The sequence below is a fragment of the Mercenaria mercenaria genome, chromosome 16, assembly GCF_021730395.1.
Source record: "Mercenaria mercenaria strain notata chromosome 16, MADL_Memer_1, whole genome shotgun sequence".
NCBI classification, from domain to species: Eukaryota; Metazoa; Mollusca; class Bivalvia; order Venerida; family Veneridae; genus Mercenaria; species Mercenaria mercenaria.
In genome coordinates, this window is record NC_069376.1 from 45,762,093 (window position 1) to 45,883,988 (window position 121,896).

At 35.2% G+C, this 121,896-nt stretch overlaps 6 protein-coding genes and 2 non-coding genes across 13 annotated transcripts; 5 read left to right on the top strand and 3 right to left on the bottom strand.

The window, feature by feature from the left end:
* The first annotated feature begins 8,576 nt into the window (after positions 1 to 8,576).
* Positions 8,577 to 8,647, top strand: Trnag-ccc (transfer RNA glycine (anticodon CCC)). Its single transcript has one exon. It is a non-coding gene; the product is annotated as a tRNA-Gly (tRNA).
* Positions 8,648 to 9,011: 364 nt separating this feature from the next.
* Positions 9,012 to 9,082, top strand: Trnag-ccc (transfer RNA glycine (anticodon CCC)). The gene has a single exon. It is a non-coding gene; the product is annotated as a tRNA-Gly (tRNA).
* Positions 9,083 to 10,443: 1,361 nt separating this feature from the next.
* On the top strand, positions 10,444 to 15,637 carry LOC123540537 (uncharacterized protein C2orf50 homolog; the record flags this gene model as incomplete). The annotated part of the gene is made up of 4 exons (XM_053525919.1): positions 10,444 to 10,517; positions 11,298 to 11,337; positions 11,681 to 11,698; positions 14,261 to 15,637. Coding segments are annotated over 4 exons (324 nt in total), but the record flags the coding sequence as incomplete, so codon positions are not given.
* Positions 15,638 to 16,766: 1,129 nt separating this feature from the next.
* LOC123539683 (epidermal retinol dehydrogenase 2-like) lies at positions 16,767 to 27,741 on the bottom strand. The gene is made up of 6 exons (XM_053526934.1): positions 26,975 to 27,741; positions 24,433 to 24,598; positions 22,774 to 22,863; positions 21,888 to 22,042; positions 19,113 to 19,238; positions 16,767 to 18,649 (listed from the first exon to the last, which is right to left on the bottom strand). Exons 1-6 carry the CDS (start codon positions 27,274 to 27,276, stop codon positions 18,463 to 18,465), a joined length of 1,026 nt encoding a protein of 341 aa, XP_053382909.1. The 5' UTR covers positions 27,277 to 27,741; the 3' UTR covers positions 16,767 to 18,462.
* Positions 27,742 to 35,131: 7,390 nt separating this feature from the next.
* LOC123539682 (60S ribosomal protein L7-like) lies at positions 35,132 to 42,501 on the top strand. Its single transcript, XM_045324403.2, has 6 exons — positions 35,132 to 35,180; positions 38,959 to 39,061; positions 39,529 to 39,695; positions 40,157 to 40,294; positions 41,150 to 41,259; positions 42,233 to 42,501. Exons 1-6 carry the CDS (start codon positions 35,170 to 35,172, stop codon positions 42,439 to 42,441), a joined length of 738 nt encoding a protein of 245 aa, XP_045180338.1. The 5' UTR covers positions 35,132 to 35,169; the 3' UTR covers positions 42,442 to 42,501.
* Positions 42,502 to 51,735: 9,234 nt separating this feature from the next.
* LOC123540328 (uncharacterized) lies at positions 51,736 to 79,577 on the bottom strand. Of its 5 annotated transcripts, none has more exons than XM_045325261.2 (10): positions 79,368 to 79,577; positions 71,227 to 71,366; positions 67,508 to 67,983; positions 66,320 to 66,499; positions 65,571 to 65,693; positions 64,930 to 65,141; positions 60,110 to 60,217; positions 58,541 to 58,753; positions 55,529 to 55,597; positions 51,736 to 52,860 (listed from the first exon to the last, which is right to left on the bottom strand). In XM_045325261.2, the coding sequence occupies exons 1-10, from the start codon at positions 79,437 to 79,439 to the stop codon at positions 52,756 to 52,758; spliced, it is 1,698 nt and encodes a 565-aa protein (XP_045181196.2). In that variant the 5' UTR covers positions 79,440 to 79,577; the 3' UTR covers positions 51,736 to 52,755. The 5 variants fall into 5 exon arrangements, with proteins under 5 accessions (XP_045181196.2, XP_045181198.2, XP_045181195.2 ...); XM_045325263.2 differs by lacking the exon at positions 79,368 to 79,577 and adding an exon at positions 73,170 to 73,457; XM_045325260.2 differs by lacking the exon at positions 79,368 to 79,577 and adding an exon at positions 72,191 to 72,741.
* LOC123540329 (chromatin accessibility complex protein 1-like) lies at positions 79,562 to 88,039 on the top strand. The gene is made up of 3 exons (XM_045325265.2): positions 79,562 to 79,719; positions 83,505 to 83,625; positions 86,064 to 88,039. Exons 1-3 carry the CDS (start codon positions 79,600 to 79,602, stop codon positions 86,150 to 86,152), a joined length of 330 nt encoding a protein of 109 aa, XP_045181200.1. The 5' UTR covers positions 79,562 to 79,599; the 3' UTR covers positions 86,153 to 88,039.
* Positions 88,040 to 89,209: 1,170 nt separating this feature from the next.
* LOC123541221 (putative uncharacterized protein DDB_G0293878) lies at positions 89,210 to 121,283 on the bottom strand. 2 transcript variants are annotated; one of them, XM_045326637.2, is made up of 6 exons: positions 120,426 to 121,283; positions 118,544 to 118,561; positions 112,425 to 112,496; positions 108,304 to 108,346; positions 98,786 to 98,852; positions 89,210 to 97,817 (listed from the first exon to the last, which is right to left on the bottom strand). In XM_045326637.2, the coding sequence occupies exons 1-6, from the start codon at positions 120,930 to 120,932 to the stop codon at positions 97,748 to 97,750; spliced, it is 777 nt and encodes a 258-aa protein (XP_045182572.2). In that variant the 5' UTR covers positions 120,933 to 121,283; the 3' UTR covers positions 89,210 to 97,747. The 2 variants fall into 2 exon arrangements, with proteins under 2 accessions (XP_045182572.2, XP_045182573.2); XM_045326638.2 differs by lacking the exon at positions 118,544 to 118,561 and having other exon boundaries at positions 120,426 to 121,267.
* Positions 121,284 to 121,896: the final 613 nt, after the last annotated feature.

A 121,896-nucleotide genomic window follows, 5' to 3' on the forward strand; every position in this document is an offset into this window, starting at 1 on the left:
TCGGCATTTTCCGTTCAACAACGTATTCTCCGTTCACGCGATTTCGGCGTTCTTGGGGAAAAAACTCCGTCATGTCCGAAGAAAACCGATGTCATATACGGAAAATAGGTAATCTCACGGAAATCACCGAGTGTTTTCGCTGGTCTATTACTTTAATAACGTTCAATCACACTGTATTGAAGTTATATTTATTTCTCCTAGATACTTTTGTCGCAATTTTGCTGTTAATATTTTATAACAATATTAAAGTGTCTTATATTTTTTTACATTTGCAATCAATGCAAATTGCACGAAGTATAGTAAAACGCATCGTAAAACCTTATTCTTTATTTTCATTAATCAAGTAAAACCCATCGTAAAACCTTATTCTTTATTTTCATTATTCAAAAACACCATCTGTAGACACTCGCGTTATATTAAAGTTTGACTGTAAGTGATATCAATCATTTTGTGTTATATTCTTTTCTTTAAAATGCCACCAGCATCATTCTGTTCTCATTATGGGGCTTCGATGAAAAAATGGCACGTATCTGATGCTAATTATTCACTATTTGTCTAATGCTAATTATTCACTTCGTGCCTGGTGCTAATTTATTCACTTCGTGTGTGGTGCTAATTATTCACTACGTGTCCGATGCTAATTATTCACTTCGTGTCTGATGCTAATTATTCACTTCGTGTGTGTGATGCTAATTATTCGCTTCGTGCCTGATGCTAATTATTCACTGTATGTCGAATGCTAATTATTCACTATGCTATTTTAGGAGAAAAACTCTATAAGACTTGTCTTTCGTTCTAATCCTTTCCACCAACTGTACTTGTTAGTATGTAAATATAATTATGTATATTGTTGGGAATAAATATGTTTAAACTAATCCTAATTATTCACTATGTGTCTGATGCGCATTATTTACTACGTGTCTAATGTATTGTTAATTATTCACTATGTGTCTGATGCTGCTTATTCACTTCTTGTCTGATGCTACTTATTCACTTCGTGTCTGATGCTAATTATTCATAAATATACTAATCGGAATATCTTACGCCCTCCGATATTTTTGGCAATATCTTTCAGATTACAATTGGTGTATTTTATGAAATTCCACACATTTTTGGAGATATGTATTGTTTATCTCATTTTAAAATTTCATCATCATCATCATCATCATCATCACCATCGCCATCATCATCATCATCATCATCATCATCATCATCATCCCACCGCCACCACATCATCATCACTTATCATTGCTGGAATATGCACAAGAAGTTTATACTAAAATGTTCGGGGATTATATTATTGCCGTATCATCATCATCATCATCATCACCACCACCACATCATCATCACTTATCATTGCTGGAATATGCACAAGAAGTTTATACTAAAATTTTCGGGGATTATATTGTTGCCGTATAACGACGAACTGAAGATGTTTAAGTTGAGTAAGCGGTCCTTGCTGTTCTGTTCTGTTTTGTTCTCCTCTGTCCTGGAAAACTTCATACTTAGCTCCATCTTGAAAATTGCTCAATTAAACTTTCATTATTATAATCATAGCTGCTAGACATAACTGCACGATGGTTACAGTCAGTGCAAATTGTCTCGCTGATTCAAAGTCGAGAAATAATTGATTAGTGAAATTTCTGCAATCTATGGCAACACTAGAGAAGGTGGGTTTTCAACATGAAAATGGTTTTTGCCGACGCTTTGATGAAGCATCGATAAAATCAATGATGTTCCGATTATTGTATCAAAAGCGGAAATCCCTTACAGTCTGACATAATGATGCGGAAATTTCTTTGTTGTTTATTACCATATACTGGCATTGCCAAGGCGAACTGTTTTCATCCTATATCCCTCACAAGTTGATACAATTTCTCTGTATGTTCTTGTTATTCATTTTGCGTTTACTGGTGATGACCGCGGCCTGCCCCTTGTCAAAAGTCACTTCCATTCCAATAAGTCAATTCCCACAAGCCAATTTCTTTTCTACCTGTGATGCTTGCCCATTATAGTTCCAGTCCCACCAGTCATTTCCATTCCATGTTAACGTTCCAACAAAACAGTTCCAGCCCGACAAGTCAATTCCATTCCGATTGAACAGTTCCATTCCCACAAGTCAATTCCATTCCAAAAAGTTAATTCAGTCCTAACGTGTCAATTCCATTCCAATAAGTTGATTGCAATTTTGATTTGCAAGTTGGCGACAATTCTTTTCCCACCTGTCTAACCCATCTCACAAGACATTTCTTATTCCTACAAGTCAGTTCTGTTGTCATAAAACAATTCCATTTCTATATGTCATGCAATGTATCCCAAAGGTCAATTCTATTCCCTCAAGATTGTATCATTCCCACATGTCAATTCCATTCCTACAAATAACTATCTTTTATCACACTAGCCAATAGACAGATAATAAAGAATTTGTCACAAAATTTCAACTTTTGTGATTTTTCTTTTATAATTTATGTAATAGTGACATATGCTAGTCTATTTTAGAGCTGATTGTAATATCATGATATTGGACATTGGATATAGTCTGGCTATATTCACAATTTTACGAATAAAAATTAAAAATAAAAATAATATATCATAGTCTAGGAGCTAGTCTAGTTCTTTTGGTATTATAAATACTATTCCCAAAGGACAGCACCATGCCCACACGTCATTCAGTTCCTTTCTCATAAGTCAGTTTCATTCTCATAAGTCAGCTACTTTCCAACAAGTTCATTATAATCATCACGCCAATTTTATTCCCACGGAGAGGAAGTTGTTTTAAACGTTATAGTACTATACTATTTGTGGTTTTCACACTATCTGTACTGTTCTCATCGCAGTTTAATAAAATCTGTGAAATTTCAACAATACATGGTTGTTATTCCCACGATTGATTCATACAGACTTTTGGTATTGACAGAGTGCGTCAATTTTATATATAATATATATCCGAAGTTTCATTTACATATTCTGTGGCTTTTTGTATTTTCTCTGTATTCGGCTATGTTACCAAGTATTTGAAGCACTGGGGTACCATTCCAGACTGTTTTTCAATTTATTTGGAATCTACTTCCTCCGTCAAATATGAACGTATATTTGTCAGCCCAATGTGGAAGTGATTTTAAGAGTTGAGATACTGCGATGATGCGGGAGAACAATTCTACAAGACATGTCTTTCATTCGTTTCCTTTCCTTTATATAATGCTAATTTGTTGTTTTAATTGTACAACTCATTATCATGTTCTTTTTTTTTTAAATAAATACTAGTATGCTTAAACTTACGATTTGCCTACCGAGCACAGGGTAACGGGTTTAAGTCTTGAAAGAGAGATATCAAACTCGTTCAGAAACCAGAGTGACATAAGGCAATTTTATTTCAAGATATTGAATTTGATATACAAATGTGCTAGAACATACTTAGAGTAAATTGTATAATAAAGAAACAGGCTCAGACGTTTAACTTTTTCTGGGAGCCTTGTTATGTGTGCTGGTCATAAATATCCTGCAAAGAGCTAGGAGATATAGCCTGGGCACCAAATCAAAGGATCATACGTCCGATCTTTGGTTGCAACCAGAAACTTTGTCGATTGCAACTGGGACATGGGTTCTGCACGTCGTCAAGCACAGATGAATCTTCCACCAAAGTTTCATAATGATCCTACCAGAGATTAGAAGGTGTAGACTAAACACGAAATACGTACGTTTTAATTTAATTTGACATTGACCTTGTATTAGCTCAATGTGAATATGGGTTCTGTACGTCTTCCTAGTGAGATCAACATTCCAATCATATTGTAGGGGTTTAGAAAATATTGACCTGACAAGAAATACATTTGATATTCAGTTTTGACCTTGACCTTCGAATGACACAATTGGAACACGAGTTCTGCGTTGTCTTTACAGATCGGACACAAAATGAGACAGACGGACTGATGGATGGAGGACGTTTACTGATACTAACGGGTATTAAGCCACCCTTTTTAAGTGGGAAAAGCCGGTGTAATGAAGTATTTCGACCCCCATAGAATAACGACCCCCGGGTCATTATTCTGTAGAAAATGTGACTCCTTTCCTGTAAAATATTGACTCCCCTTATAAAAAACTGACTCCCTTTGAAAACTCTATAGAATAACGACCCCCCGGTCATTATTCTATAGAAAAACTGACCCCTCCAAGTAAAATACTGACTCCCTAAAGATGACTCCCTTCGAATCTCATAGAATAACGACCCCGGTTATTATTCTATAGAAAAAGTGACTCCTTCCATGTAAAATACTCACTGCCAAAATTACTACATTCGAACTCTCATACAATATCGATTCCCGGATATTATTCTATTTAAAAAAGTTACTCTTTCCGTGTAAAACACCGGCTCCTAAAAAGACTTTCGACGATAATATCTATTAAAAAGTGATCCCCACCAAACCTAACGGACAATTTTACTAGATCTACAACTCTACTACCCTCCATTGCCAATAGTTAACATTTTGATTGTACTACTACTACTGGTGCCGCTACTTCTATTGCTATTACTACATGTACTTCTTCTTCTTCTTCTACTTTTACTACTACTACTACTACAACTGCTACTACTGAAACTACTATACCTGCTTCGACTAATACGTCTTGTACATCTACCTCTTCTTCTCCTGCTGCTGTTATTGTTGTCACTTATTCCTCTGCTGCTGCTGCTGCTGCTGCTGCTGCTACCACTACCACTGCCACTAACACTACTACTACTACTACTACTACTACTACTACTATTTTCTATGTTGCCGCTACCGTACTTTACTGCCACTGCTAAGTATTGCAACTTCTATTAATACTAAGTTCTATGCTAGCAGTTTCTTGTGCAGTTTTCTTCTGAAGAATTACTTCATACCGAAGTTTGCAGGGATTATTGACACTGGTGTGTTTTGTGAACGTATTGTGAATTGTTATTTGCCTGAAAAAAATGTATACACCAAGATACAGCGTCTAGAAATAGAATCCCTTTTCTCGTTGAGGAATGCTCTGATTTCTGTGTCAAGTGATGGTATATGGGGCTAATGGTCAAACGAAAGGACGGACGGACGGACAAGGGCAAATCTATATGCCCCTCTCCCTCGAGTGGGGGCATAAAATGCAGCAATTAGGCCTTAGATACATGAGTTATCACTAAATTTGACCAAATGACAGGGGGTCGTTTTTTTTATGGGAGTCAACATTCTTCATGAGGTTCAGTTTACTTCACGTGGGGGAGTCATAGTACTATGATCTGGAGGTCATAATACTATGACCGGGGGGTCACATTTTCTATAGAATAATGACCGGGGGGTCATTATTCTATGGGGGTCGAAATACTTCATTACACCGGCGGTCTGTGCTCCAAATTTAAGATCACTTAAAAGTCAAGGTGATTCTTAACAGGCAGGTCTCATCACGATATCTATTGATACTACTGACTTGTTTATCAACACAATTACATTTCCATCTAAATGCGGCGATGTTCAAAATTAGTCTGTTAATTGGTTTGATTTAACTTAATTTAAGACCGCCAAATTGGTCCTAAAATTAAACTTTTCGTATCTAAAGTGACATAAAAATAGCAAGAGATAACGGTTGACCCCGACTGCGAAATTCATCAATCATTTGATCAGTGTTTTATAGAAAAATTGAATAAATGTGGAGCATGTAGTACACCCGCTGAAATAGAAGGACGTCCGCACAATGAAATGAAAATCGATCAATTTTATCAATCTAATTATTCAAAATAAATATTTAACATTGGCTTATAGGCAGCACAGTAATCGAGATAGCGAAATACGAGGAATATTTTTACCTGTTTTGTGTAAAACTAGTGATTTTGTCATGAATGTGTGGTCATTGTAAACGAAAGAGGACGTACTATCTGTTTGTTAAACTGGATTTCGTCTTTTCGGGCTCGTCGGTTTAATTGGATTTATGGTGACATAAAAATCAATTTTTTTGTATTTCTTTAAGAGAAATAATATATAATCACAGGAAATTTACATGTAAATAGTCAACATTTAAATTAAGGATTTTTACTTAGAACAAAATCTAAACATGGAGCCCAAGCCCACAGGAGGAATGATGTTTAGTTACTTTCAGAAAAGGTAGGAATGGGTGGGAAAATAGTCTATTTTGTTTATTTTTACAAAAGGAATGCGTATATGTTAAAATATGTCGTATATGAAACCGTTTTTTCTATGTCAAGGGAGTTCATTAGAGTATTGAGTATGTATTAAAAAATGAAAGTTTTTGCTACTAGACTGGGAAATAGGTAATGATTATCGCGAAGGCCGCAGCATATTTCAACGCAACTTGTTAAAGTTTCATAAGGCTTTAAATTTTGTGTTAAAACAGCTGTCCAAATAGATGTGTTATGCATACAAACATGGACAGAATAATCATTTTTTTAATACTGCATATGAACACATGTACAGTTATAGCCATAAATTGAGGTAATAAAAACAATGGATCAATTACCCGTTCTACTACGTTATATCAGAAATATCACAGGAAACAATTATCGAAAAAAAAAATTGACAAGGAATTAATTGTTTTATGGGCATAACAAAAAAATGTGGCATTTAATATGTTTTCCTTTTCTATTGTGTACCCCTGCGCTATACTTACCTGTTATTCCCACACACCAGGGACCCGTTTCACGAAGCCTTCTTTAAAGTAAGAAATTAGGAGTAAGAATGTTTCACGACCATCATTTTAAGTAGAACTCATATAAACTATTCGGTAATTAGTAGAATCTAAACTAAAGAAAACTATGATACATCTGTCATGAAAGTGAATTAATGACACCTTTTTTCAAAATGATACAAGTTATACTCTTTGAAATAAAGGCTTTTTAATAGTCAATACTTAGGAGAGAACTTCGGCTCAAACTTATGAAATTTTGGGAAACATGCCCCCAGAGATCTATCGTTTATACTAGTTCGTCCAGACTTGATACCTTGTGACAACTCTTTTGGACTATTTTGCCAAAAAGTACGCGTTTCAATTTTGCCTCGTTTTTACGTATCTTACAATATACCGCTAAATATGACAAAACCGGCTAATTCGTTTGTCCTGGCACATACGTTCGTCCAAAAGTTAAGGTGTCTGATCAAAGGCAGATACAGAGACACCGTGTGCGAGACCGGGCACATGTTTGGACGGGCTAAACTCATCGGTATTTCGAGAATCTGCTAAACTTGAACCTGATACTGGTTGCTAATCAAAATTGATGTAATGGGGAACATTAGGCTAAAATTTAGTTGGTTTATGGCTATATAAGAAGTAAACAAAGCTAGAAATGACTGAGTGTAAATGAGTTAACATACTCCGTGAATAATTGCCTAAATCGCTGTCTCAATGGAGTCGGAAAAATCTTATTTGGAGAGAGTAGAGTTTAAGACTATTTTATTTTCTTTTTTATTAACGTACTGGACTAAATAGGCCATACTTCTTTTCTTTCTTAGTTTTATCATATCCATACTTTCTGAGACCAGGCTGTCTTTCCACACTATCTCCATCAACGTTATCTGAACCGGTTTTTGTCTCTCTCTGTTTCCGCTATTGCACAGAAAACAATTCAATTATCTCTTAAAATGCATCAATTTTCACATAAAAACCTTTATATGGACTCTGTTTTCCTTTTATAAACATTACAGAAAGCTATAAGACCATATAACATTGGAGAGAAAAATCGATCCGTGAACCAGTATTTCACACCGCACATTTTATTAGCATTTTACTAGGATCAAATACAATAAAGTATCAATAGAGTCACATTAAACTTGTATAACCTAAAGTTTGCAGGTAGCAACAAGCCGTGTTTGTTTATTTTGAGAGGCTCTTGTCTACCTGTATCATTCGGAACGTATCGGGTGTCTCGTAAATCATTTTAGTACATTTAGCTGTCAAATAACGATAATATTAACTTTCCGTGTTGTTGTGGTGGCGTAGGTTGTGATGATGATGATAATGATGATGATGATGTTGTTGTTGTTGTTGTTGTCAGTTCTACGTGGTGAAAGTGATGCTACTGACTACAACGGCGATGACGACGCTGATGATGACCCTGCTGCTGCTGATGATGATGATGATGATGATTATTATTATCATTATTATTATAAATGTTTCTGTTGTTGTTTGTTGTGAAAGTTATGATAGTAATGGCAACGACGACAACTATGTTATGATGATGATGATGATGATGGTGGTGGTGATGGCACTAACCTTAGGATGATGATGATGTATGGAAAATAACGTTGTTCTTATTAGGCTACTGCATGATATTGCTTAATATGATGGTGACGATTATACATGTACTGATAATGATGATAATAATTTGTGTAATGGCGATAATACTAGTAACCGTGGTGGTAATGTCACTGATGTCCACTCATTTAATTTATCCAATATAAAATATATAATATATAAATATATATAAAAAAAAGATACCATTTCTGCCTTTAGGCATTTGTTTTGTCATAATTATTTTTTTTATCTAACATTCATTTTTAGTTTAATGTTTATTTATAAAGAAATCATTTTTTTTTTCAACTGGGTTATTAACTGCGCCGCTGGTGTAGTGGTATCATGCAAGATTCCCATTCTTGCGACCCGGGTTCGATTCCCGGGCGGCGCATGTGTAGTATTTTTAGTTCACATTTTTGTTACTGCGATGACTGTATAAGATCACTGTAATATCTGTGAGAAAGGATAATGTTGATGCCGCTGTTGTCCATAAGTTATGATAATGATGATGATGTTGTTGTTAACGACACGATGATGTTTTGATGGTGATGGTGGTATCATTGTTGTTATTACTTATGGTGAGTTTGACGCTAATGATGACGATGAACATGGTGATGTAATTGAGGCCCGCTCAGCCAAGATCAAATGTGCTTTTCTAATGGATCATCCGAGACACTTGTGTTTGCAAGTAAAAGACACTGTAAACCAGCAGTTTAGAATTGATTTAATTATTTTATTTCTGAAAATGATTAACTGCGCCGCTGGTGTAGTGGTATCATGCAAGATTCCCATTCTTGCGACCCGGGTTCGATTCCCGGGCGGCGCAAATTTAAACTTTTCTTTAGATTTATTATTTTTGATATAATCATGCATCATTATATAAACTGCCGGTCCACAGTTTGTGTTATATGTCTGGTTACTGGTATAACATATGTTTACTGGGATAGTCAGTCAAAATTAAATCGGAAAAATAATTTTTGATGCCATGTAATATAACACTTATTGAATGGCTTGCCGATCAATAGTAAAAACTAAATCAAATGTTAAAAACGTAAAAGAAAATGAAAATAAGAAAGTGATGATAATGATGATGACGACGACGACAACGACGACGACGATTACGATGATATTTTGCAAGAATTTATCAAAATGATGTCGTGTCTTCCGCATAACGCTACCAGGGAGCTTTAACCGGAAGAAGGTTACGCATATCGCTCTCCTGGCGAGTTTTATGTGGACTAGGCCTCACATAGCACATTTGTAGCTGAACTTTGTTTTTGTTGTGTTGGATAGGCCGTTCAGCAAAGATTGTTATGCAGACTAGTTATTATAGCAATGTTGTTTTTTTCTTTGTTTGTTTTGTTTTTGTTTTGTTTTTGTTTTTTTGTCGTGCGTGTGTTGCGGCAAATGTGATTGACTGTCGAGGGCGATCAGCAATGGATCAGGTTTCGTTAGGCAGCTGTAGGTGAGGTTGTAAAATGGTTAGTGTTTGTTTCTTTTGTTTATCACAAGCTGTTTGATATTCTTGGGACAATAATCATCATCGAGTCACAGACCAATCTGACATGTGAAGTACTGATCTTTGAACGTAGTCCTGAAGAAGACGTTTCAACAACGTCTGTCTTATATTTTGATTTTCAGTATTTGAAACAAAATGAATTTTTAGTTTTAGAATCGAGATTTTAAATTCTTATAGTACAAATGATAAAAAAATTTATTTGATGCATGTTAATTGAGTTTCGTCGACTCGGAACACCTCTGTACTAATGTCAAATGTGGAGAATCTTACGACTGAGCTAAACGGCTATCGAACTATTCCGACATAAAATTGTAAATATCAAAGACAAGGCTACAGTAATTGCTAAATTTTGTAATAAGCTCTGATTGGCTAGCGAAAGGGTCGTCAGAACGAGGCTATGAATAGGTCGTTCTCAGATCCTATGCGTAGCGTAATAGGAGATGTACTTTAGTCAGATTGGAGTGCAAGACTAAGATTCAAACTTCAAATTAATTGGGTGGAGTTCAATGATTTTTCAGTGTCATTTCAGATTTACTTTAGCATGCCAGATAGATGTCTTTTAGTAATAAATACATGTATATGTTGTTACATTTTTCAGTCAGTACCACGACAGCTTGTTCGGCAGAGAAACGCAAATAAGCTGAACTAAGACGTACCGAGAGGCGAATACAGCAACTGCGACAGTTTCTCAAGACACTTATGGAAACAAGTGTAGGTACCGACGAAGATGTTTAAAAAACTGGTAGTGTTTGTATTTTTTTTTTTGTTTTTTGTTTTTTGTTTTTTTTTCTTTCTTTTTTTGTTAGGACACAAAATTGATGTAAACTGGCTTTCAGATGATATTCTTGTGATTTTATCAATAACGCTTTATCACGTTTTTTACGTCACATGACTAAAAAAACTATATCTATATTTTCGATATTACACTTGTGTGATAGTACTATTTTGACGTTTACGTCGCCTGGCACGTAGAAGACGTTGGTCGAACTAACTCTGTCTATAATAGGTAAAGAAGGAAGTTTAGATGTTTCAGTATTTGATAAAAAGAATCGAACTTTTTGTCTTTAGACATCGAATATATATTAAATTCGTTAAGTAGAAATGATAAAATGTTCGAAATTTAATATTTGATGCAACTCGTTTAATGAGTTCAGTATGAAAACACACTCATGTAAAATCGTCTGTATTTGAAAGAAAACATGTGGAAAATTACGTAGTTCACGTCGTTTAGGTCGAAACATCCGACTGACGTCAATGTTTATTTAGTCAATAAAGTGCGCGGAAATTTGAGAAGTGCTCTCAATCAGGTCATGTTTAAAGAAATAAAATCTTTTTTTTTTCTGTTTCAATAAATTGCATTGGTGTTTACATATTACAGTGAGTATGCTTGCCGGACATTTTGTTTTTGTTTCTCTAAGATAAACAAAATAGATGATTAAATTTGATATTTATTAAATTCTTCTTAGTTCTGCACACGCTTTATTCATTGGCAATGTTTTCATTAATCAATCTTTATTTACAGGGAAGAAAGCTGGGGCTTCTTGGCCGAATTTGATGCTCAGGTAAGGAGAACGTTTACGTTATTAAATTAAAAAAAAACGATATCTCGAAATATATTAGACTTTTTAAAGAGTAAAATGTGCAAACAGTAAAACAGAGTTCAAAGTTCAAATTTGTAAATCTGAATGAAATTTCTATAATTTGACCGTCGTTTGACTAAGCGGAGTTTGAGTTGTGGTATTTCAGATATCGCCTATCTCGAACTCCTTTAGCTCGGATTTAATCAAGGCTTTACTTACGTTTGATTTATGGAATGGATTTGTTCCTTAAGTGTAAAATTTCTTGCTTATACATTTCCAGTATGTTATCTAAAAATAATGGTAGTTAATTAAATGACAATTTTAGATCTTAGCCGGCAGCAAAGTAAGTTTGTCTGTAAAATGTCTGTTGTTAAGTAAATGTGAACACAAAACGTGCTTGAAATATTTAGAAATCTGCAAAAATATACTGGTCATGCAATTGGCCATCGAATGAATAAATCACATCTTTAAAAAGTCATTTTTGCAGAAATTTCTTTACGCTAGTTTTGTGTTTACACTGAAAATGCGCGAAGTTAATGCTTTTAAATTTGTTTTAACATGAAGTTGTTAATGACATTTTTATAAAGCAAAATGAGGAATTTTGTTACTCGCCCGAGCCGCGAGTTCTTTTTTTCCTGAAAAAAATCTTTGCAATCGTAATGACAACCGGTAATTTCCGTTTGAAAATGTTTTGTCCGTATGTGATTTCGGCACTTTCCGGTTGTTACGGAAACCATTTTTCGAGTGGAACTATATGTGAGGCCGGAGAATGCCGAAATCACAGGCAAGACTACGTAATCACACGGAAAATGTCGATTGTTATTAGTGGTCATATACCTTAAAGGGGCAAACTTCCGGTTTGGTAAATACATATTTCCTCCCGAAATTTAGAAAGTATTTTTATTTTGATTGAAAAAAATAAGAATAAAAAATTAAAACGTGTATATTCAGCGTTATTCAAAGAATCTCTTAAATATACTTAGAAAGTCTGTTTACTTTGATAGTCGCAGAGCAGGTGTTAAAAGGATTTTGCTGTACTTTATTTCACTACTCAATTTATGACTGTCGATAGTTTATAGGTGTTGATATATGTTTTAACAAGATTGGTATTGTGGTATGCAAATAAATTTGTTTAGTTCAAAGACAAAATAACCAGGTACACATTGTATTTTGTATGTTGATTTGCCGTAACTGTTCTTTTTGTGGTAAAGTTAGCTTCAGTGTAATAATCAGTTCCGCTGCCTTGTTTTTAACCGATTTTATTAGACAGAAAAATAGTCCCGTTGTCATAATTAAACAGTCTTAGCAGACAGGAAAGTAGTTACGTTGCCTTGTTTAAACCAGTTGGCGGACTTACTGGACAGGAAAGTAGTTCCGGTACATAAACCTTTAGACTTACTGGACAGGAAAATTATTCCGGTGCATAAACCTTTTTTAAACAGCTGCTCTTCAGAATTCGTAAATAAATCTTGAATCTTGTTAAAACCCGCTCCATTTGATCAGAATTTAAACCCTGAATGCACCCCCACCCCCCTCCACCACACACACACACACAAACAACGTACAACGTACATACGACAGACACGTGACCACCGTTACATAAGTTGATCCCCGTGGAGCAGTCACTTGCCTGTTAAAGCACCCAGTCAGTAAACTTCCAAAACTTGACTCTTTGTTCTGACCTCAACTTATCTCATGTAGTCACCTGTCTTAAGCAGTCAGATTGCGTCTGTATTAACTGGTTGTTTAATACATTGAAACAGCTTTGGACTTTTAAAGTATGCAAATAATAAAGCTTTGTCGTTAGATAAAATATGTTGATATTCAAAATTATATATGATCAAAGATTGGACAATTTTCGAGAAGGTATTCTTTATTCTCTAATCAGTCTAAACCTCGCTTTCCTAATACAACCCTATATAACATTAGGTAAAAGAAAAGATCCTCTAAATGGCATGGATAATTTCGACGGTGTCGATTCAAAAGCCCACAACGGAAATTTGGCGCCAAAGTTTTTTCTCTTACAGATTTTTTTGCGCTTTAAGAAGAGTGCACTTACGGGGTTTTGACTTGTCGTTTAAAGCAACTTGAAATGCCACTATATCTTAGTCAGGCACAATGTTTTATCATGTATACCATTTACAAATGAATAGGAACCGCAATTTTCAAAGTTAGCAGAACAGAGTGTAGTTTATTAAGATAAAAAAATCCCATCAGTGCATTTATTTTAGCCATATAACAAAAGTTAAAGATGTTAAGCAGAAAACACGATTTAACCCTTACCGTGCTAAATTTCTATAATGAACTTGTCCATCTTTCAATTTGCACAGTACCATTAACAGTTAAAAGGGGTGCTTACCTACAAGATACTGACTGAATGGCGAACAGTGCAGATCTTAATCCGTCTGGATGTGCAGGCTGATCAAGATCTACATTAGTCGTAAAGGCAGAAACAATCGTATACAGCATAATGGTTAAAAATAGTTCTGAACACCTTTGCTCTTGATTTAACAGGGTAAATACATTTCCATCGCCTCCTGAAAATTGTCGGACTTTTCGAATCGACACCGCCGTATTGCTAACTGTCCTGTTTTTAAGTAGAAACATTTCTAAGTGCATAAACTCATGTGCAATTCTGTTAGTTCAGTTGAGTTCTGAAGAATAATACTCGCGCTAATGTCGCAATTTTATTGAATGTGACTTATTGAAGGGAGATAATGCGGTAACATAGTGAACAATGATACAGCTTAAGTAACCATATATTGCCTCCCTTCAATAACCTACGTTAAACTGGCCATAGTCTGGTCATAGTCTAATTATATAAGTTTTTAATACAAAAGTTACATAAATGACTGCTCTTTTCATATTTCAAGCATGATTTAAAATGCTGATACTTCATTTTCAGGGAAACCAAAAGGAACCAGAGCCTCTGCCAGAAAAGGCAACACGATTCTCAGACAATGTTCCAAATACAAACTCCGGTAACTATGGAAACCGAGTAAATACTGATATAGGAACGGCAATGGCGAAAATGGAATATCAGTTTTACAGTGGAGGTCGACGAAAGAAGTTAGGGAATGACATGATCTGCTATTAACTTTAAATATTGCCATAACTTTAGTGTTGTTCTTTTTTTGTATGTTTGGGCTTACGGTGTCTACATGGGATTCGCATTTATTTCATTATCTGTGATATGTTATTCTGATGAAATTTGGTACAATTAGGTACCGAACGGTGTTCAGCCACTTGTCACTTGTTATCAGATGTGTGGCTTTAAGCGGTCAACAGTTCTCCTCTCTGTCTATTTTTGAAAACTGTTACTTTAACAAATTTCTGAAAGTTTTCTTGCTAACTTAAATGATTTTTCTCATTTTGTGTAACTTAAACATAAATTCATGCTGCCCAGTAACACGCGCGTATTAGTTTGCCACCGAACAAACTTCAAAAGGTTATTTACATGACCCACTATCGTTAATAATTACACTAAGCTTTTCTGATCTATTGTTATTGTTGGCAATGCATTTCTGCTTCAAACTCACGACCTGTATGAAGCATCCATTTTCCAAAGTCATGCATTGATTGTTTGAAATGGTGTAATTTGTCTTCAACAATGCTACATTGTTTGAAATACCACTAAAGGAGTATAAAGAGCAAAATATCAATTTTTCTTGTAGACGACAGCGATTTTTTTCCGTTGCGTGCTGAAAAATCTGTACTTGTCTTCATTTGGGAATGCATGCGTTTTGAAAAATAAACACTAAAACTGATATACTTGTCTAAATCACCTTTAGATTTGTATAATAAAGTGTCTCTTCATTAAAACCATAAAGGTGAATGAACATTTTTTTTATGCCAAGACTACAGTAGAAATATACACTCAGTTCCAAAAGAAAGTGTGCACTTAGTTTTCTGTTATTTTTTCTCGGTTATTTTCATGAAAAGATATAATGTTTGGTACCAAAATTTAAATCAGTTCGTAAACAAATTGGTGTGCATTTTAAATTTTGAGTTATACCTGAGAGTTAGTGTATGAAAAAATGAAACAAAAACGTCGGGGAATTTTTTGAAATATTTAAACTTAAAAAGTGCACACTTTCTTTTGGAACTGAGTATACACCTACCAATATTGCTTAGCTTAATGTACGTTATTTGTTAATAATAAAACAAAACAAATTTCATATTCATTTTAAACTGTCTGTTAGGTAGAAGTCTTGTCATTTTACATTTTGCATGTATATCTTTGAATTATGTTGCTCTTATAAAATAAAAACTTTGAAACTGAGAGAGAAGTACCGTTTCCTTTCATTTCCCCGTCTGTTTGATAGGCGGTGTGCAGGCTATTTATCACCCTGACATTTTGCTAAGATGGCTGAGGCTGTAAAAGGTTCAGGCATGCAAACTCTGAGGACAATAAACATTAGCTGCACAACAACATTTTCTTCAACCTAATCATCTCCTGTAGTGCCAAGCATAGGTATACGATCGTAACCCTGAGTCAGGTTGGTTTTAATACCACTAATACATATATCATCCAAAGGGCTCTATAGGCCGCAACACATTGTTTTTTTTAATTTAATCATCCAAAAACGATTTAATAGGGTATTTGCGAACGTAAATTCCAGTCATTTTGGACACCAAAGTTTTAAAATTTCAATTTAGACTATTTGTTAACAAACTGTACAATTTCGATAAACAAGAGCTGTCAGTGGACAGCGCGCTCGACTATTCTCTGTGCTTGATAGTATAATATAAGCTATGAGTAAAACTTTAACATTACAATAAGCATATTCTAAGTCGAAAAGGGGACATAATTCAGTCAATATGCTTGATAGAATTGCCTCCTCCTTTTTACAGACTGGGGTCATGATGGTAAACAAGTATGCAAAATATCAAAGCAATATCTCAACGGACTTTGAAAATATTTGGGGTGGTACGCAAACTTTAACATTTATTCTAAGTCGAAAAGGGGCCATAATTCAGTCAAAATGCTTGATAGAGTTGCCTCCTCCTTTTTACAGACTTGGGTCATGATAGTAAACAAGTATGCAAAATATCAAAGCAATATCTCAATGGACTTTGAAAATATTTGGGGTGGTACGCAAACTTTAACATTTGTTTGACGCTCACGCTCACGCTAACGCCGGGGCGAGTAGGATAGCTCCCCTATTCTTCGAATAGTCGAGCTAAAAAACGGTCAAAAATGTTCAAGTTGACAAAGGGAATATAATTTTTGGCTATTTAAAGTTATCTGAAAAATTATAACAAGTATCCTACTATCACCCCTAGATACCTTTACAACAGAGTATAACTTACGTCTGGATCTTCCACAATACACGAACAAACCGTGTTATGTTACATATTGGGCGGATCAAACAGTCAGTTTTTTATAACAGACTAAGAAACGTCGATAATAATTTTTTCTGCTTTATTATACTGATGCAGGGTATAACCTTATAAGTCTGCCATTTTGCTAAAATGGTCATGAAAATAACTCGTTATGCAAATCATAAAGTTGTTACGTATTTTTAAAAATGTGATACCTGGCAAATGTTTTATACTTTACTCACTTATGTTCATTTGATACCATAAGCATGATAGAATAAGTACGTACATGTATATACATATTTAAACAACATAATACAAAAAACAAACTGAGTGGAAAAAGGCTTTCAGCCCACCTAACTTTAATTGTTGTTAATTGAGTTCAACGTCACACAAAAAAAAATAAGGCTGTATACTATACTGACGGAGGAACTTGGACCCTATATACCAATATAGGAATTGTTTTGGGCAAGGGCGGACACCCGAGCGGAGCAACGGACATTTCGTAAAATTTCTGTTTTGAACACACAGCGGCTAGGAAGAAGTGATTCAAAATCAGCAAGCGTATCCACTCGGTTGCAGAAAGGCCAAAGTTACTTCAAAGTAACTTGTACATACCCCAAATATTCAATATTATCATTATCAAAATGCATATAATGTGGTGGGTGGTTGTGTGTGTGTAGTTGTGGAGGGAGCTCCGTGGCCGTGTGGATAAAGTGTGGATAAAGTCACCTGCCCCTCACTGATTTTGATTCGAGCCTGACTCGGGGCGTAGAATTCTTCATGTAAGCCATCCAGCTGGCTTGTGGAAGGCCGGAGATTTTACCCAGGTAATCGCGTATGATAAAATGATGACCTAATGAGCACCTGGTGTCTTCACTCTTCCTCCACCATGAAAATCTGTAAAGTCGCCGTATGACTATAACTGTGCCGGTGTGACGTTAAACAAAACAAAACAAACAAACAGTTACATTGGTGTCCCACAGATTGTCAAAAACAACAACAACAACAACAACAGTGATAACTACAAAATACTACACTCTGTTCTGACTAATTGTATGATATTTGTAAAGGTAAGTGCTTATGCACAGCAAATAAAAACATGTTTTACATCCGTACAAAAACCAAGTAAAAGGAGAAATAATCTCAAAGACTGTTGTAAATCTCTCACGTTGCAACTAACCGATTGTAACTGAGTTGAATACAGCGTTTTATATAAATTAGTGAAATACAGGCAGTATTTCAGACCGAAATTTCGTAGGTATATAATAAAGAAGTATAAAATATTCCTAGTTTGAAGATGGTAATTTTGTGTAATTTCATGAGCACAGACGAAAACTACAAATAATTAGCATTTATGTCTTCTTAATCAAATTGTAGCGAATGTCTGGGGGCACATTTCGTCAATAAAGAATTATATTATGCCTCTACAAATGTTCATTGCTCCCGATGTCAAAATGGAATAACATGTTTCTTTCTGTTCTAGCAAAACATATACTTTATGTTTATAAAATATATTTAAACTGTTCAGTCTCTACAGGAAAATGCATACAATAATTTTATCAAAAGCTGATATTTCAAGTTGATGATTTCGCCCTGAAAACAAATTTGAAATGTGCCAACTTCCTTTTAATACCGGTTAATAAGCACAACTTGGCGGAATAGTGCCTTCAAAAATGAAAAAAGAAACAGCTAAAATACAATAATAGTACTTCTTTTATCAAGGCACAATACACGGCATGAACAACATCTATATCCGACTCTTGTCCCATCCCAACCAAACATTCAAATATCTTTCTTATTTGTCGTATCAACATGATTTGACCGAGTTTCGGTACTATCAATTTCGTTGGGTAGTTCATTACTGTTTGGGTCATTTTTCTTCAAGTCATTTCTGCCAACAAAAGTGTCCATAAATTGGGCTGCTCCGAGAAACTTCACAACTGCATTCATAGCTCTTACTGGCAATATGCTGAAAGGATAATGATAAATAGTTATGGAAGGCCAGTGCGACATGTCCTCTTTAATGTGCAAAACATGTTTCCGCCTTTTCAACCCAAGGTTTTAACTACTTACCTCAAAGAGGCATTTAAAAACCAATAAATTACAAAAATATTAAATGCAAAAATTATACAGCGACCTTCCTTATATATTGCAATGTCTTACTGTGGGTTTCTTTATTTTGTGTCGGGCAATGTGTACCTCTTAAGGATATCGAAACGGTTTTCCATACAACAAAAGATAATATGTCAAAGCAGAAGCGCCCGCTTTCCATTTTTTACCGCCAGCCTAACGTTTCTTCTTGGTGCCATGAATTTAGAACGTAATGTCAATCTTTTATCTTTAGAATGTCGAGGATGTGTATCTAAATTTGTAGGAATAACAATAGGGTTATTTTCTTTTCGGTATATCGCTCACAACTGAGACAGACTTACGTTTTCAGAACACTGAAGAAATACACCATCCTAGGTATACAAACGAAGATCTGATTGGTCAGTATTGCTTGCACGATTCTGTCCACACATTGGTCCACTTCAAGCGGAGCTAGCAGAGATGGAAACCTGGGTAATAAACAAAATATTCGTAGAAATAAATCAACTAATATCTACACATGTCCAATCCATCTTTTTGTTAGGTCTGTTAACCAGTGGGTCTAGGTCACCACGTCCCGGCAACACGGCTAAAAACGTTTTCCCCCGTTAACCACAAAAATGTCCGAAGCATATACACAGAACCGAACCATGCATATGCTGGGGATGCTTGACATTAAATGTTGAACAGTCTCTTAAATCGCTCTAAATTCTTGAACATATCTACACAACAAATGCTTTCTCTAGAATTTTACTTTGTCGATCATACACAGATGACCTTTACTTCTAATTACCTTTCTCAGTATCGAAGAAACAACACTACTTCTTAACGATGATATTAAATGGTTAATTAATATTATCACAACCTCTGAAACAGAAGAGGCGAACTATACCAAGTATATGCTTTAAGGAGGCTCGACATTGCAACCCCTGACTCTCGGGACACCTATACCCCAACGATTTTTGTAATAACATTATGGACATAATTTTCTGTTGAACAAAATACCGCCTTGACATCAGTTGAAAAATATATGGTTATAATTTCCGTGTCACTGAGTCGCAAAAGTCATCATGTTCAATTAGTTTCGTATTTCTTATCATCAAGTATACATTCAATCTCTCTTTAAAGTAACAGTATATCTCAGTAAGCTCATTTTTCAGTAACATTATCAAAACGTCGTGGCAAATTGGTTTGAAATTTTCTCTTTAATTTAACTATCGTGAAATATAAGCAATGCATAATGCGTCAAAAAGGTAGTGGGACAGTGGATGTAGGTCATGGGTACAAGATAACGTTTCTACTGAGTTCTGACATAGTGAACTACATTTTAAGCCTTTAGCATGTAGTTTTATGCGGCGTATTTTTGGTGTTCATTCTTAATAATAGTAGGTGAACTAAGAGCATGATTTTGTTTTATTCTGTTTTAGATTTAGCGCAGTTTTTTTTCAAAAGTATTTCCGTTATGATTCTGTACCAATACTAAACTTTTCCCCGAAAGATATGCCAACATCTTCACATGAATAAGAGGATATTTTTGTGTAAAAATTAAATACATTGACCTATTTTTATCTTTTGCGAATATCTGAGCACACTGACATCTATTTACATTTCATAACCAAATAGAAATCGCTTTTAATATTTTTTTCACAGAAACATGCAGTTTTTGATGAACAACTAATAAAATCTAGTAAAGATCGCCACACCTAAAGCCGCATGTTTTCTTTTTCACTTTCGCAACCTTCACAGATATACCGCGGCCTTCGCACCAATGTATAATTTCCGCCTACTTACACACTGTAGTGCGAATAAGTCTTTGGCACCGAGAGCGTGTGACTTTGTTGATGGGAATGTTCACCTACTCTAGTTTCATAACCGCAGATCGATACTAGTATGTTAACAGAATTAGTCATACAGTTACGATTCTGTTTTATATATAAATTTAGCGTCCTTTTTGGGCCGTCGTTGCGTCGTGTTGCAACGAAATGTACGCTACATATCGTACATGCCGCGCGTCGCATCGTATATAACGTCGCCATATAAATTGAAATTACTGCGCGCCGTCTTACCTACTCGAAGCTATGATAGCCCCAACTGGATTCCGTAGAAAACAGAAGTGACAGTGACACGATATACATCTTGCATGAATAACAATACTAAAGCAGCTCATACTACTCCTTTAAATACATTAATAGAAAAATTCTTTTTTTAAATCTAAATAAATAGAAAACATCTTCTTTCAAAATGCATTTTATCTGAAACGAGATGTTTATTGCCCGACTACTAGCGCTGGTGTTTTGAAAAAAAAAGGACAATGACCGAACTATTTTATGAACTTTGCGGGAATTAATTATTTTATGTTGACAAATACTGAGGGTGAATCGGTCAGCGAGACTAGACGTTTTAACCCTGACGCACGTGACACTAGACAAAAAAATGAAATTTTTTGACACATTTTAATTCTGATCAGTGAGTTTCAGGTTTCCTTCAGGCAGCTGAGATGGATTAAATTCATATCAAAAGTTTAACTAAAGTTCACTACCTCACTGGAATGATGGATTACACTGTACACCTGTATGCACAAAACATATTCTAATTTTGAAAATATTCAAAATATCGGAAGTATGTGACATTCCAATTTTAACGCTAAATACTTTCCACCTACGCTGGCCGAAGCGCGTGACATTTAAAAACACTTGTCTTTTGTTAAAAATGTCACTACCTAGACATAAATCAGAGGCAATCCCTGACAAGAGCAGAAGACATTAAGGCGGGAGAAACGTTTCTAGCTAATAGTGTCTGTTAGGGCTCTGTGTCTTCCTCGAAAACGTTCTTATAGCCGGCTAGGACAGATGGACAGTAATACATAATGTCGCATAAAACGTATTATGTTTTATCAGGGGACCGCGTTCGACCTCTCGCGCATGACAATGTATGGCTGCCATATGTTTCTGTTGACGTCTTAAAATACTAAAGTGTATTCGAGGAACAGCTACGTAAAAGAGACATATTTAGCAATTCATTGAAAAAGTTGGAAAGTTTTGGACATTATTCCCTAATATGAATAACAGTTACTTGCGAAAATAATTGTAAAATTCTAACAAAAGTTACATCGTCTTTACCTATATTTACAGCCATCAAATAGTTTGGTTTTAACAAACGAGGGGCATACAAGGGTAGTATGTACACCACTGTATCCCGAGAATATGATCTCGTAATGCAGAACCTCTGTGAAGCCCACGATACCGTACTTGGAGGAGCTGTAGTCAGCGAGATTCTGAAATGATCAACATATAAATTCAAATACAATAGTGTGAGAATCCAACACTTTACCTGCCTATCGTATGTAAATAAGTATATTTTGAAACAACGGTCAGTGCCAGTAAATGACCATCGCTAATATGGCCATAAAAGTTTTAGCTTGACATAATTTTGACACAGAAATAATACGCACTTTTAGTTCTGTCTCATAAATATACACGAGCACCTAAACAAATTTATTACTCGCCCAGCAGTCGCAGTTGTTCTATTTGGCGTTTTTATTTAGAGATATCACAGAGGCTTTGAAACAGCGATGTTCCTCACAAATGTTTGTAACACTATATACTATATTTAATATATTTAAAACATTCTGGTCTTCTCAATTTCTATGCACAGTCATATCGAACGTAAATGGCATAGTAACACACTGACATGATTTCAAGCGAAGTTAAAAGATCTTATACATCATAGCACTGTAAATCAAATTTATTTGCTGTTTTTCGATTAACAGAAATTTTTTCGCATTTCCTTACATGGTTGTTTAGATTTAGATTGTCTTTCAATAGTTAACAAAATAATAGCAAAGGGTCGGTTTCCTCTCGTCAAAGGTCTGGACAGACCCTTGCAAACCCTAGTCAAACCGGAAGTACATGTAAACACCTTGATCGTAAAACGGACACGAAGCAAACACGTGTACCTGCATAATTATATTGTAAAACCATTACTAGTATACTTTATTCGTCATACCTTAAGGCCAACAAGGCCAGTAGAACTTGCAATGTTCACAATATGACCATGGTTACGACGCAACATTGAAGGAAGAAAAGATTTTACTGTCTGAAAGTAAACAAACAAACAAAGCACAAGGTTAGTACTTCAAGTCTTTTATGAGAAAAATGTATGATGTATGCGTATTTCGCGTCAGCTGTATCAATTATGGACAGGCATGTTCTTCTATTTCGTGACAACGTGCTTCGGATCACTTGGTCTAGCTAGAGTTGGTTAAAGCCTCGACGGAGCTCTAATTTTCTTTATGTTTCTTTGTTCTACGCATGTGCCTCTCTCAACCTTTAGTGTCCCCTGATTCTGTAAAATAGTGACGCTCAACCCAAGTACATAACATTGTAACAGATTCTTTTAAAGGTGGTTAATCAGATTTTGGTCAACTTTCAGATTTTTTAAAAACTTTACCAACTGATAAGTTACACTTATTTGTGTTTATCAAGTTCTTAATACACATCAGATTTTCACTGGAAGAATTTTCAAACTATGATTTTCCTATCCTGGTTGCCCAACCAAGATAGCGTTATTTATGCATAAGTATAAATTTAATAAACATAAATTGCCTAAGGAATGTTATGAATATAAGCACTACTGTATTAGAGTTGTAAAAGACTTGCATTGACAAGAACATATTTTGCCAAATTCATTAGAAGTGCAAGTTTATAAAATTATTATTACCTCCCTTTGTCTATCTTGGTTGCGCAACCCTGATAGATTTAAAATAAATCAATAACTTTGTTTCAAAACTTGCTATTTGTTTCAGGTAGTTGTAATATTCCAATATATATCAAACGCAAATGTAAAACTAGAAATTATATTGGAATTAAAAGAAATAATCCATTTTTTTAAACACTTTTGTATTAAAGGGAGATAATTACAAAATTTCTTATGAAGTAATAAATCATACATTTCCAATAGGGATCTAACTTTATGTAATGGGTGTTTTTGTTCCTTAAATAAATCTCTAACAGAATATATAAATACTGAAAAATGTCAGAAAATGTTCCTCAAATGTGATTGACCACCTTTAAAGCACATTAACATGTATTATAATGAAGATTGTTGGTGAAATAAGTTGACTTCTAGATAGTATTCAAAAATTGAAAAAAAAATTACGTAAAGGAATACAATCCATAGTATATTCACCTATCGAGTTCCACAATGTATTGTTGCATTTTTCAATGACCGGTTAAGCCACTGGTGTACGACTTGGCTAAAGTTTACTCAATGCTGAATGGCAGACGTGTGACAAAAATCTTCCAAAATGTAGGTAAATCCTAACAAAATCGTCCAAAATGTAGGTAAATCCTAAGAAAATCGTCCAAAATGTAGGTAAATCCTAACAAAATCGTCCAAAATTATATCACATGCATGGTTTAAAAGATATCTTAACAGAATTATTTGTTGATCTTTTGTTAAAATGTTTGTAAATATGGTTTGAAAAATAAACAAACCCGCCAAATGGTTTATAGTATTCACACTTGCAGCCGACTGCAAGTTAACAATTTACAGAATAAGCTTGAAACTAGTATTCAAATTTCCAGCATCTCAAAGTATAACATTGGAAGATACGCTTTCACACTTTTGGAAATAAGACTTTCCGCATAAATTTAAAAGGTTTACCCAAAACTGTGCGAGCAAGTTGACATCAAACGTTTTCTCTATCTCATGGTCAGGACAATCCAACAATTTACGACCTATCACGACTGCCGCATTATTAATGAGAATATGAACCTCTCCAACCTCTTGTGTGACCTTTTGAGCTGTTTTATATACGTCGTCATGGTTACTGAAAATGTAAAGCATATTATTTTTCATATTAAAACCTATTAATAAAAATACGGTGCATGCACATTGTAAGTCAAAACGACCTGCTCTGACTTTTCTTTTAGTTGTGACTAAAGAACACAACAAGCTGACAAAAACATGAAAACTATGACAAGAAAACTGAAAACAAAAACATTGCAAACAATTCTTTATCGTGGAAAACAGAAAACGATTATTTTCAAGAATAGACACACACCGACTGCTTTAAGAAAGAAATTAATCTGAAAATAAACCAGTTAACGAGAACGAATGAGTTTGTAAGACTGGGAGTGATCTGTCGTTCTATTAAAATGTCAATGAACGCTATATGTGCATAAATGAGCCGTGCCATGGGAAAACCAACATGGTGCGTTTGCGACCAGCATGGATCCAGACCAGCCTGCGCATCCGCGCAGTCTGGTCAGGTTCCAATCTGTTCGCTAACGGTTTCACTTATTGCAATAGGCTTTGAAAGCGAACAGCATGGATCCTGACCAGACTACGCGGATGCGCAGGCTGGTCTGGATCCATGCTGGTTGCAAATGCACTATGTTGGTTTTCTCATGGTGCGGCTCAGTTACTGTCAGTGCGACGAACTTCATGCAATTTTGTACCGCATGCAGATGCTAATGTAACAATGTATTGACAATTTAATCAATATTTTTGCACTTCAATGTAAGCTCAACAATACAAAGCATTGGTAACACGCTACTGCTCTCACTTACGTGATTTCGTTAGCTTTACATGCATGTATATATATAATTAATCATAGCTGTTTTTGTTCGAACTTTCCAATTTCGTAATTTTAACAAATCGCAAAATTACGCTGTATCTCAAGACCAGAAATTTTACTGACTTTATTATTAAAAACAAATCTAACGACATCTGAAAAAAACAATGGACGGTTTTCATTGTCATGTAAGTACAAGATCGGCAAAAATGTTCACAATACGATAAAGACATAACTTTCGTCGTGCATGCACAGGGTACCTTTCTGGCCTCCATTAACAAAATAAATGACATTCCACACAATTCCATGCAAAAAGACATTAATTTTCATTTCAATTTAAATGATGATTAAACCTTTTCATCACAGAAAATCAATCAACCACTAATCAAGGCAGAAACACATATCTTGATTAAAGTATTGATAACTGAGAGAATGGCGAAGAATCACATTAACCTAATGGATTACAAAAGTAATTCCATGAATGACTTTTGCCTTTCTTAGCCTTTACCCTGCTAAATTTCTAAAATGGACAGGTCCATCATTCAATTTGGGCAATACCATTTATTATTTGAAAGGGTGTTTGCAGAAAAATTACTGACTGAATAGCGAACAGTGCAGACCCTGATCCGTGCCTGCACTGGTCGCAAAGGCAGAAATATTCGCCACCAGCAGGCTTAAAGTTAAAATGTTCATACAACTTATATTACGTATACTGAGTACACAAACTTCATCATCCCTCTGATTAATGCAAGAAAACAATTAAACAAATCCGCGTCCATCGGTTCTACGGACAGGGTAAAGTGATTAAAACCGACAAAAAACTGTCTATTGATTGTTCTGCTTACAATGACAATCTCCAATCTTTCTCTTCTTTTTTGAAAACGAGAAGACATTACAGAAAGAACAAAGGACATGTTTACAAGAGCGTCTGTTACGTTCCCGTGGGATTTTAAGCCAGACAGATTTCTGAGAAATGTATTTGATGTTCACTTCCCAATCTTGTCATAATATTGCCATTTTAATAACTATATAATAATAGCCAAAATCAGACCTAAATACGTTTCATGTAATTTTGACAGGCCAGCTGGTTATGACAGCATTTCCTCGTGTGTCCGAGTACTAATTAAACATATGTAGAGAATGAAATAGATTGCATAAGCATGAATATATGATGCATATAGAAAAATTACTTTAATGCATATGTGGAAAGATATATAGCAGAATTACCTTAATTCATATATGGAAGAATCACATTTTAAAGCATATTTGATGAATCACCTATATATGGAAGCGTAAATGGAAGACTTACCCTAATTGATATATATGGAAGAGTATGTTAAATGCATATATGGAAAAATCCCCACAATGCATATATGGAAGAATTACCTTAACATTTATATGGAAGAATCAACATACTAATGATGCATATATGGAAGAAGTACCTTAATTACGCACTTTCAGAAATATATCCCTATTTTAACTTATTTTATGACATTATATTTTTAGTTGCTATCCCTGTCACAATCAATAGTTAACACGCTATCCCTACAGTAAACGTCCTATTATTTGGTCTAACCCTAAAGTGCCCTGTGTACGACCATGGGTATCTAAACTCATGTATATACGTACCCTACGTCAACTGTGTAAGTGTAACATTTTCCGCCATTCGTTCTGATTTTTTCTGCCGTTTGTTTGTTGGCACGTTCGTTTATATCCCATAGTACAAGTGTGGCCCCTAAAGCACTGAATTCTGTGCACAGACGACTACCTATAGCTCCTCCGCTACCAGTCACTAACACTATTTCCCCATGTACATTCTTCCTCTTTGCTGACACAAAAAATCGAAAGACTGATATAAACAATGTCTTAATAACATCATATGTCACGCACAACCCTTCAATGAAAATACTAAAAGGAGTGTCCTTCGTCATGATATTCCGATAAATAATTCTGAATCAATCTAGACCACTCTCTACACACGACTGTCATCTTTCAGAAAAAAAGTTTGTTTTTAATCAGCTGTTTCACCTTTTCACCTTTGACCTCTGACTTACAGTTGAGATAAAACCCGTCCTTGTAGCGTTTTCGATCTATATATAGCAAATATGCAGCTGCGTTTTTTTATTATTGAAGTGTGTTGATAACGAGACTATAACTTTAGACCCATGTTGATAGAAAGATACGATACTGCACTTCGTTGGTGAAAATTATGTACATGTCTACAATTTTCGTTCGGTTCTTTTTATGTTTATCTGTATTTAATTTTTTGTAGGGTTTAACGTCGCACCGACACACTTGTAGGTCATATGGCGACTTTCCAGCTTTGATGGTGCAGGAAGCCCCAGGTGCCCCTCCCTGCATTATTTCATCACGAGTGGGCACCTGGGTAGAACCACCGATCTGGCTTCCTCACATGAAGAATTCAACGCCCCAGGTGAGGCTCGAACCCACATAGATGAGGGGCAAGTGATTTGAAGTCAGCGACATTAACCACTCGGCCACGGAGGCCCCCGTACCTGTATTTAAACATGTGCAACTAACAATGTACATATCCAATATCGTAAAGACAAGATTTACTTTGAGCCGTGTAACGTTGTAAACTGACCCCCATAGAAAAATGACCCCTTTTCTATAAAATACTGACACCCCTTATAAAATAATGACCCCCCGATTTTATCTATAAAATATTGACCCCCCATCTAACCTATTACTAACATACTCTTTATCAATTCAAGTCACTGTTTATATTTGTTGTTGTTGTTGTTGTTTCTGCTGCTGCTGCTGCTGCGTCTACAGCTGACACAACAGCAGTATATCGTAGAGGCCCCGCTAAGAAATAAGCGTGCATCTAAATTATGTGTCAGTCACACTACACCGTATAACGTTAACGGACGCCAAACGTATAGAAAAATTGCGACAGAAAGTTATCCGGTGACGAAAGGTATCCCCCGCTGCTGCTCGATGCTCTCGCGATCGGTGTATTGGGCGCATAAAACGCACAATGACCGCAAGATTAACGCATATATACATGACGAACAACGTTCAATTAACGGATATCACCGTACTAGTAACGGACTTTTACCGCGTAAAACGAAAGCGCAACGCATAAGAAACTGACAAAACGTTCTCGTCAGTTATCCTCCGTTGAACATACGCTACATCCGTTGCATGTCCGGTAGTAGTCCGGCCGTGAATCTGGTCCACCGGACAAGAACGGATGCGAACCGGTTAAGTTCAGAATAGGGAACGCACGAGTAACGAAAAACACGCATATCAGCGCATTAACGGACAACTTTGTCCGGTGGTGTACGTTCAAAATTTTTAACATGCTCAAAACCTTCCACCGAATGGAACGAACATCGCCGAACAAGGAGCGCAGGCGCCGCATGAGAAACGGAAAAGAAACGCATGCGAACGGACACGAACGGATTGAAAATTTTGTTATACGTTGGACGTCCGTTAACGCTATACGGTGTTGTGTGACTGAGACTTATTGAAAAGTGAAATTTAAAAGGGTTTTCATTTTTGTCGTTGTTGTACATAAAGAGAAGTATTACAATAATATAAGATATACCTAAGTCGTTTTAAGGTTACGATAGAAATAGAGAGAACCGATATTTAGGCTGGAGGATAATTTGGTTTTGTTTACAAACAGTGTATTATCATCTTTCATTAGTCATCTGAAATGATTCTGGTCATGTTTTCTTTATAGCAACTGAGAACATCCTTTAGAAATAAAGCAAAAGCCTCACCATACAAACTTTGGTGAGAGATTTGGCCTACGGAAAATGATTCAAACCACTTGTCACTTATAGTGATTTTGCTTAAGTATTTGGTTGGAGTTGCCGAGTGGTTAAGGTCGTTGACTCCTAATCCAGCGGCCCGGGTTCGATTCCCGGGTAGGGAAGCTGGAAATTATGAAACATATGTTTCCCACTCAACTAGAGGAGTTCTGGTAAGCAACCCAGCGTTACTGGATTGAAACCCAGGCATCCTTGCCGCCTGAAAACTAGCCAGTTCTGGCTACCTAAAAGAGGGCGTTAAACTGAATATGAATAATATGGATATGAACAAATTTATGAAATAGAAGATAGGGGTCTTACCGTGAATTGTTTCACAAACAGCAATTACATTAAGATTTTGTAACATTAAAACTTGTGTTACGTCGGATGACGTTTAGGCTACTTCAGTGATGCACGCGATGCAAATATATGGTTCTACCGCATTTTGTGAAATATTTCACGGAAAGAGTCCCTTTTTTAATTCATAAACTAGTTCGGAATTTTTATAGCAAAAAGACTGCGTAAGACGTTAGTAAATTGAATCGTTTTCCGTCGACCAAATCGTCCACCGAAGCTCGTATGGTGCTACTCTAAGATCAAAAGAATCGCGCATTTTTAAGAACATTTAACGCCCATCATAGCGACATTTTATGAAATTTCCGATTGACAACACTGACTTGTATCATTCTGTTTCCCTTGTCAAGAGCATCCGAATGTTGTTTTTGAAATTAATCCAGCGAAAACAAATAAGCCATTTTTACTCCAGATACTTCAATTTTTCATTTATTGTACGAAACAGCCTTTTGCTAAACAAAAAAAGAATATAAAAGATCTGAATCGTACAAACTGAAGGACAGGTGTCCTTGTATATGAATACCAAATATCAAATATCAAGGCAAACTTACCACTTTTGTGAGCCTCGGTGGCGCAATGGTAGCGCGTTTGCTTATTAAAGCGGATAGGTCTCCAAAAAGGGATAATATTTCGCCATATCAAACCTTTGCCAATAGAAACAGATGACCTAATGGAAGGGGGATACATAAAGGAATCCTTTTGCAACTTGGAACCCCTGCAACTTTCAAGGTACACGGTAGAACATACTTAGAACATAGATCACGAAACTCCTGCTTTGAAAGGTGCACGACTTTTTATTTTAGAACATGTTTTAGATCTAAATCTTTTTGTTACTTATAAAAGTGTCATGCTTTAAGTATTTCAATAGCAAGATTTTTCCAAGATTCTTAAAACAGTACCTTTAATTTAGTGCCTTTTACAGCCTCGAAACTTTGTGACGTCGCATTATATGCAAGGTATAACGTATAATTATGTTGCGCATACATGTAAATAATTATTAATTTACCTTCTATACAATGCAGTGTAAGCATTCTGGAACTTATAATAATGGTGATTTTGTCCGAAATTTTAGAGGAAACATCATTTTGTTATTGCATCCTACATGTTGCACTTATTTCGTAATAGCATGGGCTCGCGGGTTCATTACGAAAAAAATGCTGTTGACGGTAAAATAGTTCATTTTCTGGAATGCAAGATTGTAAAAAGGCAATTTATACGTGGAAAAGCACAATGTTTTATGCTACCCCTGAAAGTGATGTCAAATACCCTTAACCTTCATTACGTCACCTATATATCACTCATATATACCTCCAAAAATAGGCGAAACTGGTATGAGGTAGCTCAGTGGTTTTATTACCTATGACGTTCCTCGTCGTTAGAAATTATTCAAATTTCAGTGTATTGTTGAAGAGACATCCGTTTTGGATTTTGGGTATTTTTGTTATTTTTCAGGCGTTTTTAAGTAGAAAAAGTCAACAATTATATCAATATAAGGCATAAAATATGCAAATCGGTCGTTGGGAAGTCCCAAGTTTTATGACCTGTGACGCCCATGACAATAAGATGTTGTTCAAATTTCAGTATAATATTGAAATATAGTCATTCCCCTGGAGGTTTGGGTGATTTTTGTCACTTTTCAAGAGCTTTTAGGTAACACGTATTAAGCAATTATTATATCCCTTTATAACAGTCAAAGCCACTGCACAATATGTTAACCAAGTTTCTGTTACGATACCCGTCACGATTTATATAAAAAGTTGTAATGTGTTTTTAAAGAAACTTTCTTAGAAAAAAAACAAGGGCTGCAGTCGAATGACAGTAATATCTCCCGCCGATGCCATTTGAAAAAAGGGCCATAACTCCAGAACTGGTTGAGCAAATCCAAGATTTATTTCTTCCTCCACAACTAAGCATTAATAGTAGTAACCCCTGAAAGTTTGAATCGATTCAATCCTATAATGAATGAATAATGAATGAGGAGTTGCGGCCACAAAACTTTGCACTATAATTTATTATATATATGTATAAAAAAGTGACAAAGGGCCATAACTCCCGAACAGGTGGTGGAGCAAATCTAAAACTTTTTTCTTCCTGCACAACTAAGCATCAGTATTAGTAATCCCTGAAAGTTTTAATCAATTCCGTCCAATAACGAATGAGGAGTTGCGGTCCCAAAAATGTTGCACAGACGCATGCACGGACGCACGCACGGACGGGTGCCATTACCATATTCTCCTCCGATGCCTATCGGTGGGGGATAATTATGTTGTAAGTGTACCTTAGAAGGTTAGGGTTAGGGTTTGGGTTAGGGGGTCGTTATTCTATAAGGGTCACAATTCTATGCGAGAGTCATTTTTCTACGTGTGGGGAAGTCATAATATTATGACCCCCCGGTCATAATATTATGACCGGGGAGTCACTATTCTATATAAAATAATGACCGGTGGCCATTATTCTATATAGAATAATGACCGGGGGGTCATTATTCTATGGGGGTCAGTTTACAACGTTACCGGCAGCACTATGTGTAAACATAAACTCTCACGAACAGTTGTAAAGATAATATAAGTGTATATGCGAATGATCAGAACATAATAGCATCCGTCTTAACTAAAGGCACAGCCCTTTTAGGTCCGGTTCCAGGTCCGATCACGCGGGCTCGTGCCCGCGCCCCACCTCCCAGTCGGCTGATGAGAAGTGACCTATACTCATCAAAGCTGTACTCAAAATTTAGACCAAACAAAGCACCAGAGGCCACCATTTCACACCTATATTTCAGGGGGAGGGGGAGGGGTTGGCTAACAGTAGGTGGGTACCCCTCCCGTACCTACCCCGCCCTCTCCCCTATTCGGCCCACTCGGCGAAATGTGCCCCGCCATTGACGCCTTCGCTCTAAACTGGTGCTCCCAAAATCAAATATTTCTGGATCCAGACCTGTACTCCAATTCATTACCCACATTACAATGTATTCGATATTAAATTATAATAGAATATATATATTATTACACCCTAGTAGCAGTATTAAGACAAATTAAGATATAATTATGTTAAGTGAGATTAAAACAGGCACTAGACATTTAAAACATTCTTAATTAAGAGAAAAAAGTAAAACGTTCTTTGGAAAATTAAAACCCAATGGTTAGCTACCTTAAAATAAAAGCAGGCAACTCATCTATCACAATGCGAGGTATCTCTAGCGCAATCAGGTAAACTAATTTAATTCACCTTAATTTAATGTTAGAATTTCCTTTGGTGTCATCGATGCAATATTATTTTACATTACGTTGTTCTGTAAGAACTCTGTGATATACTGACCGAAACTTCTGACGCCATCTCAGTATTTTTGGCAATATCTCTTATAATACATTGAGTACCTTCATGGAATTTCTCAAAAATCTAGAACAATATTGTGTTAATGAAACATAGAAATTTTAAGAAAATTGAATATGGTATCATTTTTATGTTTATTATAACCTCGGTCCAATTTGAAAGTCACAGAAACACACATAAATGTCTAAAAGTTACAAACAAAATGTAGCAGGATCATGACAAAGACAAAATAGTTTTTTTATGGCCTATCAAATCGTGAAAACGAATTCAGATTTAATCTAATTGAATATATGTTCATATATCCGGGAAAATTTATCATCTACAAATAATATTTGCTTCGCTGAATAAAAACAAAACATGCATCTGTCTTTTAGACTTCTTGAAACTGTGTAGACGTTGAAAAAGAACGAACTCATATATTTCTATTACTCGATTCGAAGGTCTGTTTGCTTGTATTTAAGTTAATTCATAGTCGCTACGGGCGATTCCTCTAAAACAGTATTAGTAATCTTAGAGTGACGACAGTGAAAGATAAAAATATACGTTCCGAATCCAGAAACTGCCCTGGTTCTTTAGCGTGCAAGGTGTAAAGCGCCCATACTTAAAATTACTAACATTTGGGATAAGAGCCCCGTGTATGGGTGTTTTACACCTGGCACGCGAAAGACCCAGGGAAGCTTCTGGAATAGGAGCGTCTTCTGTATCTTGCACTATCCTCCTACTAACATTACTAACAGTCTTCTGGAGGAGTTGCCCGTATGGGTTAACGGTGGTGACTATAAATGAGCACACACACACGCACACGCACACGCACACGCATACACACAAGCACCCACACACGGGACTCTTATTATAATGTTAGTTATTTTCGTTAGAGGAGCTGGGGTAGAACATCAGCAAGTGTTACCTCTGGACGACTGCTTCCGCTCCAAAAGCGTTGGTCGCCGGCATTAGATATGAGAAAATAGTCTGTATATGGTCCATGATGTCTCTAAGTTCTTACGTTTTCTTTTGTTGACCAAAAGCAATTAATTTATTGGATATATGCCCTTTCTTACAATCCTTGTGCAGTTTTAGTTATTCTTCTCTATATAGTTTTGCACTGATTAAAGACGAAAAAAGTTCTGTTTACTCGCTTTGGAAAGAAATGCATCTCAGACATAAACTCGATCGGCAATTGGTAATTTGTCATCCTTCACTCATTGTGCATTCTCGCATACCAGAAGTTTACCATGGTTCACTAGTGGATTTTGATCGGAACATTTGATGAATGAGAATGCCGTTGTGTTATCGGAATAATATCATTTACAGAAAAATGCACCGTGCTTTAGTTGTTGTCTAATGCTGCTAGGACAGCTTGGTTATAATAATGTTTCGGCAGCTATTGGTTAAAAACGCTAATTTAGAGTTTATGATGTCTATTTTATCTATTGCTGACTTTAAAAAAAAACATATTTCATCTCAGGACATGATTTCCTGTGTTACCTGTGTTATTCTTCTTCTGCCTTGCTTTCTGGGCATATCTGAACAGCCATTTAAATAGCCGCGTTGGAGAAGGGCCTCAACTTGGACATAGGCGAAGGAGCAGGAAAGGCCGTGGGAGGGTGAGCACCCTCCCAATCTAGAAAGTGTGAAGGCAGCATATACATTGTCCCTCTCCAATGTTTAAAAGATATGTTGTTGTTGTTGTTTTTCAGAATAGTTGTAGACAGGAATAATGTATACATCTATTTATGTCCCTGCAGTAGATAAAAAGCCAACTTGAGAGGAGAGCATTTAGATGTACTGATAAGGATTCAATGTGAAGTAATATATTGCCAATAAGGGGAAGAACTTTTTTTTGGTTGTCCAAACATTTTCAGGGAAAATTTGGGTAGGTAGATCTATAACTGGCCAGCCTCACATCCCCTACCAGTCCACCTATCCCAAACTTTAATTTGATATTGCTCCTATGCAAATGTTTGAAGAGTGTTTTGCTGTCACCCCCATCCCACCCCTTAAAAACATTTCACCGTAAAATCTGACTGTTCACAACAACCAGGAAGATGTAATACGTATCAGTTGTTGTCATCAGTCGTTCCGACAACAATAAAACACCAGAAAATACAACAATGTACAGTAAAGTACGTGTTGCTACAGGTTTTATTCAGTCTTTTTACCTCATTCCAAAGCATACGTCCGTTTTATTCAGTTTAATATTCTGAGGGCAGTTTTGTCAAATAATACAAGATTTATCAAAAAAGCATATATAATTGATTGCATTTAAGTCCAGTAAAGGGACTGCCATTCAAATTTTGCTCCAGTTTTCGGAACTCAGAATTCTACTTCCGGTTATCTACCTCTTTCCCAATTGTAAATATGGCGAACACGTAAGTTTGGAAACGGTTCCACATATCTGGTGACATCCCTCTACTTATGTTACATTTAGTTAAAATAACTGAAAAAACAAAACATCTGAAAGTTTCTGTTCACACTTACTGTCCATACTTGCGCTACATTACTTGTTACTAAACATTTTTCAACAGTTCTGACAGTTGCTGAACGAAGCTTACTTGAAAGTCAGTTGTGTTATAAGTTGAAGTTTTGTTCAGGCTTTTTACATCATTTTGGGAATGGCAACTTAACTGATGGAAGTAGAAAATGCCCTTGAAAACCTTAAATGCGTCATATTTATCTTTAAACCTAACTTTTTTTGGGAAAGGAAGTGTGTATGGATGATTGGATCTAGATCTAGTCCAACTAGCTAAATTCAGCTTCAGAGATGTTATATGCTGTAGTGGAGCTATAATTTTATATATCTTTATTCCATTTTTCTTTTGATTTGGCGTAATATGAACCATGCAACACCATTTGAAAACAAGTTCTACCTAAAAGTTTCAAAATGGGTACCACTATCTGCAATTATCGCATAGTGCGGCAATTTTCCTTTGATCTTTGCAGCATGTTATACATAGTAACACACATTATTACTACAAAACTGTGCTGATATCTTAAAAAACTGTTGCGATATATATCAACACGGAAATCTCTATGGAGTTTCATAAGAAAAAAAGTGTTCCGATATATATCAGCACAGTAAAACTGTTCCGATATATATCGGAACACTTTTTCTCTATTGAGGTCCTATCAAGGGAGTATAATTTTTTCCTTTCAAAGAAAAGATGATTTTAGTTCCAATTTACAGTTCACAGAGAAAGAATTGTCACAAACACAGTCTACATTTATAAAGTAAAAGAATAAATAAACTAGATTATTTCAAAAACTTGATAGTTATTGCCAAATTCAGAAATACATGAAATATATGAAATTCTGAGATTTCTCAAATGTTTCTTTTTCTTTGATTTTTTTACAAACAAAACAACAAGTTTTACAATATGTCTGGCCAATGAAATGCAAAGATTTAAAACCAATGCAGAAATTTGTTGGGTACTTTTATCTGGGGAACACATTTTCTAAAACAGAAGTTTTAGTGTTTCAGTCAGCGAGGCGCAGAAAGGGAATCAAAATAGTAAAAATAATAATAAACAAATTTAAATGAAAATAATATATAAATTTTAATGATAAACTATGCGATAAAACAGTTATAATATGTAGTGCTCGTGTGTTACCAGGATATATCAGAGCTAGGGGTACATCTCGGTATTTTTCTCTGCACATATCTGTCTCGGCCTACAGGCCTCGACGATATGTGCAGAGAAAAATACCCTCGATGTACCCCTAGCTCTGATATATCCTGGTAACACACTCTCACACATACTACAACTATTACTTATATTTTGCCCACCATTGCAGTTGTCACTTGATCAAGGTATTCTTCATTTTGAAGACAAATCTATCGGTAAAGAATCATAATTTTATTGATGGAAATTCCTTCTGTGATATGATTTTATGAATTTTGTTAAAAATTCTTACATTTTTAAGTCCTGCAGTTAAATTCATTAAATATAATAAATTTTGATTCTGAAAATTTTATTCAAAAATAACCATGTGCTATGAACTTCGCATGACGTCATCCGTTTCTCGCTAGAGTCAGTGCGCTGATGTTGCGGTTCCACCTGGTTAGGTAAACAAATGTGATTATGCCATAACTTGATAGACCATCAGAATATAAAAATAGTGTCAGTTAAGTTATGGTAGCCAGAACTATAGTCCAACTAATTTGACATCTAACTATTATTTAGACTACCCCGACACCGGTTTCAATACACAGCGAACTGCCGATTACACCGAATTGCTGAAACAAAACACAAAATATACTTTCATCAGCATGCCCATTCACGCACTGCAGTACGTGAATCACGCACAAAATATCAAATGCACGCATAAAAATCACTTGTTGGGGGTACATGCACGCAGAGGTTCGGAACTCCTGTTCAGCTGGCAAATCGCTGTTTATTTCATCATGCACTTGCCAATTGTTTGATACAGTCTTAAACGCAGATCCGGTCCAGGGACGTTAATTTCGTTTCCATCACCGAATTCTCGGCGTAATTGTCAGCCGCATAGAGGGGTTTCCTAAGTGTTTTAGTCAGACGTCACATGGGTCGTTTGCAAAAAAAGTATGGATACAAAATGCAAAAAGGCATTTTAGCTTTTATAAACTCAACAAAAGGTTAACAGTATTTTATTTTTGGATATTAAACTGCAATTTTGATACACATTGCATATCTGTAATAGTTTGGGCATTTATTATTGATTGGCGATTTTTATCAGTCTTCAGTTGACTGTATGTTATTTCGGACAAATCATGTTCCGTCCACGAAATCGGGAATACATGAACCGTGCTGAAAACTTATTCATATTTAGTATAGTATTGGGAGGGGTCCTATGATTCAAAATTTCCTATCTTAACTTTGGAAAAACATTTTAAATTTTCTAAAATTATCTCATCTGTTATACCCCACCCACGAGAGTTCTGCATGAAAAAAAAAACATGTATATACAAATTTCAGTAGTTAAATAGAAAAAATTCAGATCTACCATGTAGTGTACCCCCAGATTTTGAAGTGTACCCCTATTTTGCAAAAGCAGGGGGTACATGTACCCTTAACTTTAAAAATGAGTGGGCATGCTGTTTCATAAAATGTCAGCGAGGCAATTTTATGCTTTAATGTGAATATAAATTCATTATCAGAGATGTAATAATTACAAATACATTGTACATATCCTAGAAAACATTCTCAATGGATTTCTTTGGGGATTTCCCAACAGAAATATGCAGAATAAGTTTGGACAGTGACAGTCAAAAGTTATCACCCTATCCAGAAACGTTCTTTTATTTGGACAAATGCATGAGTATTGGACTAGGGATGAAGATATGATCGGACAGGCAAAAACCCTTTCATCCTAAATCAGTTCTAAATGAAAAATTTGAAATTTCTAGCAGCCTCAGTGGACTAAAATGTGGTTGTCAGATGAGCATGGGTCTAATTCAGTTACAAGCCATTACTATCAAGTATTATTACTTAAATTTAGGCAGCTTTAAACATCAATAGCATCATGATCTGCTACACATGATATTAACCTTTTTAATTTCCCCACAGTCTTGTGATTGCATTCTTTGCTGTTGAACAGCAGCCCTTCGGTATTTTGGAAAGTGTTTTCTGATTGACCAATAGTGGTGTAGGAGACATATTGATTTACTCCAGTCTGTCTGTATGTGTGTCTGTCTGTCTGTCACAAAGCTTGTCCGCACTAAGTCGAACATTTCTCATCCGATCTTCACCAAACTTCAACAAAATGTGTCTGCCAATAAGTGCTCGGCCAAGTTCGATAACTAGCCAAATCGGCCTAGGCACTTCGGAATAATGGCCCTTGATTTACCAAAAACACTCAGATTTCTTGCGCAGTTTTGCCCCCAAACCGGCGCCTGTACTACTACTATTTGTTTTGTTGTAGCGATCAGCTCCTCTATATAGAGTACTGATGTAAGTAAAGTATGTTCCAAATGAGTTACCAAATTAAAATCCAGCACTTCAGAGTACGGTACTTTAATAGTCACAGAATGGAATGAGAATTTTTTTTTGGAATTGGGAGATATTTTGCATTGGGTAACGGTCCAATAGTTGGACCTATGAGATAGGCAGAAAAAAGGTCTGTTTACTGGTAGTAACAATTTTCTGACTGATCGATTTTTTCTTTGTTCAGGAAGAAGCAGCCGCCGAAGGTTCCAGAAACTCTCCTTAAACGGAGGAAGAAGAATGAACAGACACGGGCCAAGCAAATCAAGGCCAACCTTGCTGCTAAAAAGGTTTTGAATTTAAAACAAATTTCATGTTTAGATTTGCCCAGAATTTTAAAACCTTATATTATGTGCTGGAGAATATTTTTAATCTATCATTGTTACATGCTGTCGTAACTACTTGTTTCCATTTTGAAAATGCACTGGGTTAGCATAAGTCATAGAAGTAGTTAAGAGAAATAGCTGCCTATTTAAAATTCCTTTGTTATGACTATTGATGATATTGATTCTGGCTGACTTTTAAGTTACATACCTTAATAAACAGGTTTCTAGTTTCTAAGATATGCCTTATTTCACTATCGAGCATCAAAATTGTCCAGCCCCCTTTTCCACACACTGAAGAACTTTTATTTAAATGAAAATCAAGATGAAGTTAAGTGTTGGGGCTCAGTTTCATAGTCTTGTTAGATAATCCTGAAAACTGATGTTGTTTTTTTTTTGTTTGATCTACGGTAATCATAAAGTTGCTTTTTCAGAAACTTCAAGACAAGAAGCGTGTCATCTTCAAGCGTGCTGAAAAATACGTGAAGGAATACAGGGCCAAGGCCAAGTCTGAAATTAACCTTGCTAGACAGGCAAAAAAATCTGGCAACTTCTATGTTCCAGCCGAATCCAAACTTGCATTTGTCATGAGAATCAGAGGGTAAGTTCATGATTATTACTTTAGTCTGTTTTGTATCATAGGCAATATGTTGAGTTCTGTGGTAACAGGAAGGTGAATATACTCATTATTGACATCATCTGGCATTAACCCTTACCCTGCTATATTTCTAAAATGGACTGGTCTGTTATTCAATTTGGGCCATACCATTTGTTATTTGAATGGGTTTCACTGAAAATTTACTGACTGAACAGCAAACAGTGCAGACCATGATCAGCCTGCACTGGTCACAAAGAACCACTTGCTGGCAGCAGGCTAAAGGTTAAACTGGACAGTTTCAACTACTACAATGTGGCATTGATACATCTGCACTGTTAGTTGGCGCCCTCAGTTCATTTTGCCTGAAATGACCAATTTGTTTATGTAAACGTTTGATTTGTTGTTAGTCGTATACTGGTCACAGATGGTACAATGATTCAATAATATTTAATTTTCTTTCACAGTATCAATGGTGTACATCCACGTCCAAGGAAAATCATGCAGTTGTTGCGTCTTCGCCAGATCAACAATGGTGTGTTCATCAAGCTGAATAAAGCCACAGTACAGATGTTGAGAATTGCTGAGCCTTTCATCACATGGGGGTAACATACAATATTTATATTGATTTTATTGTGCAAGGTTCCTATCCCTAAACCTTTTTGGAAATGGGAATTTTTAAGTCTCCAAAATTTGCGGCCCATAGAAGGAAAATAAAACTGTCTCCTTTCATGATACTTTGAACTCATTATATCCGTGCATATATAGAAGTTGGGATAGCTATTTCATGGGAACAATGTTTTATGGATGTTTGCATGAGTGTATGGATTTCCACTTCCCTTAGATTACACAGTTCTACATATTCATTAGCATTTAATTTATGGATTGGCTACGAATACACAAAAGGTCTTACATTATATCAAGGAAGTACACATGTTCCTGTCTGGTCTTTGATATAAAGAACAACCGAGTTAAATTTATCTAAAACAGCTTTTACGCTGCATTCACAGTGCCCGACAAATTTATAATCTTACTGGTAGCTCATTGGGCTACCAGAATTTTTTTCTGGTAGCCCAGCATTTTTTGTAGTTGCCGAAAAATTTAAACCCTGAAAGTATAAAATTGCTCTATCCGAAAACGACTTACTGAGATGTGAGAATCAAAGGGGTCTGAAACAATGTTTGGTTAAAAAACATCAAAATAAACCTGTGTGTTTGTTTCCAGTTCCGCAGACACATTCTTGTCATATTAGTCTAGGTTTTTTTTTTTTGGAAAAGGGCCCCTGGTCAAATTTGGAATTTTTTCACATGGTGAATTGTCAAAATTAATCATATTAGTTTAAAACTTTATTTTCAAGTTTTATGGTAAGCATTCAGATGCATTAAAAAATCTTAAGTATCCCGAGATGAAATTTAGAGAATTTCATTTCCTGTCATTGTAATGATTGTTAAACATTTCAGTTACCCCAATTTGAAGAGTGTAAGAGAGTTGATCTACAAGAGAGGCTATGGAAAGGTCAATGGTAGAAGAATACCACTCACAGATAATGCCATCATTGAGAAAGTACTAGGTGAGACATATTTGGAATGTTAAAATCTTGTCACATTATTTGGGATGCTATTTTAACTTACCAAAAAGTAAAAATTGAATTGGGGTGCTACTTTGGCTTAAACTCGTAGTTGGTAAGAAAATATATGGGCATTCCGCAAATCAGTTTTATACGGAGTTAATGGTAAGTTTTAACCCTTACCATGCTAAATTGTCCTTCCAGTTTGGACAGTACCATTAACTGTAAAAGGGGTGCTTACCAGAAAGATACTAGCTAAACAGCGATCAGTGCAGATCATGATCAGATTGCACTGATGTGCAGGCTGATCATGATCTACACTTGTCGCCAAGGCAGAATCATCCGTGACCAGCATGATAAGGGTTAAGGTTTTAGTGTAGCTGGATGCTGTCTTGCTAGGGTTGGAGTCTTGTATGAATGGAAACTATCTGGCTGGCATGTTAAAGGTCAGTATCTTACTTTGGTTCTAATCCATTCTGGACACAAGGCAGCAGGTCTTTCTCCATTAATGCTAGAAAGTTTCCTTATAAACTTCAGCATTTGTGAATTCAAGGTAGTGGAAAGGTAATGACAACAAAATTTTCATGCATGAATACTGTGAAATCATTAATATTCGTGGGGAACTAATTTTCGTGGTTGTCAGTCTACAAAATTTAATCCCAATGAACGAGTAAAATTCCCATTCATTTTATGATCAAAATTTGAAATCCACATTCATATCCCCATGAAATTGATGTTTTGACCAATGCCCCCGAAATTAAATGGTTTTACAGTATTTCCTTGTGAACTATTTTGGCATTCTTCAGCCGTAGTCCATAATAGGACATAGCTTGCCAAAACAACTGGAAAGGGTCGAAATCGTATTTGGAGAATGTATAATAGAAATGAAATTGGCAGTTGTCTCTGGTCTACTACCCAACATGGTCCAAGATTAGTTTGTGAAAGTGGATCATTTAAAATTTCCCTTCTATTTCAGGTAAACGTGGTATCATCTGTATGGAAGACCTCATCCACGAGATTGTGACAGTAGGACCCAACTTCAAACAGGCCTCAAACTTCCTGTGGCCCTTCAAGCTTAACACACCTAATGGTGGCTGGAGACGTAAATACAACCATTTCAACGATGGTGGAGACTGCGGGCTCAGAGAAACACAGATCAACCCATTGTTGAGAAATATGGTTTAATTTTTTGTTGTACACATGGACCTTCAGTGCTGGAAAATAAAGAGAAAAATCAGAAAAATCTCTTTGTGTTTTTGTTTAGTCTTGCTATATGGCATATCCTATATTTCAGTCACAAGGATAAATGATAATGTTCAGAAGAATGGAAAAGGAAGGATTGTCACCTTGAAGCACACAAACATTTCGCATGAAGCAAGAATTTAAAACGAGCTGTTATAAGTGGATGGTCTGAAGAAACTGGTGTCCTTAGTTTTACTGTAAATACTCTAAAGGTCACAAGTTTGGCTTAGTCTTGAAATATGGGCGGAATGTTTTGTCTTGATAAAATTACTGACAAGTTTGAAACTAGGTCGTATGAGTGCAATAGTCAGTGGGTCATGTCATAGAAAAATCCTAACACTTAGAAGATGACCCATACTGATTTTGAGGTCAAAGGTCACAGTCACAGTGACCCAGAACAGTTTGTTTCCAGATGATAACTTTAGAACGATTGGACCTAAGATCATGAAACTTAATAGGGAAGTTGATCATGACCAGCAGATGACCCCAATTGATTTTGAGGTCAGTAGGTCGAGGTTACATTGACTCGGAACAGTAGAACTTTTTTGTCTAAGATCACATATGATATGAAGTTTATGACCCATAATTATTGATTTGAGATCAGAATGTCAAACATCCAGTGCACAGTGAAAAAATAGTTTCTGTATCTTGTGTAATTACTGAATGCATGAAGTGGGGGTGGCATTTCGTGTTCTACGAGCTCTTGTTTAATAATATAGTTGACATTTAACACATTGTCTTAGCCTTGTATATGTCACTGTCAATATGTAACTAGAAACTTACTTCTCATTTTCTTTGTTCAAAGCATGTTTAATTACCATCATGGAAATACAAAAGAATGGTTATTTTGTGGCGCGATGAGGCTACATTATCTGTCCCTTCTAATTATGCCACTCTTCGAAGAAGAAGGGGTATATTGTTTTGCAGGTGTCGGTCGGAATGTAGACCAATCCGTTTCCGGATGATAACTCAAGAACGCTTTGGCCTAGGATCATGAAAGTTGATAGGGAGGTTGGTCATCACCAGCAGATGACCCCTATTGATTTTGAGGTCTGTATGTCAAAGGTCAAGGTCACAGTGTCCCTGAATAGTAAAACGGTTTCCGGATGATAACACAAGAACACTTGGGCCTAGGATCATGAAAGTTGATAGGGAGGTTGGTAATGACCAGCAGATGGCCCCTATTGATTTTGAGGTCGGTATGTTAAAGGTCAAGGTCACAGAGACCCTGAACAGTAAAACGGTTTCCGGATGATAACTCAAAAACGCTTAGGCCTAGGGTCATGAAAGTTGATAGGGAGGTTGATCATGACCAGCAGATGACCCCTATTGATTTTGAGCTCAGTATGTTAAAGGTCAAGGTCACAATGACCCTGAACAGTAAAATGGTTTCCGGATGATAACTCAAGAACGCTTAGGCCTAGGGTCATGAAAGTTGATAGGGAGGTTGGTCATGACCAGCAGATGACCCCTATTGATTTTGAGGTCGGTATGTCAAAGGTCAAGGTCACAGTGACCAGGAACAGTAAAATGGTTTCCAGGCAATAACTAGAATGCTTGGGCCTAGTTTGAGGAAAATTGATAGTTCGGTTGGCCAAGACCAGCAGATGACCCCTATTGATTTTGAGGTCATTAGGTCAAAGGTCAAGGTCACATTGGCCAGGAACGGTTACGGTTTTTGATCTTCTTGTCCAAAACCATAGGTCCTAGAGCTTTGATATTTGGTATGTAGCAAAATCTAGTGGTCCTCTACCAAGATTGTTCAGATTATTTCCCTGGGGTCAAATATGGCCCCCCCGGGGGTCACATGGTTTATATAGACTTGCAATGTATATAGGAAAAACCTCTTGACCAAAACCACAGGGCCTAGGGCTTTGATATTTTGTATATGACATCATCTAGTGGTCCTCTACTAAGATTGTTCAAATTATTCCCCTAGGGTCAAATATAGCTCCGCCCTGGGGGTCACATGGTTTACATAGACTTAAATAGGGAAAAACTTTGAAAATCTTCTTGTCCAAACCACAAAGACTATGGCTTTGATAGTTTGTAATGTACCAAGTTTGTTCAAATTATCCCTCTAGGGTCAAATATGGCCCCACCCCAGGGGTCATATGGTTCATATAGACTTATATAGGGAAAAACTTAGAATCTTCATGTCCATAACTTAAATCATTCAAATTTGGACCACATGTATAGTTTTGAGTGGCAAGATGAACCTTGACATGAGTTGACCTTGATTTTGACCTAATGACCTACTTTCACATTTCTGTAGCTACAGCCTTCAAATTTGGACCACATGCATAGGTTTGTACGAAAAAACTTTGACTTGTTATTGACCTATGACCTACTTTCACATTTTGAAGGTACAGCTCAATTGGACCACATGCATAGTTTTTTGTTCCAATTAAATTGACCTTGATTTTGACCTAGTGACCTACTTCACATTTCTCAGCTACACCTTCAAATTTGACCACAAGCATAGTTTTGTGTACTGAAATAAATTTGATCTTGGATTGACCTAGTGACCTACTTTCACATTTGTGAAGGTACAGGCTTCAAATTTGGACCACTTGCATAGTTTTGTGTTCAGAAATAAAATTTGACCTTGATTTTGACCTAGTGACCTGCTTTCACATTTCTCAAGCTACAGCCTTCAAATTTGAACCACATGCATAGTTTTTGATTTGGAGTTGAGGACTGTATAAACGATGTCTTTATGAAACCTAGATCAGTTTTGAAACTGTTGCCTAGGTTCAAAAACTAGGTCAGATCGTAGTCGAAGCTTGTCAGAATGGTCGTCTTGAAAGTAGGTGAGCTTTTGGGGCTGCCTTGTTTAATCACAGCTTGCAGTAAAACACCACTAGAGGTTGCAAGGGTATGAGCAAAATAAAATAAGATAAAAAAATAGTTGTTCAGGGTTTCAAGTGATCCAAACATAGTTAATGTAATGAAACAGGTTGTGTAAGACTGCCGACTTCCATTTACTTGAATTTTACTCTGTGGGTTGAAGCCTTTCAAATGTCTTTAGGGAGGCCAGCTGGCTTTTCGAAGAACAGGAATATACCCAGTTCTTACAGAACGCTCACAGTGCCATCTTGGCCCAGATTCATTATGATTAAGCCTAAAATTTAGAATTTGATGTCAGATTGCCTTGGTATTCTGCTGGCGGAGCGCACGCTTCAAGTGCTGGAGGTCTTGCCAAAGTGGTGAAGAACAGTACTATTGGTGCTTGGCATTAAGAGGATAAGATTGGTCCGCCTGGTGTTGGTATAATGTGACTGAGTAGAGTATGGCATCACATGTTAATGGCATGATGAATATTCCAGTGACGCAGACACTGTGCTCTAGTAAACACTGTTGAATATATACCTGAGAAATCGACGCTATACCTGAACAAACGCGCTTGCCTAAACATTATGAATTTAAATAACTTCAATAATTTGTCTATGCATCCAGACATTTTTGTAATTTCAGAAGTACATATATAAGATTTTATACAAATAGGCTGGATTGAAAAAGCGTAATAGAACCTTGCATGTTTTGTGGATGAATATGGACCCTTTCAGTCTTCTTCCTTGCCACATGCTGTGAACTATCTTCTGCCACGACTTAAAAGAGAGAATGAGCTTGTCATTGACTGTTGATGTCTTCCCCAACCACTAAAAGCAGGAAAGTTGCTACATACTGTGAACTGTAAATGTCTTCCATCACATTGAGGGATGCTTAAGTTACAAAAAAACTCTTTTACATCAATATGATTTCACCTTCGCAAATGTTTGTGGTTCATGAATTTTGGTCATTACTTACGAATTATGTTCATGGTTTATGAATTTTGTTCTTGGATTATGCATTATGTTCATGGTTTATCAATAATTATTGTGAGTAGCCTGTTCAGGCCAGGATCCAGGGCTGGACCGAGGGGGCAGTTGGCTGAGAAGTGACCTATAATCATCAAAGATGCATCCAACTATTTTGGCAAATGAATATTTTCTCAAAATGTAGACCCAGAAATGCACCAGAGGCCATCATTTCATACTGTATTTCAAAAATTTGAAGTGGGGGAGACCCTCCTGACCCCACTAACATGAGCAGAGGCCCCCTCCCCGCTGTCGGTGCTATGTGCCTCCACGGAAGTTGATCTAAACTGGTGCCCCCTCCCCCCCACTCAAAAATTTCTGGATCCGGGTCTGCTGTTAACTGATCCTGAAAGTCTAGCTAAATTGTTTGCTTAGTAAAGTCAGATGATACCAGACAAACTTCAAAACTAGAAATAAAAAGATCAACAAGAAATTGTTCAAGTCTTTTTTATTGTAACACCTGCATATACAGTCAAATGCATTTACAAAGACCACTTTCTGGTGAGCTCAAAATTGTTTTTATTCGATTCAAAATCAATACATAAACTTGGAATGAAATGCATGGTCATTTGAGCAAGGCGGTCTTGAGCGTTGACTTGACTGTATAATTATAAACATATATTAGTTTTTTTTGTAAATATATAGATCTGTTAATGGCCCATTTGTCATAAACTGAGTATTTTCGTTGCACCTCTATAAGGTAAAGCATGACATTAAAATAAGATATAGAAAATAAGCTAATAATATATATACAGTATCATTCTAACACTGTCTAACATTCTGACATAATAATTGTGACATCAGAAAAATGAATTATTGCATTAAAACACTCAATTTGCAGCCTTCTTTGTTTAACAGGAAAACAAATTGTGTTGTGTTAGATCAAGGAATAATCCCAACTCTAACTCTTACGTCTTTTATCTAGAAAATATAGTCTTCACTAGAAGTACATTGATAAGATTATCTCCCTTCGGTAATAATATTCATAATACCCTTTTCTCATAAGTAAAAAGAAACTAATGCATACCCACCCCTCAGGTTGCATTATTTTTTCTAAGATGTATGATTTTCTGACCAATATCTTCAAATGTATGTAAAAGCTCTTTTATCTGACATACAATAATCAGTAACTATTTTAAATTTTGAGTTATTGCAAACTACGTTGAAACTATTAGAGGGAGACGTTTTCAACAACAGCATTACATGATATTACAATGGCAAGAAGACTCGAAAATCTATAGAAATTACATTGTATATCACAGAAACAATATATTGATAACAAAAGCACTACAATAAATACAGTTATTGTATCAATAGGAGAGATCGCCGTGATGCCACACATTAACACTAGTTTATCTGGTGGTTGGCAAAACAATTGTTTTTACACTGTTTATATATGTGATCGGAAGTTATAAATTTTTCGTTTATTTAAGGATTTTAAAAATTCAAAAAGTTTTGAAATGCTTACGATTTTCATATTTTCTTATGTGATTATCTTTTTAAAATGAATTACCATTTTAAATGACATATGATTTTAATAGCTGCGTAGCGATGTTCAAACTTTTTAGCAAAACACTAAGTTAAGCATTCATAATTAATCCGTTTTACTTCGAAATAATAATTAAAAGTTACTAATAAATCGCTTGTTTTACAACCTATCCATTGATCAAAAAAAATATTGATATAATTTGCGTTTTAAGGAAGTTTAAGCCGTTAGAAAAACATCACTGTTTACAAAAAACATGGACGCTCGGTGTCTGCCCACCCAATCTCTGTCTTATCAGTGCTAAAAATAGAAAATGCAACGGATTTGTATACAAACACAATCTCTCCTATACCATGTAAAATTGAACTGGTCTTTTAAGAACAATTTTAAAATAAAACAGTTACTAAATTGTTCTATACCAAAATAACTACTGCAATGACCAAGCATTATATTCAACAATATGCATAATAAAATATACTTACTTCAAGAAAATTATGGTAAATGCATTATCACTGGTATTAAAATTGTATACAAAAATATTTATTTCATACATTTTTTATTATGGATCGGTATGATTAAGATGTATCATACACAATGAAAGATGCGAAAAAGTACTTGACTGACTTCCTTGAAAAACTAAAATTGCATTACAAACAAGCTCAGCTTATCTTTTCTGCACTGTATACTTAACTGGTAGTTTGTATGTTTTCTTTACAAAAGAAGTGATACTGTATTTACCTGTGTATAAGACCATTCTTTTATTAGACAGGTTCCTTTAATTACTTCAAAATCGCCAGTATTTTGCAGACATCTTATAAATAATTTAAGTCAATGACATTGACTCACTGATTAGACAAGCAACACATAAGTTTGTTTTTTAAGGAGAAAAGCACTGTCTTATTGGCGAATAAATACTGTACCACTTTCCAAATTTATCAACATCAGGCAACATAATAATCTTTTGAGAATAACACAAAGACCATATAAATCTCTCCTGCCAAACTTTAGTATGAACTGAGCTTCAAAGTGAAAAAATCTAAGAATAACGAGGGATTATGACATTTAATGCGTTTATAAAAATTCATTACCAAAACAACAACTTTAACTCTTCTGAAGCAAGGTAACTGTTACATTATAATAATGTGTTTACATTCCAAAAACAAGAGTGCCAGAATGTCACAATATACGCCCATCACAGCAAATTTCTTTACACTAGCACCTGTATTTGAAAATGGAATTTTAATTTTATAGTTGTTTAGTAATTATTGTGATTCTTTTGTTTTTCAAAAAAAAAACTTACCAGATAGAGATACATTAAAATACACCTAAAATTTGAAAGTAACATCTATGTCACAATGTACCACAGAAAAGCGGTCTTGGTTTTCTCTTACGGTCAATTATAAAAAAAGTTACAATATAAGTTATTTATAGTAAAAACTAAGGGAAGTAAATCTTAAAAAAAAAAAAAATGTAGGTCCACACAAAAATCCTTACAAGGCAGAGATAGGTCAAAATCGGATGTAACATGCATGTTGTACTACCAAAAAGTGGTCTCGATTTTTCCCTACTACTAGTAATGAAAAAGTTACAATATAAGCTATTTATAGTAACAACAAACGGGAAGTAATTCTAAAGAAGGGACCTGCGCATGACACTCCATCTCATGATGGTGTACAATTGTGCCAAGTTACATCAAAATCCCTCCATGCATGAAGAAGAAATGCTCCGGGCAAAGTCATTCTTGTATCTGACATTTGGCCTCTAAGTGTGACCTTGACCTTAGACCTAGTGACCTGGTTCTTGCGCATGACACTCCGTCTCGTGGTGGTGGACATTTGTGCCAAGTTTTATCAAAATCCGTCCATGCATGAAGAAGAAATGCTCTGACAGTTTTAATTCTTGAATCCTTTGACCTCTAAGTCACAAGTGTGATCTTGATCATAGACCTAGGGACCTGGTTCGTGCACATGACACTCCATCTCATGATGGTGAACAATTGTGCCAAGTTACATCAAAATCACCTCCATGCATGAAGAAGATATCCTTGGACAGTCATTCTTTAATTTGAACTTTGACCTCTGAGTGTGACTTTGACCTTAGACCTAGGGACCTGGTTTTTGTGCATGACATTCCTTCTCATGATCGTGAACAATTGTGCCAAGTTTCATTAAAATCCCTCTATGCATGAAGAAGATATGCTCCGGAAAAAGTCTGTGGACGCTGCCCACTCATCCGCCCGCCCCCTAGGGGCGTTCCCATAATAGGTCCCGTTTTTCAAACGGGCCTATAAAATTTGAATACAATGAACTTTGTTTACAAAGAAACACAATTACTGAACAATTCTGAATGCCCTGAGTTTTAAGTTTTAAAACTGCCACATGATATACAGAAACAAGAGGACCATGATGGTCCTGAATCGCTCACCTCTTCCCACATGACCCAGTTTTAAGTATGACATCGTTTTTTTTTCTATTTTTAGACCTACTGACCTAGTTTTTGACAGCACGTGACCCAGTTTCGAACTTGACCTAGATATCATCAAGATGAACATTCAGACCAACTTTCATACAGATCCCATGAAAAATATGGCCTTTAGAGAGGTCACAAGGTTTTTCTATTATTTGACCTACTGACCTAGTTTTTGATGGCACGTGACCGAGTTTCGAACTTGACCTAGATATCATCAAGGTGAATGTTCTGACCAATTTTCATGAAGATCTTTTGAAATATATGGCCTCTAGAGAGGTCACAAGGTTTTTCTATTTTTAGACCTACTGACCTAGTTTTTGAAGGCACGTGACCCAGTTTCGAACTTGACCTAGATATCACCAAGATGAACATTCTGACCAACTTTAATAAAGATCCCATGAAAAATGTGACCTCTAGAGTGGTCACAAGGTTTTTCTATTTTTAGACCTACTGACCTATTTTTTGAAGGCACGTGACCCAGTTTCGAACTTGACCTAGATATCATCAAGATGAACATTCTGACCAACTTTCATAAAGATCCCATGAAAAATGTGACCTCTAAAAGCGGTCACAAGGTTTTTCTATTTTTAGACCTACTGACCTAGTTTTTGACTGCACGTGACCCAGTTTCAAACTTGACCTAGATATCATCAAGATGAACATTCTGACCAACTTTCATGAAGATCCCATGAAAAATGTGACCTCTAGAGCGGTCACAAGGTTTTTCTATTTTTAGACCTACTGACCTAGTTTTTGACCGCACGTGACCCAGTTTCGAACCTGACCTAGATATCATCAAGATGAACATTCTGACCAACTTTCATAAAGATCCCATAAAAAATGTGACCTCTAAAGTGGTCACAAGGTTTTTCTATTTTTAGACCTACTGACCTAGTTTTTGACTGCACGTGACCCAGTTTCGAATTTGACCTAGATATCATCAAGATGAACATTCTGACCAACTTTCATGAAGATCCCATGAAAAATGTGACCTCTAGAGTGGTCACAAGGTTTTTCTATTTTTAGACCTACTGACCTAGTTTTTGACCGCACATGACCCAGTTTCGAACTTGACCTAGATATCATCAAGATGAACATTCTGACCAACTTTCATGAAGATCCCATGAAAAATGTGACCTCTAGAGTGGTCACAAGGTTTTTTCTATTTTAGACCTACTGACATAGTTTTTGACCGCACGTGACCCAGTTTCGAACTTGACCTAGATATTATCAAGATGAACATTCTGACCAACTTTCATGAAGATCCCATGAAAAATGTGACCTCTAGAGTGGTCACAAGGTTTTTCTATTTTTAGACCTACTGACCTAGTTTTTGACCGCACGTGACCCAGTTTCGAACTTGACCTCGATATCATCAAGATGAACATTCTGACCAATTTTCATGAAGACCCCATGAAAAATGTTGACCTCTAGAGTGGTCACAAGGTTTTTCTATTTTTAGACCTACTGACCTAGTTTTTGACCGCACGTGACCCAGTTTCGAACTTGACCTAGATATCATCAAGATGAACATTCTGACCAACTTTCATGAAGATCCCATGAAAAATGTGACCTCTAGAGTGGTCACAAGGTTTTTCTATTTTTAGACCTACTGACCTAGTTTTTGACCGCACATGACCCAGTTTCGAACTTGACCTAGATATCATCAAGATGAACATTCTGACCAATTTTCATAAAGATCCCATGAAAAATGTGACCTCTAGAGTGGTCACAAGCAAAAAGTTTACGGACGGACGGACGCACGGACGGACGACGGACGACGGACACTGCGCGATCACAAAAGCTCACCTTGTCACTTTGTGACAGGTGAGCTAAAAAATAGTACAGAATTGTACTGGCATGCTTTCTTTTCAATACTGCCTTAAATATCAAATTACAAACAAAAACCCCACAAATTATTACTTTTGGCAAGATAAGCACCTGGTCACATGTATATTACAAAAAAATAAGCAAGTACATGTATGATTTTTTATGAGTATTATACAAAGTGAGTATTATTAATAATAAACTTTGTTCCCTTTACCAGACACAAAAGTATTTCATATATCTTGAATGCATTTCCCAACATACTATACTGCAGCAGTTATGTTCTTAATGTTTCTCATGTAGAATCATGAAAGCACCCCCTTAAAACAGCACATAAATCTAAACATAGATGATAGATTTTCCCATTAGAAAATGGCAATGTTACCCACATAATGTCATTATGACACACCCTTAAAAATAGCACAAAAGTCTTAATAATGGATAATATAAATATTGTATGAATTTGAGTGTAAAGCAGGTATTGTGAATTGCTAAAAAACATATCAGCTTGGCTATCTCCCCAGGCTGACAGAACATTTCTTGTGTTGATTATTCAGCATCTGTTGTTCACAGTTATAGATATATACACTTCAGATAGATGTTACTATTCATCATCTATGGTTTGACAACTTCATCAAGGATAAGCCGTGAGGAAAATGCGACTGTGAAAGCCAGGATCACTGTAAGCATGGCGTTGTATGACACACTAAGACTGAACACCTGCAACATAGAAAAAACAACAGTTGAACTGATTATCCCTTAAAACATTTATAAAAGAGTCTGCAAAATACTGCCAATTTCGAAGTATTAAAGGGACTCTTCTTATTGTTCTACAGACAAGTAAATATGGTATTTGGCATCAAAGACTTACATTTATTTTCGCTGGATTAAACACTGCACCAACGCAATTATATGTCAAGATACCACTTTCCCCTTCCATGCATTATTTTATCACGGGCAGGCATCTGGGTAGAACCACCGACCTTGGGTAAGCCAGCTGGATAGCTTCCTCAAACACCCAGAGTAAAGCTCCAACCCACATTGCAGAGGGGCAATTTATTTATTTATTTGGGTTTTACAGCACACCAACACAGTATAGGCTATATGGCGCCAAACAGGACTACAAATTTTGGTTCCACATCTCATTTACATCGAAATAAAAACATGAGGTATGGAATCAAATTTGCATACCTGCTGGAACCACAGAGTTACTTCAAAACCAAGTGTTAAGACCCTATTAGTTGCCTCTTACGGTCATGCAAGGGTAAGGCAGTGGTTCCAATTCTTTTCATACACAGATCGTTCCAGAACCACATGGGGTTGCAGAGGGGCAAGTGATTCGAAGTCGGCAACCTTAACTACTTGGCCATGGAGGCCCCACAAAGACTTACATTAAAAGTTCAGAATGTAGTAAAAATCTAGATCTAATAGAAATCTTGAATTCTGAACATAAGCTAAAGCTTTCCTACTTCTTCGAATTCCTCATGACTCAGAAATTTTACTTTTTGAGTGCCATTAATCACATATAATTTCTTACAATATTAATAAGATTTGATGCAAAGCTAACCCCAACATAACTTAATTTGCTCTCCTTCAAAACATAGAAGGCTGAAAGTGTAATATTACCATGTGATAAAAATACCGTTTGTATGTCATAGTAATTCTCTGATTTTATGTGATTTTAGCATTACATAAAATCTCTCTCTAGAGTTCAAATATCCCAAGGGCTGGTAAAATAGCTATTTGGGATATCATTTTTATGCCCCCCTTCGAAGAAGGAGGGGTATATTGTTTTGCAGATGTCGGTCGGTCGGTCTGTCGGTCGGTCAGAATGTAGACCAATCCGTTTCTGGATGATAACTCAAGAACGCTTGGGCCTAGGATCATGAAAGTTGATAGGGAGGTTGGTCATCACCAGTAGATGACCCCTATTGATTTTGAGGTCAGTATGTCAAAGGTCAAGGTTACAGTGACCCTGAATAGTAAAACGGTTTCCGGATGATAACTCAAGAACACTTGGGCCTAGGATCATGAAAATTGATAGGGAGGTTGGTAATGACCAGCAGATGACCCCTAATGATTTTGAGGTCAGTATGTTAAAGGTCAAGGTCACAGTGACCCTGAATAGTAAAACGGTTTCCAGATGATAACTCAAGAACACTTGGGCCTAGGATCATGAAAATTGATAGGGAGGTTGGTAATGACCAGCAGATGACCCCTATTGATTTTGAGGTCAGTATGTCAAAGGTCAAGGTCACAGTGACCCTGAATAGTAAAATGGTTTCCGGATGATAACTCAAGAATGCTTAGGCCTAGGGTCATGAAAGTTGATAGGGAGGTTGGTCATGACCAGCAGATGACCCCTATTGATTTTGAAGTCAAAGGTCAAGGTCACAGTGACCAGGAATAGTAAAATGGTTTCCAGGCAATAACTCAAGAATGCTTATGTCTAATGTCAGGAAAATTGATAGTTAGGTTGGCCATGACCAGCAGATGATCCCTATTGATTTTGAGGTCATTAGGTCAAAGGTCAAGGTCACATTGGCCTAGGGCTTTGATATTTGGTATGTAGCAAAATCTAGTGGTCCTCTACTAAGATTTTTCAGATTATTTCCCTGGGGTCAAATATGCCCCCACCCCGGGGTCACATGGTTTATATAGACTTATATAGGGAAAAACTTTGAAAATCTTCTTGTCCAAACCACAAAGACTATGGCTTTGATATTTTGTAATGTAGCGTCATTTAGTGGTTCACAACCAAGTTTGTTCAAATTGTCCCTCTAGGGTCAAATATGACCCCGCCCCAGGGGTCATATGGTTCATATAGACTTATATAGGGAAAAACTTAGAATCTTCATGTCCATAACTTACATCATTCAAATTTGGACCACATGTATAGTTTTGAATGGCAAGATGACCCTTGACATGAGTTGACCTTGATCTTGACCTAGTGACCTACTTACACATTTCTGTAGCTACAGCCTTCAAATTTGGACCACATGCATAGGTTTGTGTACCGAAAAAAACTTTGATCTTGTTATTGACCTAGTGACCTACTTTCACATTTTTGAAGGTACAGGCTTCAAATTTGGACCACATGCATAGTTTTTTTTGTTCTGAATTGAAATTTGACATTGATTTTTACCTATTACTTACTTTCACATTTCTCAAGCTACAACCTCTAAATTTGAAGCACATGCATAGTTCTGTCTACCAAAATGAACCTAGACCTTGAAATTGATCTAGTGACCTGCTTTCACATTTCTCAAGCCACAGCTTTCAAATTTGGACCACATACACATTGTTTTGTACCAAAATTAAATTTGACCTTGATTTTGACCTTGAGAATCAGATGTTCTACAGTTTTCAAACTGGTCCCTAATCATACCTGCATCTGTAGTGGTTGTCTGTGCAGGAAGTTCAGCAGTCCGTATCGGTCTTTTGTTGGACAAATACACTGAAATAAAATTCATAAGTCCAGTTAAAATAAAAGATAAGTTTTACATATTATATGTGTAGTTAAAATCAGTGACAAGATCTCTTTTGTAACAGAGATATTAGATAAATTACTGAAGACTGAATTTCTTTCGTCCAAGCTGTTCTAACTACAAGTCACAATTCAAAGAATATATTATACAACAAACCATCTGCTATTTTGCTTGATCAGTGTTTGTGGATTTTCTTGGTGTTAGTTTATTATGAGGAGTACCAAAGCTACATTGGAATCACTGTCCTGTGTTCAGATCTAGCATAACCTAAAATGAACTGTATTCATTGTCACTGGCTATAATCCTTCCTTTTTTTTCAGAATTAAATACAAAGATTCCTTATACCTGACTGTTCAAGGTAGTGGACCACTGTTCAATGTAGTGGACCATTGTCCAAGGTAGCGGGCCACTTTTCAAGGTAGTGGACCATTGTTCAAGGAAGTGGACCAATGTTCAAGGTAGCGGACTACTGTTCAAGGTAGTGGACTACTGTTCAAGGTAATGGACCATTGTTCAAGGAAGAGGACCATTGTTCAAGGTAGCAGACTACTGTTCAAGGATGTGGACCATTGTTCAAGGTAGTGGACTACTGTTCAAGGAAGTGAACCACAGTTCAAGGTAGTGGACTACTGTTCAAGGAAGTGAACCACAGTTCAAGGTAGTGGACTACTGTTCAAGGATGTGGACCATTGTTCAAGGTAGTGGACTACTGTTCAAGGAAGTGAACCACAATTCAAGGTAGTGGACTACTGTTCAAGGAAGTTAACCACAGTTCAAGGAAGTGGACTGCTGTTTAAGGAAGTGGACCACTGTTCAAGGTAGTGGACTACTGTTCAAGGTAATGGACTACTGTTCAAGAAAGTAAACCACTGTTCAAGGAAGTGGACCATTGTTCAAGGAAGTGAACCACAGTTCAAGGAAGTGGACCATTGTTCAAGGTAGTGGACTACTGTTCAAGGAAGTGAACCACTGTTCAAGGTAGTTGACTATGGTTGAATGAAGTGGACCACTGTTCAAGGAAATGAACCATTGTTCAAGGTAGTGGACTATGGTTGAAGGAAGTGGACCACTATTCAAGGAAGTGGACCATTGTTCAAGGTAGTGGACCACTGTTCAAGGAAATGAACCACTGTTCAAGGTAGTGGACTATGGTTGAAGGAAGTGGACCACTATTCAAGGAAGTGGACCATTGTTCAAGGTAGTGGACCACTGTTCAAGGAAGTGGACTATGGTTGAAGGAAGTGGACCACTGTTCAAGGAAGTGGACCATTGTTCAAGGTAGTGGACTACTGTTCAAGGAAGTGGACCACTGTTCAAGGTAGTGGACTATGGTTGAAGGAAGTTGACCACTGTTCAAGGAAGTGGACCTTTGTTCAAGGAAGTGGACCACTGTTTAATGAAATGAACCACTGTTCAAGGTAGTGGACTATGGTTGAAGGAAGTGGACCACTATTCAAGGAAGTGGACCATTGTCCAAGGTAGTGGACCACTGTTCAAGGAAATGAACCACTGTTCAAGGAAGTGGACTATGGTTGAAGGAAGTAGACCACTGTTCAAGGAAGTGGACCATTGTTCAAGGAAGTGGACTACTGTTCAAGGAAGTGGACAATTGTTCAAGGAAGTGGACTACTTTTCAAGGAAGTGGACCATTGTTCAAGGTAGTGGACCACTGTTCAAGGAAGTGGACCATTGTTCAAGGTAGTGGACTACTGTTCAAGGAAGTGGACCTTTGTTCAAGAAAGTGGACTTTGGTTGAAGGAAGTTGACCACTATTCAAGGAAGTGGACCACTGTCCAAGGTAGTGGACTACTGTTCAAGGAAGTGGACTACTGTTCAAGGTAGTGGACTATGGTTGAAGGAAGTGGACCACTATTCAAGGAAGTGGACCATTGTTCAAGGTAGTGGACCACTGTTCAAGGTAGTGGACCACTGTTCAAGGAAGTGAACCACTGTTCAAGGAAATGAACCACTGTTCAAGGTAGTGGACCACTGTTCAAAGTAGTGGACCACTGTTCATGGAAGTGGACCTTTGTTCAAGGAAGTGGACCACTGTTTAATGAAATGAACCACTGTTCAAGGTAGTGGACTATGGTTGAAGGAAGTGGACCACTATTCAAGGAAGTGGACCATTGTTCAAGGTAGTGGACCACTGTTCAAGGAAATGAACCACTGTTCAAGGAAGTGGACTATGGTTGAAGGAAGTAGACCACTGTTCAAGGAAGTGGACCATTGTTCAAGGAAGTGGACAATTGTTCAAGGAAGTGGACTACTTTTCAAGGAAAATGATATTTGCAGATTTTCAAGCAATTGCATGTTCTCGATGCTGTTTGGGCATTCCTCAGAGGTATATCTAGCAAACTGTTCCAGTATCAGCCAGAGAATTCCAGAATCACATACAGATTAAATGTAATTAATGGAAGTTGCCATTTGTCATTACGGATCAATTAGTTTAAAGGTAAATTTATTCAGCATCAACTTCTCAAAATCAGAAGCATTAATTATTGTATAATGCCTATATGCCATTGTCATCTGACATTTTTTCTAGCGTATAATCACCTAATTTAAAATAAGCATTTTCAACTTTTGAGCCTGAACTTTTCTTACTATAGTAATCAGTGTATTTAGCAAAAGGTAACCCAAATCATCAGTAACTGTTGTCCTTCCTCATTAACATACCCGAACCATTTGTTGTCCTTCCCAATACACTTCCCCAAGTCTCTGGTTGATTCAGCTTGAACTTAATAAATGATCAGCTGATTAACCTAACTAGTCAGCTGATTCAAGGTTAACTTACCCAAATAAAAAGTTGTCCTTTTCAATAAACTTAAAACGTCAGTGGTTGAATCAGCCTGAACTTAACCAATCACCTACTGATTTAGTATTTCACTAACTAATCATCAGCATTAACTTACCCGAATCATCAGCTGTCCTTCCCCATTAGCTTCTGCATATGCAGAGCACAGAACAAGTATCAGCAACATTGGGGCCACAAACTCTAGTATGTCAACCAGGTCCGGAGAGTGACTAAGCCAGTATATCACATAATCTCCAACCCAAAGTCCAACAAACGCAATCCAGCTGGCCAGCCAGCGCTGCAGACACTGGGAAGTAAATCTCATACGACTCTAGAATAGACAAACTTTGTGATTAAAGTTTAACAGATATATTTTCTCCAGTTTATACAATGTGTGTGCACACCTATCTTGCTTCAGATATTCAGCTTTCTAGGTATAGACTATAAGGAAACGTTGTGCAGCAAGCTATTCTTGAATTTACATTTTAAGTTCCAAAATGTCATAATTAGTTCATAAACAGTGGAGGTTTATACTTTAAAAAGGAGTATAAGTAGATTCCTTGAAACATATAAACATACAGATATAAGTGTATAGAAAGGGCTGTTACAAATATATAAATATCAAGAATATATTGATGTATCATGCCTACTGTGACTTTATTGCTTTAAGTTCATCTGCATGTATGACCATTAATTTACATTTAGACCTTCATTTTTTGTATGCTATGTAATATACAGTGTGTTTTAAGTAAATAAATCTGAAATTATACAATGCTTATCATTTTCTTGACTTACTACCCAATTTTTGTAAAGCTTAGCACAAATCTTGTAACAAATAAATTAAACACAAGACATTAATTTTTCTTTCTATTGTACATTTAAAAATTACTAATAAAACAGCAACAACAGATCAAGTATGTAGATTAACTATTGTTAGACATATGCATGTCATTTTAAAGTAGATGAATATTTATTCCTGCCCATTGCTATACCTTAGAGACTGATTTTTTGGACATTTTGTGAGAACTGGCTTCACAGTCAAAATTGTCCGTGGGATTAAAATAACAAAATTTTCTTCACAGGAAAATTTCGAAGTTTACATAGGACTTCTGTTGGAGTAATATGACTGTATGTGTATGTGTGAGTGTGTGGTGTGTGTGTGGGCAATATATCATGGTATAATAACAAACAACATCAGCCAAACCAATGTCTTTAAAGATACTGTATAACCATTACTATTCATACAGGACTGTTTTTTCATGGATTTTGTGGTCAAGTTGATCCATGATATTAAATTCCTCCAACAAATGAGTAAAATTCTTATTCACTTCATGTTCAAAGGTCAAAATCTACAAATTACTATTCCACAAATAAGCCATTTCTGCAGCAGAATTAAGTACAGTTGAAACTTAGTATCTCGAATTCCATGGGATGGAGCGTTTTACTTCGAGATAACCAAAATTCGACTTTAAATGATATTTTATGCACATGTTTTCAAGATGGGACTTGAAAATGTCTCTGAGATAGCTGAAATTTTGAGATAACCAAGTTCGAAAATACTGAGTTTAAACTGTAATTTAATAGTCCTCATTGCCGATAAAGCAGTGCATGTCCTCAAGGGTTTACTCACATTCTACATGTAGTTAAAGTTCCAGCTGAATGAGAAAAAATGGTATAAATTCCTTACTGATATTTTCCAGTAACACAGGAGTATTTCATCTTCCGTCATTATAGGAGGCTCATCTTGATGTTCATCTATACTTGTTGTATCTTCCAAGCTGTTTCTTATGTTTTCCTGAAGGGGCAAGTACATGTATTTTAGTTAGTTTATACTAATTTGATTTAGCTTGATTGTGATGAAAGCTTCAAGCTTATTGGAACCACTCTCAAGTCCGCTTCCTGGAAAAACCAGTACTGGTGTAATATGGGAATTTATGGTTGTGACCACATTGGAGCTCAAATCCATGACTCCTGGATTGAGCGTCCGGCACCTTATCCACTAGACCACTGCTCCCCTTTAACTATCCCCTGCAACAGACCCAAATTTACAGAATCATAATTTAACAAAAGTTTATACAAAGCAATAATGCTTGATTTATTGAAAAATTTTGCCACTAAAAATTTAAACGAGTTAACCCTTACCCTGCTAAATTTCTATAATGAACTGGTCCATCTATTAATTTGGACAGTACCATTAACTGTTAAAAGGGGTGCTTTTACCAAAAAGATACTGACTGAATGGTGAACAGAGCAGATCATGATCTGCACTGGTCGCAAAGGCTGAAGCAATCGTTTTCAGCATGGTAAGGGTTAATAAAAGGACATAAACAAGTATATAATGTGCAACAATTTTGTCTGAACAGAAGCAGGTATCATAGAACTTTCCCCTTTTGTGATGCAAATGAGATATCAGCTTACATACAAAAATAACAAGAGCTGTCTCCATAGGATGACACATGCCCCCGATGGCACTATGAATGAATAGTTATGGCCGATGTTAGAGTTTAGGACCTTTGACCTACGGACCTGGGTCTTGCGCGCGACACGTCGTCTTACTGTGGTACACATTCATGCCCAACAATTTTAAAATTCATGCATGAATGACAAAGATATGGACCGGACACGCCCATCAATGTACTATCATGAAATATGACCTTTAACATCTAAGTGTGACCTTGACCTTTGAGCTACGGACCTGGGTCTTACGCGCGACACGTCATCTTACTGTGGTACACATTCATGCCAAGTTATTTGAATATCCATCCATGGATGACAAAGATATGGACCGGACACGAATGCACTATCATGAACAAGAGCTGTCCGTAAGACAGCCAAGCTCGACTATTCGAAATATTGTCCCAGAGGCAGGAAAATATTACCTAAAAGGTTAAATATCAAAAGAGTTTTAAGTTCAAAAGGGGGAATAATTTGACCAAAATGCATATCAGTTATGAGACTTGCTGCTATCAACTAGTTTTATAACCCCTAAGGCACATGTGAAGTTTCAATTCAATATCTGCATTAGTTTTGGAGATAGAAACTCGCATGTAAAACTTTATCCAGAATTTTCAAAGTCCAATAGGGGGCATAATTTGCCCAAAATACATGCCAGAGTTATGGAACTTGATCCAGTGACGTTAGTAATTGATCTACAAAAGAAAAAATAAGTTTCAAATCTATATGCCTTTTAGTAATAGCTGTATGTACTTGCATGCAAAACTTTAACCAGAATTTGCTAAGTCCAAAAGGGGGCATAATTTGGCCAAAATGAAGGTCAGAGTTATGGGACTTGCTGCTATCAACTAGTTTTATAACCCCGAAGACACATGTGAAGTTTCAAATCAATATCTGCATTAGTTTTGGAGATAATAACTTGCATGTAAAACTTTAACCAAAATTTTCTAAGTCTAAAAGGGGGCATAATTTGCTCAAAAAACATGCCAGAGTTATGGAACTTGACCCAGAGAGATTGGTAATTGATCTAGAAAAAGAAAAAATAAGTTTCAAATCTATATGCCTTTTAGAAATAGCTGTATGTACTTGCACGCAAAACTTTAACCAGAATTTTCTAAGTCCAAAAGGGGGCATAATTTGGCCAAAATGAAGGTCAGAGTTATGGGACTTGCTGCTATCAACTAGTTTTATAACCCCGAAGACACATGTGAAGTTTCAAATCAATATCTGCATTAGTTTTGGAGATAATAACTTGCATGTAAAACTTTAACCAAAATTTTCTAAGTCTAAAAGGGGGCATAATTTGCTCAAAAAACATGTCAGAGTTATGGAACTTGACCCAGTGAGGTTGGTAATTGATCTAGAAAAAGAAAAAATAAGTTTCAAATCTATATGCCTTTTAGAAATAGCTGTATGTACTTGCACGCAAAACTTTAACCAGAATTTTCTAAGTCCAAAAGGGGGCATAATTTGGCCAAAATGAAGGTCAGAGTTATGGGACTTGCTGCTATCAACTAGTTTTATAACCCCGAAGACACATGTGAAGGTTCAAACCAATATCTGCATTAGTTTTGGAGATAATAACTTGCATGTAAAACTTTAACCAAAATTTTCTAAGTCCAAAAGGGGGCATAATTTGGCCAAAATGAAGATCAGAGTTATGGGACTTGCTGCTATCAACTAGTTTTATAACCCCGAAGACACATGTGAAGTTTCAAATCAATATCTGCATTAGTTTTGGAGATAATAACTTGCATGTAAAACTTTAACCAAAATTTTCTAAGTCTAAAAGGGGGCATAATTTGCTCAAAAAACATGTCAGAGTTATGGAACTTGATCCAGTGAGGTTGGTAATTGATCTAGAAAAAGAAAAAATAAGTTTCAAATCTATATGCCTTTTAGAAATAGCTGTATGTACTTGCACGCAAAACTTTAACCAGAATTTTCTAAGTCCAAAAGGGGGCATAATTTGGCCAAAATGAAGGCCAGAGTTATGGGACTTGCTGCTATCAACTAGTTTTATAACCCCGAAGACACATGTGAAGGTTCAAACCAATATCTGCATTAGTTTTGGAGATAATAACTTGCATGTAAAACTTTAACCAAAATTTTCTAAGTCCAAAAGGGGGCATAATTTGCTCAAAATACATGTCAGAGTTATGGGACTTGACCCAGAGAGATTGGTAATTGACCTAGAAAAAGAAAAAATAAGTTTCAAAACTATATGCCTTTAATTGATGGCTGTATGTACTTGCATGCAAAAACTTAACCAAGGTGTGACGCCGACGCCAGGGTGAGTAGAACAGCTAGACTATTCTTTGAATAGTCGAGCTAAAAATGACCTTTAACGTCTAAGTGTGACCTTGACCTTTGAGCTACGGACCTGGGTCTTGCGCGCGACATGTCGTCTTACTGTGGTACACATTCATGCCAAGTTATTTGAAAATCCATCCATGGATGACAAAGATATGGACCGGACACAAAAATTGCGGACAGACCGACAGACTGACAGACGGTTCAAAAACTATATGCCTCCCTTCGGGGGCATAAAAATTGCTTTGATGAAAATATATAACTTCATAAAAAAAGAACAAGACACATTTATGGAACCTGTGAACCATGTGTAAGATCATCACAGTGAACAAGACTGTGAAGTTTCAATCCCTTCCAACATATGGTTCCTTAGATATCGGTTTACATATAAAAACTTAGGTAAACACAGACCCCAACAAGTGCTCCACCAAGCTGGGCATTATACGCCCGAAGGGTTTACATCAGAGGATGCAAGCAAAATTTAAAGAACTTGACTGTTGAAGCCCAAAGGACAGGAACAACAAAGGGAAGAAATTCCCAAAAAAAGTCCCCAAAAAAAATCCTTACAAAGTACAGGTATGTCAAAATACACCTAAAAATTGGAGGTACCATCCATATTGTACCACAGAAAAGTGGTCTCGGTTTTTCCCTACAGCCAATAATAAAAAAGTTTCAAAATAAGCTATTTATAGTAACATAAAGGGAAAGTAATTCAAATTTTTTTTATTTTAAGTAAACAAAAATGGGATCTGCCAAATAAAAACAAGAGCACTGCAATACAGAGCAATATACACAAAGCAAAGTCATATATGACCTTTGATCCCTAAGTATGACCTTGACCTTGCAGTGAATCATCCGAAACATGCGCTCTGCACATCATCTCGGTGTGGTGAACATTTGTGCCAAGTTTTCTTGAAATCCTTCAAGCAGTTCAAGAGTTACAGAGCGGACACGAAACAATCTGATATGACCTTTGATCCCTAAGTGTGACCTTGACCTTGAAGCGAGACATTAAAAACATGCACTCTGCACGTCGTCTCGGTGTGGTGAACATTTTTTTCAAGTTTCTTCGAAATCCTTCAAGGGGTTCAATAGTTACAGAGCGGACACGAAATTGCTAACAGACAGACGGACAGACACCGGGGGTATAACATAATACGTCCCTTACGGCATATAAAAATGCCAAGAGCCATATCACTACCTATTCCTTGCGGTCTACCATAGCATACTTTAAACACATTGGTTGAGTTTAATATCAAAATGTGTATTTATTAACATATTTTTGATATTCCTTAAATCGATCATTAACATTCTGGTACATTTTTTCTTGATTATAAAATGCTTATTAGAGTTTCTTGCAACAGATTATTGTATCATAAAGACTGTCACAGTGCCGAAACATTTCAAATTTGCTAGAAGTATTTCATGATTTTTCCATACAGCATATGAAGTACCTAGTAATGTTTTCAGCTTTTTGCCAGGTATTCTAGCATTTCATTTATACTAGAATATTTTTGGGCTATATTTGTCTTTACATTAATCCTTACCCTGCTAAATTTCTAAAATGGACTGGTCCATCATTCAATTTAGGCAGCATCACTTATTATTTAAAGGGTTGTTCACTGAAAATTTACTGACTGAATAGCAAACAGTGCAGGCTAATCTTGGTCTGCACTGGTCCCAAAGGCAAAAACACTTGCCGCAGGCTAAGGGTTAATATCTATTACAAAAATGTGTTACTTCGTTATTAGCAGTCAAGTCCAAACCAGGGCCTCTTGGAGGTGTTTCTGAACCATCTCTCATTAGAACAGCATCTTCTGAAGGCTGCAGTTCTATTTTACTCCCCTGTCTAGCAGTTTGGTTTGCTGGCAAATCTTGCTGTTCCGGTTCACACCCCTGCACCTCTTCCTCAAAATTCAGGTCACTATCTTGTAATACAAACCAACCCCTGTCTGCAAAAAAAAAGAGAATATCAAAAAATTCTGAAGTTAAAAAAAAGATGAGAAAACAAATGTTTCCTTACATGATACCAGTAATATAACACTAAAGTGATATAACCACTCAACTTAATTCATGTACAAGGAGTTTGTGATGGTACTATAACTAAAGTAGAGGATGAATGACCTCAGACATATTGCCTTCTGTCAAATGATCATAAAGAATGCTTGTCTTGTGTGGAGATAACCTTGCCTTGAGTTCACACTGCCTCTGGATCATCTTGCATAGCCATCATACTGCCTTGGGATCATTTTGGCACGGGATCCCCTTGCCTATGGATCACAATAAAGATCTCTCCAAGGAGATACAACAGTTTTGAGAGATTCTCTATGTCATACTTATACTATCAAACAGACATAATATATAATTATATAGTGACTTACTGTCTAGTATAGAAGATGTTTCCCGATGATATTCTCCATCTTTTGAATTCCTCAACCTTTTTTTCCAGTAATCATCATATTTCTTCCCATCCCTTTCCAAATCTCGAACAAATCTACGAATTCCTGAAATAAAACCCATAATACTTACTAAAGGTTTTTTTTAACATATATCATACACGTTCTGTGAAATCATAAATATTCCAGCGGGACTAACAGTGGATTTCATAGTTGATTCAATCAAATTAAATCCCAAAAATGAAATAGTAAAGCTCCCATTCATTGAATGATTCTAACTTCAGAAATTGAAATCCACAACCCAAAACCCCATGGATTAGCTATTTTGGACGACACAACAATATTTCATGCCTACAAAATTAAATTATTTGACAGTAAGTGCTAGTAATCCTTCCAATCATTTCATCTTTTGACATATTTTTCACGACAACATTTCCCACTAATTTCATTTTTCATATTTTGTTTTCTCTAAACTAATGATTATTTCAGGAATCGGTAGGAACCTGGATAGAGCCACCAACATTCTATAAGCTTACCAGATGGTTTCTCCACATGAAAATATTCTAAACAAGCAAGGTTTTGAACTGATAGCATTTATGGGCTAGTGATTCTACATCAGCAACATTCACCACTCCGCCATGAAGGCCCCATGTACTTTCATAGATCACACTGCTTCACATTCATGTTCTGAATTGACATGCTTCTTCACAGTTAGGATAGAAAACACAGCTTACCTATAGTATGAGTGCGGCATACAGACAGTAGCATGCATCCAACCATCAAGTTCCACACAGTGGCTAGGACAGAAAACACAGCACGGCTGATATACATGGAGTTACAAACTAAATGATGAAGGCCCACCACATGACAGTGATCTGCAGCATATGTGTCAAATGCAGTGTAGAGATTCAATCCTGTAAAAAAACAAGTTCCATAAATACTTTTTTCTTGTTTTTGATTTCTCTGCATTTAGGTTTATGTCACATTAACATAATTATAGGTCATATGGAGACTTTTTAGCTTTCGATGGTGGAGGAAGACACTAGGTGCCCCTCTAGGCATTATTACAGGTACAAACAGGGGCCTTGGTAAAACCACTCGCCATTTGACATGTATGGTTGACTTCTTAAACATGAACAATTTTTCTACACCCTAAGCGAGTTTTCCACCCAATATTACTGAAAGGCAAGTGATTCAAAATCAGAGACCTTCACCACTCAGCCATGGAGGCCACTTCCATGAAGTTGTAAAGGTAAACTTAGTTTTGATTTCTCTGCATTTAGGTTTATGTCACATTATGCATGGATACACGTAGATGTTGGATTAGAATTCTTTATTGCAAATAGTGTCTGAGATGTCAACTTTAGGACATTACAATTTTCACAAAATTTAGCAATACACATTCAAAAGATACATGTCAAACCTATATTTGAAGTTTAAAATTTAAATATCTTAATTATTGTTCTACAAGCAACTTAAGTAAATTAACTGAACTACTTTTTGCAGATGTTAATTAATTAATTAATGTAAACATGCAACAACTGGAACTGTAACCATTTTCAAGGAGGGGGGCCAGACATACAGTGGTATGCTGCAAGGATCAAGTGTGCAAAATGTTTCGCTGTGACAAAAAAAGCAGCAACGTATTTTTGATCGGTAAGTATGTTTTGCTTTACATTCCACAAAATAGATATGATAGTGCTGTGGTGCAAAGCCTATTCTTTAGCAATACTGTCTATACAGTCGGATAACTATAAATACCACTTAGTAGCCTTAACAGTTACCAGTTACAAACTAGTAAAATAATATAACATGTATACTGGAGAAATTTTTTCACAAAAACTGCATTGGCAATGGATAGAAATGGACAGGTAAATCACAGCAAAACTTTTCTTAATGTTTTAAGAGAATATGTTACAAACCTGTGAATAAGCACCCAGATATGATAAGCAGTATTGCGGAGCTGATCTTGAACAATGTTCTGGAATGACTTCGGATACTGGCGGCAAAATCCTCGTCGCCAAACAGTCGTCCTGCCAGTCGAAATGAGTAAATACCCAAACATAACCATCCAAACCCAATTAGTAATGACATAAAGCCGATATGTACGGTTGTTTCTGAGTTTTTACTTGCAACGTCATATACTACAAAAAGCACTCCGAGAAATGTAAAAGCCAGAGCAGCGATTAATGTAATCACATAGAGTATAGTTGCAAGCCATCTTTTGGAATGATCAATTCCTAGCACTGTTGTAACAGTTTTCCAGATCCAGCCCGGAAGACGCTTCGATTGTTTTATGTTCCGTTTAATTTTGATAGAAGATTCACTGTCTGTTTCCGCCTCTGTAGAGTCGTAGAAATGTGGTGTGTTGGCAACATGTAGATTTCTGATGGTTGGTCTGTGAACAAGTAAGCAATATTTTGAAGAATGTAGCAATCAAAACATTGTAACAGTGTACAGGGGCGTAGTGTGATCATGTTAGATGTTACTCAATGGAAGAGTGTGGGGGAGAAGAATCCCCTCCTCCGGCTGGGTCCGGGGAGCCTCCCCTGCGGGAATTTTAAAGCAAACCTAGAGAAAGGGTGGCTTCTGGTGACTTTTCTCACCAAAACTATGCTTCCTCAGTTTTGAACAAAATATTTACGGCTCGGAATGTAAAGGAAGGTCTATATAAGTTGATGAACGATAGAAATCGGGGTCGGGGAGAGGGGTGGGGGCTGGCATTTTGGAAGGACTTGAACTAGGCTGTATTTATTCAGGACGAAATTTGTTATTCACAAAATAAGCAACATGAGCTCTTTTTCCACACTTATTTGTTGTATACAAAACTTGCATTCACTATACATTTTAGTATGGAAAGACAAAAGCGTTAAACATTGCAGTAATAATACCAATGACGGCCCTTTCCGCGAGATTGCACGCGTAATCTGACGTCCTTCACCAAAAACATGGACAAAATGGCCTTGTTCCAAACATTTTTTCAAAAGTGGACGCCAAAACATTCAAAAAGAACATTTAATTATAGCTTAAACTAATTTTTCTGATGTCAAAGATCACAATTGAATGATGCGACTGTATAAATTATCACTGGAGTTAAACATATTTTAACTAAAACCCAGGAACTGTATTTTTATCGGAAGGCGGATTATAGTTGGACGTGGGCGGGTCTTTTTTACTGTGACTAAAAATTTGATATCTTGAAATTTATTTTGATTTTCTGATACTCCTGGAAAGCAAATCAGTTATTTTTGTAGCAAGTTGTCTTAAAATTGAATGGTATTTTTGTGCGTTTATATAGGCATGAACTATACTGGAAGGCTTCTTGCCAATCAATCAAAAGAATCGCTAGCGCAATTCATGAATTTGCAAGAAGTCCCAGAAAATAGCATTCAATTCTTAAATAAAGTACAGATGTGTGTTACAACGGAATATATGCAAATCACCTTGCCTAGGAACAAACTGCCTAGGAACTGATTAGACTGTTGAGGACAAACTTTGACATATGCACAATTTCAAAACAGAAAAATGATGAAGCTATTTCAATAGATTCTTATTTCATTCTTTAAGTACAAATATTTAATTACTAATGTTGTCTACAAATTTCCTTTATTATCGTTTCGTGAACTTAGATTTTCTATTTCAGCCTAAACATCTGTCACAAGACTTTTGTCTCAGTATCACTATTAACTTGATTTTCAAGGATGTATAAATACATTTCACGGAAATTGTAAGTTTTTAAAATCAATGTTCATGACAAGGATGATTGTTATATTAAAATACAACATGCAAAATGCAACTTGTAAACATGCAACAGATGGCTTAATAACCTTGAAATCAATATAATGCTTACAACATTTTTCTTTAACTGCAATATTTAAAAGAAAATTTACTGTAAATGCAAGTTATGAGCATTTATTACATATGTGTATCTTAGGTTTAAAGAAATCAAAGTATTATCATATTTCAAAGGTATTGAGGTGTAGGATGTATATTCACTTCATGCGTTAAATAATTTTGATAGATGTATTTTTCCGCCAATAAATTTTGGGAAATGGGTGTCAGGGCATAAGAAGAATGTGACTGGTGTTGAAACTTTGTTTCTCTATACTCCCACTTCCCACGACGGAATGAAGTAGGGTTGCGCAGGTGCCTCTTAGCATAATGACCCGGAAAGTATATTCATAACGTAGAAATTAATGAACTGATAGTTTATATGACTGATGTTGAGTGTTATACAATGGCAATGCCGATAACAAAGCCTAAATGTTAATCTTTGAATTTGTTCTTTTTGCTCCCGTTGATTCTCTTTGATTATGGGATAGATAATTTATTTTTGTTTGAGCGTAGCGAATTAGGAAATAATTAACAAACAATCAAGGCCTTCAAGTGGTTTATCATCTAATTTACCACGGTTCAGAGTTCAGAATAGGAACTGGTTTAATACTGAAGCATCTGAACCGTAGTAAATTAGACAATAAATCACAACATTTCCTTCTTTGTTTAACCGGAAATCAAATCGAGCCATGTTAGAATACTTGGGAATTCATAGTTGTTACAGATACAGTTGTTTATCCTTCTAAATTTTACTAGTGATGGACAATTGCCATAAAGCAAATTGTTCTTATGGTCAATAGCAGCTATAGTATATATGCATCTGAAATCATATATGTATTTAGAATTTTAAATATATTTAGATTTAAATAAGTATTTACAATAACAAGTGCAAGTGGAGCAAGAAAAAACATTTAGAAATTTTGATATAAATTTTGATAAAAGAGCAACAGCAGTCTGCCATCACAAAAAAATTATAACAAAGTCAAGGACCAAGACAACAGCATACTCATATGCTATGACATTGTCCCTACCTCCATACCTGATCAGTTTTGTATTGCTTCTATGGAGTTTTTAGCCTTTTTTATTTTTGGATCTTAAATGATACTCAGCTGAGTAACCAAGTATGCCACGCTACGCGTATGGTGTACATTATAAATCGGAATTTTGTCAAATTTGCTTTTTTTATTTCCTTGTAACTCATTTCTGTCGTAAAATTTATTGGAAGTTCAAGAAATTCTTTTAACTTTTCTTTAAGGTTGTTCTGGACATTTGGATCAATTGTTTTCCACAATGAGGAACTTGACTGAAACTATTTGACATTTAATGTTAATTTTTTTTTGTTCATTAATTTTAATCTTTAGAAAGATACAAACTGCCAGTTTCATCATGTGACATGAGTTGACGTTTATTCAAAATGGATTTTGCATTTCCTAATGCCAGACAAAGGTTTATCTTAGGTTATCTGTATAAATAACATTTAACTCTTATCATACAGGACATGATGATCCGTGCAGACTGATCATGATCTACACTGTTCGCTATTCAGCCAGTATCTCTTTGGTAAGCACCCCTTTTAACAGTTAATGGTACTGTAGAAATTGGAAGATGGACAAGTTCATTATAGAAATGTAGCAGGGTAAGAGTTAAGTCACAACCTTAGGTGTAACAAACATGCAGAACCGCCTTATTAAAATGATTTTTTATGTAAATGGTTAAAGAAATGGCACAAGGAAAATCAAAATATTTATCCTAAATATATATGTACATGTATATATTATGTGTATTTGTGATTGACCCATTTATTTACCTGTATGCATTATAAGTATTTCTTGATTCATTTGTGAATGTTCTCTGCCTGTTCCTGTCAGTTTCTGAAATAACCTGGTGCTGACTGGAAGATCTGCTCCTGTCATCACCAACCACATTACGTAGTTCCCCTTTAGAATTCTGCAAACATAACGAGAGATAAACAAAACATTATATCATAGGGTACCAAAGAACCATTACACTATACAGTCATTTGATTTTTTTTGTTTTGCTGCATGTTTAATGCCATTTTTTCAACACTATTTCAGTTATGTAACAGCAAGCAGTTAACCTAGCCGTTGTTCTTGGATTCTGTACCAGTACAGATGTCAGAAATTTTCGAATACAATTTTTGTTGAATGTTCAATGTCACACTGACACAAATATAGATCATATGGCAACTTTCTGGCCTATGATTGTGGAGAAAGATCTCAAGTACCCATCTCAGCATAATTTCATCATGGGCAGGCACCTGGGAAGAACCATTGACCTTCTGTAAGCCAGCTGTATGGCTTCCTAACATGAAGAATTCAACACCTCGAGCAAGGCTTGAACAGACATAGATGAGGGGCAAATGATTCTAAGTCATTGACATTCACCACTCAGCCACGGTGGCCCCTTCAAAAATTCAAATGCATAATCTTTGAATAATTACATATCATATTTGCATACTGTAAGTGTATTAATATTAGCGGAGTACTAATTTCCGCGCTATTAGCGGGATCGGACATGCGCTAATTCATGTCTAGCGCTAATATCTGACTGAAGGGCTTTCCTAATAAAAAAATAACATTTATCGCATTGAAAGTACCGTTATTACAATGCAACAGAACAAAGAGAAATACATATTTATTGTGTAAATATGACAATAACTGCATTCCTAACTAATATTCTGCAGAAAAGTTTTAATAGAATAATTAAACCTGTTTGAACATTAGTGCAAATGTCATATATTTTTTAATTACGTTGCATTTTTGTATCTTCGCCATTGTCCGTAAACATCGTATGTAACACCTTCGGAGTAGATCGCCAGTTTGTCTGGTCGCGCTAATTACGAGTGTCACCATAACATTTTACTGCTTTGAAAACCAAGTGTGAATTTGAATTTAAAAACAAACAATTATCACCATTCTGCACTGTATATATGTACAAATTTACAGTATATAGATTAACACTGATTTAAACGAATGTAGATTTTATGTTATGTTTATTTGTGTGCCTGGTCGATTTCATAACGAATACCAGTCAGCACCAGCCATTTAATATGGTAGAGTTTTTCACACTCTGATGGGCGGTAATAAGCCAGTTTGCGTGAATAGGTTTCCAAACTTGACTGAGAGGAAGCACTCATTAACCACCAATGCATCATATTGAGCACTGACAAAATGCACAATGAAAAAATTTATTTATACACATATCTAAGTTAAAAACATCTCTCTAACCCATTCTACAAAGCATGAAGTTTTACATGCATTTAAATGATTTTAGATATTTGCCTAAAAAAGTAAGAGAAGAAAGAAAAAGAAACGAGATTAACATGCATTATATATATATTGCATTTTATTAAAAAATGACTTAATGCCTATACAAACGTTATTAAGTAATATATTTTTAAAGACGAAACGTGTATATATAGTCCCGAGCAGAACTGCTTGATACATCGGTCATGTTCGGGCCATTCCGTATTCCATCGGAAACTGGTGTTTCAGATACCGCCAATTGGCTATTTTAGCGCTGCTGGTATTGCGCTAATACAAGTACGCACTAATAAGTCGAAATTATTCAATTTAAGGTGTTTGCGCTAAAATTTAACCGCGCTAATATAAGTACACTTACAGTAAATGTTGGAGTTTGAAATACTGCTAAGTAAATACACTACACAAAATGTTAACTACTAGTTGCAATGATGATAAAATTCAATTAAAGATAAACTGATTTACATACCGTTTCAACTCTTTTCGGCATATACAATGTGTTATTCATAATTACATTGTCTGTTGTAAACTGTTTCTTGTTATTAAATGTTTTAAATCCATAAAATATTTCAACATGTACTCCTTGTAGACACTCTTCAGCTAATGAATTATGTATAAAGGATTTTTTTAAATGTATAAAAAGTTTGTATCTTTTAAGCATTATCTATCTTAATTTAAATTTAGATTTAAAGCATTTTAATCAATTAAAATTATCTCAAGATAGGGTCCTGATGTCGTTTAAGTACAATGTACTTTGTTATTAACAAAAAGATAAATGGTTCAGAAACTGTGCACCTATTATGACTATGACTCACCGACTCACCCATCAAGGACTCAAGTGCTTTAATAAATCCAAAGAGAACCACCTAAGTACTACACATGTTTAGGCCTAAAAAAAAATGTTTGTTTCCGGTATCCCAACCTACCCTTAACCAGGGTTTCAGAAATCTGCAAATTTATTGGTAGCCCATCGGGCTACCAAAATTTTAATCTGGTAGCCCGAACATTTAAGTTTATTTGGCAATGGCCATTTCGGTTTATTTACTATGTGCTTCTATACTACAGTGAATGGAATGATTAAATTATTACAAGTTTCATAATTTTAGCCATACTCACATTGTTATAAATTTTGTTCTCTTAAATAGCAATTATCATTACTCCTTTTTCTCATTTTAAAAGATAAAACTACATGTTTTTAAACTGAGAAATATTATCAGGAGTACTCCTGATAGTTATTGCAACATGGCAATAAAAAAAGGAATGCAAATCAATTTTTATAAACTTGCAAATTCCTTAGAACTAACTAACTTAGAGCTGTATGAATTGTAATTTATCTCAAAATTATTTTAAAGTTGATCCTGTCTGATTCTAAACATCTGCCTGGTTTAATAAACAGACTAGAACCGTGTATATAACGTCTCTCAGTTTCTTGACACTGTGTAGTCACTTATCCGAATTTATGTTTGTCCAAAATTCTGTATACTTTCTGATATTTTGCAAAATCATGGTCGATTTTTTTGCATGTTAGGCAAGTATTTAAATTGAAAAGCATAAATAATCAGTGTAAGCACTAAACTGCCTCAATATCAAATATCTGTTCTTTCTGATCGCTCGATAAATATTTGAAGACTAAATCATTGATTTCCGGGCAACTCGATATGGAGTTTCAAGGTAGCCCGCCGGGCACGCTCTGAAAAAATTTAGTTGCCCGACAGAATTTTCTGGTAGCCCCCGGCTCCGGACATGGGATTTCTGAAACCCTGCCTTAACATTTGCCACGACCCTATATGTTTTTATGGCATTGGAAAAACATTTTCGATATTTTCGCTAGTTTTTTTTATACTTTTGGCTTTGTGTTGCTGTTTCTTCATTGTAAAAAATATTTTTAAAAAAATTTCCTACCTACCTACCCTATTTTTGGGGGGCATGTTATCAGAAACAAACAATAATTTTTTTAGACCTTATCTATAATTTTGCACTTTATATACAAAGATGCTTTGACCAGTATCTAAATATAAATAAACTATGATGCTACAAAGAAGACTAAAACTGTGATAATATTATGCAACAAAATCACAGTATTATTAGATCAAACATCATAGCTGTGCACAAGAAAAAAACAATTAAGAGCTCTGCCAAGCGGGGCAATATATGCCAGAAGGGTAACATCAGAGAATGGGAGCAAACTTTTAAGAACTTGACAGTTGAAGCCCAAAGGACAAGAACAACGAAGGGAAGAAGTTCCAAAAAAGTCCTAAGTCCACAAAAAAAATCATTACCAGGTACAGGTATGTCAAAATGCACCTAAACAATGGAGGTACCATCCATGCTGTACCACAGAAAAGTTGTCTCGGTTTTTCCCTATGGCCAATAATAAAAAAGTTTAAAAATAAGCTATTTATAGTAATATTAAAGGGAAGTAATTCAAATATTTTTTTTGTAAGTGAACAAACAAGGGATCTGCCAAATAAAAATAAGAGCACTACAAGCAGAGCAAAGTCATATATGACCTTTGACCTCTTAAGTGTGACCTTGACCTTGAAGCAAGTCATCCGAAACATGTGCTCTGCACGTCGTCTCGGTGTGGTGAACATTTGTGCCAAATTTCTTTGAAATCATTCAAGCAGTTCACGAGTTACAGAGCGGACACAGAACAGACTTATATGACATTTGACCCCCAAGTGTGACCTTGACCTTCAAGCGCCAAGTGTGACCTTGACCTTCAAGCGAGACATCCAAAACATGTGCTCTGCACGTCTCAGTGTGGTGAACATTTGTGTCAAGTTTCTTTGAAATCCTTCAAGGGGTTCAAGAGTTACACAGCGGTCATGGACAGACAGACAGACAGACAGACAGACAGACACCGGGGGTATAACATAATACATCCCTTCAGGCGTATAAAAAATGTATCATTAACCCATACTCTGCTAAATTTCTATTATGAACTTGTCCATCTTCCATCTTTCAATTTGAACAGTACCATTAACTGTTAAACAGGTGCTTACCAAAAACAGGTGCTTACCAAAAACAGGTGCTTACCAAAAATATACTGACTGAAGATCATGATCAGACTGCAAGGATGTGCAGGCTGATCATGATCTACACTGGTTGCAAAGGAAGAATCAAACATGTTTAGCATAAGGGTTCATATCATTTAACTCAGGTTGCATTCTTGCGATATAATTCTTTCGTATTTTGAACTCTAAACAATACCTCTTTAATATCTGAAACATAAACAATGATTTTATTTGATGACAAAATCATAGTTTGGGATATATTCAATAAATAACATGCCTTTTTGTGCAAGAAAAAAAATAATTCAAATCAAAACATTTATGTATATCACCGTAATCAATTTTATGTCCTATTATACCAATTTATCAAAATGTTAAATAGTCTCATTTAGAATGTTTATAAGTTTATCATCATTAAGATGTATAATGTCAACAAACATCAGACACTAATGATAATACAGGTAAAATTTTATCTCAGTTTATGTCTTGATTACCCTGTTATCTAATGATCAACAAATTATGAAACACTGTGTCATATTTTAGATACATCTTATTTCAAAACAAACCTAAGCCCAGTATTTTATACTGTCTGGTATACAAGAAATTGTTTTCCCAGTGCAGAACTGCATCTGATCCACAAATAGTTAACATTTTGATGCCTGGTGACCCCATGTTTTCTGGTATCATTCGAAAGAAATGTGTCAGCTGAACAAGCATTAGCAAGTAAGATGACCATAATAATATGCACCAGTCACTACAGACAGTCATGTTATTTTGATGGCAGAATGATAAATCTTACACTGTAATAACCGGATTTCTGTTGAAGTATCATTCAAAACTGCAAAGTAAACAAGAGCTGTCAGCGGACAGCGCGCTCGACTATTCTCAGTGCTTGATAGTATAATATAAGCAATGAATAAAACTTTAACATTACAATAAGCATATTCTAAGTTGAAAAGGGGCCATAATTCAGTCAAAATGCTTGATAGAGTTGCCTCCTCCTTTTTACAGACTGGGGTCATGATGGTAAACAAGTATGCAAAATATCAAAGCAATATCTCAATGGACTTTGAAATATTTGGGGTGGTACGCAAACTTTAACATTTATTCTAAGTCGAAAAGGGGCCATAATTCAGTCAAAATGCTTGATAGAGTTGCCTCCTCCTTTTCACAGACTGGGGTCATGATGGTAAATAAGTATGCAAAATATGAAAGCAATAGCTCAATGGACTTTGAAAATATTTGGGATGGTACGCAAACTTTAACATTTGTGTGACGCCCACGCTCAAGCTCACGCTGATGCCGGGGCGAGTAGGATAGCTCCCCTATTCTTCGAATAAAAATAAATACTACAGATGGAGGTTTTGATGATGTTCAATATTTCAAAGCCAGAGTGTAAAATAGTTTTGACAGAACATGAACTTGCACAAAAAACTAAATCAATTTCCAAGTCTAAAAAGGGCCATACTTCAGCCAAAATACTTGACAAAGTTATGTACACTTGCCTACAGATAGAGACTGTTATAATAAACAAGTGATAAAAGTTTCAAGCCAAATTATGTCAAAAAGTTCACACAAAATATGAACTGATACGAAAAACTTAACCAAGATTTGGAAGTTAAAAGGGGCCATAATTCAGACAAAATCTTTGATGGAGTTATACAGTCTTGCCTAAAACTGGAAATGGTGATAGTACACAAGTGTTGTAAGTATCAACGCTTAGAATATGTCAAAAGGTTTTGTCTAACTGTGGAATGGTACAAAAAACTTAACCAAGGTGTGACGCAGATGCGGTGGTGAGTATAGGATAGCTCCTTATTCAAATAGTCAAGCTAATAATGTACAATGGAGGTTGATTCCTGCCTCAACCATGCTGATTCCAAGTTGACAGTTACCTTTCTGAGGCTTAATTTAACTTCTAGCTAGTCGAGACTTCCAACTCCATTTCGGAGTCTGCTTCAGGACTGTGATGTCATGTGACAATGGTGGTCACACATGACCTTCCAATTGATTGGCGGGAGGTGGTAACCCGATCTAAATGAGAATACAGGTTATGACTTCCCGCCAATCTGTTGGAAGGTCGTGTCAAGTGACCACCATTGTCACATGACATCACAGTCCTGAAGAAGACTCCCAAGATTGAGTCAAAAGTCTCAACTAGAAATTATATAAGCTTACCAGACATCAAAAATTTATATATTTTAATAGCATTGATTACATATAGAACTGGCTTATTTGTGGATAGGATAATTACCGGTATGTTAACTCTACATGTACAAACTTGTTAAGGATTTAGTAACAACTCGTGAAGGAATGCATCCTCAACCAGCAGGATCAAGATCAACTATATACAACCATCTTCTTCATTTATAACATGAACATTTATCTTCCCTTTCCCCCCGCACCCCTCCATCCCCTCTCACGCACACACATTGACAGTGGTGAGCTGTAATACTCTGCCAGCTACAAAGTCTGCTCTACAACCAGCGTTGGATGATTTCAAGAAGGCAGTACAGCTTCCTGAACTTTTGTGAGAACCATTAGAAAGAACTGTATAGTATAGATAAGGTATTCTTAAGGTGCATCAATAACCAAAAAACTGACTAGTCTAAATAATAGGATGTTTTGGGAAAGTGTGATAACTTTTGATTGTCGCTGTCCCTTCATTTGAGGGATGACAACTATAAAATGTCAGATCATAAAACAAATCATCCTGATAAGCCAAATTATAATAAGTAAGGCTACAAACTGACCAATGTACTGCATAGTTTTATAGCTAACACCGTAAGTTCTTAGCAAGACATCTAATACCGAGAAAAGCGGAGTACCTATTCAGTCCTCCGAAGTTGAAGATTTATCATGTTTTGTCTGAAAATAGCTTTTAATATTTGACATTGTTCATTAAAATCGGCATGAACTAAAATGATTTTTTTTTTCAGATACAGTACTTAACTTTATTACACGAAAAGGTAAATGCCTTTTTAGTGAACTTGATTATTTTACATCCCATATGTATTACACATGAAGTAGGGCAGAGTATAAGGGTGCACTTATACTTCCTTGCTATTGAGCTAGTTTTTATAGCGAAGTGATAACTTCAATTATCATAAGAGTGTCCGATTTAGGTGTGAGAGGTCCCAGGTTCGATTCCCGGTCAGACCTGAAGTATTTTCAGCCTAGCTGTTACATTTGGCGCCCAACGTAAATAACTCACAAGTAGATGTGGATGGACACCTTGGAACGTCCCAGAGGTAATTCAAACTCCTTGAATTTGAGGACGAATTCTAAAATGGAGGGGGTGTATGTAGTAGGGTAGAGTACTGTACTGTTATGATTATGTATAGGATTGAGGATATGAAGGGTCAGTGCCAAATGTCACACAGTGAGAAACAGATGGCATATATGCAGCCAAACAAGTTCTCAAACATAAATATATAAAATAATATAAAACAAACTATATGCGGTGGATTAGTTCGACTAAACTTTTCCATGCTCTTCACACACAGAAACCTGTTTCTTGTTAATTTTCTTTCTAAATCATATGTCATGCCCGATGCCATGACACAACAGAAACAAACACTGATAAATAGTATACATTCATGTTTAAATCATATCCGAAATAGTAATATCCGAATTAATGACAAAAAAAGAACCTGAAATGCCCGTACTTGGTATCTTTCATTTAGTTCATCATCGTGGACAAGAGATGATGTATCTATATCCATTCCTGAATGTTTTTGTATCAAAATGGAATGTAAATCATGCTGAAATCTATGAAAACTATGTGATTACGGACAGGCGTAGTTTCCTCCCCTCTATTTTTTGCGTTCGATTAATACGTAGAACAATATTTTTTTAATCAAGCTCGCCAAATTGCCGGTAAAAATGGCGGACGACAGAGGGAAATGTGAATTGCCGCTTTCTCGAGTGAGAACGATAATGAAAAGCTCGCCAGATGTTAATAATATCAATCAAGAAGCGTTATTTTTAGCAGCGAAAGCAACGGTAATATAATTTCACCCGTGTTTATATCAGAAAGTCATACTCAATATTGGAAACAAAAATTTTTTTTTTATGTCTTTGTTTTGGTTGTCACTGATGTTTTAATTTTGGTCCTTTAAAGTTTTGACGTTTAGATTGCCCGTCACAAATATAAAACAATCTGAACGTCGAATTATTTTGACTAGGAGAAGAGGTGGATATAACATACCTTCATTCTGCAGGTCTAGGAAAGTGGAGTATTTACAGATTATCTGTAAATTTACAGATAATCTATAAATTTACAGATTTTTCAATCTGTAAATTTACAGATCAAGTGTTTGAAAACTGCTAAAATTATATTTAGACACAAAATCGCAGCTTGAAATTAATTGATTTACTTATGGTATGTATAAATAAAGGTCATTTGTGGGTTTCAGTCATTTCTGTTGACTGATTTTTCTTAAAATGCCAAAAACTGAAAGTCAACAAAAATGGCTGAAACCCACAAATGACCTTAATTTATGCATGTTGTAAATAAACCAATTAATTCCAAGCTGCGGTTTTGAGAATAAATGTAATTTCATCAGTTTTCATACACACAATCCGTAAATTTACAGATTGAAAAATCTGTAAATTTATAGATTAGCTGTAAATTTACAGATAATCTGTAAATACTCCACTTTCCTAGACCTGTTCTGGGGACTTGAAGCCAAAACTTTTGCAGCATGTGTCATTTCATTACAAATCTTTACAACAGGCTGGGCACATCTCCCAATCGGGGTAAATTACCACGTTCGGGGTAATATACCCAGATCGGGGTATAACAAGAACAATAGAAAAGTACAAAATTGTTGATAACTTTTTTATTAAGGAAGTGCTAATGCTCATAATCTCGGGTCAACTTCGTATGATATAAACAGTTGACAGTATGATTTTTAACAGATTTTTGTTGTAAAAATTTCAGATTTTCGCCATTTTTTAACATATGCAAAATTGATAAAATGGTACATAAGCATATTTGTAATGATGATATAAAGCTTTAGTAAAAATATTTATGTTAGCACTTTAAAGAAAATAGAAATATAATTTTTTTTGTGCTTTTCTATTGTTCTAGTTGTACCCTGATCGGGGACTATATTACCCCGAACGAGGTAATTTACCCCGATTGGGAGATGTGCCTAGCCTGTTACAAATCTTCCTGAACCAATCAAATTCAGCAGTGAAAAGTGTGACCGCATTATTTCTGATATTATTATTTATCATTATTATTTATTTCAGGACATAGTAGATAATACAGCAAGACAAACAGTAAATTAATTTAGGTGTCACAGAAAAAGTTGCAAATATTAAGAATCACCATTAAAACAAGATATTAATAACTTATTTAAAATTAAAACAAGTTCGACAATTTGCATATAAAACCTAAGGCCATACCAAATTGATATGTTAATTGTTTGTCGGAACTACCGCATCAATAATTTCATTCCCGAGAAAAAAAATAAAATTCACCCGCCCGCACGTACATAAAAATCTCCGAAATTTTTTTTTTCTAATAACGCGGTCCGGAATGATAACGGCAAAACAGGTATCAGTTGTTTAGTTCAGTATGTTAGATCTAGAGTCAAAGTTAAGTGCTGTCTTAAAAAAAAAAGTTTGTTCTCAGATCCTTACCGATCCATAACATTGTCCCGGTCAAAATCTCTTTGAACGTAACTTCTTTAGTACAGCAGTCAGATATTCTATCAAAACACATTTAGTCAATTTAAAAATTGTTCAGCTTTTTAGTAGTGTACGTATAAAAATAATTTCTAACAAAATTAGTCCTGCCTGTTTGTATATTAATTGGCTGTGAATTGATTGAAAGAAAGAAATTGAAAAAAACAACCTCCCAAACTCTAAATTTCTAGGTCATTCAAAGCACAACAAATAACACTTTTAAGGGTGGCCATATTGGGATCACTCTTTGTCGGTCTGTTATCATTTTTGACTGAAATGAACCTCTACAACAAAAAACTAGCTAACTGTTAAGAAATTATTCCAATGGGATTCAAGCAATGTCGAAGCATTTGTATGTCCAACTCCGTTTGGTCTCACTGGTCAAGAGGTTTATTACTTTCCCCTCACCTCTATGGGTTGGAGTTTCACTAGCGGCACAAAGTTGCTCATGTGTCGAAGCCATCTAACTAGGTTTCAGAAGATATGTTATTCCACTCTGGTGCCCGTTTTGTCTTAAATATTCCCCATCCTCTGCCATTAAATGGGCATGCCTTCAGATTAAGGTAGAAAAAATCAAAATTAAAAATAAGACACTCATCCCTAAGTAATTATAAATACAAAATAAAAACAAAGTGATTCAGTGAGTTTTGGTAAGAATTTATTTGCAAAATCATTCATGTAGTCTTTAAAACATATAGAAAAGCTATGTACTGTGTTAGTCACACTGTAAATGTTTGATTTCTGTGTTATTTCTAAAGAAATGTTAACTTCATGTATAATCATAACCGCCTCCTCAAGGGTCCAAGCTGGGAATTTTTTTTTTTTAAAAACCCCGCTCACTCCATGTAAAATCTACCCGCCTCTGAAAAAATCAAAATTGAGAAAAAATAAATAAACTAAAAATTTTGCTCTCTCAGTTGCTCACTCCTATTTTTTTTGAAAATTTTCTGAAGAACTATTAATCAATTTGGTATGGCCTAAGTTCATAGCGTACTTTTACTCATAAACAAAAGGGAGATTAATAATAAAAGTTAAGAAAAATTGTACTGTGTTCCTATGGATAACCCATTAAGCTGAAAGCTTATTTCCAGTGGGGTCCATGGGTAAAATTGACATGCCCAAAGTTTGTATAAAAAAATGAATAATACATAAATAAAATTCAGATGCAGACTTACAAGGAATATTTTATATCTAGTTGGCGGGCAGTTGGCGTCCAAAGCATATCCGCTCTCTAAGTCAAAGTGAACCGTTTTCATCTGATCTTCACCAAACTTGCTGACAATGTTTTGGTTATAATATCTCGACCAAGTTTGATAACCAACCAAATCACCCCAGCCACTCTTGGATTATGGCCCTTGAATTACTTGAAAAACTGCAAATTTAGCCTTGTCTTCTCGTTACCTCTCATACCTTTGTGGCGATGGATTCCATGGAGGTGATGAGAGTGATTAAAATATAAAGTTGTAGAACTTGCATTATAATCAACCTAAAATAATAGTACAAAGTAACAAAAAAAGTGTTTTTCTTAAGAAGTGGAGATTGCAGAAAACACACACATAGAATACATAATCAAAGGGAAAAGCTGAATTATAAGGGATTAACTACCTTTATTGGATCTGTAGACCAATTTCATTCAATCTAGCCATAAACTTAAAACGACACACCCTTTCATACTCTACATTAACTTAAAATATTACGATTTTCTTTAAGTTTTCATTCATCATTGAAAAAAAAATGTTTTAAAGATGTTTCTATTTTGATACAGTGTTCAAACTTCATTACTTTAGCCAGTTAAAACTATTCTGTTCAGTGTAGATACAAAGGATTTACATTATGAAATTTTGAGCCGTGCCATGAGAAAACCAACATAGTGGGTTTGCGACCAGCATGGATCCAGACCAGCCTGCTCATCCGCATGTTGTTCGCTAACAGTTTCTCTAATTACTATAGGTTTTGAAAGCAAACAGCATGGATCCTGACCAGACTGCGTGGATGCGCAGGCTGGTCTGGATCCATGCTGGTCGCAAACCCACTATGTTGGTTTTCTCATGGCGTGGCTCATTAATGATTAAACAACTTGATACTTTTTCCAGGAGATGTTCATTCAGAGTTTGGCCCAAGTCTCACTAGAACAGAGCAGTGATAAAGGACTTCTCAAGTACAATGATCTTGCAGAAATTGTGGATGGTATTGACACTCTGCAGTTTTTACAAGGTTAGTTATCTCAGTATGAAATATATACGCAAGTACTTTTTAATAAAATTTGACGTTTAAATCCTATATAAGAACAACTTATGATTGTATCTACAAAATAGAGAAGGGCATACAAAATGACAGGAAAACTATTCTTTACATCCCAGGTTTTTAGCTCGACTATTTGAAGAATAAGTAGAGCTATCCTACTCACGTCGGTGTCGGCGTCACACCTTGGTTAAGTTTTTCGTACCAGTCCACATTTTGACAAAGTCTTTTGAGATAAAGCTTTGAAGCTTTCAACACTTGTTTACCATCACTATGGCCAGTTATAGGCAAGAGCACATAACTCCATCAGGGATTTTGGCTGAATTATGGCCCCTTTTGACTTAGAAATCTGGGTTAAGTTTTTGTACCAGTTCATATTTTGACAAAGTCTTTTGAGATAAAGCTTTGAAACTTTCAACACTTGTTTACCATCACCATGTCCAGTTATAGGCAAGAGTACATAACTCCGTCATGGATTTTGGCTGAATTATGGCCCCTTTCGACTTGAAAATCTTGGTTAAGTTTTTCGTACCAGTTCATATTTTGACAAAGTCTTTTGAGATAAAGCTTTGAAACTTTCAACACTTGTTTACCATCACCATGTCCAGTTATAGGCAAGAGCACATAACTCCTTCAAGGATTTTGGCTGAATTATGGCCCCTTTTGATTTAGAAATCTTGGTTAAGTTTTTCGTACCAGTCCACATTTTGACAAAGTCTTTTGAGATAAAGCTTTGAAACTTTCAACACTTGTTAACCATCACCATGGCCAGTTATAGGCAAGAGCACATAACTCCATCAGGGATTTTGGCTGAATTATGGTCCTTTTTGTCTTAGAAATCTGGGTTAAGTTTCTTGTACCAGTTCATATTTTGACAAAGTCTTCGAAGATAAAGCTTTGAAACTTTCAACACCTGTTTTTTATCACCATGTCCAGTTATAGGCAAGAGTACATAACTTCATCAAGGATTTTGGCTGAATTATGGCCCATTTTTACTTAGAAATCTTGGTTAAGTTTTTCGTACCAGTTCATATTTTGTGTAAAGTGTTTGACATATGGCTTTGAAACTTTTATCACTTGTTCAGTATAATAGTCTCTATCTGTAGGAAAGAGTACATAACTCTGTCTTATATTTTGGCTGAATTATTGCCCTTTTTGGACTTGGAAATTGGTTCTGATTTCATACAAGTCCATGTTTTGTCAAAACTATTTGACATATGGCTTTGAACACTTGTTTATCATCAAGATTTCCATCTGTAGGCAAGAGTACATAACTCTGACAACTATTTTGGCTGAATAATGGCCCTTTTTGGACTTTGAAATTGGTTCACACATTGCCATTTAGTGCAAGACTTATCGAAATCCACAAATACAGGACCATTGTTTGTCTAATGTATTTTTTTCTTTTGTCTGAATATCTGTAGAAATATTTTGACCCCATTCTTCAATCAATTCTTCGAATAGTCGAGCCCCCTGTCATCAGACAGCTCTTGTTTACATCTGTGTTATGTAAAACATTTCATAGAACATGACAATTCAAGCAATTGTTAGACTTCAGGAGGTTAGAATTTTAGCTTGCTGTTGGGTTCTTAGTCATACCAACACAGTTTAGGTGTTATGTCGACTTTCCATCATTAAAGAGAGAGAAACAATGCAAATGCCCCTCTTACCAATTCCCAATAACCAAGTACCATGGTAGATGAAACAATCCCTCATTAACTGTCAGTCAGCTTGATAGTTTCCTCACATGAAATACATTCATAATTCAGCACCCTGAGTGCGGTTTCCAACCCCCAGTGACGGTAACCTGTCTGCCATGTATTCACCAAAACATTAAAGGTAGTGTAGCGTAGGGTGGAAGACATAATGTGAATTTTTATTAGCTCATCTGATTTTTTGGAAAAAAAATGATGAGTTATTGTCATCACTTGATCGGTGTCAGCGTCGGCGTTGCCTGGTTAAGTTTTATGTTTAGGTCAGCTTTTCTCCTAAACTATCAAAGCTATTGCTTTGAGACTTGGAACACTTGTTCACCATCATAAGCTGACGGTGCATAGCAAGAAACATATCTCTGTCCTGCTTTTTGCAAGACTTATGGCCCCTTTTGGACTTAGAAAATATCAGATTTATTTGTTAAGTTTTATGTTTAGGTCAGCTTTTCTCCTAAACTATTCAAGCTATTGCTTTGAAACTTGCAACAGTTGTTAACCATTGTAAGCTGACTCTGTACGTCAAGAAACATAACTCTTCTGCTTTTTGCAAGAATTATGGCCCTTTTTGGACTTAGAAAATCATGGGTAGGACAATTTTTCTATTATACAAAAAAAAAAAGTCAGATGAGCGTCAGCACCCGCAAGGCGGTGCTCTTGTTTCGATATATACATGTATTCAAATGGATTTCAATTTTTCAGATATTATTCCAAAGAAGATAAAGGCCAGTGAATACTTTGCAATGATGAAAAAGTGGGAAGAGGAAAATGGTGGTGATAGTGACACATGAGGACATATTATGGAGCAATGTTGTAGAATTTTATACACTGTCACAGTGACAACCGGAGTGCCAGTCAGTCACTGAACTGTTTAACTAAACTATTTTGTAAATATTCTCTTAAAGTGCTGGAAATTTGAAAGAAGTTAAAAGCAAATTTATAAGACAATTATTTTATATTGGTCATTGACTTTCTGTTTTTGAAGGTCTTAGAAACTTCAATCTCTTACTGAAGTTAGAATATATTTCAGTACATGTGTAGTGGGATTCAAAGTCACCTCTGTAAGACTGACAGGTATGTTCAAGCAATGTACACTTTGAAAGTTACTATTAATTGTTTCATTACATTTGGATGTCATTGCTTTGTATGTCACTATTCATTCAACCCACTTCCCTACCCGTTCAACTCATATTACAGCCATGTTACCATTTAAAGAATATGCCTAAAATCTTTATTCTAACACACTCTGATTAATTTTCCTGTTAAACGAAGAAGACTTAAAGTTGTGCGTTATTACTCAACAATCCACTGTTTTGACGTCTTAGTTATGACATTATAGCTTCAAACATCATAGTGGTGTACTGAAAAAGAAACCCACACAAAACAGGCAGATATTTGGTGGAAATTTTTAAGGATATACATAATAATCCTTTATAATGTGTTAGGATCAAAATAATATTTCTCAAAGAGTGATTTGCTCTTTAATAAAAGCATAGTGGAAGAAATGTCAGGTTTTAGTTTTTACTAATTTTTGCATAGATCTACTGTTCGAAGGATTTTTTACTCGTTTTGTTTGTTTCGAAATTATGTATTTACACTCTATACATACCAGTATCAACAATGACAACCCAAGTATCATATTTTCATAAAGACATTTATCAATGCAACATTCATTTGATTGAAATCATTTTTGATTTAATCATCAGCCTGTAGATTGGGTAAGGTTTGTGATGGTTTTATTTATGGTGCCAAATAATATGTAATGTGATGTCAATATTGCTGTGATTTAGGGAAAATAAACATGCATTTTCAGATAAGAATTAAGAGATAATATGTATCAGGACCATGTTTTGACATATTGAAACAAAACAGTGAGGTTATATGCTTGCAGAATAATTTCAAGAGGGTGTACCAGCTAGCCTGACTGAATAATACACTAGGCATATAACCTGTTGGTATTAATGAAATGTGTTAAAACATGGTTTTGATATATAGTATTTCGATTCTAATAATTATGTATTTTATTAAACAAGCAGATGAAATATAGAAGAACTATTTCATGGCGCATGTATTGATGCCAAATATAAGTTGACATTAAGTCAATACGTAACAGTGTTTTAAAAGTCTTTAAGTGTTAAGTAACAGTGTGAAGTAATGCGTCCCACGTTATAAATTAGTATTGTGTAGACATCTAGAGAGTTATTGTAAGTGCCTTATATCCAATCCTTATAATAGATACAGTGTGTATGAATTAAGCGTAACACCGGTCTGTTACATCATTTTGTTTCTAAAACGTCTTTTATGTGAAGTAGTAGATTTAATGTGGTACAAAATGTAGCACTCTTTCTCAGCACTTGTTTGGCACAAAGTAATATGTCAAGATGATGTCAACTTTCCGTATTTGAACGGAAATACGGTATGCATGGATTTTTTATATTAGAATTTTTTACTGATATTTGAAGATAATCCGACTTTTGAATTCAACATATTTAAGAATATAAATCCATATCATGTCCTAAAACAAACATTTGCGTTCCTTGAATTCTTAACTCTGCAAATGAAGCTTCTAACCATGAAATCTCTTAGTAAAACCAACACAGAAGTTACCAAATCTACAGTGGTCTCAAAACATTATTTATAGATTAACATGACATGATCTAATAGATGTCTTAAAAATATAGCAGTTTTTGTTTTTCTGTCCAAAACAAAAGTCTTGTCACTTGTCAGAGATTTTCTACTTAGACAGCAAATCCTGTTGATTTGTTCCGCAGCATTTGACACTGGCTCAATTAATGTTATATTATAGCTTAGCAGCACAGCACTTAATGATGATAGGACAACCAAGGTGCTCCTCTAAGCATTGTTTAAGATACAGTCTTGCATTGGAGTAGAAGCAACCTTTCATAAACCAGCTGGATGACTTCCTCATATAAAAGAATTTTACATCCCATGTGGGGTTTTGAACCACAGCAGTGTGGGGCAAGTTATTGGAAGACAGTTGCCCTAACCCTTTAGCAATAGAGGACCTCATTAAACATATGTTATATTTCTCCTACTTTATTCTTGGAAATCATGACTAAATTTCAAATCAATATATGTTCATTTGCCTCACTTTGAAGAGGGTGTATGTTATTTTGCTCGTTGTCGTGTCTGTAGAACATTTCTTTCAGGTCAATGACTTGGGAATACTTTGTCTCACAATGGTCGAACTTAATAACGTGTTGGTTAGGGTCAGTAGATGACCTCCTATTGTTCGGTCATCGAGACTGAAAACTGTTTCTGCTAAATAACTCGAGAATGCTTTGGCTTACAGTAGTTAAACATCATAGGATGGTTGCCTGTGTCTTTTTGGGGTCTGTCGGTCAAAAGTCAAGGTTAAAGTGACCTCAAGACTGAACAGTTTTCTCTAACTAGCTTTGGTCTACAGTCGTCAAACTTCATAGGATCATCCGATGATTGCCTGTGGTCAGTTGAGTAACCCTTATTTTGGGGTTCAGTAAGTCCTAAGGTCAAAGTGACAGTGATCTCTAGACTGAATACAGATTCAACTTACTTATTTTAGATCACTTTGGCTGTCAGTCTTCATACCATGGCCCCTGTTGTTTTCGTGTCATTTAGTTCAAAGGTCAAGGTCACAGCAAACAAAGTTTCATACACACTTGTCTCCTACAGGCCATAATGGGGGATAAGTGTTTTACTAACAGCTGTGTTTATATACTGAATCAGATAGTGTCTAAGCATGCCACTAAATGTGTTCCTAATGTATCTGAAATTTTGTGTTACTTAAGTGGAGCGAGTGTTTTTCTTCCTCTTGGTCTGAATCACGTGAAACATGAAACAAAGTAGGTTTTCAGTTTCATAAAGTTTTATTTCTTTCAACAGTGTATAAAATGTGGACAGAATGCTCATCAAACAATTGCAACGTGTAAACATTCAAATATCTTGCTGTAAACATAAAACTGTTATCAAAATAAACAGAAATGGCAAAATATTGGACAGAATGATATTATCACAGTAAGTGTTGTGACCCGACAGATACTAGAGAGGCTGTGCTTTCATACTTGTATGTACATACGTGTAATAAATATATATACATACTGAAAGTGTTATAAACTGTACAATAGATCTAATAAAGTTGCCCCTTAAATTAAACTTGCATTTTCAAAACTTCTAAATGCCCCTTAAATTAAACTTGCATTTTCAAAACTTCTAAATTTGATTTTACAGGTATAGTAGAAGGTGTCCAGCTATATAATGTAGAAGAATTGGCGATATTTTTAATTTTGAACCCAAAGACACTTACTGCAACAAAGTAAGAAATATGTTCACATACCTGTTAAAGTATGAAAGCAAACCGTCTCTACTGTCTTTAACATAAACATTTTCAACACATCTGTGTGTTATACAGTCGCTTAAGTTTTATAAATAAGTCTGAAAAGTACATGTACTTGGATTAATTGAGCAAAACATTATAAAAGTCATCAAAAAGTTCTTTATAAACTCCAGTGAAATGTGACTGAGAACAGAATTACATTTGTATACAATTCATGACATGCCAGTTCATTATAACATCTGAAAGTTACATATTAAGAAGCAAGTTTCAACCTTAAATAGGGTTTTTAGGAAATAACCGTTAACATCGAAGAACATGCAACAACTATTTAGCACACAAGAAACAAATCCTCTAACGTGAAATATCTGGAAGGGATGATAAGCAAAATATATTTCATTTACTTTCTTTGGCATAAAATTTTGTGGTTTTGGCCACAGCTCCTATTTCAAGGAGGTTTAAAATCATGAAATTCAATAATCAAAATAAATAAATTTTTCTTTCTCTAGAATTAATTTGGTTTCTGTTTTTGTTAGGTTTCAAGTTACATCAACCCAATTTAGCTTACAATCAAAGAATTGTCCAGGCATTAGCGGGCACCTGGTTAGAGTATCATCTTCCATAAGCCAGCTGGATAGCTTCCTCACATGAAAAATTCTACACCAAAAGCTAGGTTTGACACTTGCATCGGTGAGGAGCAAGCAATTTCAAGTCAGCGACTTTTAACACTTGGCCACAGAGGCAGTAAATGAATTTTGTCGATTGACACTAACACAAAACCGACAAAAATTAATCCCCCATGAATGTTAATGACTTTTACACTGGTTTAGACATGAAGGGTGAATTTAGCAATGTATAACTATAGACTTCTTTATAATTCTGAGTTCAAATAAAACTTGACAGCAGAATTCTTATCAATTTATTGTTGTGATCATGTAAACTTCAAAAATGTGAAAAAATAAATCAAGTTATGTGCAGTAGCTGTGGAAATGGGGTGTGTTAGAGGAAGGAGATTCAACGATGGAAGGTAGGGAATGACAAAAAAATTTGAATGTCAGTTTAATAAATATTCACAGAAAATAAATGATTGATGATAAAGTAATAATTGCTTTTCTTTTGAAATATGGCATATAGCTGGTTTACTAAATGATGCAACTGAATGTGTAATATTTTCTGGACTTAAAATTTATAGCTGAACACTACTGCCTTGAACATTTGATGTCTTGAGTATCTGGCCTCAATCAAGAATTTGTGGTCCCTAGATGTTTTCTTTATATTATCTGTGTTAGGACTGCTCAAAACTAAGGATTATAAACTCGAACATTTTGCTAATCCCCTTGCAACATCGAGTGACTGTAACTATTGTCTCACTATACGAGGATAATTTGTTAAATTCTGTAGAAAAATAAAAATGCAATGGTTTGAATTTTACATCTATGAAAGAGTTTTTCAATCTTAGATAAATAATGAGGCCATTGCCTAAAACAGATGATAAGAAGTTTTGTAAATCCAGGTCTGTCCTGTCAATAAATGAAAAAATAAATTTACAAGAATGCAATAATAAACATTTTGGTAAGGGGATTTTTCCTAGTCTAAACGAGGGTAGCAGAAAAATCCTTAGACTGTACATACCCTAAACCTTATACCATAAAAACATTTCTGGCTTAAAGTATCAACAAAACATACAATATTACCAGTAATAAGAAACAATATTACTGTAAAATGGCATTACTTGACATTTAGAACCGGATAATTCTACATTTTGTAACATACAATATTACATCAACCATTCATAATAAATAATCATTTGACATCTTTTTTTCAGTTAAGCTTCCACTGTTGCAACATTTTGTTGATAAATAATGTGTAAAAACAGTTGAAACTCGATATTTCGAACTCGCTTATCTCAACATTTCAGCTATCTTGAAGACATTTTCAAGTCCCATCCTGAAAACATGTGCACAAAATATCATTTTATGTTGAATTTCAATTATCTTAAAGTAAAATGCTAAATCCCTGAAGTTTCAGATACCGAGCTTCAGAAGTACATGAAAACAAATCCAATCCATCTCAGTTTCAGTCTTGTCTCATGCTACCCAAATTTCAACTTTTTCAAACAGACCAGTCTGAAAATGCAGGCTTGCCATTGGTCAATTTCAAGACTGTGCTAAGAAATAACCAATTAGATGCTGGAGTTTATAGACTGGCCTCTTAAGCTCAGTTTTACAACAATGGGTTAAGTTTAAAGTAATCAAGTTTCAACTGCACACACATCCTTACTTTTAACTGGTAACATTATATAACAAATAGTTTTTCACTAAAATTGCCATAACAACATTCACTGTAATGCTTTATATTTGTTTTAATGTTGTTGCCTCGAGTCAGAACAATATTTTACACATATTGCTATATACATGTAATATCTTTAGTATGAGAACTTTCATGAAACACCAAAGGAAATAAATAACTATTCTAAATCTACAGCAAAGGGATGATCTGTAACTTTGGATAAACATGTAATGCTCTCTAGATTCAATATTACAGTTTTTGTAACTTTATTTTTACAATTTGATAGCCAACAAGCTTTTTTTCCTAAAAAGTTTAGTCTTGCAACTGTCTTTATATTTTGTAAGATTAATTATAAAATGATAGATGAAAAATGCTACAATGTGCAAGACTTCATTATATGTGAATATAGGCATAAGAAAACCAAACTTTAGCAGTATCAAGAAAAGCATGATGGGTAAAATGTAAGATTTACAATTTTACAAAGGTTAATATTTAAATGATGGATTGTTTATATTGTTACCATTGAAATTACATTATTTATAGGGAGAGAGTTTCTAAAAAAGATTATAGCTTCCTACTCAATCCTCTATGTTTGTATATTTAACAATTTACCGTAACAATTGTAATTATATCAATGAAATACTGTTTAAACCAAAAGCATGACGGTTGGTAAAATGTAAGATTTTTAAGTGATTGATTATACAACATTCATTTGGCCTAATCTAATGTCCAGATTTAAATACACCTGTAGAAAAATGAGGGCAACATTCTACCTGATAGGTTAATGAAAATAGATGAAATTAAGGCATGCACATTACTATGTTTATCCCAAGTTCCAGTAACTTAGTAAAGCATAACTTAATTCAAACTTCACTTAGCTTACTCTATTATATATGAAAACTGAATGCTGGAACAATTATTATTAAATAATAAAGTAATTTTATTTAACTGGAAGGTAAATAAATTATGAGCAATCATTGACAATTTTGTGGCAAAAAGAAATATGTTAGATTTCTGCCTCATGTCTATTTCAATAATGCTGTTCCATGACTAATTAATTCTTCAAAAATATATTCCAAGGTTTAATTTATTAACATAAATCTTTTGAAAATTGCTAAGACTTAAAAATCCTTAAAAACGTCAAAATCTCAGAATATCAATAGAGGAATCAGTACTTTCAAGAAATGCAAAAGAAAAATTATATGAGATAAGTAAATACTAGTAGCAGTAGTTTTAAAATTAAATCTGCTAAAATAACTTGAAAGATGAAAATTAATGATATACTATTCTACAACTGTACATCAGAATCTTTTTATATATGTGACAACAACTTAATAAATTCAACCCTCATCTTAGAAACTTGGTCATTTCCAATTTTCATGTGACAAATTCAAACATTTCACTCCAGTTTCCTAAAAGAATACAACACTCTCTAATGCAATAATAAAAAAAAAATAATGCTTTACAAAGTTTCCTTCTTGTCATTCGTATTAAATTCCATTAATAAACCTAACACATTACATGTTATTCTATGCCATTTTGTTTGTCATTTTAGCATTCTCTGACCATTAACCTTTAAGCCTGCTGGCGCGGGTGGTTTTGCCTTTGCAACCAGTGCAGACCAAGATCAGCCTGCATGTCCGTACCAGCTGGTCATGGTCTGCACTGTTCGCTATTCAGTTTGTAAATTTTCAGTAAACCTGTCCCCTTTGAATAATAAAAGGTACCGCCCAAACTGAACGATGGAACAGTCCATTTTTGAAATTTAGCAGGGTAAAGGTTAATACAGTTCATGTAAGAAAATTTCCAGAGAAAGTCGAAAATTATACACAGAACAGAAATTTACTATGTCCACTACCTTACAACATAAGGAACAATTTCCAGGACAGAACACAAGAAAGTTTTAGAACAAAATGTTCGTTGGGCATTGAACATCACAGATTTTACTATATATAGTAACAAAACCAGACATAAGAAAACGTCTTTTAAAGCCTCATCAACAAGTGAAAAAGCTATATATCATAATAAATACAGAATAGGGGGAAATAAAAAGCGCAAAGTAATTTATTTCTATTCTTCTAGCCGTGAAATACTTCAGTTTTGCACTTCTTTCACACTTCAGTTAAAAATCTATTTTGCAGATAATGGTACTGTGCATTGGGTGTATATTTTGCAATAGTTCTATATTGGCTAATACTATCCAAAAGTACAAGTCAAAAATTATGTCTTAAATATAATCGCAAAGATCAAACAACTTGAAAGTACAAATCGCAAATTCTGATATATGAATATGGATACTGGTAATGACAATGAAACAGCCATATTAAAGTGACATGAAATATACAGTACCCAAATGATTTTTCAGTAATCCAATGAAATTTGTTATCAGTTTGTGCTATTAAATAATCAGATCAAAGATTATATTACACTTGTCTAGTGACAAAAAAAAAAAGCATAAGATCCTTCTGTAATTTATATAACACAACAAGTGAAGAAGAAAAAGAAAGTGATTTTTTTCCTGATAACTAAATATGTTAGACTGTGGAACCAATATATTTTGTGGGCAGGAAATCTTGTGGTTTTGAGCAAAATCACTATTTCTTGCAGACTTAAATTCTTGGAGTTAAATTTTGAACATAATGTAAATTGGAATTTTACTAGCGCACTTGGATATAACCCATGCTAGACACGACTGGTTCTGTCTTTGTGACCAGTGCAGATCATAATCAGCCTGCACATCCATGCAGTCAGATCATGATCTGCACTGTTCGCCATTCAGTCAGTACCTTTTTGGTATGCACCCCTTTTAACAGTTATTAGTACCGTCCGAACTGAAAGATGGACAAGTTCATTATAGAAATTCAGCAGGGTAAGAGTTAACTTGGTGCACTGACTCAACCATGAAATCCAAGAAAATTAGTCTCCCAACAAAAAATAATGTTTCACAGCATGTCACATAAAAACTGAGCACAATTAAACATAAGATATACACAAGGTATTTTTCTCTCAAACAGCTGGATGGTCAATCATCTTTGGGTAAAATGACATTAAATCTAATTCTAAAGAGAGCCACATTCAGTACTTGTTTAAATGATACAGTTCCAAATGTATTCAGTCATGTCTTGAACTAACAATGTAATGACTACTGTAAAATCATTTAATTTCGTGGGCATGAAATTCGTGGTTTGGGTTAAAATGGCAATTTCATGGGGATATGAATTCGTGGATTTCAACATTAGAACATAAAATGAATGGGAGTTTTACTTGTTTGTTTGGATTAAATTTCGTGGATTGACTCGACCACGAAATCCATGAAAATTAGTCCCCCACGAATATTAATGATTTCACAGTATTTAATTCTAGTAATATATCACAGGTTTCAGCAACATTTTTCATGTATTACACAAGTTATAACACACTGTATTACAAATGATATCACACATTGCAAGCAGATATCACACATCTATGACAAGTAATGATGTATAAAGTCAAAGTATTGAATCATGCAATCAGTAACACCATTTGTATTCATCAACATTCTAAGTCTGACAGTCAAACTTAAACTTCAAACCTCTATAAATTTAAATTGCCATACCATCCTTTGTAAAATTGTACTGCAGAAACTTTACAAAGCAATTTGTTGTAGTGTACGCCATATTTAAGCCAAGTTTCCTAAAAATTAACAAGAGGGTCATGATGACCCTAAATCGCTCACCTGAGTAATATGAGCCACATGTTTAAAATGGCACACAGATGCTAGAATATTAGAAAGTAGGTCAGTAGGTCACATTCACTGTCACTGAAAGTCAGTGTTAAGACTGGTGTGCAAAACTGTACATGCCATCCAAGTTTCAAGGCTGTATCTTAAAAAACAAAAAAGTAGGTCAGTAGGTCAAGGTCACAGTCAAGTAACCCCTAATCGATTGAGGTCATCAGGTAATTATAATTGAACAGTCTAGGAAATATGATCTGATAATTCTTTAAGTATATATTCCTATATAACTCATATAACAAGTGAACCCCGGGACAGGTTCTCTATCCACCCAAGGGGCATAATTTGAACAATCTTGTTAGAGATCTACTAGGCAATGCTACATACCAAATATCAAAGGTCTAGGCCTTGAACTTAAAGATAAAAAAAATTGTATTTTTTTCGACTATATAATTCTATGTTAAATTTGTGACCCCTAGGACAGGGCCTCTATTCATCCCAGGGGCATAATTTGAACAATTTTGGTAGAGGACCACAAGGCAATGCAACATACCAAATATCAAAAGCCTAGGCCTTCCAGTTTAAGGCAAGAAAATTTTTGAAGTTTTCCTATACAAGTCTATGTAAAACTTGAGACCCCCAGGGCAGGGCCTCTTTTCACACCAGAGTTGTAATTTGAACAATTTTGGTAAAGGACCATGAGGCAATGCTACATACCAAATATCAAAGGCCTAGGTCTTGTGGTTTTAGACAAGAAGACTTTTGAAGTTTTTTCCTATATAAGTCTATGTAAAACTTGTGACCCCCAGGGTGGGGCCTCTTTTCACCCCAGGGGCACAACCTGAACAATCTTCATAGAGGACCATTAGATGATGTCACATGCCAAATATCAAGGCTCTATGCCTTGCGGTTTTGCATAAGAAGATTTTTAAAGTTTTTCCTTTCGGTTGCCATGGCAACCAGAGTTCTGCATGGAATTCAATTCTTTGAACAATTTTGGAAGGGGCCAGCCAAGGATCATTCCTGTGAAGTTTGGTGTAATTCTGCCCAGTGGTTTTCAAGAAGATTTTTTTAGAAATTGTTGACTGATGCACGACGACGACGGACATTGAGCGGTCACAAAAGCTCAACATGAGCTAAAAATCCGTAGAAATTTTCATATATAGGGCAAAAAGTAACTTTAGCTGTTCAGCAGACTTAAAACACTTATGACTATGGGTCCAGAATGGCAAATATTAAAGTTGTTGTAACTTTATTTATAGCAAATCTTTATTACCAAACTTTTGGTGAGCTATCTGTAGTTACAGAATGAATATTCATGGAAAGTTTCATTTATCTCTGTGCTAATTTAACTGCAACCAAGCAGAAAGGAAATTTAACATTTTAATGAACCGGTATAAGTTTCGAACTTAAATCATAATGAATTGGACATGAAATAACAAATGAAAGAATCATGATATCACGAAAGACTGCTTGTAGTAAATGATCTCAGAAATAAACACCTTCATGATACATGTATACATATGATATTCAAAAGACCACATTACAATACACGACACTGCGAAACCATATAATTTCATGGGCATCAAGTGTTGTGTTTTTTTTAATGCAGAATCTGATATGAATTCATGGATTTTAACTTTTTAGGATGAAATAAATGGGAATTTCTATTTGTTCCTTGGAACCTTATATCACAGATCAGAACAATAACAAAATGAACAAAAAGTAGTCCCCGATAAATATTAATGATATCAGAGTAAATGATATAATGGTTTAAATTTAACCCTTACCATGCTAAAGACGATTTATTCTGCCATTGCGACCAGTGTAGACCAAGATCAGCCTGCACATCCATGCAGTCTGATCATGGTCTGCACTGTTCGCTTTTCAGTCAGTAAATTTTCAGTAAACACCCCTTCAAATGATAAATGGTACTATCCAAATTGGAAGATGGACCAGTCCATTATAGAAATTTAGCATGGGAAGGGTTAAAAGAATGATGACGATACACTGAAACAGAGCATCACAATTCTGTATGTAACACGTGACCACCGATCACAACTCAAATTCTTTCTCTATTTCATCTAACAAGGCTTCCTCAGAGGTATCGTAATGTGGCAAGGATCTGAAATGAACAAAATCAATATAACATCAATAAATCTTTATTCTTACACTGTAAAGGAGAAGATTGTTTTTTCCTTAAGTTAAAAGTCATGTCAACAAATCTTAGATAAAAGAGTAACCTTCAAGCAGCTATAACTTTTAATAGCAGATGAAAACAGGTTATTTCAAGAGAACGGACAAAATCACCTGCCCCCAACCCACTGCTGCATAAACCACTGCTCAATTTGACCTAAGTCCTTTTTATATTTTTTTTAATTTTTATACAAATTTTCACTTCATTTCATTTAAAAGCTGAAAATAATTATCTTAAGAACTGTAATTTTTAAAATTTCAGTTAGTCTTCTTTTAAATAATAGAGTTTTTAAAGGAGCCACAAAATAACTGTATTCTTTTATATTTCCATGATGGTAATGTATACATGTATATGGAATATTTACCAGATCTACCTGTAAAACATGCAGCTGCATTTTTAAAATGCAAAATCACACCCCCGAGATAGTGTGTTTTTTTTTCACATTTAAAGTTTAAGGTGAAGATCATATAAAGGTCAAGGTCATCTATATAAGGTCAGTTTGTAGGTCTTACCACAAGGTTTGTCGAGTGTGAGTATGAACTAAATTGGGTCATTTAATATGAGGGTGGTAGAACCAAAAACATTATTAAGGTTTTAAGTTGGAAGATGAAGGTCATATGTCAAGGTCACCTATATGTAGTTCAGTTTGTAGGTCTTGCCACAAGGATTGTTGAGTGTGAGTAAAAACTAAATCAGGTCATTAATGTGGGCTATAGGCAATCAGGTTCGTACGAATGGACAGATATCTGGGCTAACAGACAAATGAATGGACAGTTCAATCGCGAAGACAATACCTCATTACCTTGTGATCTTAATTGTACATGTTATGCACTTTAAGAGGATACATGACTGGGTGGAAGTATAATTTAGATTAATGTATCTAAATTTATACTTACTTCTGTTTCGCATTAGGCTGGAAGTAGTAGTTATCTGGATCTGGTGCCATTCTTCTTTCTTTTGTCTCTGTAATTATAATAGTTCACTGAATGATAACTAATAGTCATATAATAAAAATTGGTTCAGAGTCACACAGACACAATTAAGGTCATATGACATTGATAAAGAGGAAGACTAAGGTGCTTTCCTGGCATAATTTCTGCATGGTGGCACCCGTAGAACTATTAATAATCTGTAAGCACTGAATGAATTCCTACACAAAGAATTTCGATGGAATCAGAGTCACTGAATGCAAATAAAATATTATATAGTCGTGTATGGAGTGAAGCACTGTCAAAAATAAAGTCATATAATTAATTGCTAATCATGTAATGATAGTCATGCAATGCAGCAGATCATACTCATCATCTCATGGAATGATAACTAAGTCATAAAGTGATAACTGATAGTCATAAAACGATAACTGATAGTCATAAAGTGATAACCGATAGTCATAAAACTTTAACTGATAGTCATAAAATGATAACTGATAGTCAGAAAGTGATAACTGATAGTCATAAAGTGATAACTGATAGTCATAGTGATAACTGATTGTCATAAAATGATAACTGATAGTCATAAAGTGATAACTGATAGTCATAAAGTGATAACTGATAGTCATAAAATGATAACTGATAGTCATAAAGTGATAACTGATAGTCATAAAGTGATAACTGATAGTCATAAAACGATAACTGATAGTCATAAAGTGATAACTGATAGTCATAAAGTGATAACTGATAGTCATAAAATGATAACTGATAGTCATAAAACATAACTGATAGTCATAAAGTGATAACTGATAGTCATAGTCAGTGATAACGATGTCATAAAACTGATAACTGATAGTCATAAAGTGATAACTGATAGTCATAAGATAACTGATAGTCATAAAATAACTGAAGTCATAAAGATAACTGATATCATAAACGATACTGATAGTAAGGAACATGCATAATACTGTGCTGATAATGATAATCATAATGATAAAAGTCATAATAAACTGAACATAAATGATTGTTCATAATGTACTGATACATGATGTCAAAATGATAACTGATAGTCATAAATGATAATGTAGATAATGATAACTGATAGTCATAAAAGGATAACTGATAGGCATAAAACGATAACTGATAGTAATAAAGTGATAACTGAGAGTCATAGTGATAACTGATTGTCATAAAATGATAACTGATAGTCATAAAGTGATAACTGATAGTCATACAATGATAACTGATAGTCATAAATAACTTAAGTCATAAAACAATAACTGATTCATTAAATGATATCATGTAAAGAGAACAGACAATCATTACTTAGCATGATAACTGATAATCATGCAAGTTAAAAAAAATAACAGTCATGCAAGAAAAATTGATTGTCTTGGCATGCAATGGTAACTGACAGCCATGTCATGTCAACTTAATGTTATATAATGATAATTGTAATAATAATTAATGGTCTTTTTTATAATTACTGATGGTCACACAGCAACAAATTGAGAAATTATTACCTGAAAATCTGGAAGACTTTCATACAGTTTAATTAAACTTTTTCTCCAAGTACAAGTAGAGATTACAGAACTATATATTATACATTTTTAATTACTGCCCAGTACGTAATTTGTCAGAACAACAGAAATTTACACTTTACAGGCTTTATAGTGGAAATGTCCATACAGCATTTCTGTATGTATCATATGTTTATTGATACTACTGGTAATCCCTGTGTTTTGTTCACAGGAGATAACTCTTGAGGTTATTCAAATTTTGTGTTGTTAAGTCCCTTTTCTTCTCAAAAAACGCTGGTAGATAATCAGAATCAAGAAAGGTTGGTCAGAATATATCAGAAATGGTTAAAAAAAATTGAAAAGAATTATCTAGTCAGTAGCCAGACTAATTACTTGAACCAGGGGCTGCCATCTTCTTGCAATTTAATATATCAAAAGGCACAGAGACCCTCAGATCTGGAGCAGTATACGCTTTGGCATATTAACATTTTATCAATATATCATCAATATAACATATTGATATAACTATCCTTACATTAACAGTTTTTACTCCATGTTTTTACGCACAAGGCACAAGTTGTGGTAAATAAATACAAGTCTTGAATAACATTAACTAGATGTCATAGCAAAGTGTGTGGTACACGCCCTATAGATTAATATCATTTTAAGTATTAAATAAACCTATTTTTAAAAAACATTTTACAACGGTAAACAAGACTGTTTAATTGTTAACCAGATATTTGTTTTGCACTCAATATCATGTCGAGATACAATAGTGCCAAATGACTATTTTATCTTTAAAAATTATTTCAGTATACTAATCGATGAAACATCAAGTTTAAAAATCTGTGACAGTGAACTTTGTAAAGCCCCTTAAAAATTTCTGACTGAAATAAGGTGGTTCAGTTAACAAATTATTATTGATTGTTCTTAAAGTAGCAGGCTTGAGCTACGGCATAGTCATGACACAACCCCCTCAGATAACGGCATGTTCTTCAAAGAACCCCCACAAGTTAAGTACAGTTACAACAGAGCCCCCTCAAGACACAGTATGGTCATAACAGAGCACTCTCAAATTGCAGTATTGTCATAACAAAAACCCCTAAAGTTACAGTATGGTTACAACAAATCACCCTCAAGACAGAACCCATGTTAACCTTTGACTTCTAAGTGTGACCTTAACCTTGGAGCTAGGAAACATGGGCCTGTGCATACAGTTACAGGCTACAGAAACATGAAACTCGATCTTTAATGAAGAAAAATTCATCACAGGTTTAATGGCTCAACCCTGGTCAGTTCTTGATATGATACAATGACTCTGATGATGCTTTAGACAACTTTATCATGTTTATAAAAATCTTCTCTTCAGATCTAAACGAACATGCACCAAAAAAGCAAAGGCGAAACAAGACACGCCGTCTCATTATGGAGAACATTTATGCCAAGTAATTTCAAAATCCCTTGATGAATGAGTTACAGCCCGGACAAGAATTTACACAAATGCAAAAATAAAAAAAACATTCACTAAGTCAACTAGATGGGTTCTTTCCCATGCCAGCAACTATTTACCATTCAGCAACAGGTGCCCCATCCAGATAACATCAAACAAAACTTAATTGCTTTATGTGAATTGCAAAGAAATTTGCACTTTACATTCTACAGTGGATCAATATCTGAGGGTGCATCCGCGTACACTAACTGGCAGGCATCCATTGTCATCTAACACTAATTTTGTAAGATAAATATCAATTAGCTTAAATGAATGACACTGTAAATATTTACAACCAATGGATTTATAATTATGCAAATATTTGTCAAATCATCTATCAGATTGTACCTGCCCTAGTAGCATCAATTGATACTCAGTAAATATGAGATATAATGTAGCCAAGAACTTTGGTACCTAAACTGGCCTGCTTAGTAAATGGATTTTTTATTGCACAAATGACTTTAATGACATGTCAGGGAACATTTGACAGCAAGAACAAGGACACTTCAAATGAACATAAGACAGGCAAATTAATGTACTGTATTGTCTTAAATGGCATAATTATCAGTATAGGTCATTTTCAAGAATAACAACATTTCTGTGCAAACTGGAGTAAGGACGTCATTTTTATCCATAAAATAGGGTTAAGCTATAAACTGTAACCTTTACCCTGCTAAATTTCAAAATGGACTGGTCTATCATTCAATTTGGGCAGTACCATTTATTGATAAGATGGGGTATTCAATGAACATTTACTTACTGAATAGCGAACAGAGCAGACCCAGGCTGATCTTGGTCTGCACTGGCCACAAAGAAAGAATCACTTGCTGCCAGCAGGCTTAAGGTTAAGAACATTTTGACATATAAAAAGCTGAAGAAAAGTATTCCTGTTACATATGGAAACAATGACACCAAGGAAGAAAAACATCAGAAATGCTTTTGCAAATATTTATAAAATAAACATTTATGTACATTCTTTTTAACAAATATTCAGAATTAGTTCATTTTTGACCTAACTGTACTTTTTTACTCTTCACAATTAATGTATGTATTTAGTTATATCTGATGAGGATTTTCTACTATCTAAAGATAAAAAGAGTCGCGCCATGAGAAAACCAACATAGCGATTTGCGACCAGCATGGATCCAGACCAGCCTGTGCTTCCACAGTCCGTCAGGATCCATGCTGTTCGCTAACGGTTTCTCTAACTACAATAGGCTTTGAAAGCAAACAGTATGGATTCTGACCCAACTGCACGGATGCGCAGGCTGGTCTGGATCCATGCTGGTCGCAAATGCACTATGCTGGTTTTCTCATGGCGCGGCTCAAATATTTCAGTGAAGACAGACATGAGATATCTTGTAAGTTTTTTATATTGAACAGAATATAAATGAAGATTATCAATTCTTTATCCCAAATTATAAGTAAAGCACAATTAGAACCAGTAACTGGAGATTTTCTAAATTTCATACATGCCTTAAAGGTGAATGAAATGCCTATTAATTTTGTGTTGGCCTAACTGGTTGTTATGTATCAATTATTTAAACGCAAATTTCAAACGATATGTACTGATTATAGTTAAATGAAATAAATCATTGGGGTATAGTAATTGTTACAATGGCAATTAATAATGCTTCATAATGTTCAAATATCGTCAGGGTAACCATCAATATTAATATGAAGTTCTGTATGATGTTTATACATTGTCAGGGTGATAGGCATTTTGCTACTGGAAATATTCTTATCTAATAACACATCACCAAGTTTCATTTACAATAAAACCTGCTTAAGGTAGTTCTGCACGTTTGGATCGATTTTTTTTCTACAATGTAGAATTTGATAAAACTCTGATTTTTCAAAACTTCAGAATATACCTAGAAAATTCAGCAAATAAAAAGGATAGGGTCGTGTGCTTGATATTTTGCTAGACTGATTTGAAAAATATGGACCTCACGCAATATTTCATAATGGGAATCTATGGGAAAATAATAACTTTCAGAACATTTTTGCGGATAGAAATTTTTCTACAATGTAGATTTTGATTAAACTTCTCAAAGTTGTAAATAAAGATATGGTCTATAATTTGATGAAATAAAATGTATATGTCTGTGTGCTTATTTTTAAGATATCTGACCGAAATTAAAATGAACCGGACATTTCACGCTAATTTTAAGACATTATTTTGAATTATTTAACGTGTCATATATTTTAGTACCATATTTTGACATTAGAAATAAAGCAACAGCATCAATGTAATAAATTTACACACAGGTTGCGATTAATTCATAAAATGATTTTCGTTTCCGTACGCCAAATCCAGGCTTTATTCTACGTTTTCCGGATAAATGACGTTACGCCATCACTTCCGGTTTATCAAACGTGCAGAACTACCTTAAGCGGTCACCTCTAATTAGCAGCCAACAAGTCTTAAGCACCCTGTGTCCCATATCCCAAAATGGTCATTTATTCTATAAATTATCTGCATTAAGCAGCCACCTGCTGTAAACAGCCACTTTTCCCCACACCCTTGACTGGCTGCTTAAGACAGGTTTTACTGTAATATCAAAGGTGAAAATGCTGAATACTTTAAAATTCAAGTCCCAAAAGACACAAGAATGAGAATGGCCACATAATTTCATCACACAGGTATCACTACCTTTGTCTGTAGAACTGTAAAGTTAATGAAACTTGAAATCCAATCAGGTCTTGCACTATTATCATAAACCACAATAATTATGTATAAATGTACAGATTCATACCTGTTCCTTTGGACAGTGGCAGTTAAAAAAAAAAGAGCTTTCAGGGGAGAGCAACATTCAGCTTTTCAAAAGTTATGTCACTGAATAAAATCAAATGAATGCATGCCAAAAGTCTAAAAAGGGGCATAACTTCTTGAAAAAGCAACACAAAGATATAGAAGAGGAGTTATGCATGTCAGATCATCACAGTGAACGAGTGTGTGAAGTTTATGTGGCAACTAACATACCAGCTTGCATATACAAAAGATTAACAAGCAGGCAATAATGAAACCTAAGATCGCTCACCTGAGTGAAAAATTTTTGTACAGGGTCATGCATGGAAATAGTATGTTAAGTTGATTTGAAATTCTGACAAGACTTTTATAAGTATCCACTATATGTATGATCGAAATACTACATATATGTATGAAAAAGTGACTATATACCTGAGCCTTCATGACAAACTGGAATAATTTGAGCAGCTTTGGTATAGGGCCGCCAAAAACATTTTTGGGATACCATATAAAATAGATTTAACTGAGACAAACATTAAAGCCATCTTTTATATGTAAATCAGGCAGATCATTAACTAAGTCTTTTTTTTCAATGATCTGACATAGTGACCTAGTTTTTCACCTTTGTAACCAAGTTACAAATTTATCCTATATTCTAAATCTGCAAACCAGCTTTAAACTTGACCTAGATTTCATAGAGGCAAACATTCTGACAAATATCTGAAACATTTATGAATATCAAGTAGAAAATGTGGCGTCTTGATCACTTGCCTTGCTAACAAGGATTTCCTTTTAATTGCCCTAGTGACCTAGTTTTTGTCCCCAGATGACCCAGTAACGAAATCACATAAGACTTTATTGGGGATAACATTCTACTAAGTTCCATCAAGACTGGGCTAAAACTGTATAACCTCTAGAGCGTTAACAGACAAGTTGTTGATGACTGACTACAACAACCGGACATGGGGTGACCACAATAGATAACCTTGAGCAATTTGTGCTTATGTGAATTGACTTTGTTAAAGACGCAAATTCATTTATGGAATATGTACAATGCTGACAAAACATCACACTGTACATGTGTATGAAGTTTCAATCCATTCCCAAAAGAGATTAATGAGTAACCACCTTACATACAAACCTTAACCAAATTGAGACACTGTGGGACGCAAACTTGGAAGTAGACGACTAAGTATGTAAAATGGCTCTTACTATTCTTTGAATAGTCAAGCTAACAATGTTTTCTTCAACTGAATTTTCTTCTTCCAAGACATGTTGGTATGTATACATGTATCAATATTTTATCATCAGCCATTATATCAGTACAAAATTTTCTATTAATGACAGGCCTAATCAGAGATTCTATTCACCCGCCTGACAAAGAGTTAGCAATGGGACACTTCGGTAAAATGATAATGCAACCAGTGGAAGAATATAGCTTTATAAACTGATCCAAGTTTATTAAATATTTAATGACTTATGTTTAAATGAAAGCGAAGAAGTGCGAGTATAGTTTACATAACAATACATGCCGTTAGGCTGTACTAGTATTTACGCCTCTGAAAGAGACTGCAGAGACCAAAGTCAAATTCTGCTTTCAACAGGATGCAAGCTTGCAACTTCCAGATCAAGGGTCTGACATTTTTTCTCTGTACCACCTTTACATACTTAAAACTTTTATTAGACTGGTATTTTAGATTTTTCATAATCATCTGGACTGGTTACAGCTTTTTTTTTTTCAAAAGATGGGTGAAGGTAAAGGGGTGTGTTTGTTATACAAGGGGCCCTTATTTAGGGATATACAGTACACAGTGTAAGGATCAATACTGAGACAGTCATTTATCAGTTTTTGACCTTTCATAAATCTTATAAGATCTCAAGAAGAACTTTAACCCTGAAGTATAGACCACTTTTTCATTCAAATACTTTGAAGAATTTGTAATCATTTTTCCACTGTAGGGGACATATTCGAGTTGGACCAGAAAATGACTAAAATGACTAAACATTTGCCTAAGTTAATATGAAATATCTTCTATACTTTGGTACTATTTTGTTGGGCTGGTTTTGAGGGTATGCATACATAATACGATAATATCCTTCCACTTATTTATAAAATATTACATTACATAAATGACTTTCAAGTATTTGATTGAGAGGTGATTTTTATTTTCAATGCATTTCATTACTTTTCTAAAGCATTTGAAACTTGTGCTTCAATGAGGTATGAAGCATTTTAAATCTTGGGTTTACCTAAAGTTGGACGATTTAAGTGTTAAAACAGCCTGTAGCTCTTCTTGTATATCAACATCTTTTAACTAGTGTATCTTTTCAGAGCCTAATTTTTGAAAATTATGCTACAAACTGACTCATGAATGCTCTAGCATTTTAATGGGAAATCATTTACTCTTGTATCTTTGTCACACAGTAAAACTTAAGAAACAAGATCTACTGTTTGATCAACCTAATCCTTAAATAAGAAGGGTTATTGTGAATTGTGACTTTATTTTGCAAGACAATACATCATTTAGACTGGCATCAGTCGTTAGAGTCATTAAATGTAAAGCACTTGGCCATAAAATCAATCCTCTCTGATACCACTTTCTGAAAAAATTTACAATATCTCTTGCCTCTGTCAAAATGTTTTTCTGAGAAAATATCAGTGTCAGTATGAAGAAATTAATATTATTACAGATTATTTGATCTCAACAGACTTTGTAAGTCTATGCATCATTCTATAGGTCTTTTTGACTCTCTTTGAAATATCTTAATTTTCAATTTTATGGCCCAAAATATATTTTTCCCATTGTAAATATCAGGGAATTTGAATTTTTGTAGGGAAATATTGTTTTCATAATTATTATAAACTAAGATATCCTAAAGTTTTTATTAAATTCTGTTCACAAATAAAGTAAAAAGTAATTTTTTTTAAGTTAGCTGAATTTTCCAATCCCCTTTAGACAATAAATTCAGAACTAATCATGATATTTTGAAAATTTAGAAAGTTCTTGTTACCTCTCTCTGAGTTCTACAGAATTGCAGTATACAATGGATATTTAAGTGAAATCAAAGAAAAGCTTGGATCAAACAGTGCAGGCAATCCTCATTACTGAGTTCATGTATTTTGTTGGGTTTACATCACACCTACACTTTCCAGTTGTTGGCAACTTTCCAGATTTTGATGATGGAGGAAGACCCTATAGGTGCCCCTACAAGCATTATTTCATCACACGCGGGTACCTGTGTATAACCGTCAACTTTCCTTAAGGGAGCTTGATGGCTTCCTCATATGAAGAATTGAATATCGAGAGTGAGGCTCAAACCCACATTGGTGAGGGGCAACTGTGATTCAAGGTCAACTGCCTTAACTATGGTACTCTGCCATGGAGGCCCCCCATACTGTGTTTAAGTTACTAAAAGTTAAGCCAATCCATAATACCAGAGGTGTGAGGCAGGATAAAGAGATAGAGAAATCTTATACCTATATCTATATACTGTAAAATCATTTAATTTTGTCGTCATAAAATTTCTTCATTTTGGTCATATGGCTATTTCTATGAATTCTCAATTTTTAAAGAAAGAATGAATTTCAATTTTGTTTATTTGTTGTGATTTAATTTCGTTCACTGACACAACCATGAAATCCACCAAAATTGCCTCAAATGAATATTCATTTTCTCATTATTGGTAGATAGTAATATACGGGTCAAAACTTTATTTAGCATACCTGGAACTTCTGGTGAGAATATATCACTATCCAACATGGTATTCTGCAATAAAAATATAATGTCAGTGAATAATAAACTAAACAAATAAACAACAAACATCACAAACAAGGATAAGTATTGGTAAGTGACGAAGGCCCAGGAAGTGGTGCCCTTGCCTGTGACCTTGACCTTAGTGGTTAAGATCTCGCTCATGTGCATGACATGCCCTCTAATCAAGATTAAGTAACGAACACTTGTGTAAACTTTCATTTAATAATCCCTTGAACTGTTTAAGTTATAGATGAGATACTAAGATTTTGAGACGGCTGGACGAACTAGTTAACAAAGTAATTATAAAATAAAACAAGAGCCATGTCAGACATGGCTAATCCCCCCACCAGGCATATCATAATTGAAGGATGTGGTCCGCATCAGGGGTTTTAAGATGTGGAAGAAAGAATAAGTCAGTAGTGAGGTGGTTTACTGCTAAATTTTATTAATTTTCATGAAGAGTATAGCTATGATGTTTTTCTATATGGCTACTGTAAAAAGAAGGAATGGAAAGCTAACAGGGAACAAGAGTGCCAGAATGTCACAATATATGCCTGTCAAAGCAAATTTCTTTACTCTAGCAGCTGTATTTGCAAATGGAATGTTAATTTTGTGGTTGTTTAGTAATCATTGTAAGTCTTTTGTTTTTTAAAGTCCACAAAAAAACTCCTTACTAGGTAGAGATACCTTATATATAATAAAATTAATAAAATACACCTAAAACTGGAGAGTAACATCTATGCTGTACCACAGAAAAGTGGTCTTGTTTTTTCCCTAGGGTCAATTATAAAAATGTTACAATATAAGTTGGAAGTTAATCTTTAAAAAAAAAAAAAAAAAAAAAAAAAAAATTGCAAGTCCACACAAAAATCTTTATCAGGAAGAGACTGGTCAAAATACACCTCAAAATTGGATTTAGCATGTTTGTTGTACTACAGAAAAGTGGTCTCGATTTTTCCCTATGACTAGTAATGAAAAAGTTACAATAAAAGCTATTTAAAGTAACAACAAAGGGAAGTAATTCTAAAGAAGGGAACTGCGCATGACACTTCGTCTCATGATGGTGTATAATTGTGCCAAGTTACATCAAAATCCCTCCATGCATGAAGAAGAAATGCTTCGGACAAAGTCATTCTTGTATCTGACCTTTGGCCTCTAAGTGTGACCTTGACCTTAGGCCTAGTGACCTGGATCTTGCGCATGACACTCCGTCTCATGGTGGTGAACATTTGTGCCAAGTTATATCAAAATCCCTCAATGCATGAAGAAGAAATGCTCCGGACAAGGTTTTTATTCTTGTATCCTTTGACCTCTAAGTGTGACCTTGACCTTAGACCTAGGGACCTGGTTCTTACGTATGACACTCCGCCTCGTGGTGGTAAACATTTGTGCCAAGATATATCAAAATCCCTCCATGCATGAAGAAGATATGCTCCGGACAAATTTTTTTAAGAAAATATGATAAAGGGGAATAACTCAAAAAATAGGCAAGGTAGAGTTATTGTTCTTGCACACTGCACTTCCTCCCAATGTGTTCTATCAGTGTATGAAGTTTGAAGAAAATCCCTCCAGTACTTTTGGGGTTATGCTCCGGACAAAATGTTTTAAGAAAATATGATAAAGGGGAATAACTCAAAACATAGGCAAGGTCGAGTTATTGTTCTTGCACACTGCACTTTCTCCCAATGTGTTCTATCAGTGTATGAAGTTTGAAGAAAATCCCTCCAGTACTTTTGGAATTATGCTCCGGACAAAATTTTTTAAGAAAATAAGATAAAGGGGAATAACTCAAAAAATAGGCAAGGTAGAGTTATTGTTCTTGCACACTGCACTTCCCCCCAATGTGTTCTATCAGTGTATGAAGTTTGAAGAAAATCCCTCAAGTACTTTTGGAGTTATGCTCCGGACAAAGATCGTTGCGAACGCACGGACGGACGGACGGACGGACGCACGGACGGAGAGCATATCTAATATCCCCTTCAACTTTGGTGGGGGGATAACAAGAGCTGTCCGTAAGACAGACAAGCTTGACTTTTCAAAATAATGCCCAAGAAGCAGGAAAATATTTCCAAAATGTTAAATATCAAAAGAGTTTTAAGTTCAGAAGGGGACATAATTTGACCAAAATGCATATCAGAGTTATGGGACTTGATGTTATCAACTAGTTTTATTACCCCGAAGGCACATGTAAAGTTTCAGTTCAATATCTGCATTAGTTTTGGAGATAGTAACTTGCATGTAAAACTTCAACCAGAATTTTTTAAGTCCAAAAGGGGGCATAATTTGCCAAAAATACATGTCAGAGTTATGGGACTTGACCCAGTGAGGTTGGTAATTGATCTAGAAAATGAAAAAATAAGTTTCAAATCTATATGCCTTTAAGTAATAGCTGTTTGTACTTGTACGCAAAACTAACCAGGATTTTCTAAGTCCAAAGGGGGCATAATTTAGCTAAAATGAAGGTCAAAGTTATGGGACTTGGTGCTATCAACTAGTTTTATAACCCCAAAGACACATGTGAAGTTTTAATTCAATATCTGCATTAAGTTTTGGAGATAGTAACTTGCATGTAAAACTTTAACCAGAATTTTCTAAGTCCCAAAGGGGGCATAATTTGCTCAAAATACATGTCAGAGTTATGGAACTTGACCCAGTGAGGTTGGTAATTGACCTAGAAAAAGAAAAAATAAGTTGTTTTAAAGCTATATGCCTTTAAATGATAGCTGTATGTACTTGCAAGCAAAAACTTAACAAAGGTGTGACATCGACGCCAGGGTAGTCGAGCAAATAACAAGAGCTGTCAGTAAGACAGCCAGTGCTCGACTATTCGAATCATTGTCCCAGAAGCAGGAGTTACCTAAATTTTAAAATATCTATACAGTTTCAATCCAGTATTTGCATTAGTTTTAGAGATAGTAATTTGCATGCAAAACTTTAACCAGAATTTTCTAAGTCCAAAAGGGGGCAGAATTTGGCCAAAAATGAAGGTCAGAGTTATGGGACTTGCTGCTATCAACTAGTTTCATAACCCCAAAGACACATGTGAAGTTTCAATTCAATATCTGCATTAGTTTTGGAGATAGTAACATGCATGTAAAACTTTAACCAGGATTTTCCAAAAGGGGGCATAATTTGACCAAAATACATGTCAGAGTTTTGGGACTTGACCCAGTGAGGTTGGTAATTGTCCTAGAAAAAGAAAAAATAAGTTTCAAAGCTATATGCCTTTAAACGATAGCCACATGTACTTGCATGTAAAACTTTAACCAGGATTTTCTAAGTCCAAAAGGGGACATAATTTGGCCAAAATGTAGGTCAGAGTTATGGGACTTGACCCAGTGAGGTTGGTAATTGACCTAGAAAAAGAGAAAATAAGTTTCAAAGCTATATGCCTTTAAAGGTCCAATACTAAGGAAAGTGAACATTTTAATTTCTTTTAAAAAGCACAGAAACTATTTCATTTTATTGGAAAATGAAAGTTGGTATGTAGAAATTCGAAATAAATCGCAGTATATGTACAATTATTTTTATGAAGTATGAAGAAAGTTAAAAAGACCTGGGGGGTCATTCTGTCATAAAATGAAATTTCAACATAATACACATACATTTCTTTGAGTTCCAAAGACCTTCTGTAAATTTTGACCTGCCAATCTTCATTATTTAGTGTCTTGCAGAAGTCTATGCACTGGCTATGAAAAAAATTGCCAACTCACTTTCCCTTAGTAATGGACCTTTAAATGATAGCCATATGTACTTGCATGCAAAACTTTAACCAAGGTGTGACGCTGATGCCAGGGTGAGTAGAATAGCTAGACTATTCTTCGAATAGTCGAGCTGAAAATACAGAACTTATATCTTGTTTAATTTTGGTTCACAGGAGAGGGAATGGAATGTGAAAGGAACATCCTTACAACATGCCCAACGACACATTTCTATAAATTTGGAATAGACCAAAGTAAGAAAAGTTTTCTTTAATGGCAAGGATATCTGTACCAATGGACAGAATGACAAGGTGGCATGTAAACACCCAATGATCGAAAAGCTTATGGTAAACATTTTTATTAAAAGGGACCCTGCTTTACAAACTTACCTCTTCTGGGGTATGTTTTTGGTGTACATTTGCTTCTTTAAACTTTGACACATCAAAACTCTCTGTCTCATTCTACAATAAAAAGTAAAACTGTTGTAAGAGTTAATGCAGAACAAAGACCAAGAACAGACATACAGACACTGTATAGCAACCTCGGTTTGAGGGGGTGCTGAATAAAAAATAAAGAATTTAATACATGTACTAAACATCATCTGGTAGTTTGAGGTTAATTTTAATCTACATGCATGTACCACCTTTTTTCATGAATAAGTCCTTGGAGGTGATGCATTTAAGAGTGTGTATTTAGGGCCCTATTTTTTCATAAATCAATCATACAATTCAAACTTGCAATGGATGTATTCTGACAATTATATAATTTCCAGCACAGTATTTGTATTAACTTATAATGTGTATGTTTTTAAATATAGGAGGGGCGTTTATTTGGACTGGCATTTTAGGGTGTATGTGGTACTGTTACAAAAAAAAAGTTGTATAAAAAAGACTTTAGATAGTTCTATTGGTAATCAATGAATGGATTAAAACTGTTCCATTTACTAAATAATGTATTTTTTCTGAATATAGTAGGGGTACTTAATAGGAGAGAAGCATTTTAGGGTGTATATCGTACTGTCACCAAAAAAGTTGTATAAAAAAACCTTCAGATAGTTCTATTGGTTGTCAAAATTTTAAGTAATTGCTTCATAATATTATGTACTTGAATCAATTATTACATGGAAAAATATGAATGGATTAAAACTGTTCCATTTACTAAATAATGTATTTTTCTAAACAAAGTAGGGGCACTTATTAGGAGAGACGCATTTTAGAGAGTGTACGGCAAAATAAAAGAATTTGTATGAAAAAACTTATGGTAGTTCTAAAACCTGCTTCTTACATACTTGAATCGATTATTAATCAAGAAAACTATTCATGGGTTTAACTGTTCCATTTCACACTTTGTTACTAATTGGATAGAATTTGCAATATGCTTTTCAATAAACCCAATCACGTTATGACTAATAATCAATGAATAAATCCCAAAAGGCATTTAAAATAATATCTTCAAAGACTTCTTTCCATTAAACAGTGATTGATTTATATTATATACCATTCTCTTTGTGCACCTTATTTTCTTTTTCATGCAGCAACAGACATTTTAATTAAAACATCTATAAAATGATTGTCCTTTCTTGGTCTTCTAGAATTTATTTCAGCACAGTTGTTTTAATTAAAGTAACAAAATAAATCATATATGGGTACTTCTATATCTAGTCTACTATTACGAATATAAGCGTTCTTATAAAATTCCTTCTATTTGAAGACAATGGCTTTGCTTTTTTTCTATTATAACAAATAAACACAAAAAGACATCCATTTTAGACCTGCGCCTACTCCTAGAGTAAGATAATGATATATATATATATTTTTTTTCTGTAACTGAATGTAAACTGATCATTTATGAGCCGCACCATGAAAAAACCAACATAGTGCATTTGCGACCAGCATGGATCCAGACCAGCCTGCACATCCAAGCAGTCTGGTCAGGATCCATGCTGTTAGGCTAACGGTTTCTCTAATTGCAATAGGCTTTGAAAGCGAGCTGGTCGCAAATGCACTATGTTGGTTTTCTCATGGTGCGGCTCATATTTACATTCAGTATACAAGTCATGTTGTATGGAAAGAAAAAAGCATTTGTTTTCGTATAAACAACAGTGACATAACAATATCAAGTCTGGCCTTTTCTGCCAGATTGCATGCACAATCTGACATCATTCACAAAAAAATAAACAAAATCGCTTCATTCAAAACTGTGGACGCCAAAATTTCAGAAAGAATATTTAATTAAAGCTTAAACTAGTTTTTTCTGATGGTATTAATATCAAAATCGAATCAATCAACGAAACTGTTTGGTTTTTTACTTAAATTAATGATATTTTAAATTGACCTCTGTCTACAAACCAAAATACTTAGCACTGTTAGTGTTGAGAAATGGCATGAAAGCATGAAATCTTTATCAGCAAACACACAAAGTAATGTCACATTATAAAATTTACATACATATTATTCAATAAAAAATGAAAATATTTATCATACTAAAACCAGTCTAAATCCTCTTGATTGTGTCTTAAGTTTAAAACACTTGGTCAATATCCAGAATTATGCTATAATACTAAACCAAAAAGGCAATGAATACAATATAAAAGCACAGTACAGGGCTTTTTTCTGCTATATATCTACCTCCAGTAAAAGGAGGCAATCCAAAAGCAAAATAGTATTCAAAACTTAAAATTCCAAAATGATTGTTAACTTTCAGAGTTCTTGCTATTTAGCAATAGTTTTGCTAATAAATCTGTGAATTCTGATTCTGTAAAACACTTATATTTATGTACTGTTGAATAATTATTAATGCAATCCTACATTTGGAAATACTACACACATTATTAAGGCACCTATATATATATAACGGTAATTTTAATTATTCCCAATTAAGACACTTCCCGAGAGCATTTACCCAATTCTACCGGTGCCAGTATGTGGCATTCCCAAAACGATGGAAAAAAAAGGCATGCACTAATTATTTTCAAACACGGTATAAGTACAACTAGGACTAGAGATGTCAATATTTTTCCATACTGATACAAGATGCATGTCAAGATGTCATTGTGACATCATTTTAATGTATGTCAGTAAAAAGTCATTTATGGCTATTTTTCAATTTTCCTCAGTGGCTAGAAGATGCGAATTAATATATCATGTATAAAATATCTGATAAGTGCAGATGCATATGTATTAGAAAGATTATAAGCTTCACAAATATCATTACTTGTTCTTTTTTAGGATAATAATATAAGGCACTCCTAAAATTGCTCAGTATTGCTTCAGAACTCATTCATATCTAATAACATACAAGTAATATATATTTCCAAAACCTGTAATTTCCATAATTGACAGACAGATATAATTTACAGTGAAACTTATTTCAGAAAAACACCACTTAGAACACTGAAATCTGTTGGCATAAGGGGGTTGTCTCTTTAGAGATGTTTATTACTAAGAGTTTTGTCTAAAGAAATAGGAAACAAAGTACATATTTGTCCAATGGAGATATTTAATCAACAGATGTAGATATCATTAACAGGTGTTAGACAACCAGTTATGTGTGTCCTTATGCCTCAACTTACCTAAAATAAGTACAAAAGTAAACAGGGGTTTTGTTTGTTTCAGTGAGTTCAATGCAATACTTTCGCAAGTGACGTACATAACTGTCAGTGAATGTAGAAGAATTAAAGGTCTATAAGTGCAAAACATTTTCATCTAGATAAAATTTACATGTCAAACAGTTTTTTCTCTGACTTTTTTTTTAATTTTCTATTTACCAAATTTTACCATTTTGTACAGTTCTTTACCACTGAGTGAAAAATGTATTTTCATCATTTGTCCTTGTGAAGTAACAATGTTCACACATGTTTTTCAGCGGATTATCGAAATATTAGAGTGAAATATATTCCGGTATTTTCACAGTGAAAAATATCAAATAATTAGTATACATTTCACTGGTAAGATACTGGGTATTATACATCTAGTCAAAATATGAAAAAAAAAAATTTGTTTGTTTCACATGTAAGATCAAAATATCCTTCACTCTTAAACACCATATCTTACATTTTCTCTTGTGATTGTGCCACACATGAAAATATTGCATAGAGTTGCAGGGTGTTCACTAAAATGTGAAAGACTGCATTGTCTCTTACACCAAAACAAACAAATATCCTCTATAGATATATTTCACTGAAGTACTGAAAAAACTGCAATTGGCGTGCTTAAAACATCAAAATTACAGAAAATGATTCACATAATATAAAACTGTTTCACTTTCAACAATTGTGAAAATGTGTAATTTTCATTTTTTTTTTCGGTTGGGGGGGGGGGGGGGGGGGGGGGGGTAGAAAAGTAGGCAGTTGGGGCATGGGGCTTGGAGTGTATTCATATGGGGAATATGATATTATTATGTGCATTAAAAATAACAAATACCGTAAATACCCATGTATAATGCGCATCCATATATAATACATCCCCAATTTAGGAAAAAAGGCTTTTATGATTACTCAAGGGAAAAAATCTAAAAAATGACTAGGAATGTAAATATCATTTTTGAAGTAAAACATCATCTAATTGTGCATAATAATAACCCTTTCCATGCAAAATTTCTATAATGAACTAGTCCGTCTTTCAATTTTGACAGTACCATTAACTGTTAAAAGGGGTGCTTACCAAAAAGATACTGACTGAATGGCGAACAGTGCAGACCATGATCAGCCTGCATGGATGTGAAGGCTGATCTTGGTCTGCACTGGTCACAAAGGCAGAACCACTTGCCGCCAGCAGGCTAGCATCTTCTATACAGGGATGGCCCCAGGGATAAAAACTGTGCATTATACACTGCAATATACAGTATACAAAAACCATCTAAAACAGTCTCACCACTATATGCCCATATTGCAACAAATGCATTCTAAATTACAGAAAATAATTCACATAATATAAAACTGTTTAGCTTTCAACAATTGTGAAAATGTGTAATTCTTATTATTTTTTTGGGGGGGAGGTGGGTGAGGGGGGTAGAAAAGTAGGCAGTTGGGGCATGGGGCTTGGAGTATATTCATATGGGGAATATATTATTAAGTGCATTAAAAATAACAAATACCGTAAATACCCATGTATAATGCGCATCCATATATAATACATCCCCAATTTAGGAAAAAAGGCTTTTATGATTACTCAAGGGAAAAAATCTAAAAAATGACTAGGAATGTAAATATCATTTTTGAAGTAAAAACATCATCTAATTGTGCATAATAATAACCCTTACCATGCTAAATTTCTATAATGAACTAGTCCGTCTTTCAATTTGGACAGTACCATTAACTGTTAAAAGGGGTGCTTACCAAAAAGATACTGACTGAATGGCGAACAGTGCAGACCATGATCAGCCTGCATGGATGTGAAGGCTGATCTTGGTCTGCACTGGTCACAAAGGCAGAACCACTTGCCACCAGCAGGCTAGCATCTTCGATACAGGGATGGCCTCAGGGATAAAAACTGCATTATACACTGCAATATTCAGTATACAAAAACCATCTAAAACAGACTCAACACTATATGCCCATATTGCAACAAATGCATTCTAGACTATGTGATGGTGAATCTACAAAACTAACCTTACCTAATACCTATTCTATTTCATCATAATGTAGAATTTGATTTAACCCTGATCATGACAAGAAGAGTCAGATAAAAAAAAAATAGTTTACTGTTGGCTTTTTGCTAGACAATCAGATTTGAAAAAGAAAACAAAAACAAGAGCTGACGTAGGACAGCAATGCTTGAGTATTCAACAGCCTTGTCAACTGAATGAATATAAAAGTCGAAAAAGGGGCATTATTTTGTAAAACTGCAAATATAGAGTTATGGAACCTGTGCACTGCATGCCAGGTCAACACAGTGAATATTAGAGTGTGAAGTTTTAATCTGTTTCCATTAGTGGATACTGAGAAACCAATTAACTTACACACAAAACTTGTTGAAAGTCAAAAAAGGGGCATAATTTTGTAAAAATGCAAAGTAGAGTTATGGAACCCTGTGCCACGGTGCACAATCACGTGACTTGTGACGTTTCAACTGGGGTATCACGCAAAGAAGAATTTGTAAACAAAACGGTGTTTTTGAAGATAAAGTTTTTAAAGATATAACGTCACAAGTCACGTGATTGTGCACCGTGTGTGCACTGCATGTCAGATCATCATAGTTAATAAACACGTGAAGTTTCATTCCATTACCAGCTTACATACAAGAACTTAACCAAGCTGGGATGACACCGCGGATGTCACTGCCCCGGCGAGTCCGATATAGCCCTACCTATTCTTCGAATAGCCAAGATAAAAATTGACCTCTTAGTCTTATAATCAAGTTTTCACATTGGAAGTCTAACAGGGTATTTTGTGCATAGAAAAAAATCTAGCCATGGATATGAATTTTAAAAACTTTTTGCAGTGAAACAAACTTTGCCCCCAGTATTGTAGTATCATAACAAACATGAGTTGACAAAAGGTTAATCTTACCTTGTTCAGATCTAAAATCTGCAGCATGGAATGAAAGACAATAAGATATATTTTACAAGCTTAATTATAAGCAGACTTACAATACATTTACATAATGAAAATAATTTAAAGCTGTATGAACTATAATGCAGAAAACAATAAATATACACTGTGTACATACAGCTGCTGAGCATCAGAGTACCTACCAAGAAAAGCCTGGTGTTATTATACATTTACAAGGCAGTCGTAAAGACAGCTATATCCCCTGCCAGCAGGCTGCCACTGTTATGGACAGTGAAAGGGTTGATATGGTATTGGGTGGAAGCACTAATTGTTAAGTATATTTTATAGTCCATGTACGAGAACATCAATGAATTTGTTCCAAGCGATATGGAAGGCTCAAACCTTTGACCTTGAGTTGTGACCTCGACCTTGAGCTAACATGGCTGACTCATGAGTTCTGCACACTGTCTTGATGAGGTGATCATTTGACTTAAATTTCATGAAAATCTTTCAAGGGGTTTAGGAGATACAGAGCGGACACAAAACGGAAGGCTCATACATTTGACCTCGAGTTATGACCTTGACCTTGAGCCGACATGGCTGACTCATGAGTTCCGCACATCGTCTTTATGAGGTGATCATTTGACCCAAGTTTCATGAAAATCCTTCAAGGGGATTAGGAGATACAGAGCGGACATAAAATGGAAGGCTCAAACCTTTGACCTTGAGTTGTGGTCTTGACCTTGAGCCAACATGGTTAACTCATGAGTTTTGCACACAGTGATGAGGTGATCATTTGACCCAAGTTTCATGAAAATCCTTTAAGGGGTTTAAGTTATATAGAGCGGACACAATTGTTACGGATGGAAGGAGCTAGCTAGACCATTCCTATAACCCCAACCACTCCTGGCAGGGGATTAAAAATACCCTTCTATTATAATGGCAAAAGTCAATTACTTAACTATTATACATGTCCATGTGTAGGGGTGTAGGGGGTGAAGTGTAAAAGGCTGCCTAGGGTTTCCAGGCTACACAGTCCACACAGGAATTACCCAGTGGTGTGATAAATAAAGTTTAAAATTATTTGAGTATAATATAAAATCAACTGTGGCAAGTAATTTATCATAAATTTCATGAACTTTGGATTCTGTCAGCACTTAAATGACAAGTGATGGAAGAGAGATCCACATTTCCAGTAGTGAAAATTTCTTCCAGTAGTGAAAAATGAGTATCAGTAATAAAGTTAATCTGCTGTGGTTGATAGCATCTGCTAATTAACTGATGACCTGGTCTTGTCTTGTGAATAGTACTAAAAGATATATGTTGAGTAGAAAATAGCAAAGACATTATGCAGGACGTATGCTTAAAGTTCCACTATCTAACAAAAGTTCTACTGTATATGTACAGAACTCTTTCAAGGAATGACATCTGCCTGACTCCTCTGTATGCTAGACTGCTAGCAAGGTCCTGTATTAAAACCCACTAGTTAGTTGAGTTTCAAAAGACCTACCAGCCCTAAAGCCATGCTGACTGTCCACCAGTATTCTGAAGGCATCCAAGTTGTCCAGAACATTGTACTACAATATGCTTAAGGAGCTTAAGCTTACAAGTTACATACCACTTACAGAAGCAACAGATGCAGGCCTTTGGTGAATCGCCCCACGCTTTTCACTGTTCCTTAAGATCGGTGATACAAAAAACGTGATTCAAGCTTGAGTTTTACAGCACTACCACTACCTTCTACAGCTCCTAAAATCTGCTTAAACTTTGATGATTTCACTAGAGCTCACATGTTTAATATATAATTATATATAACTGATTTATAACTATTACATAGTATAACAATAAATATATACATATATTATATATACATATAAACAATATAATACATTTTACATACCTCATCTACTTCCCACTCCTCAGGATTTCTATATATAGTTTTCTGTCTTAATATACCCTGCGGCTGATTTCGATATTGTTCCCTTTGTAATCGCTGAGCATATGTTTCAGGGTAACTAGTTTCATTGTCTCTAGAGTACCGCTGATTTTGTTCCTGAAGTTTACTGTTGTATTCGTTTCTTGTTGCCTCAAGCACAGCGTTTATATCTTCACCTTCCGATTCTGAATCACTTTCAAAGTTCCCCAAATTCTTATGAATTTGGTTGTTTTTAACATTTCCATTTTTCTTTTCGTTGTAGTTTTTATTTGTCGTCGCCCTTTCTGTTTGAAATTTGTTGTTTTCATTCCGATCCTTAGTTTTTGAACTATTTACAGATATTTCAGTTTCCACAAAACTTTTCTTTTCATTATTCTCAATTTTAAGTTGTCTTGATGACTTGGAAACATTATCAGATCTTGCTGGAGGCTCTTTTTGTTGATTTTTTTGTTTGCTAGGACCTGAACCCATGTTCTATGTAAAATGATACTAACCTTTCATTTGAATAATTGTATAACCTTTTCTATACTCTTAATTAAACAATTCATCTATGATAAACCTGTTTTAAAAAATATTGGTTCACATGTTTACATGGTCGTCAATCAGTACACACTTTCAATTAGGAATGTCAAGATTAGATTGGACAAGTCTACAAATTACACGTAGGGGTTTCAGGTTGTTCTGATTTGTTTAATTTCTTTTGATTTCACGCCGTAAAGATTCTGTGATACAGAAGATACTTCGGTATCTTGAATTTATGATGGGACAATATTTAAGAAACATGAAGGAGACTCTGATACGCAGGAATTTGTAACAAATCAAATTTTATTTGATTATACATTTTGACAACAAATTGAACTTGTCCAAATATTGAACCCAACGAGTAATTAAAGCAAAAAGTATTAGGTTCAGCAATGTACATGCATGTCTAGAAAAGAAGGAGCCGTATGGGATGCCGTTTTACTATGTTTTCACGGCTGTCAGACTATCCCCCCCCCCCCCCCCCCCCCCCCCCCCCCAAGATGATTCCCCCTCAAGACAATTCCCCCAAGACAATTCACTCCCTGACAATCCCCCCCCCCCCCCCACAATGTTATGTAAGGGTGACAGTCCCCCCTCCATATTATAATATGTTTAAAGGGTTGTAAAGTTTATTTAATATGGAAAAATTCTATACAGCAATACTCACCAAAAAATAAGGAATTTTTATGTGAAGTAGTAGCATTTTGGATCATAAAGTAGCCATGGCTGAGAACTTAATTATTTTTAAAGCAATTAATTTATTTGTTAACGGTATCTATAGAGGAACCTCTATTCAAAGATGTATGTAAAAAATAGAAAATTTAATATGGAAAAATTCTATACTCCAATACCGTATATTTAAAAATAAATAGAAAAACTTATATTTGATGCATTAATTTGGTACCCAAAAATA

Bases quoted from the DNA above. Each gene is read 5' to 3' on its own strand.
- LOC123539683 (XM_053526934.1), bottom strand. From the start codon at position 27,276: ATGACGAAGGACACTCCTTTTAGTATTTTCATTGAAGGGTTGTGCGTG. The intron at 22,864-24,432 runs GTAAACCTTTTA...GTTTACTTTCAG, and splicing joins ACTTGCTCGCACAGTTTTGG to ACAGTAAAATCTTTTCTTCC. The intron at 19,239-21,887 runs GTAAAGACGATG...TTTATTACCCAG, and splicing joins TTTGATGGCTGTAAATATAG to GTTTCCATCTCTGCTAGCTC.
- LOC123539682 (XM_045324403.2), top strand. The intron at 40,295-41,149 runs GTAACATACAAT...TAAACATTTCAG, and splicing joins GAGCCTTTCATCACATGGGG to TTACCCCAATTTGAAGAGTG. The intron at 41,260-42,232 runs GTGAGACATATT...CTTCTATTTCAG, and splicing joins CATCATTGAGAAAGTACTAG to GTAAACGTGGTATCATCTGT.
- LOC123540328 (XM_045325263.2), bottom strand. From the start codon at position 73,361: ATGCTTAAAAGATACAAACTTTTTATACATTTAAAAAAATCCTTTATA. The intron at 65,694-66,319 runs GTAAGCTGTGTT...GTTTTATTTCAG, and splicing joins ATGCCGCACTCATACTATAG to GAATTCGTAGATTTGTTCGA. The intron at 52,861-55,528 runs GTATGATTAGGG...TCTATGTTGCAG, and splicing joins GACAACCACTACAGATGCAG to GTGTTCAGTCTTAGTGTGTC.
- LOC123540329 (XM_045325265.2), top strand. From the start codon at position 79,600: ATGGCGGACGACAGAGGGAAATGTGAATTGCCGCTTTCTCGAGTGAGA. The intron at 79,720-83,504 runs GTAATATAATTT...TACTTTTTCCAG, and splicing joins TTTTAGCAGCGAAAGCAACG to GAGATGTTCATTCAGAGTTT. The intron at 83,626-86,063 runs GTTAGTTATCTC...TCAATTTTTCAG, and splicing joins CACTCTGCAGTTTTTACAAG to ATATTATTCCAAAGAAGATA.
- LOC123541221 (XM_045326637.2), bottom strand. From the start codon at position 120,932: ATGGGTTCAGGTCCTAGCAAACAAAAAAATCAACAAAAAGAGCCTCCA. The intron at 108,347-112,424 runs GTAAGTTTGTAA...TTTTTATTGCAG, and splicing joins AAAAACATACCCCAGAAGAG to AATACCATGTTGGATAGTGA. The intron at 97,818-98,785 runs GTAAGTATAAAT...TGTTCATTTCAG, and splicing joins CAGCCTAATGCGAAACAGAA to ATCCTTGCCACATTACGATA.